At 49.6% G+C, this 144,179-nt stretch overlaps 3 protein-coding genes across 3 annotated transcripts; 1 reads left to right on the plus strand and 2 right to left on the minus strand.

Moving 5' to 3' along the window:
• The first annotated feature begins 4,943 nt into the window (after window positions 1-4,943).
• On the plus strand, window positions 4,944-80,707 carry LOC142803052 (uncharacterized). The gene is made up of 3 exons (XM_075888160.1): window positions 4,944-5,141; window positions 5,442-5,635; window positions 80,626-80,707. The coding sequence occupies exons 1-3, from the start codon at window positions 4,944-4,946 to the stop codon at window positions 80,705-80,707; spliced, it is 474 nt and encodes a 157-aa protein (XP_075744275.1).
• A 794-nt stretch (window positions 80,708-81,501) lies between these two features.
• On the minus strand, window positions 81,502-82,116 carry LOC119165098 (uncharacterized). The gene has a single exon (XM_037417288.2). The coding sequence runs from the start codon at window positions 82,114-82,116 to the stop codon at window positions 81,502-81,504; it is 615 nt and encodes a 204-aa protein (XP_037273185.2).
• A 4,694-nt stretch (window positions 82,117-86,810) lies between these two features.
• LOC142803053 (uncharacterized) lies at window positions 86,811-115,998 on the minus strand. The gene is made up of 6 exons (XM_075888162.1): window positions 115,814-115,998; window positions 103,705-105,660; window positions 102,796-103,042; window positions 102,392-102,576; window positions 101,913-102,017; window positions 86,811-86,856 (listed from the first exon to the last, which is right to left on the minus strand). The coding sequence occupies exons 1-6, from the start codon at window positions 115,996-115,998 to the stop codon at window positions 86,811-86,813; spliced, it is 2,724 nt and encodes a 907-aa protein (XP_075744277.1).
• Window positions 115,999-144,179: the final 28,181 nt, after the last annotated feature.

Raw genomic sequence — 144,179 nt, forward strand, 5'->3', positions numbered from 1 at the left:
TCACACAGGAGGGCGCCCGTTTTCTTGTGTCAACTGCAACGCGACGTTTTCGCGGAAAGACACCCTCAAAGATCACATGCGCGTTCACACAGGAGGGCGCCCGTTTTCCTGTGTCAACTGCAACGCGTCGTTTTCGCGGAAAGACACCCTCAAAGATCACATGCGCGTTCACACAGGAGGGCGCCCGTTTTCCTGTGTCAACCGCAACGCGACGTTTCCGCGGAAAGACACCCTCAAAGATCACATGCGCGTTCACACAGGAGGGCGCCCGTTTTCCTTTGTCAACTGCAACGCGTCGTTTTCTCGGAAAGACACCCTCAAAGATCACATGCGCGTTCACACAGGAGGGCGCCCGTTTTCCTGTGTCAACCGCAACGCGACGTTTCCGCGGAAAGACACCCTCAAAGATCACATGCACGTTCACACAGAAGGGCGCCCGTTTTCCTGTGTGAACTGCAACGCGTCGTTTTTTCGGAAAGACACCCTCAAAGATCACATGCGCGTTCACACAGGAGGGCGACCGTTTTCCTGTGTCAACTGCAACGCAACGTTTTCGCGGAAAGGCACCCTCAAAGATCAAATGCGCGTTCACACAGGAGAGCTCCCGTTTTCCTGTGTGAACTGCAACGCGACGTTTTCGCGGAAATGCACCCTCAAAGATCACATGCGCGTTCACACAGGAGGGCGCCCGTTTTCCTGTGTCAACTGCAACGCGTAGTTTTTGCGGAAAGACACCCTCAAAGATCACATGCGCGTTCACACATGAGGGCGCCCATTTTCCTGTGTCAACTGCAACGCATCATTTTCGCGGAAAGACACCCTCAATGATCACATGCGCGTTCACAAAGGAGGGCGCCCGTTTTCCTGTGTCAACTGCAACGCGTCGTTTTCGCGGAAAGACACCCTCAAAGATCACATGGGCATTCACACAGGAGGGCGCCCGTTTTCCTGTGTCAACTGCAACGCGTCATTTTCGCGGAAAGACACCCTCAAAGATCACATGCGCGTTCACACAGGAGGGCGCCCGTTTTCCTGTGTCAACCGCAACGCGACGTTTCCGCGGAAAGACACCCTCAAAGATCACATGCGCGTTCACACAGGAGGGCGCCCGTTTTCCTGTGTGAACTGCAACGCGACGTTTTCGCGGAAATGCACCCTCAAAGATCACATGCGCGTTCATACAGGAGGGAGCCCGTTTTCCTGTGTCAACTGCAACGCGTCGTTTTTGCGGAAAGACACCCTCAAAGATCACATGCGCGTTCACACAGGAGGGCGCCCGTTTTCCTGTGTCAAGTGCAAAGCGTCGTTTTCTCGGAAAGACACCCTCAAAGATCACATGCGCGTTCACAAGGAGGGCGACCGTTTTCCTGTGTCAACTGCAACGCGACGTTTTCGCGGAAGGACACCCTCAAAGATCACATGCGCGTTCACACAGGAGGGCTCCCGTTTTCCTGTGTCAACTGCAACGCGACGTTCTCGCGGAAAGACACCCTCAAAGATCACATGCGCGTTCACACAGGAGGGCGCCCGTTTTCCTGTGTCAACTGCAACGCGTCGTTTTTGCGGAAAGACACCCTCAAAGATCACATGCGCGTTCACACAGGAGGGCGCCCGTTTTCCTGTGTCAACTGCAACGCGTCGTTTTCGCGGAAAGACACCCTCAAAGATCACATGCGCGTTCACACAGGAGGGCGCCCGTTTTCCTGTGTCAACTGCAACGCGACGTTTTCGCGGAAAGACACCCTCAAAGATCACATGCGCGTTCACACAGGAGGGCGCCCGTTTTGTTGTGTCAACTGCAACGCGACGTTTTCGCGGAAAGACACCCTCAAAGATCACATGCGCGTTCACACAGGAGGGCGCCCGTTTTCCTGTGTCAACTGCAACGCGTCGTTTTCGCGGAAAGACACCCTCAAAGATCACATGCGCGTTCACACAGGAGGGCGCCCGTTTTCCTGTGTCAACCGCAACGCGACGTTTCCGCGGAAAGACACCCTCAAAGATCACATGCGCGTTCACACAGGAGGGCGCCCGTTTTCCTTTGTCAACTGCAACGCGTCGTTTTCTCGGAAAGACACCCTCAAAGATCACATGCGCGTTCACACAGGAGGGCGCCCGTTTTCCTGTGTCAACCGCAACGCGACGTTTCCGCGGAAAGACACCCTCAAAGATCACATGCACGTTCACACAGAAGGGCGCCCGTTTTCCTGTGTGAACTGCAACGCGTCGTTTTTTCGGAAAGACACCCTCAAAGATCACATGCGCGTTCACACAGGAGGGCGACCGTTTTCCTGTGTCAACTGCAACGCAACGTTTTCGCGGAAAGGCACCCTCAAAGATCAAATGCGCGTTCACACAGGAGAGCTCCCATTTTCCTGTGTGAACTGCAACGCGACGTTTTCGCGGAAAGACACCCTCAATGATCACGTGCACGTTCACACATGAGGGCGCCCGTTTTCCTGTGTGAACTGCAACGCGTCGTTTTTTCGGAAAGACACCCTCAAAGATCACATGCGCGTTCACACAGGAGGGCGACCGTTTTTCTGTGTCAACTGCAACGCAACGTTTTCGCGGAAAGGCACCCTCAAAGATCACATGCGCGTTCACACAGGAGGGCTCCCGTTTTCCTGTGTGAACTGCAACGCGACGTTTTCGCGGAAGTGCACCCTCAAAGATCACAAGCGCGTTCATACAGGAGGGAGCCCGTTTTCCTGTGTCAACTGCAACGCGTCGTTTTTGCGGAAAGACACCCTCAAAGGTCACATGCGCGTTCACACAGGAGGGCGCCCGTTTTCCTGTGTCAAGTGCAAAGCGTCGTTTTCTCGGAAAGACACCCTCAAAGATCACATGCGCGTTCACACAGGAGGGCGACCGTTTTCCTGTGTCAACTGCAACGCGACGTTTTCGCGGAAGGACACCCTCAAAGATCACATGCGCGTTCACACAGGAGGGCTCCCGTTTTCCTGTGTCAACTGCAACGCGACGTTCTCGCGGAAAGACACCCTCAAAGATCACATGCGCGTTCACACAGGAGGGCGCCCGTTTTCCTGTGTCAACTGCAACGCGTCGTTTTTGCGGAAAGACACCCTCAAAGATCACATGCGCGTTCACACAGGAGGGCGCCCGTTTTCCTGTGTCAACTGCAACGCGTCGTTTTCGCGGAAAGACACCCTCAAAGATCACATGCGCGTTCACACAGGAGGGCGCCCGTTTTCCTGTGTCAACTGCAACGCGACGTTTTCGCGGAAAGACACCCTCAAAGATCACATGCGCGTTCACACAGGAGGGCGCCCGTTTTCTTGTGTCAACTGCAACGCGACGTTTTCGCGGAAAGACACCCTCAAAGATCACATGCGCGTTCACACAGGAGGGCGCCCGTTTTCCTGTGTCAACTGCAACGCGTCGTTTTCGCGGAAAGACACCCTCAAAGATCACATGCGCGTTCACACAGGAGGGCGCCCGTTTTCCTGTGTCAACCGCAACGCGACGTTTCCGCGGAAAGACACCCTCAAAGATCACATGCGCGTTCACACAGGAGGGCGCCCGTTTTCCTTTGTCAACTGCAACGCGTCGTTTTCTCGGAAAGACACCCTCAAAGATCACATGCGCGTTCACACAGGAGGGCGCCCGTTTTCCTGTGTCAACCGCAACGCGACGTTTCCGCGGAAAGACACCCTCAAAGATCACATGCACGTTCACACAGAAGGGCGCCCGTTTTCCTGTGTGAACTGCAACGCGTCGTTTTTTCGGAAAGACACCCTCAAAGATCACATGCGCGTTCACACAGGAGGGCGACCGTTTTCCTGTGTCAACTGCAACGCAACGTTTTCGCGGAAAGGCACCCTCGAAGATCAAATGCGCCTTCACACAGGAGAGCTCCCGTTTTCCTGTGTGAACTGCAACGCGACGTTTTCGCGGAAATGCACCCTCAAAGATCACATGCGCGTTCACACAGGAGGGCGCCCGTTTTCCTGTGTCAACTGCAACGCGTAGTTTTTGCGGAAAGACACCCTCAAAGATCACATGCGCGTTCACACATGAGGGCGCCCATTTTCCTGTGTCAACTGCAACGCATCATTTTCGCGGAAAGACACCCTCAAAGATCACATGCGCGTTCACACAGGAGGGCGCCCGTTTTCCTGTGTCAACTGCAACGCGTCGTTTTCGCGGAAAGACACCCTCAAAGATCACATGCGCGTTCACACAGGAGGGCGCCCGTTTTCCTGTGTCAACTGCAACGCGTCGTTTTCGCGGAAAGACATCCTCAAAGATCACATGCGCGTTCACATAGAAGGGCGCCCGTTTTCCTGTGTCATGCAACGCGTCGTTTTCGCGGAAAGACACCCTCAAAGATCACATGCGCGTTCACACAGGAGGGCGCCCGTTTTCCTGTGTCAACTGCAACGCGTCGTTTTCGCGGAAAGACATCCTCAAAGATCACATGCGCGTTCACACAGAAGGGCGCCTGTTTTCCTGTGTCATGCAACGCGTCGTTTTCGCGGAAAGACACCCTCAAAGATCACATGCGCGTTCACACAGGAGGGCGCCCATTTTCCTGTGTCAACTGCAACGCGACGTTTTCGCGGAAAGACACCCTCAAAGATCACATGCGCGTTCACACAGGAGGGCGCCCATTTTCCTGTGTCAACTGCAACGCGACGTTTTCGCGGAAAGACACCCTCAAAGATCACATGCGCGTTCACACAGGAGGGCGCCCGTTATCTTGTGTCTACTGCAACGCGACGTTTTCGCGGAAAGACACCCTCAAAGATCACAAGCGCGTTCACACAGGAGGGCGCCCGTTTTCCTGTGTCAACTGCAACGCGTCGTTTTCTCGGAAAGACACCCTCAAAGATCACATGCGCGTTCACACAGAAGGGCGCCCGTTTTCCTGTGTCAACCGCAACGCGACGTTTCCGCGGAAAGAAACCCTCAAAGATCACATGCGCGTTCACACAGGAGGGCGCCCGTTTTCCTGTGTCAAGTGCAACGCGTCGTTTTCTCGGAAAGACACCCTCAAAGATCACATGCGCGTTCACACAGGAGGGCGACCGTTTTCCTGTGTCAACTGCAACGCGACGTTTTCGCGGAAAGACACCCTCAAATATCACATGCGCGTTCACACAGGAGGGCACCCGTTTTCCTGTGTCAACTGCAACGCGACGTTTTCGCGGAAAGACTCCCTCAAAGATCACATGCGCGTTCACACAGGAGGGCGCCCGTTTTCCTGTGTCAACTGCAACGCGTCGTTTTCGCGGAAAGACACCCTCAAAGATCACATGCGCGTTCACACAGGAGGGCGCCCGTTTTCCTGTGTCAACCGCAACGCGACGTTTCCGCGGAAAGACACCCTCAAAGATCACATGCGCGTTCACACAGGAGGGCGCCCGTTTTCCTGTGTCAACTGCAACGCGTCGTTTTCGCGGAAAGACACCCTCAAAGATCACATGCGCGTTCACACAGGAGGGCGCCCGTTTTCCTGTGTCAAGTGCAACGCGTCGTTTTCTCGGAAAGACACCCTCAAAGATCACATGCGCGTTCACACAGGAGGGCGACCGTTTTCCTGTGTCAACTGCAACGCGACGTTTTCGCGGAAAGACACCCTCGAAGATCACATGCGCGTTCACACAGGAGGGCACCCGTTTTCCTGTGTCAACTGCAACGCGACGTTTTCGCGGAAAGACACCCTCAAAGATCACATGTGCGTTCACACAGGAGGGCGCCCGTTTTCCTGTGTCAACTGCAACGCGTCGTTTTCGCGGAAAGACGCCCTCAAAGATCACATGCGCGTTCACACAGGAGGGCGCCCGTTTTCCTGTGTCAAACGCAATGCGACGTTTCCGCGGAAAGACACCCTCAAAGATCACATGCGCGTTCACACAGGAGGGCGCCCGTTTTCCTTTGTCAACTGCAACGCGTCGTTTTCTCGGAAAGACACCCTCAAAGATCACATGCGCGTTCACACAGGAGGGCGCCCGTTTTCCTGTGTCAACCGCAACGCGACGTTTCCGCGGAAAGACACCCTCAAAGATCACGTGCACGTTCACACATGAGGGCGCCCGTTTTACTGTGTGAACTGCAACGCGTCGTTTTTTCGGAAAGACACCCTCAAAGATCACATGCGCGTTCACACAGGAGGGCGACCGTTTTTCTGTGTCAACTGCAACGCAACGTTTTCGCGGAAAGGCACCCTCAAAGATCACATGCGCGTTCACACATGAGGGCGCCCGTTTTCCTGTGTCAACTGCAACGCGTCATTTTCGCGGAAAGACACCCTCAAAGATCACATGCGCGTTCACACAGAAGGGCGCCCGTTTTCCTGTGTCAACTGCGACGCGACGTTTTCGCGGCAAGACACTCTCAAAGATCACATGCGCGTTCACACAGGAGGGCGCCCGTTTTCCTGTGTCAACCGCAACGCGACGTTTCCGCGGTAAGACACCCTCAAAGATCACATGCGCGTTAACACAGGAGGGCGCCCGTTTTCCTGTGTCAACTGCAACGCGTCGTTTTCGCGGAAAGACACCCTCAAAGATCACATGCGCGTTCACACAGGAGGGCGCCCGTTTTCCTGTGTCAACTGCAACGCGTCGTTTTCGCGGAAAGACATCCTCAAAGATCACATGTGCGTTCACACAGAAGGGCGCCCGTTTTCCTGTGTCATGCAACGCGTCGTTTTCGCGGAAAGACACCCTCAAAGATCACATGCGCGTTCACACAGGAGGGCGCCCATTTTCCTGTGTCAACTGCAACGCGACGTTTTCGCGGAAAGACACCCTCAAAGATCACATGCGCGTTCACACAGGAGGGCGCCCGTTTTCTTGTGTCTACTGCAACGCGACGTTTTCGCGGAAAGACACCCTCAAAGATCACATGCGCGTTCACACAGGAGGGCGCCCGTTTTCCTGTGTCAACTGCAACGCGTCGTTTTCTCGGAAAGACACCCTCAAAGATCACATGCGCGTTCACACAGGAGGGCGCCCGTTTTCCTGTGTCAACCGCAACGCGACGTTTCCGCGGAAAGACACCCTCAAAGATCACATGCGCGTTCACACAGGAGGGCGCCCGTTTTCCTGTGTCAAGTGCAACGCGTCGTTTTCTCGGAAAGACACCCTGAAAGATCACATGCGCGTTCACACAGGAGGGCGACCGTTTTCCTGTGTCAACTGCAACGCGACGTTTTCGCGGAAAGACACCCTCAAAGATCACATGCGCGTTCACACAGGAGGGCACCCGTTTTCCTGTGTCAACTGCAACGCGTCGTTTTTGCGGAAAGACACCCTCAAAGATCACATGCGCGTTCACACAGGAGGGTGCCCGTTTTCCTGTGTCAACTGCAACGCGTCGTTTTCTCGGAAAGACACCCTCAAAGATCACATGCGCGTTCACACAGGAGGGCGCCCGTTTTCCTGTGTCAACCGCAACGCGACGTTTCCGCGGAAAGACACCCTCAAAGATCACATGCGCGTTCACACAGGAGGGCGCCCGTTTTCCTGTGTCAACTGCAACGCGTCGTTTTCGCGGAAAGTCATCCTCAAAGATCACATGCGCGTTCACACAGAAGGGCGCCCGTTTTCCTGTGTCATGCAACGCGTCGTTTTCGCGGAAAGACACCCTCAAAGATCACATGCGCGTTCACAAAGGAGGGCGCCCGTTTTCCTGTGTCAACTGCAACGCGTCGTTTTCGCGGAAAGACACCCTCAAAGATCACATGCGCGTTCACACAGGAGGGCGCCCGTTTTCCTGTGTCAACTGCAACGCGTCGTTTTCGCGGAAAGACATCCTCAAAGATCACATGCGCGTTCACACAGGAGGGCGCCCGTTTTCCTGTGTCAACTGCAACGCGTCGTTTTCTCGGAAAGACACCCTCAAAGATCACATGCGCGTTCACAAAGGAGGGCGCCCGTTTTCCTGTGTCAACCGCAACGCGACGTTTCCGCGGAAAGACACCCTCAAAGATCACATGTGCGTTCACACAGGAGGGCGCCCGTTTTCCTGTGTCAAGTGCAACGCGTCGTTTTCTCGGAAAGACACCCTGAAAGATCACATGCGCGTTCACACAGGAGGGCGACCGTTTTCCTGTGTCAACTGCAACGCGACGTTTTCGCGGAAAGACACCCTCAAAGATCACATGCGCGTTCACACAGGAGGGAACCCGTGTTCCTGTGTCAACTGCAACGCGTCGTTTTTGCGGAAAGACACCCTCAAAGATCACATGCGCGTTCACACAGGAGGGTGCCCGTTTTCCTGTGTCAACTGCAACGCGTCGTTTTCTCGGAAAGGCACCCTCAAAGATCACATGCGCGTTCACACATGAGGGCGCCCGTTTTCCTGTGTCAACTGCAACGCGTCATTTTCGCGGAAAGACACCCTCAAAGATCACATGCGCGTTCACACAGAAGGGCGCCCGTTTTCCTGTGTCAACTGCAACGCGACGTTTTCGCGGCAAGACACCCTCAAAGATCACATGCGCGTTCACACAGGAGGGCGCCCGTTTTCCTGTGTCAACCGCAACGCGACGTTTCCGCGGAAAGACACCCTCAAAGATCACATGCGCGTTAACACAGGAGGGCGCCCGTTTTCCTGTGTCAACTGCAACGCGTCGTTTTCGCGGAAAGACACCCTCAAAGATCACATGCGCGTTCACACAGGAGGGCGCCCGTTTTCCTGTGTCAACTGCAACGCGTCGTTTTCGCGGAAAGACATCCTCAAAGATCACATGTGCGTTCACACAGAAGGGCGCCCGTTTTCCTGTGTCATGCAACGCGTCGTTTTCGCGGAAAGACACCCTCAAAGATCACATGCGCGTTCACACAGGAGGGCGCCCATTTTCCTGTGTCAACTGCAACGCGACGTTTTCGCGGCAAGACACCCTCAAAGATCACATGCGCGTTCACACAGGAGGGCGCCCGTTTTCCTGTGTCAACCGCAACGCGACGTTTCCGCGGAAAGACACCCTCAAAGATCACATGCGCGTTCACACAGGAGGGCGCCCGTTTTCTTGTGTCTACTGCAACGCGACGTTTTCGCGGAAAGACACCCTCAAAGATCACATGCGCGTTCACACAGGAGGGCGCCCGTTTTCCTGTGTCAAATGCAACGCGTCGTTTTCTCGGAAAGACACCCTCAAAGATCACATGCGCGTTCACACAGGAGGGCGCCCGTTTTCCTGTGTCAACCGCAACGCGACGTTTCCGCGGAAAGACACCCTCAAAGATCACATGCGCGTTCACACAGGAGGGCGCCCGTTTTCCTGTGTCAAGTGCAACGCGTCGTTTTCTCGGAAAGACACCCTGAAAGATCACATGCGCGTTCACACAGGAGGGCGACCGTTTTCCTGTGTCAACTGCAACGCGACGTTTTCGCGGAAAGACACCCTCAAAGATCACATGCGCGTTCACACAGGAGGGCACCCGTTTTCCTGTGTCAACTGCAACGCGTCGTTTTTGCGGAAAGACACCCTCAAAGATCACATGCGCGTTCACACAGGAGGGTGCCCGTTTTCCTGTGTCAACTGCAACGCGTCGTTTTCTCGGAAAGACACCCTCAAAGATCACATGCGCGTTCACACAGGAGGGCGCCCGTTTTCCTGTGTCAACCGCAACGCGACGTTTCCGCGGAAAGACACCCTCAAAGATCACATGCGCGTTCACACAGGAGGGCGCCCGTTTTCCTGTGTCAACTGCAACGCGTCGTTTTCGCGGAAAGTCATCCTCAAAGATCACATGCGCGTTCACACAGAAGGGCGCCCGTTTTCCTGTGTCATGCAACGCGTCGTTTTCGCGGAAAGACACCCTCAAAGATCACATGCGCGTTCACACAGGAGGGCGCCCATTTTCCTGTGTCAACTGCAACGCGACGTTTTCGCGGAAAGACACCCTCAAAGATCACATGCGCGTTCACACAGGAGGGCGCCTGTTTTCTTGTGTCTACTGCAACGCGACGTTTTCGCGGAAAGACACCCTCAAAGATCACATGCGCGTTCACACAGGAGGGCGCCCGTTTTCCTGTGTCAACTGCAACGCGTCGTTTTCTCGGAAAGACACCCTCAAAGATCACATGCGCGTTCACACAGGAGGGCGCCCGTTTTCCTGTGTCAACCGCAACGCGACGTTTCCGCGGAAAGACACCCTCAAAGATCACATGTGCGTTCACACAGGAGGGCGCCCGTTTTCCTGTGTCAAGTGCAACGCGTCGTTTTCTCGGAAAGACACCCTGAAAGATCACATGCGCGTTCACACAGGAGGGCGACCGTTTTCCTGTGTCAACTGCAACGCGACGTTTTCGCGGAAAGACACCCTCAAAGATCACATGCGCGTTCACACAGGAGGGCACCCGTGTTCCTGTGTCAACTGCAACGCGTCGTTTTTGCGGAAAGACACCCTCAAAGATCACATGCGCGTTCACACAGGAGGGTGCCCGTTTTCCTGTGTCAACTGCAACGCGTCGTTTTCTCGGAAAGGCACCCTCAAAGATCACATGCGCGTTCACACATGAGGGCGCCCGTTTTCCTGTGTCAACTGCAACGCGTCATTTTCGCGGAAAGACACCCTCAAAGATCACATGCGCGTTCACACAGAAGGGCGCCCGTTTTCCTGTGTCAACTGCAACGCGACGTTTTCGCGGCAAGACACCCTCAAAGATCACATGCGCGTTCACACAGGAGGGCGCCCGTTTTCCTGTGTCAACCGCAACGCGACGTTTCCGCGGAAAGACACCCTCAAAGATCACATGCGCGTTCACACAGGAGGGCGCCCGTTTTCTTGTGTCTACTGCAACGCGACGTTTTCGCGGAAAGACACCCTCAAAGATCACATGCGCGTTCACACAGGAGGGCGCCCGTTTTCCTGTGTCAAATGCAACGCGTCGTTTTCTCGGAAAGACACCCTCAAAGATCACATGCGCGTTCACACAGGAGGGCGCCCGTTTTCCTGTGTCAACCGCAACGCGACGTTTCCGCGGAAAGACACCCTCAAAGATCACATGCGCGTTCACACAGGAGGGCGCCCGTTTTCCTGTGTCAAGTGCAACGCGTCGTTTTCTCGGAAAGACACCCTGAAAGATCACATGCGCGTTCACACAGGAGGGCGACCGTTTTCCTGTGTCAACTGCAACGCGACGTTTTCGCGGAAAGACACCCTCAAAGATCACATGCGCGTTCACACAGGAGGGCACCCGTTTTCCTGTGTCAACTGCAACGCGTCGTTTTTGCGGAAAGACACCCTCAAAGATCACATGCGCGTTCACACAGGAGGGTGCCCGTTTTCCTGTGTCAACTGCAACGCGTCGTTTTCTCGGAAAGACACCCTCAAAGATCACATGCGCGTTCACACAGGAGGGCGCCCGTTTTCCTGTGTCAACCGCAACGCGACGTTTCCGCGGAAAGACACCCTCAAAGATCACATGCGCGTTCACACAGGAGGGCGCCCGTTTTCCTGTGTCAACTGCAACGCGTCGTTTTCGCGGAAAGTCATCCTCAAAGATCACATGCGCGTTCACACAGAAGGGCGCCCGTTTTCCTGTGTCATGCAACGCGTCGTTTTCGCGGAAAGACACCCTCAAAGATCACATGCGCGTTCACACAGGAGGGCGCCCATTTTCCTGTGTCAACTGCAACGCGACGTTTTCGCGGAAAGACACCCTCAAAGATCACATGCGCGTTCACACAGGAGGGCGCCTGTTTTCTTGTGTCTACTGCAACGCGACGTTTTCGCGGAAAGACACCCTCAAAGATCACATGCGCGTTCACACAGGAGGGCGCCCGTTTTCCTGTGTCAACTGCAACGCGTCGTTTTCTCGGAAAGACACCCTCAAAGATCACATGCGCGTTCACACAGGAGGGCGCCCGTTTTCCTGTGTCAACCGCAACGCGACGTTTCCGCGGAAAGACACCCTCAAAGATCACATGCGCGTTCACCCAGGAGGGCGCCCGTTTTCCTGTGTCAAGTGCAACGCGTCGTTTTCTCGGAAAGACACCCTCAAAGATCACATGCGCGTTCACACAGGAGGGCGACCGTTTTCCTGTGTCAACTGCAACGCGACGTTTTCGCGGAAGGACACCCTCAAAGATCACATGCGCGTTCTCACAGGAGGGCTCCCGTTTTCCTGTGTCAACTGCAACGCGACGTTTTCGCGGAAAGACACCCTCAAAGATCACATGCGCGTTCACACAGGAGGGCGCCTGTTTTCCTGTGTCAACTGCAACGCGTCGTTTTTGCGGAAAGACATCCTCAAAGATCACATGCGCGTTCACACAGGAGGGCGCCCGTTTTCCTGTGTCAACTGCAACGCGTCGTTTTCTCGGAAAGACACCCTCAAAGATCACATGCGCGTTCACACAGGAGGGCGCCCGTTTTCCTGTGTCAACCGCAACGTGACGTTTCCGCGGAAAGACACCCTCAAAGATCACATGCGCGTTCACACAGGAGGGCGCCCGTATTCCTGTGTCAAGTGCAACGCGTCGTTTTCTCGGAAAGACACCCTCAAAGATCACTTGCGCGTTCACACAGGAGGGCGACCGTTTTCCTGTGTCAACTGCAACGCGACGTCTTCGCTGAAGGACACCCTCAAAGATCACATGCGCGTTCACACAGGAGGGCTCCCGTTTTCCTGTGTCAACTGCAACGCGACGTTTTCGCGGAAAGACACCCTCAGAGATCAACTGCGCGTTCACACAGGAGGGCGCCCGTTTTCCTGTGTCAACTGCAACGCGTCGTTTTTGCGGAAAGACACCCTGAAAGATCACATGCGCGTTCACACAGGAGGGCGCCCGTTTTCCTGTGTCAACTGCAACGCGTCGTTTTCGCGGAAAGACACCCTCAAAGATCACATGCGCGTTCACACAGGAGGGCGCCCGTTTTCCTGTGTCAACTGCTACGCGACGTTTTCGCGGCAAGACACCCTCAAAGATCACATGCGCGTTCACACAGGAGGGCGCCCGTTTTCTTGTGTCAACTGCAACGCGACGTTTTCGCGGAAAGACACCCTCAAAGATCACATGCGCGTTCACACAGGAGGGCGCCCTTTTTCCTGTGTCAACTGCAACGCGTCGTTATCGCGGAAAGACACCCTCAAAGATCACATGCGCGTTCACACAGGAGGGCGCCCGTTTTCCTGTGTCAACCGCAACGCGACGTTTCCGCGGAAAAACACCCTCAAAGATCACATGCGCGTTCACACAGGAGGGCGCCCGTTTTCCTTTGTCAACTGCAACGCGTCGTTTTCTCGGAAAGACACCCTCAAAGATCACATGCGCGTTCACACAGGAGGGCGCCCGTTTTCCTGTGTCAACCGCAACGCGACGTTTCCGCGGAAAGACACCCTCAAAGATCACATGCGCGTTCACACAGGAGGACGCCCGTTTTCCTGTGTGTACTGCAACGCGTCGTTTTCTCGGAAAGACACCCTCAAAGATCACATGCGCGTTCACACAGGAGGGCGACCGTTTTCCTGTGTCAACTGCAACGCGACGTTTTCGCGGAAAGGCACCCTCAAAGATCACATGCGCGTTCACACAGGAGGGTTCCCGTTTTCCTGTGTCAACTGCAACGCGACGTTTTCGCGGAAATGCACCCTCAAAGATCACATGCGCGTTCACACAGGAGGGCGCCCGTTTTCCTGTGTCAACCGCAACGCGACGTTTCCGCGGAAAAACACACTCAAAGATCACATGCGCGTTCACACAGGAGGGCGCCCGTTTTCCTGTGTCAACTGCAACGCGTCGTTTTCGTGGAAAGACACCCTCAAAGATCACATGCGCGTTCACACAGGAGGGCGCCCATTTTCCTGTGTCAACTGCAACGCGTCGTTTTCGCGGAAAGACATCCTCAAAGATCACATGCGCGTTCACACAGAAGGGCGCCCGTTTTCCTGTGTCATGCAACGCGTCGTTTTCGCGGAAAGACACCCACAAAGATCACATGCGCGTTCACACAGGAGGACGCCCATTTTCCTGTGTCAACTGCAACGCGTCGTTTTCGCGGAAAGACACCCTCAAAGATCACATGCGCGTTCACACAGGAGGGCGCCCGTTTTTCTGTGTCAACTGCAACTCGTCGTTTTCGCGGAAAGACATCCTCAAAGATCACATGCGCGTTCACACAGAAGGGCACCCGTTTTCCTGTGTCATGCAACGCGTCGTTTTCGCGGAAAGACACCCTCAAAGATCACATGCGCGTTCACACAGGAGGGCGCCCGTTTTCCTGTGTCAACTGCAACGCGACGTTTTCGCGGGAAGACACCCTGAAAGATCACATGCGCGTTCACACAGGAGGGCGCCCGTTTTCCTGTGTCAACTGCAACGCGACGTTTTCGCGGAAAGACGCCCTCAAAGATCACATGCGCGTTCACACAGGAGGGCGCCCGTTTTCCTGTGTCAACTGCAACGCGTCGTTTTCGCGGAAAGACATTCTCAAAGATCACATGCCCGTTCACACAGGAGGGCGCCCGTTTTCCTGTGTCAACTGCAACGCGTCGTTTTCGCGGAAAGACACGCTCAAAGATCACATGCGCGTTCACACAGGAGGACGCCCGTTTTCCTGTGTCAACTGCAACGCGTCGTTTTCGCGGAAAGACATCCTCAAAGATCACATGCGCGTTCATAAAGAGGGCGCCCGTTTTCCTGTGTCAACTGCAACGCGTCGTTTTCTCGGAAAGACACCCTCAAAGATCACATGCGCGTTCACACAGGAGGGCGACCGTTTTCCTGTGTCAACTGCAACGCGACGTTTTCGCGGAAAGGCACCCTCAAAGATCACATGCGCGTTCACACAGGAGAGTTCCCGTTTTCCTGTGTCAACTGCAACGCGACGTTTTCGCGGAAATGCACCCTCAAAGATCACATGCGCGTTCACACAGGAGGGCGCCCGTTTTCCTGTGTCAACTGCTACGCGTCGTTTTTGTGGAAAGACACCCTCAAAGATCACATGCGCGTTCACACATGAGGGCGCCCGTTTTCCTGTGTCAACTGCAACGCGTCATTTTCGCGGAAAGACACCCTCAAAGATCACATGCGCGTTCACACAGGAGGGCGCCCGTTTTCCTGTGTCAACTGCAACGCGACGTTTTCGCGGCAAGACACCCTCAAAGATCACATGCGCGTTCACACAGGAGGGCGCCCGTTTTCCTGTGTCAACCGCACCGCGACGTTTCCGTGGAAAGACACCCTCAAAGATCACATGCGCGTTAACACAGGAGGGCGCCCGTTTTCCTGTGTCAACTGCAACGCGTCGTTTTCGCGGAAAGACACCCTCAAAGATCACGTGCGCGTTCACACAGGCGGGCGCCCGTTTTCCTGTGTCAACTGCAACGCGTCGTTTTCGCGGAAAGACATCCTCAAAGATCACATGCGCGTTCACACAGAAGGGCGCCCGTTTTCCTGTGTCATGCAACGCGTCGTTTTCGCGGAAAGACACCCTCAAAGATCACATGCGCGTTCACACAGGAGGACGCCCGTTTTCCTGTGTGAACTGCAACGCGTCGTTTTCTCGGAAAGACACCCTCAAAGATCACATGCGCGTTCACACAGGAGGGCGCCCGTTTTCCTGTGTCAACTGCAACGCGTCGTTTTCGCGGAAAGACACCCTCAAAGATCACATGCGCGTTCACACAGGAGGGCGCCCGTTTTTCTGTGTCAACTGCAACGCGTCGTTTTCGCGGAAAGACATCCTCAAAGATCACATGCGCGTTCACACAGAAGGGCACCCGTTTTCCTGTGTCATGCAACGCGTCGTTTTCGCGGAAAGACACCCTCAAAGATCACATGCGCGTTCACACAGGAGGGCGCCCGTTTTCCTGTGTCAACTGCAACGCGACGTTTTCGCGGGAAGACACCCTCAAAGATCACATGCGCGTTCACACAGGAGGGCGCCTGTTTTCCTGTGTCAACTGCAACGCGACGTTTTCGCGGAAAGACACCCTCAAAGATTACATGCGCGTTCACACAGGAGGGCGCCCGTTTTCCTGTGTCAACTGCAACGCGTCGTTTTCGCGGAAAGACATTCTCAAAGATCACATGCGCGTTCACACAGGAGGGCGCCCGTTTTCCTGTGTCAACTGCAACGCGTCGTTTTCGCGGAAAGACATCCTCAAAGATCACATGCGCGTTCACAAAGAGGGCGCCCGTTTTCCTGTGTCAACTGCAGCGCGTCGTTTTCGCGGAAAGAAACCCTCAAAGATCACATGCGCGTTCACACAGGAGGGCGCCCGTTTTCCTGTGTCAACTGCAACGCGACGTTTTCACGGAAAGACACCCTCAAAGATCACATGCGCGTTCACACAGGAGGGCGCCCGTTTTCCTGTGTCAACCGCAACGCGACGTTTCCGCGGAAAGACACCCTCAAAGATCACATGCGCGTTAACACAGGAGGGCGCCCGTTTTCCTGTGTCAACTGCAACGCGTCGTTTTCGCGGAAAGACATCCTCAAAGATCACATGCGCGTTCACACAGAAGGGCGCCCGTTTTCCTGTGTCATGCAACGCGTCGTTTTCGCGGAAAGACACCCTCAATGATCACATGCGCGTTCACACAGGAGGGCGCCCATTTTCCTGTGTCAACTGCAACGCGACGTTTTCGCGAAAAGACACCCTCAAAGATCACATGCGCGTTCACACAGGAGGGCGCCCGTTTTCTTGTGTCAACTGCAACGCGACGTTTTCGCGGAAAGACACCCTCAAAGATCACATGCGCGTTCACACAGGAGGGCGCCCGTTTTCCTGTGTCAACCGCAACGCGACGTTTCCGCGGAAAGACACCCTCAAAGATCACATGCGCGTTCACACAGGAGGGTGCCCGTTTTCCTGTGTCAACTGCAACGCGTCGTTTTCTCGGAAAGGCACCCTCAAAGATCACATGCGCGTTCACACATGAGGGCGCCCGTTTTCCTGTGTCAACTGCAACGCGTCATTTTCGCGGAAAGACACCCTCAAAGATCACATGCGCGTTCACACAGAAGGGCGCCCGTTTTCCTGTGTCAACTGCAACGCGACGTTTTCGCGGCAAGACACCCTCAAAGATCACATGCGCGTTCACACAGGAGGGCGCCCGTTTTCCTGTGTCAACCGCAACGCGACGTTTCCGCGGAAAGACACCCTCAAAGATCACATGCGCGTTAACACAGGAGGGCGCCCGTTTTCCTGTGTCAACTGCAACGCGTCGTTTTCGCGGAAAGACACCCTCAAAGATCACATGCGCGTTCACACAGGAGGGCGCCCGTTTTCCTGTGTCAACTGCAACGCGTCGTTTTCGCGGAAAGACATCCTCAAAGATCACATGTGCGTTCACACAGAAGGGCGCCCGTTTTCCTGTGTCATGCAACGCGTCGTTTTCGCGGAAAGACACCCTCAAAGATCACATGCGCGTTCACACAGGAGGGCGCCCATTTTCCTGTGTCAACTGCAACGCGACGTTTTCGCGGAAAGACACCCTCAAAGATCACATGCGCGTTCACACAGGAGGGCGCCCGTTTTCTTGTGTCTACTGCAACGCGACGTTTTCGCGGAAAGACACCCTCAAAGATCACATGCGCGTTCACACAGGAGGGCGCCCGTTTTCCTGTGTCAACTGCAACGCGTCGTTTTCTCGGAAAGACACCCTCAAAGATCACATGCGCGTTCACACAGGAGGGCGCCCGTTTTCCTGTGTCAACCGCAACGCGACGTTTCCGCGGAAAGACACCCTCAAAGATCACATGCGCGTTCACACAGGAGGGCGCCCGTTTTCCTGTGTCAAGTGCAACGCGTCGTTTTCTCGGAAAGACACCCTGAAAGATCACATGCGCGTTCACACAGGAGGGCGACCGTTTTCCTGTGTCAACTGCAACGCGACGTTTTCGCGGAAAGACACCCTCAAAGATCACATGCGCGTTCACACAGGAGGGCACCCGTTTTCCTGTGTCAACTGCAACGCGTCGTTTTTGCGGAAAGACACCCTCAAAGATCACATGCGCGTTCACACAGGAGGGTGCCCGTTTTCCTGTGTCAACTGCAACGCGTCGTTTTCTCGGAAAGACACCCTCAAAGATCACATGCGCGTTCACACAGGAGGGCGCCCGTTTTCCTGTGTCAACCGCAACGCGACGTTTCCGCGGAAAGACACCCTCAAAGATCACATGCGCGTTCACACAGGAGGGCGCCCGTTTTCCTGTGTCAACTGCAACGCGTCGTTTTCGCGGAAAGTCATCCTCAAAGATCACATGCGCGTTCACACAGAAGGGCGCCCGTTTTCCTGTGTCATGCAACGCGTCGTTTTCGCGGAAAGACACCCTCAAAGATCACATGCGCGTTCACACAGGAGGGCGCCCATTTTCCTGTGTCAACTGCAACGCGACGTTTTTGCGGAAAGACACCCTCAAAGATCACATGCGCGTTCACACAGGAGGGCGCCTGTTTTCTTGTGTCTACTGCAACGCGACGTTTTCGCGGAAAGACACCCTCAAAGATCACATGCGCGTTCACACAGGAGGGCGCCCGTTTTCCTGTGTCAACTGCAACGCGTCGTTTTCTCGGAAAGACACCCTCAAAGATCACATGCGCGTTCACACAGGAGGGCGCCCGTTTTCCTGTGTCAACCGCAACGCGACGTTTCCGCGGAAAGACACCCTCAAAGATCACATGCGCGTTCACCCAGGAGGGCGCCCGTTTTCCTGTGTCAAGTGCAACGCGTCGTTTTCTCGGAAAGACACCCTCAAAGATCACATGCGCGTTCACACAGGAGGGCGACCGTTTTCCTGTGTCAACTGCAACGCGACGTTTTCGCGGAAGGACACCCTCAAAGATCACATGCGCGTTCTCACAGGAGGGCTCCCGTTTTCCTGTGTCAACTGCAACGCGACGTTTTCGCGGAAAGACACCCTCAAAGATCACATGCGCGTTCACACAGGAGGGCGCCTGTTTTCCTGTGTCAACTGCAACGCGTCGTTTTTGCGGAAAGACATCCTCAAAGATCACATGCGCGTTCACACAGGAGGGCGCCCGTTTTCCTGTGTCAACTGCAACGCGTCGTTTTCTCGGAAAGACACCCTCAAAGATCACATGCGCGTTCACACAGGAGGGCGCCCGTTTTCCTGTGTCAACCGCAACGTGACGTTTCCGCGGAAAGACACCCTCAAAGATCACATGCGCGTTCACACAGGAGGGCGCCCGTATTCCTGTGTCAAGTGCAACGCGTCGTTTTCTCGGAAAGACACCCTCAAAGATCACTTGCGCGTTCACACAGGAGGGCGACCGTTTTCCTGTGTCAACTGCAACGCGACGTCTTCGCTGAAGGACACCCTCAAAGATCACATGCGCGTTCACACAGGAGGGCTCCCGTTTTCCTGTGTCAACTGCAACGCGACGTTTTCGCGGAAAGACACCCTCAAAGATCAACTGCGCGTTCACACAGGAGGGCGCCCGTTTTCCTGTGTCAACTGCAACGCGTCGTTTTTGCGGAAAGACACCCTGAAAGATCACATGCGCGTTCACACAGGAGGGCGCCCGTTTTCCTGTGTCAACTGCAACGCGTCGTTTTCGCGGAAAGACACCCTCAAAGATCACATGCGCGTTCACACAGGAGGGCGCCCGTTTTCCTGTGTCAACTGCTACGCGACGTTTTCGCGGCAAGACACCCACAAAGATCACATGCGCGTTCACACAGGAGGGCGCCCGTTTTCTTGTGTCAACTGCAACGCGACGTTTTCGCGGAAAGACACCCTCAAAGATCACATGCGCGTTCACACAGGAGGGCGCCCTTTTTCCTGTGTCAACTGCAACGCGTCGTTATCGCGGAAAGACACCCTCAAAGATCACATGCGCGTTCACACAGGAGGGCGCCCGTTTTCCTGTGTCAACCGCAACGCGACGTTTCCGCGGAAAAACACCCTCAAAGATCACATGCGCGTTCACACAGGAGGGCGCCCGTTTTCCTTTGTCAACTGCAACGCGTCGTTTTCTCGGAAAGACACCCTCAAAGATCACATGCGCGTTCACACAGGAGGGCGCCCGTTTTCCTGTGTCAACCGCAACGCGACGTTTCCGCGGAAAGACACCCTCAAAGATCACATGCGCGTTCACACAGGAGGACGCCCGTTTTCCTGTGTGTACTGCAACGCGTCGTTTTCTCGGAAAGACACCCTCAAAGATCACATGCGCGTTCACACAGGAGGGCGACCGTTTTCCTGTGTCAACTGCAACGCGACGTTTTCGCGGAAAGGCACCCTCAAAGATCACATGCGCGTTCACACAGGAGGGTTCCCGTTTTCCTGTGTCAACTGCAACGCGACGTTTTCGCGGAAATGCACCCTCAAAGATCACATGCGCGTTCACACAGGAGGGCGCCCGTTTTCCTGTGTCAACCGCAACGCGACGTTTCCGCGGAAAAACACACTCAAAGATCACATGCGCGTTCACACAGGAGGGCGCCCGTTTTCCTGTGTCAACTGCAACGCGTCGTTTTCGTGGAAAGACACCCTCAAAGATCACATGCGCGTTCACACAGGAGGGCGCCCATTTTCCTGTGTCAACTGCAACGCGTCGTTTTCGCGGAAAGACATCCTCAAAGATCACATGCGCGTTCACACAGAAGGGCGCCCGTTTTCCTGTGTCATGCAACGCGTCGTTTTCGCGGAAAGACACCCACAAAGATCACATGCGCGTTCACACAGGAGGACGCCCATTTTCCTGTGTCAACTGCAACGCGTCGTTTTTGCGGAAAGACACCCTCAAAGATCACATGCGCGTTCACACAGGAGGGCGCCCGTTTTTCTGTGTCAACTGCAACTCGTCGTTTTCGCGGAAAGACATCCTCAAAGATCACATGCGCGTTCACACAGAAGGGCACCCGTTTTCCTGTGTCATGCAACGCGTCGTTTTCGCGGAAAGACACCCTCAAAGATCACATGCGCGTTCACACAGGAGGGCGCCCGTTTTCCTGTGTCAACTGCAACGCGACGTTTTCGCGGGAAGACACCCTGAAAGATCACATGCGCGTTCACACAGGAGGGCGCCCGTTTTCCTGTGTCAACTGCAACGCGACGTTTTCGCGGAAAGACGCCCTCAAAGATCACATGCGCGTTCACACAGGAGGGCGCCCGTTTTCCTGTGTCAACTGCAACGCGTCGTTTTCGCGGAAAGACATTCTCAAAGATCACATGCCCGTTCACACAGGAGGGCGCCCGTTTTCCTGTGTCAACTGCAACGCGTCGTTTTCGCGGAAAGACACGCTCAAAGATCACATGCGCGTTCACACAGGAGGACGCCCGTTTTCCTGTGTCAACTGCAACGCGTCGTTTTCGCGGAAAGACATCCTCAAAGATCACATGCGCGTTCATAAAGAGGGCGCCCGTTTTCCTGTGTCAACTGCAACGCGTCGTTTTCTCGGAAAGACACCCTCAAAGATCACATGCGCGTTCACACAGGAGGGCGACCGTTTTCCTGTGTCAACTGCAACGCGACGTTTTCGCGGAAAGGCACCCTCAAAGATCACATGCGCGTTCACACAGGAGAGTTCCCGTTTTCCTGTGTCAACTGCAACGCGACGTTTTCGCGGAAATGCACCCTCAAAGATCACATGCGCGTTCACACAGGAGGGCGCCCGTTTTCCTGTGTCAACTGCTACGCGTCGTTTTTGTGGAAAGACACCCTCAAAGATCACATGCGCGTTCACACATGAGGGCGCCCGTTTTCCTGTGTCAACTGCAACGCGTCATTTTCGCGGAAAGACACCCTCAAAGATCACATGCGCGTTCACACAGGAGGGCGCCCGTTTTCCTGTGTCAACTGCAACGCGACGTTTTCGCGGCAAGACACCCTCAAAGATCACATGCGCGTTCACACAGGAGGGCGCCCGTTTTCCTGTGTCAACCGCAACGCGACGTTTCCGTGGAAAGACACCCTCAAAGATCACATGCGCGTTAACACAGGAGGGCGCCCGTTTTCCTGTGTCAACTGCAACGCGTCGTTTTCGCGGAAAGACACCCTCAAAGATCACGTGCGCGTTCACACAGGCGGGCGCCCGTTTTCCTGTGTCAACTGCAACGCGTCGTTTTCGCGGAAAGACATCCTCAAAGATCACATGCGCGTTCACACAGAAGGGCGCCCGTTTTCCTGTGTCATGCAACGCGTCGTTTTCGCGGAAAGACACCCTCAAAGATCACATGCGCGTTCACACAGGAGGACGCCCGTTTTCCTGTGTGAACTGCAACGCGTCGTTTTCTCGGAAAGACACCCTCAAAGATCACATGCGCGTTCACACAGGAGGGCGCCCGTTTTCCTGTGTCAACTGCAACGCTTCGTTTTCGCGGAAAGACACCCTCAAAGATCACATGCGCGTTCACACAGGAGGGCGCCCGTTTTTCTGTGTCAACTGCAACGCGTCGTTTTCGCGGAAAGACATCCTCAAAGATCACATGCGCGTTCACACAGAAGGGCACCCGTTTTCCTGTGTCATGCAACGCGTCGTTTTCGCGGAAAGACACCCTCAAAGATCACATGCGCGTTCACACAGGAGGGCGCCCGTTTTCCTGTGTCAACTGCAACGCGACGTTTTCGCGGGAAGACACCCTCAAAGATCACATGCGCGTTCACACAGGAGGGCGCCTGTTTTCCTGTGTCAACTGCAACGCGACGTTTTCGCGGAAAGACACCCTCAAAGATTACATGCGCGTTCACACGGGAGGGCGCCCGTTTTCCTGTGTCAACTGCAACGCGTCGTTTTCGCGGAAAGACATTCTCAAAGATCACATGCGCGTTCACACAGGAGGGCGCCCGTTTTCCTGTGTCAACTGCAACGCGTCGTTTTCGCGGAAAGACATCCTCAAAGATCACATGCGCGTTCACAAAGAGGGCGCCCGTTTTCCTGTGTCAACTGCAGCGCGTCGTTTTCGCGGAAAGAAACCCTCAAAGATCACATGCGCGTTCACACAGGAGGGCGCCCGTTTTCCTGTGTCAACTGCAACGCGACGTTTTCACGGAAAGACACCCTCAAAGATCACATGCGCGTTCACACAGGAGGGCGCCCGTTTTCCTGTGTCAACCGCAACGCGACGTTTCCGCGGAAAGACACCCTCAAAGATCACATGCGCGTTAACACAGGAGGGCGCCCGTTTTCCTGTGTCAACTGCAACGCGTCGTTTTCGCGGAAAGACATCCTCAAAGATCACATGCGCGTTCACACAGAAGGGCGCCCGTTTTCCTGTGTCATGCAACGCGTCGTTTTCGCGGAAAGACACCCTCAATGATCACATGCGCGTTCACACAGGAGGGCGCCCATTTTCCTGTGTCAACTGCAACGCGACGTTTTCGCGAAAAGACACCCTCAAAGATCACATGCGCGTTCACACAGGAGGGCGCCCGTTTTCTTGTGTCAACTGCAACGCGACGTTTTCGCGGAAAGACACCCTCAAAGATCACATGCGCGTTCACACAGGAGGGCGCCCGTTTTCCTGTGTCAACCGCAACGCGACGTTTCCGCGGAAAGACACCCTCAAAGATCACATGCGCGTTCACACAGGAGGGCGCCCGTTTTTCTGTGTCAACTGCAACGCGTCGTTTTCTCGGAAAGACACCCTCAAAGATCACATGCGCGTTCACACAGGAGGGCGCCCGTTTTCCTGTGTCGACCGCAACGCGACGTTTCCGCGGAAAGACACCCTCAAAGATCACATGCGCGTTCACACAGGAGGGCGCCCGTTTTCCTGTGTCAACTGCAACGCGTCGTTTTCTCGGAAAGACACCCTCAAAGATCACATGCGCGTTCACACAGAAGGGCGCCCGTTTTCCTGTGTCATGCAACGCGTCGTTTTTGCGGAAAGACACCCTCAATGATCACATGCGCGTTCACACAGGAGGGCGCCCATTTTCCTGTGTCAACTGCAACGCGTCGTTTTCGCAGAAAGACACCCTCAAAGATCACATGCGCGTTCACACAGGAGGACGCCCATTTTCCTGTGTCAACCGCAACGCGACGTTTCCGCGCAAAGACAACCTCAAAGATCACATGCGCGTTCACACAGGAGGGCGCCCGTTTTCCTGTGTCAACTGCAACGCGTCGTTTTCTCGGAAAGACACCCTCAAAGATCACATGCGCGTTCACACAGGAGGGCGCCCGTTTTTCTGTGTCAACCGCAACGTGACGTTTCCGCGGAAAGACACCCTCAAAGATCACATGCGCGTTCACATAGGAGGGCGCCCGTTTTCCTGTGTCAACTGCAACGCGTCGTTTTCTCGGAAAGACACCCTCAAAGATCACATGCGCGTTCACACAGGAGGGCGACCGTTTTCCTGTGTCAACTGCAACGCGACGTTTTCGCGGAAAGACACCCTCAAAGATCACATGCGCGTTCACACAGGAGGGCTCCCGTTTTCCTGTGTCAACTGCAACGCGACGTTTTCGCGGAAAGACACCCTCAAAGATCACATGCGCGTTCACACAGGAGGGCGCCTGTTTTCTTGTGTCTACTGCAACGCGACGTTTTCGCGGAAAGACACCCTCAAAGATCACATGCGCGTTCACACAGGAGGGCGCCCGTTTTCCTGTGTCAACTGCAACGCGTCGTTTTCTCGGAAAGACACCCTCAAAGATCACATGCGCGTTCACACAGGAGGGCGCCCGTTTTCCTGTGTCAACCGCAACGCGACGTTTCCGCGGAAAGACACCCTCAAAGATCACATGCGCGTTCACCCAGGAGGGCGCCCGTTTTCCTGTGTCAAGTGCAACGCGTCGTTTTCTCGGAAAGACACCCTCAAAGATCACATGCGCGTTCACACAGGAGGGCGACCGTTTTCCTGTGTCAACTGCAACGCGACGTTTTCGCGGAAGGACACCCTCAAAGATCACATGCGCGTTCTCACAGGAGGGCTCCCGTTTTCCTGTGTCAACTGCAACGCGACGTTTTCGCGGAAAGACACCCTCAAAGATCACATGCGCGTTCACACAGGAGGGCGCCTGTTTTCCTGTGTCAACTGCAACGCGTCGTTTTTGCGGAAAGACATCCTCAAAGATCACATGCGCGTTCACACAGGAGGGCGCCCGTTTTCCTGTGTCAACTGCAACGCGTCGTTTTCTCGGAAAGACACCCTCAAAGATCACATGCGCGTTCACACAGGAGGGCGCCCGTTTTCCTGTGTCAACCGCAACGTGACGTTTCCGCGGAAAGACACCCTCAAAGATCACATGCGCGTTCACACAGGAGGGCGCCCGTATTCCTGTGTCAAGTGCAACGCGTCGTTTTCTCGGAAAGACACCCTCAAAGATCACTTGCGCGTTCACACAGGAGGGCGACCGTTTTCCTGTGTCAACTGCAACGCGACGTCTTCGCTGAAGGACACCCTCAAAGATCACATGCGCGTTCACACAGGAGGGCTCCCGTTTTCCTGTGTCAACTGCAACGCGACGTTTTCGCGGAAAGACACCCTCAAAGATCAACTGCGCGTTCACACAGGAGGGCGCCCGTTTTCCTGTGTCAACTGCAACGCGTCGTTTTTGCGGAAAGACACCCTGAAAGATCACATGCGCGTTCACACAGGAGGGCGCCCGTTTTCCTGTGTCAACTGCAACGCGTCGTTTTCGCGGAAAGACACCCTCAAAGATCACATGCGCGTTCACACAGGAGGGCGCCCGTTTTCCTGTGTCAACTGCTACGCGACGTTTTCGCGGCAAGACACCCACAAAGATCACATGCGCGTTCACACAGGAGGGCGCCCGTTTTCTTGTGTCAACTGCAACGCGACGTTTTCGCGGAAAGACACCCTCAAAGATCACATGCGCGTTCACACAGGAGGGCGCCCTTTTTCCTGTGTCAACTGCAACGCGTCGTTATCGCGGAAAGACACCCTCAAAGATCACATGCGCGTTCACACAGGAGGGCGCCCGTTTTCCTGTGTCAACCGCAACGCGACGTTTCCGCGGAAAAACACCCTCAAAGATCACATGCGCGTTCACACAGGAGGGCGCCCGTTTTCCTTTGTCAACTGCAACGCGTCGTTTTCTCGGAAAGACACCCTCAAAGATCACATGCGCGTTCACACAGGAGGGCGCCCGTTTTCCTGTGTCAACCGCAACGCGACGTTTCCGCGGAAAGACACCCTCAAAGATCACATGCGCGTTCACACAGGAGGACGCCCGTTTTCCTGTGTGTACTGCAACGCGTCGTTTTCTCGGAAAGACACCCTCAAAGATCACATGCGCGTTCACACAGGAGGGCGACCGTTTTCCTGTGTCAACTGCAACGCGACGTTTTCGCGGAAAGGCACCCTCAAAGATCACATGCGCGTTCACACAGGAGGGTTCCCGTTTTCCTGTGTCAACTGCAACGCGACGTTTTCGCGGAAATGCACCCTCAAAGATCACATGCGCGTTCACACAGGAGGGCGCCCGTTTTCCTGTGTCAACCGCAACGCGACGTTTCCGCGGAAAAACACACTCAAAGATCACATGCGCGTTCACACAGGAGGGCGCCCGTTTTCCTGTGTCAACTGCAACGCGTCGTTTTCGTGGAAAGACACCCTCAAAGATCACATGCGCGTTCACACAGGAGGGCGCCCATTTTCCTGTGTCAACTGCAACGCGTCGTTTTCGCGGAAAGACATCCTCAAAGATCACATGCGCGTTCACACAGAAGGGCGCCCGTTTTCCTGTGTCATGCAACGCGTCGTTTTCGCGGAAAGACACCCACAAAGATCACATGCGCGTTCACACAGGAGGACGCCCATTTTCCTGTGTCAACTGCAACGCGTCGTTTTTGCGGAAAGACACCCTCAAAGATCACATGCGCGTTCACACAGGAGGGCGCCCGTTTTTCTGTGTCAACTGCAACTCGTCGTTTTCGCGGAAAGACATCCTCAAAGATCACATGCGCGTTCACACAGAAGGGCACCCGTTTTCCTGTGTCATGCAACGCGTCGTTTTCGCGGAAAGACACCCTCAAAGATCACATGCGCGTTCACACAGGAGGGCGCCCGTTTTCCTGTGTCAACTGCAACGCGACGTTTTCGCGGGAAGACACCCTGAAAGATCACATGCGCGTTCACACAGGAGGGCGCCCGTTTTCCTGTGTCAACTGCAACGCGACGTTTTCGCGGAAAGACGCCCTCAAAGATCACATGCGCGTTCACACAGGAGGGCGCCCGTTTTCCTGTGTCAACTGCAACGCGTCGTTTTCGCGGAAAGACATTCTCAAAGATCACATGCCCGTTCACACAGGAGGGCGCCCGTTTTCCTGTGTCAACTGCAACGCGTCGTTTTCGCGGAAAGACACGCTCAAAGATCACATGCGCGTTCACACAGGAGGACGCCCGTTTTCCTGTGTCAACTGCAACGCGTCGTTTTCGCGGAAAGACATCCTCAAAGATCACATGCGCGTTCATAAAGAGGGCGCCCGTTTTCCTGTGTCAACTGCAACGCGTCGTTTTCTCGGAAAGACACCCTCAAAGATCACATGCGCGTTCACACAGGAGGGCGACCGTTTTCCTGTGTCAACTGCAACGCGACGTTTTCGCGGAAAGGCACCCTCAAAGATCACATGCGCGTTCACACAGGAGAGTTCCCGTTTTCCTGTGTCAACTGCAACGCGACGTTTTCGCGGAAATGCACCCTCAAAGATCACATGCGCGTTCACACAGGAGGGCGCCCGTTTTCCTGTGTCAACTGCTACGCGTCGTTTTTGTGGAAAGACACCCTCAAAGATCACATGCGCGTTCACACATGAGGGCGCCCGTTTTCCTGTGTCAACTGCAACGCGTCATTTTCGCGGAAAGACACCCTCAAAGATCACATGCGCGTTCACACAGGAGGGCGCCCGTTTTCCTGTGTCAACTGCAACGCGACGTTTTCGCGGCAAGACACCCTCAAAGATCACATGCGCGTTCACACAGGAGGGCGCCCGTTTTCCTGTGTCAACCGCAACGCGACGTTTCCGTGGAAAGACACCCTCAAAGATCACATGCGCGTTAACACAGGAGGGCGCCCGTTTTCCTGTGTCAACTGCAACGCGTCGTTTTCGCGGAAAGACACCCTCAAAGATCACGTGCGCGTTCACACAGGCGGGCGCCCGTTTTCCTGTGTCAACTGCAACGCGTCGTTTTCGCGGAAAGACATCCTCAAAGATCACATGCGCGTTCACACAGAAGGGCGCCCGTTTTCCTGTGTCATGCAACGCGTCGTTTTCGCGGAAAGACACCCTCAAAGATCACATGCGCGTTCACACAGGAGGACGCCCGTTTTCCTGTGTGAACTGCAACGCGTCGTTTTCTCGGAAAGACACCCTCAAAGATCACATGCGCGTTCACACAGGAGGGCGCCCGTTTTCCTGTGTCAACTGCAACGCTTCGTTTTCGCGGAAAGACACCCTCAAAGATCACATGCGCGTTCACACAGGAGGGCGCCCGTTTTTCTGTGTCAACTGCAACGCGTCGTTTTCGCGGAAAGACATCCTCAAAGATCACATGCGCGTTCACACAGAAGGGCACCCGTTTTCCTGTGTCATGCAACGCGTCGTTTTCGCGGAAAGACACCCTCAAAGATCACATGCGCGTTCACACAGGAGGGCGCCCGTTTTCCTGTGTCAACTGCAACGCGACGTTTTCGCGGGAAGACACCCTCAAAGATCACATGCGCGTTCACACAGGAGGGCGCCTGTTTTCCTGTGTCAACTGCAACGCGACGTTTTCGCGGAAAGACACCCTCAAAGATTACATGCGCGTTCACACAGGAGGGCGCCCGTTTTCCTGTGTCAACTGCAACGCGTCGTTTTCGCGGAAAGACATTCTCAAAGATCACATGCGCGTTCACACAGGAGGGCGCCCGTTTTCCTGTGTCAACTGCAACGCGTCGTTTTCGCGGAAAGACATCCTCAAAGATCACATGCGCGTTCACAAAGAGGGCGCCCGTTTTCCTGTGTCAACTGCAGCGCGTCGTTTTCGCGGAAAGAAACCCTCAAAGATCACATGCGCGTTCACACAGGAGGGCGCCCGTTTTCCTGTGTCAACTGCAACGCGACGTTTTCACGGAAAGACACCCTCAAAGATCACATGCGCGTTCACACAGGAGGGCGCCCGTTTTCCTGTGTCAACCGCAACGCGACGTTTCCGCGGAAAGACACCCTCAAAGATCACATGCGCGTTAACACAGGAGGGCGCCCGTTTTCCTGTGTCAACTGCAACGCGTCGTTTTCGCGGAAAGACATCCTCAAAGATCACATGCGCGTTCACACAGAAGGGCGCCCGTTTTCCTGTGTCATGCAACGCGTCGTTTTCGCGGAAAGACACCCTCAATGATCACATGCGCGTTCACACAGGAGGGCGCCCATTTTCCTGTGTCAACTGCAACGCGACGTTTTCGCGAAAAGACACCCTCAAAGATCACATGCGCGTTCACACAGGAGGGCGCCCGTTTTCTTGTGTCAACTGCAACGCGACGTTTTCGCGGAAAGACACCCTCAAAGATCACATGCGCGTTCACACAGGAGGGCGCCCGTTTTCCTGTGTCAACCGCAACGCGACGTTTCCGCGGAAAGACACCCTCAAAGATCACATGCGCGTTCACACAGGAGGGCGCCCGTTTTTCTGTGTCAACTGCAACGCGTCGTTTTCTCGGAAAGACACCCTCAAAGATCACATGCGCGTTCACACAGGAGGGCGCCCGTTTTCCTGTGTCGACCGCAACGCGACGTTTCCGCGGAAAGACACCCTCAAAGATCACATGCGCGTTCACACAGGAGGGCGCCCGTTTTCCTGTGTCAACTGCAACGCGTCGTTTTCTCGGAAAGACACCCTCAAAGATCACATGCGCGTTCACACAGAAGGGCGCCCGTTTTCCTGTGTCATGCAACGCGTCGTTTTTGCGGAAAGACACCCTCAATGATCACATGCGCGTTCACACAGGAGGGCGCCCATTTTCCTGTGTCAACTGCAACGCGTCGTTTTCGCAGAAAGACACCCTCAAAGATCACATGCGCGTTCACACAGGAGGACGCCCATTTTCCTGTGTCAACCGCAACGCGACGTTTCCGCGCAAAGACACCCTCAAAGATCACATGCGCGTTCACACAGGAGGGCGCCCGTTTTCCTGTGTCAACTGCAACGCGTCGTTTTCTCGGAAAGACACCCTCAAAGATCACATGCGCGTTCACACAGGAGGGCGCCCGTTTTTCTGTGTCAACCGCAACGTGACGTTTCCGCGGAAAGACACCCTCAAAGATCACATGCGCGTTCACATAGGAGGGCGCCCGTTTTCCTGTGTCAACTGCAACGCGTCGTTTTCTCGGAAAGACACCCTCAAAGATCACATGCGCGTTCACACAGGAGGGCGACCGTTTTCCTGTGTCAACTGCAACGCGACGTTTTCGCGGAAAGACACCCTCAAAGATCACATGCGCGTTCACACAGGAGGGCTCCCGTTTTCCTGTGTCAACTGCAACGCGACGTTTTCGCGGAAAGACACCCTCAAAGATCACATGCGCGTTCACACAGGAGGGCGCCCGTTTTCCTGTGTCAACTGCAACGCGTCGTTTTTGTGGAAAGACACCCTCAAAGATCACATGCGCGTTCACACAGGAGGGCGCCCGTTTTCCTGTGTCAACTGCAACGCGACGTTTTCGCGGAAAGACACCCTCAAAGATCACATGCGCGTTCACACAGGAGGGCGCCCGTTTTTCTGTGTCAACCGCAACGTGACGTTTCCGCGGAAAGACACCCTCAAAGATCACATGCGCGTTCACATAGGAGGGCGCCCGTTTTCCTGTGTCAACTGCAACGCGTCGTTTTCTCGGAAAGACACCCTCAAAGATCACATGCGCGTTCACACAGGAGGGCGACCGTTTTCCTGTGTCAACTGCAACGCGACGTTTTCGCGGAAAGACACCCTCAAAGATCACATGCGCGTTCACACAGGAGGGCTCCCGTTTTCCTGTGTCAACTGCAACGCGACGTTTTCGCGGAAAGACACCCTCAAAGATCACATGCGCGTTCACACAGGAGGGCGCCCGTTTTCCTGTGTCAACTGCAACGCGTCGTTTTTGTGGAAAGACACCCTCAAAGATCACATGCGCGTTCACACAGGAGGGCGCCCGTTTTCCTGTGTCAACTGCAACGCGACGTTTTCGCGGAAAGACACCCTCAAAGATCACATGCGCGTTCACACAGGAGGGCGCCCGTTTTCCTGTGTCAACTGCAACGCGTCGTTTTCGCGGAAAGACACCCTCAAAGATCACATGCGCGTTAACACAGGAGGGCGCCCGTTTTCCTGTGTCAACTGCAACGCGTCGTTTTCGCGGAAAGACACCCTCAAAGATCACATGCGCGTTCACACAGGAGGGCGCCCGTTTTCCTGTGTCAACTGCAACGCGTCATTTCGCGAAAAGACATCCTCAAAGATCACATGCGCGTTCACACAGAAGGGCGCCCGTTTTCCTGTGTCAACTGCAACGCGTCGTTTTCGCGGAAAGACACCCTCAAAGATCACATGCGCGTTCACACAGGAGGGCGCCCGTTTTCCTGTGTCAACTGCAACGCGTCATTTCGCGGAAAGACATCCTCAAAGATCACATGCGCGTTCACACAGAAGGGCGCCCGTTTTCCTGTGTCATGCAACGCGTCGTTTTCGCGGAAAGACACCCTCAATGATCACATGCGCGTTCACACAGGAGGGCGCCCATTTTCCTGTGTCAACCGCAACGCGACGTTTCCGCGGAAAGACACCCTCAAAGATCACATGCGCGTTAACACAGGAGGGCGCCCGTTTTCCTGTGTCAACTGCAACGCGTCGTTTTCGCGGAAAGACATCCTCAAAGATCACATGCGCGTTCACACAGAAGGGCGCCCGTTTTCCTGTGTCATGCAACGCGTCGTTTTCGCGGAAAGACACCCTCAATGATCACATGCGCGTTCACACAGGAGGGCGCCCATTTTCCTGTGTCAACTGCAACGCGACGTTTTCGCGAAAAGACACCCTCAAAGATCACATGCGCGTTCACACAGGAGGGCGCCCGTTTTCCTGTGTCAACTGCAACGCGACGTTTTCGCGGAAAGACACCCTCAAAGATCACATGCGCGTTCACACAGGAGGGCGCCCGTTTTCCTGTGTCAACCGCAACGCGACGTTTCCGCGGAAAGACACCCTCAAAGATCACATGCGCGTTCACACAGGAGGGCGCCCGTTTTCCTGTGTCAACTGCAACGCGTCGTTTTCTCGGAAAGACACCCTCAAAGATCACATGCGCGTTCACACAGGAGGGCGCCCGTTTTCCTGTGTCGACCGCAACGCGACGTTTCCGCGGAAAGACACCCTCAAAGATCACATGCGCGTTCACACAGGAGGGCGCCCGTTTTCCTGTGTCAACTGCAACGCGTCGTTTTCTCGGAAAGACACCCTCAAAGATCACATGCGCGTTCACACAGAAGGGCGCCCGTTTTCCTGTGTCATGCAACGCGTCGTTTTTGCGGAAAGACACCCTCAATGATCACATGCGCGTTCACACAGGAGGGCGCCCATTTTCCTGTGTCAACTGCAACGCGTCCTTTTCGCAGAAAGACACCCTCAATGATCACATGCGCGTTCACACAGGAGGGCGCCCATTTTCCTGTGTCAACCGCAACGCGACGTTTCCGCGCAAAGACACCCTCAAAGATCACATGCGCGTTCACACAGGAGGGCGCCCGTTTTCCTGTGTCAACTGCAACGCGTCGTTTTCTCGGAAAGACACCCTCAAAGATCACATGCGCGTTCACACAGGAGGGCGCCCGTTTTTCTGTGTCAACCGCAACGTGACGTTTCCGCGGAAAGACACCCTCAAAGATCACATGCGCGTTCACATAGGAGGGCGCCCGTTTTCCTGTGTCAACTGCAACGCGTCGTTTTCTCGGAAAGACACACTCAAAGATCACATGCGCGTTCACACAGGAGGGCGACCGTTTTCCTGTGTCAACTGCAACGCGACGTTTTCGCGGAAAGACACCCTCAAAGATCACATGCGCGTTCACACAGGAGGGCTCCCGTTTTCCTGTGTCAACTGCAACGCGACGTTTTCGCGGAAAGACACCCTCAAAGATCACATGCGCGTTCACACAGGAGGGCGCCCGTTTTCCTGTGTCAACTGCAACGCGTCGTTTTTGTGGAAAGACACCCTCAAAGATCACATGCGCGTTCACACAGGAGGGCGCCCGTTTTCCTGTGTCAACTGCAACGCGACGTTTTCGCGGAAAGACACCCTCAAAGATCACATGCGCGTTCACACAGGAGGGCGCCCGTTTTCCTGTGTCAACTGCAACGCGTCGTTTTCGCGGAAAGACACCCTCAAAGATCACATGCGCGTTAACACAGGAGGGCGCCCGTTTTCCTGTGTCAACTGCAACGCGTCGTTTTCGCGGAAAGACACCCTCAAAGATCACATGCGCGTTCACACAGGAGGGCGCCCGTTTTCCTGTGTCAACTGCAACGCGTCATTTCGCGGAAAGACATCCTCAAAGATCACATGCGCGTTCACACAGAAGGGCGCCCGTTTTCCTGTGTCATGCAACGCGTCGTTTTCGCGGAAAGACACCCTCAATGATCACATGCGCGTTCACACAGGAGGGCGCCCATTTTCCTGTGTCAACTGCAACGCGACGTTTTCGCGGAAAGGCACCCTCAAAGATCACATGCGCGTTCACACAGGAGGGCGCCCGTTTTCTTGTGTCAACTGCAACGCGACGTTTTCGCGGAAAGACACCCTCAAAGATCACATGCGCGTTCACACAGGAGGGCGCCCGTTTTCCTGTGTCAACTGCAACGCGTCGTTTTCGCGGAAAGACACCCTCAAAGATCACATGCGCGTTCACACAGGAGGGCGCCCGTTTTCCTGTGTCAACTGCAACGCGTCGTTTTCGCGGAAAGACATTCTCAAAGATCACATGCGCGTTCACACAGAAGGGCGCCCGTTTTCCTGTGTCATGCAACGCGTCGTTTTCGCGGAAAGACACCCTCAAAGATCACATTCGCGTTCACACAGGAGGGCGCCCGTTTTCCTGTGTCAACTGCAACGCGACGTTTTCGCGGAAAGACACCCTCAAAGATCACATGCGCGTTCACACAGGAGGGCGCCCGTTTTCCTGTGTCAACTGCAACGCGACGTTTTCGCGGAAAGACACCCTCAAAGATCACATGCGCGTTCACACAGGAGGGCGCCCGTTTTCCTGTGTCAACTGCAACGCGTCGTTTTCGCGGAAAGACATCGTCAAAGATCACATGCCCGTTCACACAGGAGGGCGCCCGTTTTCCTGTGTCAACTGCAACGCGTCGTTTTCGTGGAAAGACATCCTCAAAGATCACATGCGCGTTCACACAGAAGGGCGCCCGTTTTCCTGTGTCATGCAACGCGTCGTTTTTGCGGAAAGACACCCTCAAAGATCACATGCGCGTTCACACAGGAGGGCGCCCGTTTTCCTGTGTCAACTGCAACGCGACGTTTTCGCGGAAAGACACCCTCAAAGATCACATGCGCGTTCGCACAGGAGGGCGCCCGTTTTCCTGTGTCAACTGCAACGCGACGTTTTCGCGGAAAGACACCCTCAAAGATCACATGCGTGTTCACACAGGAGGGCGCCCGTTTTCCTGTGTCAACTGCAACGCGTCGTTTTCGTGGAAAGACACCCTCAAAGATCACATGCCCGTTCACACAGGAGGGCGCCCGTTTTCCTGTGTCAACTGCAACGCGTCGTTTTCGCGGAAAGACATCCTCAAAGATCACATGCGCGTTCACACAGGAGGGCGCCCGTTTTCCTGTGTCAACTGCAACGCGTCATTTCGCGGAAAGACACCCTCAAAGATCACATGCGCGTTCACACAGGAGGGCGCCCGTTTTCCTGTGTCAACTGCAACGCGACGTTTTCGCGGAAAGACACCCTCAAAGATCACATGCGCGTTCACACAGGAGGGCGCCCGTTTTCCTGTGTCAACTGCAACGCGTCGTTTTCGCGGAAAGACATCGTCAAAGATCACATGCCCGTTCACACAGGAGGGCGCCCGTTTTCCTGTGTCAACTGCAACGCGTCGTTTTCGCGGAAAGACATCCTCAAAGATCACATGCGCGTTCACACAGGAGGGCGCCCGTTTTCCTGTGTCAACTGCAACGCGTCGTTTTCTCGGAAAGACACCCTCAAAGATCACATGCGCGTTCACACAGGAGGGCGCCCGTTTTCCTGTGTCAACCGCAACGTGACGTTTCCGCGGAAAGACACCCTCAAAGATCACATGCGCGTTCACACAGGAGGGCGCCCGTTTTCTTGTGTCAACTGCAACGCGACGTTTTCGCGGAAGGACACCCTCAAAGATCACATGCGCGTTCACACAGGAGGGCGCCCGTTTTCCTGTGTCAACTGCAACGCGTCGTTTTCGCGGAAAGACACCCTCAAAGATCACATGCGCGTTCACACAGGAGGGCGCCCGTTTTCCTGTGTCAACTGCAACGCGTCGTTTTCGCGGAAAGACATTCTCAAAGATCACATGCGCGTTCACACAGAAGGGCGCCCGTTTTCCTGTGTCATGCAACGCGTCGTTTTCGCGGAAAGACACCCTCAAAGATCACATGCGCGTTCACACAGGAGGGCGCCCGTTTTCCTGTGTCAACTGCAACGCGACGTTTTCGCGGAAAGACACCCTTAAAGATCACATGCGCGTTCACACAGGAGGGCGCCCGTTTTCCTGTGTCAACTGCAACGCGACGTTTTCGCGGAAAGACACCCTCAAAGATCACATGCGCGTTCACACAGGAGGGCGCCCGTTTTCCTGTGTCAACTGCAACGCGTCGTTTTCGCGGAAAGACATCGTCAAAGATCACATGCCCGTTCACACAGGAGGGCGCCCGTTTTCCTGTGTCAACTGCAACGCGTCGTTTTCGTGGAAAGACATCCTCAAAGATCACATGCGCGTTCACACAGAAGGGCGCCCGTTTTCCTGTGTCATGCAACGCGTCGTTTTTGCGGAAAGACACCCTCAAAGATCACATGCGCGTTCACACAGGAGGGCGCCCGTTTTCCTGTGTCAACTGCAACGCGACGTTTTCGCGGAAAGACACCCTCAAAGATCACATGCGCGTTCACACAGGAGGGCGCCCGTTTTCCTGTGTCAACTGCAACGCGACGTTTTCGCGGAAAGACACCCTCAAAGATCACATGCGCGTTCACACAGGAGGGCGCCCGTTTTCCTGTGTCAACTGCAACGCGTCGTTTTCGCGGAAAGACACCCTCAAAGATCACATGCGCGTTCACACAGGAGGGCGCCCGTTTTTCTGTGTCAACTGCAACGCGTCGTTTTCGCGGAAAGACATCCTCAAAGATCACATGCGCGTTCACACAGAAGGGCACCCGTTTTCCTGTGTCATGCAACGCGTCGTTTTCGCGGAAAGACACCCTCAAAGATCACATGCGCGTTCACACAAGAGGGCGCCCGTTTTCCTGTGTCAACTGCAACGCGACGTTTTCGCGGGAAGACACCCTCAAAGATCACATGCGCGTTCACACAGGAGGGCGCCTGTTTTCCTGTGTCAACTGCAACGCGACGTTTTCGCGGAAAGACACCCTCAAAGATTACATGCGCGTTCACACAGGAGGGCGCCCGTTTTCCTGTGTCAACTGCAACGCGTCGTTTTCGCGGAAAGACATTCTCAAAGATCACATGCGCGTTCACACAGGAGGGCGCCCGTTTTCCTGTGTCAACTGCAACGCGTCGTTTTCGCGGAAAGACACGCTCAAAGATCACATGCGCGTTCACACAGGAGGGCGCCCGTTTTCCTGTGTCAACTGCAACGCGTCGTTTTCGCGGAAAGACATCCTCAAAGATCACATGCGCGTTCACAAAGAGGGCGCTCGTTTTCCTGTGTCAACTGCAACGCGACGTTTTCGCGGAAAGACACCCTCAAAGATGACATGCGCGTTCACACAGGAGGGCGCCCGTTTTCCTGTGTCAAATGCAACGCGTCGTTTTCGCGGAAAGACACCCTCGAAGATCACATGCGCGTTCACACAGGAGGGCGCCCGTTTTCCTGTGTCAACTGCAACGCGTCGTTTTTGCGGAAAGACACCCTCAAAGATTACATGCGCGTTCATACAGGAGGGCGCCCGTTTTCCTGTGTCAACTGCAGCGCGTCGTTTTCGCGGAAAGAAACCCTCAAAGATCACATGCGCGTTCACACAGGAGGGCGCCCGTTTTCCTGTGTCAACTGCAACGCGTCGTTTTCGCGGAAAGACATTCTCAAAGATCACATGCGCGTTCACACAGGAGGGCGCCCGTTTTCCTGTGTCAACTGCAACGCGTCGTTTTCGCGGAAAGACACGCTCAAAGATCACATGCGCGTTCACACAGGAGGGCGCCCGTTTTCCTGTGTCAACTGCAACGCGTCGTTTTCGCGGAAAGACATCCTCAAAGATCACATGCGCGTTCACAAAGAGGGCGCTCGTTTTCCTGTGTCAACTGCAACGCGACGTTTTCGCGGAAAGACACCCTCAAAGATGACATGCGCGTTCACACAGGAGGGCGCCCGTTTTCCTGTGTCAAATGCAACGCGTCGTTTTCGCGGAAAGACACCCTCGAAGATCACATGCGCGTTCACACAGGAGGGCGCCCGTTTTCCTGTGTCAACCGCAACGCGACGTTTCCGCGGAAAGACACCCTCAAAGATCACATGCGCGTTAACACAGGAGGGCGCCCGTTTTCCTGTGTCAACTGCAACGCGTCGTTTTCGCGGAAAGACATCCTCAAAGATCACATGCGCGTTCACACAGAAGGGCGCCCGTTTTCCTGTGTCATGCAACGCGTCGTTTTCGCGGAAAGACACCCTCAATGATCACATGCGCGTTCACACAGGAGGGCGCCCATTTTCCTGTGTCAACTGCAACGCGACGTTTTCGCGAAAAGACACCCTCAAAGATCACATGCGCGTTCACACAGGAGGGCGCCCGTTTTCCTGTGTCAACTGCAACGCGACGTTTTCGCGGAAAGACACCCTCAAAGATCACATGCGCGTTCACACAGGAGGGCGCCCGTTTTCCTGTGTCAACCGCAACGCGACGTTTCCGCGGAAAGACACCCTCAAAGATCACATGCGCGTTCACACAGGAGGGCGCCCGTTTTCCTGTGTCAACTGCAACGCGTCGTTTTCTCGGAAAGACACCCTCAAAGATCACATGCGCGTTCACACAGGAGGGCGCCCGTTTTCCTGTGTCGACCGCAACGCGACGTTTCCGCGGAAAGACACCCTCAAAGATCACATGCGCGTTCACACAGGAGGGCGCCCGTTTTCCTGTGTCAACTGCAACGCGTCGTTTTCTCGGAAAGACACCCTCAAAGATCACATGCGCGTTCACACAGAAGGGCGCCCGTTTTCCTGTGTCATGCAACGCGTCGTTTTTGCGGAAAGACACCCTCAATGATCACATGCGCGTTCACACAGGAGGGCGCCCATTTTCCTGTGTCAACTGCAACGCGTCCTTTTCGCAGAAAGACACCCTCAATGATCACATGCGCGTTCACACAGGAGGGCGCCCATTTTCCTGTGTCAACCGCAACGCGACGTTTCCGCGCAAAGACACCCTCAAAGATCACATGCGCGTTCACACAGGAGGGCGCCCGTTTTCCTGTGTCAACTGCAACGCGTCGTTTTCTCGGAAAGACACCCTCAAAGATCACATGCGCGTTCACACAGGAGGGCGCCCGTTTTTCTGTGTCAACCGCAACGTGACGTTTCCGCGGAAAGACACCCTCAAAGATCACATGCGCGTTCACATAGGAGGGCGCCCGTTTTCCTGTGTCAACTGCAACGCGTCGTTTTCTCGGAAAGACACACTCAAAGATCACATGCGCGTTCACACAGGAGGGCGACCGTTTTCCTGTGTCAACTGCAACGCGACGTTTTCGCGGAAAGACACCCTCAAAGATCACATGCGCGTTCACACAGGAGGGCTCCCGTTTTCCTGTGTCAACTGCAACGCGACGTTTTCGCGGAAAGACACCCTCAAAGATCACATGCGCGTTCACACAGGAGGGCGCCCGTTTTCCTGTGTCAACTGCAACGCGTCGTTTTTGTGGAAAGACACCCTCAAAGATCACATGCGCGTTCACACAGGAGGGCGCCCGTTTTCCTGTGTCAACTGCAACGCGACGTTTTCGCGGAAAGACACCCTCAAAGATCACATGCGCGTTCACACAGGAGGGCGCCCGTTTTCCTGTGTCAACTGCAACGCGTCGTTTTCGCGGAAAGACACCCTCAAAGATCACATGCGCGTTAACACAGGAGGGCGCCCGTTTTCCTGTGTCAACTGCAACGCGTCGTTTTCGCGGAAAGACACCCTCAAAGATCACATGCGCGTTCACACAGGAGGGCGCCCGTTTTCCTGTGTCAACTGCAACGCGTCATTTCGCGGAAAGACATCCTCAAAGATCACATGCGCGTTCACACAGAAGGGCGCCCGTTTTCCTGTGTCATGCAACGCGTCGTTTTCGCGGAAAGACACCCTCAATGATCACATGCGCGTTCACACAGGAGGGCGCCCATTTTCCTGTGTCAACTGCAACGCGACGTTTTCGCGGAAAGGCACCCTCAAAGATCACATGCGCGTTCACACAGGAGGGCGCCCGTTTTCTTGTGTCAACTGCAACGCGACGTTTTCGCGGAAAGACACCCTCAAAGATCACATGCGCGTTCACACAGGAGGGCGCCCGTTTTCCTGTGTCAACTGCAACGCGTCGTTTTCGCGGAAAGACACCCTCAAAGATCACATGCGCGTTCACACAGGAGGGCGCCCGTTTTCCTGTGTCAACTGCAACGCGTCGTTTTCGCGGAAAGACATTCTCAAAGATCACATGCGCGTTCACACAGAAGGGCGCCCGTTTTCCTGTGTCATGCAACGCGTCGTTTTCGCGGAAAGACACCCTCAAAGATCACATTCGCGTTCACACAGGAGGGCGCCCGTTTTCCTGTGTCAACTGCAACGCGACGTTTTCGCGGAAAGACACCCTCAAAGATCACATGCGCGTTCACACAGGAGGGCGCCCGTTTTCCTGTGTCAACTGCAACGCGACGTTTTCGCGGAAAGACACCCTCAAAGATCACATGCGCGTTCACACAGGAGGGCGCCCGTTTTCCTGTGTCAACTGCAACGCGTCGTTTTCGCGGAAAGACATCGTCAAAGATCACATGCCCGTTCACACAGGAGGGCGCCCGTTTTCCTGTGTCAACTGCAACGCGTCGTTTTCGTGGAAAGACATCCTCAAAGATCACATGCGCGTTCACACAGAAGGGCGCCCGTTTTCCTGTGTCATGCAACGCGTCGTTTTTGCGGAAAGACACCCTCAAAGATCACATGCGCGTTCACACAGGAGGGCGCCCGTTTTCCTGTGTCAACTGCAACGCGACGTTTTCGCGGAAAGACACCCTCAAAGATCACATGCGCGTTCGCACAGGAGGGCGCCCGTTTTCCTGTGTCAACTGCAACGCGACGTTTTCGCGGAAAGACACCCTCAAAGATCACATGCGTGTTCACACAGGAGGGCGCCCGTTTTCCTGTGTCAACTGCAACGCGTCGTTTTCGTGGAAAGACACCCTCAAAGATCACATGCCCGTTCACACAGGAGGGCGCCCGTTTTCCTGTGTCAACTGCAACGCGTCGTTTTCGCGGAAAGACATCCTCAAAGATCACATGCGCGTTCACACAGGAGGGCGCCCGTTTTCCTGTGTCAACTGCAACGCGTCATTTCGCGGAAAGACACCCTCAAAGATCACATGCGCGTTCACACAGGAGGGCGCCCGTTTTCCTGTGTCAACTGCAACGCGACGTTTTCGCGGAAAGACACCCTCAAAGATCACATGCGCGTTCACACAGGAGGGCGCCCGTTTTCCTGTGTCAACTGCAACGCGTCGTTTTCGCGGAAAGACATCGTCAAAGATCACATGCCCGTTCACACAGGAGGGCGCCCGTTTTCCTGTGTCAACTGCAACGCGTCGTTTTCGCGGAAAGACATCCTCAAAGATCACATGCGCGTTCACACAGGAGGGCGCCCGTTTTCCTGTGTCAACTGCAACGCGTCGTTTTCTCGGAAAGACACCCTCAAAGATCACATGCGCGTTCACACAGGAGGGCGCCCGTTTTCCTGTGTCAACCGCAACGTGACGTTTCCGCGGAAAGACACCCTCAAAGATCACATGCGCGTTCACACAGGAGGGCGCCCGTATTCCTGTGTCAAGTGCAACGCGTCGTTTTCTCGGAAAGACACCCTCAAAGATCGCTTGCGCGTTCACACAGGAGGGCGACCGCTTTCCTGTGTCAACTGCAACGCGACGTTTTCGCTGAAGGACACCCTCAAAGATCACATGCGCGTTCACACAGGAGGGCGCCCGTTTTCTTGTGTCAACTGCAACGCGACGTTTTCGCGGAAAGACACCCTCAAAGATCACATGCGCGTTCACACAGGAGGGCGCCCTTTTTCCTGTGTCAACTGCAACGCGTCGTTATCGCGGAAAGACACCCTCAAAGATCACATGCGCGTTCACACAGGAGGGCGCCCGTTTTCCTGTGTCAACCGCAACGCGACGTTTCCGCGGAAAAACACCCTCAAAGATCACATGCGCGTTCACACAGGAGGGCGCCCGTTTTCCTTTGTCAACTGCAACGCGTCGTTTTCTCGGAAAGACACCCTCAAAGATCACATGCGCGTTCACACAGGAGGGCGCCCGTTTTCCTGTGTCAACCGCAACGCGACGTTTCCGCGGAAAGACACCCTCAAAGATCACATGCGCGTTCACACAGGAGGACGCCCGTTTTCCTGTGTGAACTGCAACGCGTCGTTTTCTCGGAAAGACACCCTCAAAGATCACATGCGCGTTCACACAGGAGGGCGACCGTTTTTCTGTGTCAACTGCAACGCGACGTTTTCGCGGAAAGGCACCCTCAAAGATCACATGCGCGTTCACACAGGAGGGTTCCCGTTTTCCTGTGTCAACAGCAACGCGACGTTTTCGCGGAAATGCACCCTCAAAGATCACATGCGCGTTCACACAGGAGGGCGCCCGTTTTCCTGTGTCAACCGCAACGCGACGTTTCCGCGGAAAAACACACTCAAAGATCACATGCGCGTTCACACAGGAGGGCGCCCGTTTTCCTGTGTCAACTGCAACGCGACGTTTTCGCGGCAAGACACCCTCAAAGATCACAAGCGCGTTCACACAGGAGGGAGCCCGTTTTCCTGTGTCAACCGCAACGCGACGTTTCCGCGGAAAGACACCCTCAAAGATCACATGCGCGTTAACACAGGAGGGCGCCCGTTTTCCTGTGTCAACTGCAACGCGTCGTTTTCGCGGAAAGACACCCTCAAAGATCACATGCGCGTTCACACAGGAGGGCGCCCATTTTCCTGTGTCAACTGCAACGCGTCGTTTTCGCGGAAAGACATCCTCAAAGATCACATGCGCGTTCACACAGAAGGGCGCCCGTTTTCCTGTGTCATGCAACGCGTCGTTTTCGCGGAAAGACACCCACAAAGATCACATGCGCGTTCACACAGGAGGACGCCCATTTTCCTGTGTCAACTGCAACGCGTCGTTTTCGCGGAAAGACACCCTCAAAGATCACATGCGCGTTCACACAGGAGGGCGCCCGTTTTTCTGTGTCAACTGCAACTCGTCGTTTTCGCGGAAAGACATCCTCAAAGATCACATGCGCGTTCACACAGAAGGGCACCCGTTTTCCTGTGTCATGCAACGCGTCGTTTTCGCGGAAAGACACCCTCAAAGATCACATGCGCGTTCACACAGGAGGGCGCCCGTTTTCCTGTGTCAACTGCAACGCGACGTTTTCGCGGGAAGACACCCTCAAAGATCACATGCGCGTTCACACAGGAGGGCGCCCGTTTTCCTGTGTCAACTGCAACGCGACGTTTTCGCGGAAAGACACCCTCAAAGATCACATGCGCGTTCACACAGGAGGGCGCCCGTTTTCCTGTGTCAACTGCAACGCGTCGTTTTCGCGGAAAGACATTCTCAAAGATCACATGCGCGTTCACACAGGAGGGCGCCCGTTTTCCTGTGTCAACTGCAACGCGTCGTTTTCGCGGAAAGACAAGCTCAAAGATCACATGCGCGTTCACACAGGAGGGCGCCCGTTTTCCTGTGTCAACTGCAACGCGTCGTTTTCGCGGAAAGACATCCTCAAAGATCACATGCGCGTTCATAAAGAGGGCGCCCGTTTTCCTGTGTCAACTGCAACGCGTCGTTTTCTCGGAAAGACACCCTCAAAGATCACATGCGCGTTCACACAGGAGGGCGACCGTTTTCCTGTGTCAACTGCAACGCGACGTTTTCGCGGAAAGGCACCCTCAAAGATCACATGCGCGTTCACACAGGAGGGTTCCCGTTTTCCTGTGTCAACTGCAACGCGACGTTTTCGCGGAAATGCACCCTCAAAGATCACATGCGCGTTCACACAGAAGGGCGCCCGTTTTCCTGTGTCAACTGCTACGCGTCGTTTTTGCGGAAAGACACCCTCAAAGATCACATGCGCGTTCACACATGAGGGCGCCCGTTTTCCTGTGTCAACTGCAACGCGTCATTTTCGCGGAAAGACACCCTCAAAGATCACATGCGCGTTCACACAGGAGGGCGCCCGTTTTCCTGTGTCAACTGCAACGCGACGTTTTCGCGGCAAGACACCCTCAAAGATCACATGCGCGTTCACACAGGAGGGCGCCCGTTTTCCTGTGTCAACCGCAACGCGACGTTTCCGTGGAAAGACACCCTCAAAGATCACATGCGCGTTAACACAGGAGGGCGCCCGTTTTCCTGTGTCAACTGCAACGCGTCGTTTTCGCGGAAAGACACCCTCAAAGATCACGTGCGCGTTCACACAGGCGGGCGCCCGTTTTCCTGTGTCAACTGCAACGCGTCGTTTTCGCGGAAAGACATCCTCAAAGATCACATGCGCGTTCACACAGAAGGGCGCCCGTTTTCCTGTGTCATGCAACGCGTCGTTTTCGCGGAAAGACACCCTCAAAGATCACATGCTCGTTCACACAGGAGGACGCCCGTTTTCCTGTGTGAACTTCAACGCGTCGTTTTCTCGGAAAGACACCCCCAAAGATCACATGCGCGTTCACACAGGAGGGCGCCCGTTTTCCTGTGTCAACTGCAACGCGTCGTTTTCGCGGAAAGACACCCTCAAAGATCACATGCGCGTTCACACAGGAGGGCGCCCGTTTTTCTGTGTCAACTGCAACGCGTCGTTTTCGCGGAAAGACATCCTCAAAGATCACATGCGCGTTAACACAGAAGGGCACCCGTTTTCCTGTGTCATGCAACGCGTCGTTTTCGCGGAAAGACACCCTCAAAGATCACATGCGCGTTCACACAGGAGGGCGCCCGTTTTCCTGTGTCAACTGCAACGCGACGTTTTCGCGGGAAGACACCCTCAAAGATCACATGCGCGTTCACACAGGAGGGCGCCTGTTTTCCTGTGTCAACTGCAACGCGACGTTTTCGCGGAAAGACACCCTCAAAGATTACATGCGCGTTCACACAGGAGGGCGCCCGTTTTCCTGTGTCAACTGCAACGCGTCGTTTTCGCGGAAAGACATTCTCAAAGATCACATGCGCGTTCACACAGGAGGGCGCCCGTTTTCCTGTGTCAACTGCAACGCGTCGTTTTCGCGGAAAGACACGCTCAAAGATCACATGCGCGTTCACACAGGAGGGCGCCCGTTTTCCTGTGTCAACTGCAACGCGTCGTTTTCGCGGAAAGACATCCTCAAAGATCACATGCGCGTTCACAAAGAGGGCGCCCGTTTTCCTGTGTCAACTGCAACGCGACGTTTTCGCGGAAAGACACCCTCAAAGATGACATGCGCGTTCACACAGGAGGGCGCCCGTTTTCCTGTGTCAAATGCAACGCGTCGTTTTCGCGGAAAGACACCCTCGAAGATCACATGCGCGTTCACAAAGGAGGGCGCCCGTTTTCCTGTGTCAACTGCAACGCGTCGTTTTTGCGGAAAGACACCCTCAAAGATCACATGCGCGTTCATACAGGAGGGCGCCCGTTTTCCTGTGTCAACTGCAGCGCGTCGTTTTCGCGGAAAGAAACCCTCAAAGATCACATGCGCGTTCACACAGGAGGGCGCCCGTTTTCCTGTGTCAACTGCAACGCGACGTTTTCACGGAAAGACACCCTCAAAGATCACATGCGCGTTCACACAGGAGGGCGCCCGTTTTCCTGTGTCAACCGCAACGCGACGTTTCCGCGGAAAGACACCCTCAAAGATCACATGCGCGTTAACACAGGAGGGCGCCCGTTTTCCTGTGTCAACTGCAACGCGTCGTTTTCGCGGAAAGACATCCTCAAAGATCACATGCGCGTTCACACAGAAGGGCGCCCGTTTTCCTGTGTCATGCAACGCGTCGTTTTCGCGGAAAGACACCCTCAATGATCACATGCGCGTTCACACAGGAGGGCGCCCATTTTCCTGTGTCAACTGCAACGCGACGTTTTCGCGAAAAGACACCCTCAAAGGTCACATGCGCGTTCACACAGGAGGGCGCCCGTTTTCTTGTGTCAACTGCAACGCGACGTTTTCGCGGAAAGACACCCTCAAAGATCACATGCGCGTTCACACAGGAGGGCGCCCGTTTTCCTGTGTCAACCGCAACGCGACGTTTCCGCGGAAAGACACCCTCAAAGAACACATGCGCGTTCACACAGGAGGGCGCCCGTTTTCCTGTGTCAACTGCAACGCGTCGTTTTCTCGGAAAGACACCCTCAAAGATCACATGCGCGTTCCCACAGGAGGGCGCCCGTTTTCCTGTGTCGACCGCAACGCGACGTTTCCGCGGAAAGACACCCTCAAAGATCACATGCGCGTTCACACAGGAGGGCGCCCGTTTTCCTGTGTCAACTGCAACGCGTCGTTTTCTCGGAAAGACACCCTCAAAGATCACATGCGCGTTCACACAGAAGGGCGCCCGTTTTCCTGTGTCATGCAACGCGTCGTTTTTGCGGAAAGACACCCTCAATGATCACATGCGCGTTCACACAGGAGGGCGCCCATTTTCCTGTGTCAACTACAACGCGTCGTTTTCGCAGAAAGGCATCCTCAAAGATCACATGCGCGTTCACACAGAAGGGTGCCCGTTTTCCTGTGTCATGCAACGCGTCGTTTTCGCGGAAAGACACCCTCAATGATCACATGCGCGTTCACACAGGAGGGCGCCCATTTTCCTGTGTCAACCGCAACGCGACGTTTCCGCGCAAAGACACCCTCAAAGATCACATGCGCGTTCACACAGGAGGGCGCCCGTTTTCCTGTGTCAACTGCAACGCGTCGTTTTCTCGGAAAGACACCCTCAAAGATCACATGCGCGTTCACACAGGAGGGCGCCCGTTTTTCTGTGTCAACCGCAACGTGACGTTTCCGCGGAAAGACACCCTCAAAGATCACATGCGCGTTCACATAGGAGGGCGCCCGTTTTCCTGTGTCAACTGCAACGCGTCGTTTTCTCGGAAAGACACCCTCAAAGATCACATGCGCGTTCACACAGGAGGGCGACCGTTTTCCTGTGTCAACTGCAACGCGACGTTTTCGCGGAAAGACACCCTCAAAGATCACATGCGCGTTCACACAGGAGGGCTCCCGTTTTCCTGTGTCAACTGCAACGCGACGTTTTCGCGGAAAGACACCCTCAAAGATCACATGCGCGTTCACACAGGAGGGCGCCCGTTTTCCTGTGTCAACTGCAACGCGTCGTTTTTGTGGAAAGACACCCTCAAAGATCACATGCGCGTTCACACAGGAGGGCGCCCGTTTTCCTGTGTCAACTGCAACGCGACGTTTTCGCGGAAAGACACCCTCAAAGATCACATGCGCGTTCACACAGGAGGGCGCCCGTTTTCCTGTGTCAACTGCAACGCGTCGTTTTCGCGGAAAGACACCCTCAAAGATCACATGCGCGTTAACACAGGAGGGCGCCCGTTTTCCTGTGTCAACTGCAACGCGTCGTTTTCGCGAAAAGACACCCTCAAAGATCACATGCGCGTTCACACAGGAGGGCGCCCGTTTTCCTGTGTCAACTGCAACGCGTCATTTCGCGGAAAGACATCCTCAAAGATCACATGCGCGTTCACACAGAAGGGCGCCCGTTTTCCTGTGTCATGCAACGCGTCGTTTTCGCGGAAAGACACCCTCAATGATCACATGCGCGTTCACACAGGAGGGCGCCCATTTTCCTGTGTCAACTGCAACGCGACGTTTTCGCGGAAAGGCACCCTCAAAGATCACATGCGCGTTCACACAGGAGGGCGCCCGTTTTCTTGTGTCAACTGCAACGCGACGTTTTCGCGGAAAGACACCCTCAAAGATCACATGCGCGTTCACACAGGAGGGCGCCCGTTTTCCTGTGTCAACTGACACGCGTCGTTTTCGCGGAAAGACACCCTCAAAGATCACATGCGCGTTCACACAGGAGGGCGCCCGTTTTCCTGTGTCAACTGCAACGCGTCGTTTTCGCGGAAAGACATTCTCAAAGATCACATGCGCGTTCACACAGAAGGGCGCCCGTTTTCCTGTGTCATGCAACGCGTCGTTTTCGCGGAAAGACACCCTCAAAGATCACATGCGCGTTCACACAGGAGGGCGCCCGTTTTCCTGTGTCAACTGCAACGCGACGTTTTCGCGGAAAGACACCCTCAAAGATCACATGCGCGTTCACACAGGAGGGCGCCCGTTTTCCTGTGTCAACTGCAACGCGACGTTTTCGCGGAAAGACACCCTCAAAGATCACATGCGCGTTCACACAGGAGGGCGCCCGTTTTCCTGTGTCAACTGCAACGCGTCGTTTTCGCGGAAAGACATCGTCAAAGATCACATGCCCGTTCACACAGGAGGGCGCCCGTTTTCCTGTGTCAACTGCAACGCGTCGTTTTCGCGGAAAGACACCCTCAAAGATCACATGCGCGTTCACACAGGAGGGCGCCCGTTTTCCTGTGTCAACTGCAACGCGTCGTTTTCGCGGAAAGACATCCTCAAAGATCACATGCGCGTTCACACAGAAGGGCGCCCGTTTTCCTGTGTCATGCAACGCGTCGTTTTTGCGGAAAGACACCCTCAAAGATCACATGCGCGTTCACACAGGAGGGCGCCCGTTTTCCTGTGTCAACTGCAACGCGACGTTTTCGCGGAAAGACACCCTCAAAGATCACATGCGCGTTCACACAGGAGGGCGCCCGTTTTCCTGTGTCAACTGCAACGCGACGTTTTCGCGGAAAGACACCCTCAAAGATCACATGCGCGTTCACACAGGAGGGCGCCCGTTTTCCTGTGTCAACTGCAACGCGTCGTTTTCGTGGAAAGACACCCTCAAAGATCACATGCCCGTTCACACAGGAGGACGCCCGTTTTCCTGTGTCAACTGCAACGCGTCGTTTTCGCGGAAAGACATCCTCAAAGATCACATGCGCGTTCACACAGAAGGGCGCCCGTTTTCCTGTGTCATGCAACGCGTCGTTTTCGCGGGAAGACACCCTCAAAGATCACATGCGCGTTCACACAGGAGGGCGCCCGTTTTCCTGTGTCAACTGCAACGCGACGTTTTCGCGGAAAGACACCCTCAAAGATCACATGCGCGTTCACACAGGAGGGCGCCCGTTTTCTTGTGTCAACTGCAACGCGACGTTTTCGCAGAAAGACACCCTCAAAGATCACATGCGCGTTCACACAGGAGGGTGCCCGTTTTCCTGTGTCAACTGCAACGCGTCGTTTTCGCGGAAAGACACCCTCAAAGATCACATGCGTGTTCACACAGGAGGGCGCCCGTTTTCCTGTGTCAACTGCAACGCGACGTTTTCGCGGCAAGACACCCTCAAAGATCACAAGCGCGTTCACACAGGAGGGCGCCCGTTTTCCTGTGTCAACTGCAACGCGACGTTTTCGCGGAAAAACACCCTCAAAGATCACATGCGCGTTCACACAGGAGGGCGCCCGTTTTCCTTTGTCAACTGCAACGCGTCGTTTTCTCGGAAAGACACCCTCAAAGATCACATGCGCGTTCACACAGGAGGGCGCCCGTTTTCCTGTGTCAACCGCAACGCGACGTTTCCGCGGAAAGACACCCTCAAAGATCACATGCGCGTTCACACAGGAGGACGCCCGTTTTCCTGTGTGAACTGCAACGCGTCGTTTTCTCGGAAAGACACCCTCAAAGATCATATGCGCGTTCACACAGGAGGGCGACCGTTTTCCTGTGTCAACTGCAACGCGACGTTTTCGCGGAAAGGCACCCTCAAAGATCACATGCGCGTTCACACAGGAGGGTTCCCGTTTTCCTGTGTCAACTGCAACGCGACGTTTTCGCGGAAATGCACCCTCAAAGATCACATGCGCGTTCACACAGGAGGGCGCCCGTTTTCCTGTGTCAACCGCAACGCGACGTTTCCGCGGAAAAACACACTCAAAGATCACATGCGCGTTCACACAGGAGGGCGCCCGTTTTCCTGTGTCAACTGCAACGCGACGTTTTCGCGGCAAGACACCCTCAAAGATCACAAGCGCGTTCACACAGGAGGGCGCCCGTTTTCCTGTGTCAACCGCAACGCGACGTTTCCGCGGAAAGACACCCTCAAAGATCACATGCGCGTTAACACAGGAGGGGCGCCCGTTTTCCTGTGTCAACTGCAACGCGTCGTTTTCGCGGAAAGACACCCTCAAAGATCACATGCGCGTTCACACAGGAGGGCGCCCATTTTCCTGTGTCAACTGCAACGCGTCGTTTTCGCGGAAAGACATCCTCAAAGATCACATGCGCGTTCACACAGAAGGGCGCCCGTTTTCCTGTGTCATGCAACGCGTCGTTTTCGCGGAAAGACACCCACAAAGATCACATGCGCGTTCACACAGGAGGACGCCCATTTTCCTGTGTCAACTGCAACGCGTCGTTTTCGCGGAAAGACACCCTCAAAGATCACATGCGCGTTCACACAGGAGGGCGCCCGTTTTTCTGTGTCAACTGCAACTCGTCGTTTTCGCGGAAAGACATCCTCAAAGATCACATGCGCGTTCACACAGAAGGGCACCCGTTTTCCTGTGTCATGCAACGCGTCGTTTTCGCGGAAAGACACCCTCAAAGATCACATGCGCGTTCACACAGGAGGGCGCCCGTTTTCCTGTGTCAACTGCAACGCGACGTTTTCGCGGGAAGACACCCTCAAAGATCACATGCGCGTTCACACAGGAGGGCGCCCGTTTTCCTGTGTCAACTGCAACGCGACGTTTTCGCGGAAAGACACCCTCAAAGATCACATGCGCGTTCACACAGGAGGGCGCCCGTTTTCCTGTGTCAACTGCAACGCGTCGTTTTCGCGGAAAGACATTCTCAAAGATCACATGCGCGTTCACACAGGAGGGCGCCCGTTTTCCTGTGTCGACTGCAACGCGTCGTTTTCGCGGAAAGACACGCTCAAAGATCACATGCGCGTTCACACAGGAGGGCGCCCGTTTTCCTGTGTCAACTGCAACGCGTCGTTTTCGCGGAAAGACATCCTCAAAGATCACATGCGCGTTCATAAAGAGGGCGCCCGTTTTCCTGTGTCAACTGCAACGCGTCGTTTTCTCGGAAAGACACCCTCAAAGATCACATGCGCGTTCACACAGGAGGGCGACCGTTTTCCTGTGTCAACTGCAACGCGACGTTTTCGCGGAAAGGCACCCTCAAAGATCACATGCGCGTTCACACAGGAGGGTTCCCGTTTTCCTGTGTCAACTGCAACGCGACGTTTTCGCGGAAATGCACCCTCAAAGATCACATGCGCGTTCACACAGGAGGGCGCCCGTTTTCCTGTGTCAACTGCTACGCGTCGTTTTTGCGGAAAGACACCCTCAAAGATCACATGCGCGTTCACACATGAGGGCGCCCGTTTTCCTGTGTCAACTGCAACGCGTCATTTTCGCGGAAAGACACCCTCAAAGATCAAATGCGCGTTCACACAGGAGGGCGCCCGTTTTCCTGTGTCAACTGCAACGCGTCGTTTTCGCGGAAAGACACCCTCAAAGATCACATGCGCGTTCACACAGGAGGGCGCCCGTTTTCCTGTGTCAACTGCAACGCGACGTTTTCGCGGAAAGACACCCTCAAAGATCACATGCGCGTTCACACAGGAGGGCGCCCGTTTTCCTGTGTCAACTGCAACGCGTCGTTTTCGCGGAAAGACATTCTCAAAGATCACATGCGCGTTCACACAGGAGGGCGCCCGTTTTCCTGTGTCAACTGCAACGCGTCGTTTTCGCGGAAAGACACGCTCAAAGATCACATGCGCGTTCACACAGGAGGGCGCCCGTTTTCCTGTGTCAACTGCAACGCGTCGTTTTCGCGGAAAGACATCCTCAAAGATCACATGCGCGTTCATAAAGAGGGCGCCCGTTTTCCTGTGTCAACTGCAACGCGTCGTTTTCTCGGAAAGACACCCTCAAAGATCACATGCGCGTTCACACAGGAGGGCGACCGTTTTCCTGTGTCAACTGCAACGCGACGTTTTCGCGGAAAGGCACCCTCAAAGATCACATGCGCGTTCACACAGGAGGGTTCCCGTTTTCCTGTGTCAACTGCAACGCGACGTTTTCGCGGAAATGCACCCTCAAAGATCACATGCGCGTTCACACAGGAGGGTGCCCGTTTTCCTGTGTCAACTGCTACGCGTCGTTTTTGCGGAAAGACACCCTCAAAGATCACATGCGCGTTCACACATGAGGGCGCCCGTTTTCCTGTGTCAACTGCAACGCGTCATTTTCGCGGAAAGACACCCTCAAAGATCACATGCGCGTTCACACAGGAGGGCGCCCGTTTTCCTGTGTCAACTGCAACGCGACGTTTTCGCGGCAAGACACCCTCAAAGATCACATGCGCGTTCACACAGGAGGGCGCCCGTTTTCCTGTGTCAACCGCAACGCGACGTTTCCGTGGAAAGACACCCTCAAAGATCACATGCGCGTTAACACAGGAGGGCGCCCGTTTTCCTGTGTCAACTGCAACGCGTCGTTTTCGCGGAAAGACACCCTCAAAGATCACGTGCGCGTTCACACAGGCGGGCGCCCGTTTTCCTTTGTCAACTGCAACGCGTCGTTTTCGCGGAAAGACATCCTCAAAGATCACATGCGCGTTCACACAGAAGGGCGCCCGTTTTCCTGTGTCATGCAACGCGTCGTTTTCGCGGAAAGACACCCTCAAAGATCACATGCGCGTTCACACAGGAGGACGCCCGTTTTCCTGTGTGAACTTCAACGCGTCGTTTTCTCGGAAAGACACCCCCAAAGATCACATGCGCGTTCACACAGGAGGGCGCCCGTTTTCCTGTGTCAACTGCAACGCGTCGTTTTCGCGGAAAGACACCCTCAAAGATCACATGCGCGTTCACACAGGAGGGCGCCCGTTTTTCTGTGTCAACTGCAACGCGTCGTTTTCGCGGAAAGACATCCTCAAAGATCACATGCGCGTTCACACAGAAGGGCACCCGTTTTCCTGTGTCATGCAACGCGTCGTTTTCGCGGAAAGACACCCTCAAAGATCACATGCGCGTTCACACAGGAGGGCGCCCGTTTTCCTGTGTCAACTGCAACGCGACGTTTTCGCGGGAAGACACCCTCAAAGATCACATGCGCGTTCACACAGGAGGGCGCCTGTTTTCCTGTGTCAACTGCAACGCGACGTTTTCGCGGAACGACACCCTCAAAGATTACATGCGCGTTCACACAGGAGGGCGCCCGTTTTCCTGTGTCAACTGCAACGCGTAGTTTTCGCGGAAAGACATTCTCAAAGATCACATGCGCGTTCACACAGGAGGGCGCCCGTTTTCCTGTGTCAACTGCAACGCGTCGTTTTCGCGGAAAGACACGCTCAAAGATCACATGCGCGTTCACACAGGAGGGCGCCCGTTTTCCTGTGTCAACTGCAACGCGTCGTTTTCGCGGAAAGACATCCTCAAAGATCACATGCGCGTTCACAAAGAGGGCGCCCGTTTTCCTGTGTCAACTGCAACGCGACGTTTTCGCGGAAAGACACCCTCAAAGATGACATGCGCGTTCACACAGGAGGGCGCCCGTTTTCCTGTGTCAAATGCAACGCGTCGTTTTCGCGGAAAGACACCCTCGAAGATCACATGCGCGTTCACACAGGAGGGCGCCCGTTTTCCTGTGTCAACTGCAACGCGTCGTTTTTGCGGAAAGACACCCTCAAAGATCACATGCGCGTTCATACAGGAGGGCGCCCGTTTTCCTGTGTCAACTGCAGCGCGTCGTTTTCGCGGAAAGAAACCCTCAAAGATCACATGCGCGTTCACACAGGAGGGCGCCCGTTTTCCTGTGTCAACCGCAACGCGACGTTTCCGCGGAAAGACACCCTCAAAGATCACATGCGCGTTAACACAGGAGGGGCGCCCGTTTTCCTGTGTCAACTGCAACGCGTCGTTTTCGCGGAAAGACACCCTCAAAGATCACATGCGCGTTCACACAGGAGGGCGCCCATTTTCCTGTGTCAACTGCAACGCGTCGTTTTCGCGGAAAGACATCCTCAAAGATCACATGCGCGTTCACACAGAAGGGCGCCCGTTTTCCTGTGTCATGCAACGCGTCGTTTTCGCGGAAAGACACCCACAAAGATCACATGCGCGTTCACACAGGAGGACGCCCATTTTCCTGTGTCAACTGCAACGCGTCGTTTTCGCGGAAAGACACCCTCAAAGATCACATGCGCGTTCACACAGGAGGGCGCCCGTTTTTCTGTGTCAACTGCAACTCGTCGTTTTCGCGGAAAGACATCCTCAAAGATCACATGCGCGTTCACACAGAAGGGCACCCGTTTTCCTGTGTCATGCAACGCGTCGTTTTCGCGGAAAGACACCCTCAAAGATCACATGCGCGTTCACACAGGAGGGCGCCCGTTTTCCTGTGTCAACTGCAACGCGACGTTTTCGCGGGAAGACACCCTCAAAGATCACATGCGCGTTCACACAGGAGGGCGCCCGTTTTCCTGTGTCAACTGCAACGCGACGTTTTCGCGGAAAGACACCCTCAAAGATCACATGCGCGTTCACACAGGAGGGCGCCCGTTTTCCTGTGTCAACTGCAACGCGTCGTTTTCGCGGAAAGACATTCTCAAAGATCACATGCGCGTTCACACAGGAGGGCGCCCGTTTTCCTGTGTCGACTGCAACGCGTCGTTTTCGCGGAAAGACACGCTCAAAGATCACATGCGCGTTCACACAGGAGGGCGCCCGTTTTCCTGTGTCAACTGCAACGCGTCGTTTTCGCGGAAAGACATCCTCAAAGATCACATGCGCGTTCATAAAGAGGGCGCCCGTTTTCCTGTGTCAACTGCAACGCGTCGTTTTCTCGGAAAGACACCCTCAAAGATCACATGCGCGTTCACACAGGAGGGCGACCGTTTTCCTGTGTCAACTGCAACGCGACGTTTTCGCGGAAAGGCACCCTCAAAGATCACATGCGCGTTCACACAGGAGGGTTCCCGTTTTCCTGTGTCAACTGCAACGCGACGTTTTCGCGGAAATGCACCCTCAAAGATCACATGCGCGTTCACACAGGAGGGCGCCCGTTTTCCTGTGTCAACTGCTACGCGTCGTTTTTGCGGAAAGACACCCTCAAAGATCACATGCGCGTTCACACATGAGGGCGCCCGTTTTCCTGTGTCAACTGCAACGCGTCATTTTCGCGGAAAGACACCCTCAAAGATCAAATGCGCGTTCACACAGGAGGGCGCCCGTTTTCCTGTGTCAACTGCAACGCGTCGTTTTCGCGGAAAGACACCCTCAAAGATCACATGCGCGTTCACACAGGAGGGCGCCCGTTTTCCTGTGTCAACTGCAACGCGACGTTTTCGCGGAAAGACACCCTCAAAGATCACATGCGCGTTCACACAGGAGGGCGCCCGTTTTCCTGTGTCAACTGCAACGCGTCGTTTTCGCGGAAAGACATTCTCAAAGATCACATGCGCGTTCACACAGGAGGGCGCCCGTTTTCCTGTGTCAACTGCAACGCGTCGTTTTCGCGGAAAGACACGCTCAAAGATCACATGCGCGTTCACACAGGAGGGCGCCCGTTTTCCTGTGTCAACTGCAACGCGTCGTTTTCGCGGAAAGACATCCTCAAAGATCACATGCGCGTTCATAAAGAGGGCGCCCGTTTTCCTGTGTCAACTGCAACGCGTCGTTTTCTCGGAAAGACACCCTCAAAGATCACATGCGCGTTCACACAGGAGGGCGACCGTTTTCCTGTGTCAACTGCAACGCGACGTTTTCGCGGAAAGGCACCCTCAAAGATCACATGCGCGTTCACACAGGAGGGTTCCCGTTTTCCTGTGTCAACTGCAACGCGACGTTTTCGCGGAAATGCACCCTCAAAGATCACATGCGCGTTCACACAGGAGGGTGCCCGTTTTCCTGTGTCAACTGCTACGCGTCGTTTTTGCGGAAAGACACCCTCAAAGATCACATGCGCGTTCACACATGAGGGCGCCCGTTTTCCTGTGTCAACTGCAACGCGTCATTTTCGCGGAAAGACACCCTCAAAGATCACATGCGCGTTCACACAGGAGGGCGCCCGTTTTCCTGTGTCAACTGCAACGCGACGTTTTCGCGGCAAGACACCCTCAAAGATCACATGCGCGTTCACACAGGAGGGCGCCCGTTTTCCTGTGTCAACCGCAACGCGACGTTTCCGTGGAAAGACACCCTCAAAGATCACATGCGCGTTAACACAGGAGGGCGCCCGTTTTCCTGTGTCAACTGCAACGCGTCGTTTTCGCGGAAAGACACCCTCAAAGATCACGTGCGCGTTCACACAGGCGGGCGCCCGTTTTCCTTTGTCAACTGCAACGCGTCGTTTTCGCGGAAAGACATCCTCAAAGATCACATGCGCGTTCACACAGAAGGGCGCCCGTTTTCCTGTGTCATGCAACGCGTCGTTTTCGCGGAAAGACACCCTCAAAGATCACATGCGCGTTCACACAGGAGGACGCCCGTTTTCCTGTGTGAACTTCAACGCGTCGTTTTCTCGGAAAGACACCCCCAAAGATCACATGCGCGTTCACACAGGAGGGCGCCCGTTTTCCTGTGTCAACTGCAACGCGTCGTTTTCGCGGAAAGACACCCTCAAAGATCACATGCGCGTTCACACAGGAGGGCGCCCGTTTTTCTGTGTCAACTGCAACGCGTCGTTTTCGCGGAAAGACATCCTCAAAGATCACATGCGCGTTCACACAGAAGGGCACCCGTTTTCCTGTGTCATGCAACGCGTCGTTTTCGCGGAAAGACACCCTCAAAGATCACATGCGCGTTCACACAGGAGGGCGCCCGTTTTCCTGTGTCAACTGCAACGCGACGTTTTCGCGGGAAGACACCCTCAAAGATCACATGCGCGTTCACACAGGAGGGCGCCTGTTTTCCTGTGTCAACTGCAACGCGACGTTTTCGCGGAAAGACACCCTCAAAGATTACATGCGCGTTCACACAGGAGGGCGCCCGTTTTCCTGTGTCAACTGCAACGCGTCGTTTTCGCGGAAAGACATTCTCAAAGATCACATGCGCGTTCACACAGGAGGGCGCCCGTTTTCCTGTGTCAACTGCAACGCGTCGTTTTCGCGGAAAGACACGCTCAAAGATCACATGCGCGTTCACACAGGAGGGCGCCCGTTTTCCTGTGTCAACTGCAACGCGTCGTTTTCGCGGAAAGACATCCTCAAAGATCACATGCGCGTTCACAAAGAGGGCGCCCGTTTTCCTGTGTCAACTGCAACGCGACGTTTTCGCGGAAAGACACCCTCAAAGATGACATGCGCGTTCACACAGGAGGGCGCCCGTTTTCCTGTGTCAAATGCAACGCGTCGTTTTCGCGGAAAGACACCCTCGAAGATCACATGCGCGTTCACACAGGAGGGCGCCCGTTTTCCTGTGTCAACTGCAACGCGTCGTTTTTGCGGAAAGACACCCTCAAAGATCACATGCGCGTTCATACAGGAGGGCGCCCGTTTTCCTGTGTCAACTGCAGCGCGTCGTTTTCGCGGAAAGAAACCCTCAAAGATCACATGCGCGTTCACACAGGAGGGCGCCCGTTTTCCTGTGTCAACTGCAACGCGACGTTTTCACGGAAAGACACCCTCAAAGATCACATGCGCGTTCACACAGGAGGGCGCCCGTTTTCCTGTGTCAACCGCAACGCGACGTTTCCGCGGAAAGACACCCTCAAAGATCACATGCGCGTTAACACAGGAGGGCGCCCGTTTTCCTGTGTCAACTGCAACGCGTCGTTTTCGCGGAAAGACATCCTCAAAGATCACATGCGCGTTCACACAGAAGGGCGCCCGTTTTCCTGTGTCATGCAACGCGTCGTTTTCGCGGAAAGACACCCTCAATGATCACATGCGCGTTCACACAGGAGGGCGCCCATTTTCCTGTGTCAACTGCAACGCGACGTTTTCGCGAAAAGACACCCTCAAAGATCACATGCGCGTTCACACAGGAGGGCGCCCGTTTTCTTGTGTCATGCAACGCGTCGTTTTCGCGGAAAGACACCCTCAATGATCACATGCGCGTTCACACAGGAGGGCGCCCATTTTCCTGTGTCAACCGCAACGCGACGTTTCCGCGCAAAGACACCCTCAAAGATCACATGCGCGTTCACACAGGAGGGCGCCCGTTTTCCTGTGTCAACTGCAACGCGTCGTTTTCTCGGAAAGACACCCTCAAAGATCACATGCGCGTTCACACAGGAGGGCGCCCGTTTTTCTGTGTCAACCGCAACGTGACGTTTCCGCGGAAAGACACCCTCAAAGATCACATGCGCGTTCACATAGGAGGGCGCCCGTTTTCCTGTGTCAACTGCAACGCGTCGTTTTCTCGGAAAGACACCCTCAAAGATCACATGCGCGTTCACACAGGAGGGCGACCGTTTTCCTGTGTCAACTGCAACGCGACGTTTTCGCGGAAAGACACCCTCAAAGATCACATGCGCGTTCACACAGGAGGGCTCCCGTTTTCCTGTGTCAACTGCAACGCGACGTTTTCGCGGAAAGACACCCTCAAAGATCACATGCGCGTTCACACAGGAGGGCGCCCGTTTTCCTGTGTCAACTGCAACGCGTCGTTTTTGTGGAAAGACACCCTCAAAGATCACATGCGCGTTCACACAGGAGGGCGCCCGTTTTCCTGTGTCAACTGCAACGCGACGTTTTCGCGGAAAGACACCCTCAAAGATCACATGCGCGTTCACACAGGAGGGTGCCCGTTTTCCTGTGTCAACTGCAACGCGTCGTTTTCGCGGAAAGACACCCTCAAAGATCACATGCGCGTTAACACAGGAGGGCGCCCGTTTTCCTGTGTCAACTGCAACGCGTCGTTTTCGCGGAAAGACACCCTCAAAGATCACATGCGCGTTCACACAGGAGGGCGCCCGTTTTCCTGTGTCAACTGCAACGCGTCATTTCGCGGAAAGACATCCTCAAAGATCACATGCGCGTTCACACAGAAGGGCGCCCGTTTTCCTGTGTCATGCAACGCGTCGTTTTCGCGGAAAGGCACCCTCGATGATCACATGCGCGTTCACACAGGAGGGCGCCCATTTTCCTGTGTCAACTGCAACGCGACGTTTTCGCGGAAAGGCACCCTCAAAGATCACATGCGCGTTCACACAGGAGGGCGCCCGTTTTCTTGTGTCAACTGCAACGCGACGTTTTCGCGGAAAGACACCCTCAAAGATCACATGCGCGTTCACACAGGAGGGCGCCCGTTTTCCTGTGTCAACTGCAACGCGTCGTTTTCGCGGAAAGACACCCTCAAAGATTACATGCGCGTTCACACAGGAGGGCGCCCGTTTTCCTGTGTCAACTGCAACGCGTCGTTTTCGCGGAAAGACATTCTCAAAGATCACATGCGCGTTCACACAGAAGGGCGCCCGTTTTCCTGTGTCATGCAACGCGTCGTTTTCGCGGAAAGACACCCTCAAAGATCACATGCGCGTTCACACAGGAGGGCGCCCGTTTTCCTGTGTCAACTGCAACGCGACGTTTTCGCGGAAAGACACCCTCAAAGATCACATGCGCGTTCACACAGGAGGGCGCCCGTTTTCCTGTGTCAACTGCAACGCGACGTTTTCGCGGAAAGACACCCTCAAAGATCACATGCGCGTTCACACAGGAGGGCGCCCGTTTTCCTGTGTCAACTGCAACGCGTCGTTTTCGCGGAAAGACATCGTCAAAGATCACATGCCCGTTCACACAGGAGGGCGCCCGTTTTCCTGTGTCAACTGCAACGCGTCGTTTTCGCGGAAAGACACCCTCAAAGATCACATGCGCGTTCACACAGGAGGGCGCCCGTTTTCCTGTGTCAACTGCAACGCGTCGTTTTCGCGGAAAGACATCCTCAAAGATCACATGCGCGTTCACACAGAAGGGCGCCCGTTTTCCTGTGTCATGCAACGCGTCGTTTTTGCGGAAAGACACCCTCAAAGATCACATGCGCGTTCACACAGGAGGGCGCCCGTTTTCCTGTGTCAACTGCAACGCGACGTTTTCGCGGAAAGACACCCTCAAAGATCACATGCGCGTTCACACAGGAGGGCGCCCGTTTTCCTGTGTCAACTGCAACGCGACGTTTTCGCGGAAAGACACCCTCAAAGATCACATGCGCGTTCACACAGGAGGGCGCCCATTTTCCTGTGTCAACTGCAACGCGTCGTTTTCGTGGAAAGACACCCTCAAAGATCACATGCCCGTTCACACAGGAGGGCGCCCGTTTTCCTGTGTCAACTGCAACGCGTCGTTTTCGCGGAAAGACATCCTCAAAGATCACATGCGCGTTCACACAGAAGGGCGCCCGTTTTCCTGTGTCATGCAACGCGTCGTTTTCGCGGGAAGACACCCTCAAAGATCACATGCGCGTTCACACAGGAGGGCGCCCGTTTTCCTGTGTCAACTGCAACGCGACGTTTTCGCGGAAAGACACCCTCAAAGATCACATGCGCGTTCACACAGGAGGGCGCCCGTTTTCTTGTGTCAACTGCAACGCGACGTTTTCGCAGAAAGACACCCTCAAAGATCACATGCGCGTTCACACAGGAGGGTGCCCGTTTTCCTGTGTCAACTGCAACGCGTCGTTTTCGCGGAAAGACACCCTCAAAGATCACATGCGTGTTCACACAGGAGGGCGCCCGTTTTCCTGTGTCAACTGCAACGCGTCGTTTTCGCGGAAAGACATCCTCAAAGATAACATGCGCGTTCACACAGAAGGGTGCCCGTTTTTCTGTGTCATGCAACGCGTCGTTTTCGCGGAAAGACACCCTCAAAGATCACATGCGCGTTCACACAGGAGGGCGCCCGTTTTCCTGTGTCAACTGCAACGCGTCGTTGTTGCGGAAAGACACCCTCAAAGATCACATGCGCGTTCACACAGGAGGGCGCCCGTTTTCCTGTGTCAACTGCAACGCGTCGTTTTCGCGGAAAGACACCCTCAAAGATCACATGCGCGTTCACACAGGAGGGCGCCCGTTTTCTTGTGTCAACTGCAACGCGTCGTTTTCGTGGAAAGACACCCTCAAAGATCACATGCGCGTTCGCACAGGAGGCCGCCCGTTTTCCTGTGTCAACTGCAACGCGACGTTTTCGCGGAAAGACACCCTCAAAGATCACATGCGCGTTCATACAGGAGGGCGCCCGTTTTCCTGTGTCAACTGCAACGCGTCGTTTTCGTGGAAAGACACCCTCAAAGATCGCATGCCCGTTCACACAGGAGGGCGCCCGTTTTCCTGTGTCATGCAACGCGTCGTTTTCGCGGAAAGACACCCTCAATGATCACATGCGCGTTCACACAGGAGGGCGCCCGTTTTCCTGTGTCATGCAACGCGTCGTTTTCGCGGAAAGACACCCTCAATGATCACATGCGCGTTCACACAGGAGGGCGCCCATTTTCCTGTGTCAACTGCAACGCGACGTTTTCGCGGAAAGACACCCTCAAAGATCACATGCGCGTTCACACAGGAGGGCGCCCGTTTTCTTGTGTCAACTGCAACGCGACGTTTTCGCGGAAAGACACCCTCAAAGATCACATGCGCGTTCACACAGGAGGGCGCCCGTTTTCTTGTGTCAACTGCAACGCGACGTTTTCGCAGAAAGACACCCTCGAAGATCACATGCGCGTTCACACAGGAGGGCGCCCGTTTTCCTGTGTCAACTGCAACGCGTCGTTTTCGCGGAAAGACACCCTCAAAGGTCACATGCGCGTTCACACAGGAGGGCGCCCGTTTTCCTGTGTCAACTGCAACGCGTCGTTTTCGCGGAAAGACATTCTCAAAGATCACATGCGCGTTCACACAGAAGGGCGCCCGTTTTCCTGTGTCATGCAACGCGTCGTTTTCGCGGAAAGACACCCTCAAAGATCACATGCGCGTTCACACAGGAGGGCGCCCGTTTTCCTGTGTCAACTGCAACGCGTCGTTGTTGCGGAAAGACACCCTCAAAGATCACATGCGCGTTCACACAGGAGGGCGCCCGTTTTCCTGTGTCAACTGCAACGCGTTGTTTTTGCGGAAAGACACCCTCAAAGATCACATGCGCGTTCACACAGGAGGGCGCCCGTTTTCTTGTGTCAACTGCAACGCGTCGTTTTCGTGGAAAGACACCCTCAAAGATCACATGCGCGTTCACACAGGAGGCCGCCCGTTTTCCTGTGTCAACTGCAACGCGACGTTTTCGCGGAAAGACACCCTCAAAGATCACATGCGCGTTCATACAGGAGGGCGCCCGTTTTCCTGTGTCAACTGCAACGCGACGTTTTCGCGGAAAGACACCCTCAAAGATCACATGCGCGTTCACACAGGAGGGCGCCCGTTTTCCTGTGTCAACTGCAACGTGTCGTTTTCGCGGAAAGACACCCTCAAAGATCACATGCGCGTTCACACAGGAGGGCGCCCGTTTTCCTGTGTCAACTGCAACGCGAAGTTTTCGCGGAAAGACACCCTCAAAGATCACATGCGCGTTCACACAGGAGGGCGCCCGTTTTCCTGTGTCAACTGCAACGCGACGTTTTCGCAGAAAGACACCCTCAAAGATCACATGCGCGTTCACACAGGAGGGCGCCCGTTTTCCTGTGTCAACTGCAACGCGATGTTTTCGCAGAAAGACACCCTCAAAGATCACATGCGCGTTCACACAGGAGGGCGCCCGTTTTCCTGTGTCAACTGCAACGCGACGTTTTCGCGGAAAGGCACCCTCAAAGATCACATGCGCGTTCACACAGGAGGGCGCCCGTTTTCCTGTGTCAACTGCAACGCGTCGTTTTCGCGGAAAGACACCCTCAAAGATCACATGCGCACTCATACAGGAGGTCGTCCCATTTCCTGTGTCCATTGCAATGCATCTTTTTCGCGGCAAAACTCTTTCAATCGCCACATGCTCATTCATTCAGGCGAGCGTCCCTTTTCCTGTGTGCACTGCAATGCATCGTTCATGCGGAAATACAACCTCGTGAGACACATACGCACACACACAGGAGAGTGCCCCTTTTCCTGTGTGCACTGCGATGTGTGTACTTTTTGTTGGTTGCATGATTCTGCAGTAGTTGTCTTTCAAATCTTCAGCGCGGTGCAAAAGTGCCGCCTCAAATGCGTCATGTGCTGTTCTGCGCGTATGTATTGCATCGCATGTGTGTTCCATTTCTTGTTATGAATAACTTCGAGTTGCTGGTCACAATAATACCGAGAAATTATCTCGAGACCTGTACGGTACTTCTTTTTTTGCAAATAATTGTTTTTACTTCCACCCTGTAACGGCCCACTTCTGGGCTAACAGTATAAATAAATGAATGAATGAATGAATGAATCCTTCACACAGAAAAATAGCCTTGAGAGACACATTTTTTCACGTCACACAGAAGAGCGTCCTTTTTCATGTGTCAAATGCAATGCATCTTTTGTGATGAAAGCTGACCTTTTGGCACACACGCACGTTCACACAGAGGAATGTCAATTCTCCTGTGTTCACTGCAAAGCGACCTTCAAGCAGCAAAAGAACCTTTCTAGGCACAGCCGCATCCACACAAAAGAGTCTCGCTTTTCTTGCGTAGACTGGGGTGCATCGTTTGTCATTGAATACACCCTTGTTCAGTACATGCGCTCCCACACAGGCGAGCGTCCCTTCTCCTGCATCCACTGCAAGGCATCCTTTGCACGTAAAGGGAGTTTAGCGATGCACATGCGCTCTCATGCAGGTGAGCGTCCTTTCAGCTGTGTCCACTGCAATGCATCCTTTGTGCAGAAAAAGTACCTTGTCAAACACATCCGCATTCACACGCCTGAGGTTAGGTTTTCCTGTGGGCAGTGTAATGCATCTTTTGTGGCAAAATACTATCTCATTGAGCACATGCGCTCTCACACAGGCGAGCGTCCCTTCTCCTGCATTCACTGCAACGCGTCCTTTGCACGTAAAGGGAGCCTTGTGATGCACATCCGCACTCACACAGGAGAGTGTCCCTTCTCCTGTGTCCACTGCAATGCAACATTTTCACGGAAGTGCAGCCTTATTGATCATATTTCCCGCCATCATAAAAACGAGAAGCTCTAATTATAAAGGACCTATGGGCTTTCCTCAAAGAGGAAAAGTGGCAAAGAGAGCACAGTTTCGTGAATGCAAAACAACGTGAGAGTTGGGTGTAAAGATAGTCTAAGGCAGACAGCAATTTAAATCGGAGCGAAAAATCAATTTAGAAAATGCCTTAAACATCAGTGTTACCAGCAGTAGTACTCTACTAGTCGAGATATTTAGCTAAGTGTAGCACATACTATGCGTCATCAAAGCAACATGTTGGAATGAGCCATGTGACATCAAGAGTCTCGAGTAGTAGGATTATCATTTGGGTTAAAATTACTAATAAAGTAAATAATAATTCGTGTGTGACAAATTGGGCTAAAGCATTGCTTGTGCATTTCTGCTTGACTCTTGTAAAAAAATCTTTTTAGCGTTAGCTTGTACAACGCAGTGGATGGTTTATATGTTGAGTTTTGGCCGCTCTGTGCTCAACCCATGTTCTGGCGTCTGAGTGGTAGTTCGCGCTAGCGCAGTGGTATGCAAAGGGTAGCCTAACTCTCGGATATTGTGGGGCTAGTTTTGCTCCCTCGAGGCTACATAGTTTTTAGAATACTCCATGTCTATGTGATATCTTGGGTTGCCCGAATCGTGTGTGACATTACCAGGAGCCCCTGTAGGAACGAAATCAACTACATTATAATGGGTGTCACGGGGAGAACGCCTAGGCTCGAAGTTAGTAAGGACCGCACATTTTTAATAAACGGACGAACAGCAAGAAAAGAATGTTGGTATCCCTCCTGAATTATTGCGTGGGAGGATTACTAAGCCAACCGTAATTTGAACCATTGTTGAACCCGTCCTTTAAAGCATAGCCCTTCCGTGACGCTGCTTTTTTGGTTTCGTTAAGATTGGCGCCTGTGTAAGAGAAAAAGAATAATACATCAATGGGATTTCAAAAAAGTAAACGTATAATAATAGCAAATGCTAGATATCATTGATTGATATGTGAGCTTTAACGTCCCAAAACCACTATAAGATTATGAGAGACGCCGCAGTGGAGGGCTCCGGAAATTTAGACCACCTGGGGTTCTTTAACGTGCACCCAAATCTGAGCACACGGGCCCACAACATTTCCGCCTCCATCGGAAATGCAGCCGCCGCTGCCAGGCTAGATATCATTCTCGCGGGTGTTACCGTGAACTGTCTTCACACCTTAAACCCAAATGACTCGATCGTCAGGCATTTTGTGCGCAACGCCTCAAGGAGAGTGAACATTGTTGTGATGTGGGTCACACTAGTGAAAGCTGGTCCCACAGATTTAACAGGATACATGTTTTGAACTTGTCTCACTTTGGCAGCCCCATCGCGGTGGTCTAGTAGCTAAGGTACTCGACTGCTGACCCGCAGGTCGCGGGATCGAATCCCGGCTGCGACGGCTGCATTTCCGACGGGGGCGGAAATGTTGTAGGCCCGTGTGCTCAGATTTGGGTGCACGTTAAAGAACCCCAGGTGGTCGAAATTTCCGGAGCCCTCCACTACAGCGTCTCTTATAATCATATGGTGGTTTTGGGACGTTAGGCCCCACATATCAATCAATGTCTCATTTTGGCAGCACAGCACAACAGCGGCGTAAACAGAGGGACACCGAATGGCACTATACACAGCAGTCTTCGGTATTGGAGATCTCATTATAATTATCAAATTCATTGAAAACTTCGTATTGCAATGCAAGCTGCAGCAGTCGTTAAATTACACGAAAACGGGCAGACAAAATTTTTGTCCCCTCCCCCCCCCTTCCCTGTGGATCTCAGTCTTGCTAGATTGCGAAGATTGCTCGCGTTGCGCTGGTTAATGTTGGCATCGAGGACTGTGTGCCTCACCAGTCCTGAATAGGCGGGTGCTTTGGATAAGGAGTCCGGGCCACTGAAGCGCCATTTCATTTGAAACTAACAGTGTCTGTCCTCAGCGTGAAAGAAACACTATAAGGATATTTCAAAATCCATATGCCGAGCTGTAATCTGCCTTCAGAGTCTTATTGAGGCTAGGAAAGACTTGTTCAACCACTCACAAGGGGGAATGTCACGAACTGGTTGAAGAGAACTGGAGTAGTTGAAGAGACGAAATGAAGAGGCGAGCATCTTCGATTTTGGTTTCTATCTGTGTTCTATTTCGAGTAACGCAGTTTTTCTAATGCCCAGACAAGGTTCCCATTAGCTCAGTGTAGTGAGTATGCACTTTTCTAGAGAGGGTTGATCTTTGTTTTCTAACATCTCTCACTGTGGTTGCCTCTTTTGCCAACGACGCTGAGCTGTGCTCCCTTATGAGCAGCCGAAATACGCGTCTTTCGTTTCCAAAGCCGCTACTACTCGAACATTCGCACTGACGAGCACAGGATGACTCTCCGTCGTAAACACTGGTGAGCTGCTACAGGCCCTGGAAAAGCTCTCTCTGCAACTGTTGATTTGGAAATAGGCCATGCGAACGTTTGACATTGCTGTGATTATTGAGGTGAATGCAGGGGAGCTAGGTGAGCAGCTTCTGTAGGTGCAGGTTCCTCCACTGTTCTTTGCTGGCTGTCAGAATAGTGTTTCATTAATGGTGCAAAACGTGGATGTGCCTTCGATGCCTCGTAAAGGAAAACAGTTCGCAGTGAGGCTTATGCAGAATGAAACAATTGGACAGTGAGTGGTATTGAACCAGCTTGGGAATGAGTTTTCTCATGTGTCACCTCCGCGTCACAAGTGGCATAGATCACATTTATTCATGACGATTGCCTTGTGTCTGTAGATGATGTGTGCCTTCGCGGCAATGTAAAACACTGCGGGCCATGTGCAAAAAATTAGTGGTAGGATTGGAGCGGTAGTTAGGATGACGTAACGCTTTTTCGGACATTATTTTGCTGTGATGCGTAATGTTATATATGTTTCAGTTTATCACATCAACTTATATCAGCGCATATCACGTGAGCGCCACGTATGCTGCGTGCCTGGTGGGCTCATTTTCGATATCGCTGAGATCGCGGCCCTCAATTTCGATGATTATTACTCAAAGCTTATATGTTTTTGAGATTAAAAGAAAGTGGGTATGCGATCAAATGTCTTATCCTAAAACTATCTTATATGAAGAACTGCCAAAAAAATGGATATCGAATGTTACTGAAACTTTGTGAACTGCCGCTTTCAGGTTAAGTATAGATGTGGCAGTGCATTGCCGCCATGGCGTGCTGTATTGTTTTCGAAGTCGACGGTCAGTTGACAGTCATCATTTATATTAAGCAATGTTTACTGTCTGAAAATTAAAACACCCTGTATAGTGATGTAGTGGAAGATTCGTGTATTCGTGGAAGTGAATAAAAGATCATTACGTGCAAAACTTTTCTTGAGCATTTCATATGTCGATATCTTGTCATGAAAGCAGTTGTTCTACTGTTGCACCAAAGTGGCCAAATCAGGTATTCCGTGCTATCCCTATAATATGAACTGAAGCTGCACCTAAGTCTCAGGTTGGGAGTTGTCTATCACCTGCAATAGCCACACCGGCACGTCACGACATAATCTTGTTCTCAGAGCCGTCAATGTAGCAAGCACGTATAAAGAATTATTCCGATATATACACAAAAGACGCGCATGCCTTCTAAATAATCCACAATGCTATTGTTTGGTGCCGATACAGCCTTTGTTGTGCAAGTCGACTCAACGGCAAAACACACATTCTCCAGAAGCAATCGTGACGTCTAGGCGAATCGGTAGCATGTGAGCTTTGCGGTGATCAATCGGCGGACGTCGTTCGTTCCGGAAGCCCTGCTAATGAATCGTTTCAAAAGTTGCACTGCTCGTAACTAAAAGAATTTTCACTAAAACTGCACGCGTGTTGCCAGGATGTCAGGGGTTTTACTTCTGGGCATCGTGAAATGAAATTTGGGAACGCCATTCAATAGATATAAAAAATACCAAATTTTCTTTGCTTGGCATCCATAAAAAAGCACGTCAATGGTGGGAAAACGTTTACACTTTCCCTCAATTATACCTTATCCATGAATCTCTATTCAGAAGAGCTTTTTTGTAATTCCTTTCAACAGCACATCAGTGTACCTAATCGCCCTTGCTGTATATGCCCCTGAAAGGCCCTGCCGTTTCGAAGTCATGCTGAAGATGGACGTTCGAATCTTTCGCTTACTTTTTTAAAGTATGTCATTCCGTTATTAAAGAGCCACTCACCAGGCCACATACCAAACTTTAGCTAGACAGTGGAAGTTGTTGGGTGTCCGATGAGGAACATTTGCCACAAGAATTTTTTTAATCGGTTCATCACACGCGGAGAAAACAGGTTTTTTGAAGCGGCGCGAAGCGAGGATGAGAGGAGGCGAGCTCCAAACCCTTGCCGCTCCTCCGCGTAGCCTTCGCAAGCCAAATCTCTTCTCCACACTGTCCGGCATCCGACCAAGAGGTCACGTGCGCATGGCAAACAAGTCCATTCCCTGAGCACGCGAGCGGTGTTGCTTCATTGACCAGCGTTATTTTGTGGTCTTCTGACTGTTTCTGCAGGATTGTTTCGAAACGATGGCTTAGACGCGGTAGTAGATGAGCACAATGAATGGGCGTACGCATAGGAGCATTACACGGCGACCGTCTGCTCCATGCGCTGACCACGGGGACACGAACGCATGCGAAATGCTGACACATTAGCCCCACATCTCGTTGAAATTCGCAGTAGAAAAATAGAAAAAAGACGCTCACGTTTCCCTATTGCGTCTCATTATTTATCTAGAGGTTTATTGATATTTTCGAGAAACAAATTACATAAACTACGCATGCCGTGTTAAATAATTTTCGGAATACTACGTGCCACTGTCTGCAACGTCAGAGCAAAGTCGTTTACGTAGAGGACCAACGTCACTGCATTGCTGTGTACGCACAAAACATGCCCTCATCCTCTAGGCGTGCCCCGGCAGAGGGGAGGGGGAACACCATTCATCTTGAAATTTGACCCAGTTTCGCGACGTTTAGGGTTGCAAATTTCGGCAGACGTGATCATGCACGCCTCAACTACGCATTGCGCTTGACAGCTAAAAATTGTCAAACCTGGTGAGTGGCCCTTTAAAAGCAGGCCTCAAATTCGGAGCAGCCATCATCTGTTCTAAAGGGGTAGTGCCCTCAAACTTATGGGCTATAACAAGACTATTGCTGCTTTCCTCTGTGTGGAAAGAGATTCCACATGAATGGTTAGACAGAGTAAACGTTTAGAATACATTTTCAATCTTTTCCAAAGTTCACTTAAAGGCTCATGCTCCTTATTGAAGCCCATTGCTAGTTTGTTGCACTAGTGTACCCAGCGCTGACGTAGCATTAAGAATTGCAACGAAAGGTGCAGTGACGTCTTACAAGATATGTAGTGAGCATAGACGTGTGCAGGGTCCCACTTCATGGGGAATGAAAGTTCATGGCAGCGCCCCTTCCCTATTATGTTAATGTATGGAGCTGACTTTGGTCCCCCTCCCCATCTTTTGTGACGGTTAAACAAATAGCTGACGGCTAAACAAAATCTAGCTGACGATTAAACAAAATCGCGGTATCGCATTCATTACTTCGTTCTAAAGGGTGGAAGGCTGCATCGCTGGAGAGGCGCAGTTGCTGGCACATGCTATCTCGAGGCACGCACCAGACTTCTGCACTTACTGTGCTCTCAACCTTTACTTCGCATTTAGAGAAGTGACAGCGTGAAAACCACTTTGGCACCTGGAGTGGCCACATTTCTTTTAACCAACGTTTTGTTGAGTTATGTGAGATCTGCTCTAAAAGGTCTGTTTCCTTACTTTTTAGAACAACACACTTTGTTAATTTCGTAGAAGCTCTTCACAATAAACTTGGTATTAAGAAAATATGTTATGCCAGAAATTTTGAGATTGCGCGTTGGCGTGTTTTGCCCCAGTCGTCCTAATCACCGCACTCTTCAACAAAAAAGTTTGTGCACATCACGCGCCCTGCTGCTGCGAGAAAGTTGGCTGACTGAGGATTCCGGTAGCAGTGACGACGACAGGAGAAACCAGAGCTCATGGCATACTGTCGTGCAGATTTTTTTGTTTGAGGGGAAAGTAATAAAGATTTTACAATAGACTAATAGTAATCATTATTGCGATATAACAATATAGAACATCTACAATCGCAAACCCTTTATATTAGTTGGTGACTTCAGCGTAGACCTCAGGACTTAGCATATTTGTTGAGTCTGTCACGTTACAACATTCAATTTACATTATGTAGGGCAACGCTCGGGTAACGTACGGTATAGTCGAAGCATGTGAGTGAAAAAAGTTTAATGATAGACTAACATCTAATTATAATTGCGACAGAGCTGTATAGAAGACCTACAAGCACAAGCCCTTTATACTAGCCGGCACTTTTGTCATATATGTGTATACAAGCTTATAGGCGGATTCCAGACCACACATTTTGTTTCTGCCATAGATCGAAAGGAACGCGAACGCGCTCTCGCCTGCGATAGGCAATGCCAATGCAGACAACAAGCTACCCCGGGGATAAAAGCGTGTTAAGAAGTGGCTCAACGGGAATGGCGACAACAACCTACTCTGGAGGTGAGAGCTCATGAAGCAGTGACAAAACGGCTAAAATGCCTTTAGGACACGGAGTTGAGAGTTTAGGAAGCAGCGGCAAAAATGTTGCCTTGAAGATGAGAGCATAGGAAGTTTTCATGAAGCAGACCCATAGGTGCTTTGTCCGCTTGTCATGGTCCACTTCGTGGGGATGCACGAACTCTTCTTGAAATTTGGAGGGTGTTTTTCGGAGTCAATTTGTGTAAAAGGGACACTAAAGGCAATTATTGAGTCGATGTCGATTATTGTATTAGCAACCCAGAAAAATCTTTGTTCTGTTTTTGTGCCAAAAATGCGCTTACTGTGAAATAAAATCACGTTTTAGCGGTTCATGTCGCGTTAGCGCAAATCGCCAGCCTAAAAGCGGCTTATCTCACGTCACTGTTGTCACGCCCAACGTTGCGCACCTTTACTGTGTGACCGCCGACAGTAGTAGCAGCAGAGCGAAAGTAGCGGAAGTCAAGAGCAACAACAACAGTCACTGAACAACTTTCTGCTTGCTTGGTTCAACTGAGCCCCTCTAAATGGCATCACCTCTTAAGTCTAACTAGACGAACATGGAGCTTTTGAACCACTTATACTTTCGCCTTAGTAATGCCCAGTGGTTTTATTTCATTATATATCAAACAAATCAAACAAAACGGACAAGCTACATTTCATTACATCTCATGATGCACCGAAAGTTATGTTTTTATTGCAGCCAGTTTGATTACTTGTAGTTGGACGATCTCACGTCATCAGGATCATTTCGCAAGTGTCCCACCCATGGCCCACGTCGTGTGATACATTTGCTCAGAGGACTGCTGACACCACTTTTGGAAACTCGAAAGACTCTTGTATTGCTTGAGAGTCCCGCATACGAGGGCACTCCTGACCGATTATTAGTGACTGGCCTTGTATACAAAGTACCTTTATTCACTTTTAAAAAAGGGGGCATGCTCGTCTTAAGTATTCAGGCCTTATGAATATTTTCTGTGGTTGGACATAAACAGGGAGCCTCCAGCGATGTTGTAAAGGTCAAACAAGTATTTTCAACATTGCAGAACATGTGTGAGGCACGCACAATACTTTTCTGGCACCTTCTCGTTCTGTTGTCAAGCTGCTCCCAAGGTGGTTCTGGCTGTGTACGCAGTGATGTAAGTGCTGCTCCAATTGCTCCCAACTTCTCTGAAAAAGAAATGCTGCTCCAAAATGCAATGTTCGCTAGTAACTGCTCCAAACCTGCTTCGAAATGGTGTGGCAAACTAAAAACAAGTAAACCATGTGACTATCCAGTGAGCCTAAAGGATACCAAAAGCAAGCTGTATACACGCTCATCTGAGTATGCTACTCAATGGTGTAAATCGAGAAAAACTACAAGGGGTGACACCAACCAGGCCATGGTGGAAATTTCGTTATTTTAATATCAGTTGTATCTTCATTTACATATGAAATGAAGGGGTCATTAAATGATTGTTTTTAAAATGACAATGCGGAACCAAGCGTCATCAGCATAAGTAGACTAGGCCTGCATGAACGCTTTGCCTATCAAAGAATTCGAAACTTTATGGTACTTGCCAGTGCACGCAATCGGAACCCCCGTGGAACTGTACGCAATCGACGCTAGCTTCAACTCTGCGTCTTGGATTATATTTCTTGTGTGATGTGGATCTTGCATAGCAAAGACGTCAAAAGGTGTCCCTTGCGTGTGCTAGCAAATGCCGTGCAGTTCGCCGTTCCTCGAGAGGTAAAGCGCTTATGCTGGTCTACTCGGGCTAATGTCACCTACTTTGTGCGTATGGCGACGAATAGTGCTGCATTGTCATGGAAAAGCGACCTTTTCACGGCCACTTGAAAAATCATGCTTTGAAATCAACTTTGTGACTTCGTGACTGCAACCACGCTTTGCTAAAGTCACAAAGAACTTGAGATAGGTTAATGAAAAGTTGCTCCTTGCTTTCACATGTAAATTCAGTGGTCATATTAAAGTCGATTTTGGCAACACAGGTATCTAGCGCAGAATATTTATTCTAGGTTACATGCATGCGTGCCGAATGGGATTTTACAAGTTGTCGCGATAACAATGCGTGGTTATATCTTTTTTCTTCATTTCCACGCAGTTACAAAAGCATTGCGGCAGCTAGATTACAGCATAGCTATTTTCGGCTGAAGCACCTTAGGTGATAACTAGTACGCGTCTGTGCTAGGAGACATAGCTTTGTCTCGCACTTCAAGGGCAGTTTTTACAGCTGAGCTGTTATGGTGTATAGGCTAGCTCTTCTGATCTTTTAGTGGGCATAACACAAAAGAAGCATTTTGTTTCTTTGCTTGTTTTTCTTTCTTTCTGGTCAGCGAGAGATTCGTGTACATATATTTAGGTGCACGTGGAAAAAAGTCCCTGATCTCCCACCCCTCGCTCTTTCCTTTCGTTTCTATTTTTTTGTTTTTTTCGGCTGCAGTTACATGGAAGCGACAGCTGAAGGCTTGTGTAGATAGGTTTTGGTGCATTTTGAAGAACCCTAGGTGTTATTACTTCGTGTGTAACCGCAACTTGATGGAGGCCACATGCTTCCTTTGTTTTTTTGTGTGGTAAATGATTATGCTGAATATCAAGGCTATAGTTCTTGTCTTTATAAATAAGGTGTCTTGTATCCTCAAGCACTTGTCTGCCCCCTTTCCTCCATCCTGGCTGTGACTTTGGTGCATCAGACTCCTTTCTTGATTATCCTGCAGCACCTCAACAAAAAAGTTACTACGTTTCTCCCAATTCCATACATGTCAGAATCTTATACGTTACTGGTTGTCTAGCACAGCTGTACCTAGAACACTGTGCCTCCTATCTTCTTTCGACATATATGTTGAAGTGGCAAAGTAAATGCCAGATACCAATGAAAGACAAGTAAGCTCGTAAAAGTATTTGATCTTTACATAAAAAATCGTAATTTCAGATTAAAGCTTGCATACGTTAAATGCAGTATGAAAATAGGCCCCTGCACGAAGCAAACCTAAATTGCCTTCCTTTATTTTGAACAATGTACGGCTACACAGGTAAACACAATTATGATTGTAGCAAATCAGGCATAATGGACAGTTTGTAGAGCAAAAAACGCAGACAGAATTCGCAACTCCAAGTGAGCGCTCCCCCCCCCCCTAGGGGCCGCCCTTGGAAATGCTGCTAACAGGGTCAACCTTAAAAGGAGATATGTTACCATGTTGCGCTTTAAGAAGCGGTCTCATAGTTTCTTTACTTTTGTCATGCCGCGCGTGCGAGCCCAGAAAAGATTAAAGCAATGTCCAAAAGCCATTGCAGTGTGCCGCAATGTGTGGCATCGCAGTGGAAAGATGGCAATAGTGTATCCTTCAATCACTTTTCGAAGGATGCAGATGATGCGTGACAGAGAGCGGCGCAAATCAAAAACATGCGCATTGGAAAGAAGGTGATGGACACGACGGTAGTTTGTTCCAATCAATTCACTCCCAATGACTTATTTGTCCTTGGTAAGTACACCATTACTTAGCGTATGTGCATTCTTATCAATGTTCGCGCTTCCTTAAACACGGAGTATAGTTTTGTTTATATAAGCAAGTACTTTAGGCTATTTGATGTGTTAATTATGTCACGGTATTTTTGGCACATTTATGTCTGATTCTGTGCAAGTCGTAGTGCTATTAATTCTCAAATTAAGCTGCTATAATACTTCCTTTCGGACATTTTTTTTCGGATGTTCGTATATACATGCACAAACAAGTGGGCGAAAAGTTCATGCGTGTGTGTATGTATGTTTATATATATCACATACGGGCATTCGTAGCATGTGTAGTGTGCATGCATACATCAGCTTTGCATATCTTCTTCATGCGCCAATTACGATGAACTGTCCATAAATTTCTCAACTGTGCAAAAGAGTATTCTAAGATGCTTGATATTACATTAAAGAAAGAAAAATAAGAAATAGGCTGTTTTTGGTGAGCTTTGATAGTTACCCTTAATTTGCCTATATTTAAGTGTTTAATTGTTCCGCAGTGAGTCATGGTCAATTTTTACATATAACAATTGATATCTTAGGCCCAAAATGCACTAGCAGCTCGTTTTTGGCCGAGTTCATTTTGAGCAAAGAAAAACAATACTTATAAAATTGACGCAGCACGTCAAGCAACTTGTTGAACATCACTGTGCTTTCACTAAATTAATTAGCTGTAGATTTACACAGCACGTTGCGGTTAAATCAGGACACGTTGGCTATTTAGATGGTTCAATTGACCTTATGCGCAATGCATTTTGCCCTTCCCTTCTCACTGGTTCAAGAAACTGGCAAAAGCGAGTCGCGTCAACATATGTAGATGCTGTTGCTGAAGGAGATATCAAATACTGCTAGTACGAACAAGCGAATGTTCGGAAGCACATGACCTAATTTATTATAAAACTGATAACATTGGTCGGCAAACGAAAAGAAAGAAGCACTTTTATTGTAGACGGAACTACAATTCACCCTATCTCAAAACAAGGACACTGGCCAAGACATAGCTCCATTCTGTACTCAAGTGAACGGCAGGCGTATTCAGCTTTTTATGCGACAGTCGAACTCATTAGGATGTATGCAATCGGCAGCATAAGTCGCAGTGTAGTTACCTCGAAAACTGTTAAGGCCTTGCTTGTAGCAGTGTAACAAGGCAATGCAAAAGTGAGAGCACTTTTCGTAGAGACCTACAACACATAAGCAGTTGTCTTTTTCAACCTCGGGCTCGCTTTGGAAGTGAATCTTAGCCAGCCCCACTCTCGAAGACTAGCGTCAACTGGTGGAGAGGGTGGTCAATGTGGCCAAAGCCTATGGTTTCCTAGAAGAGGGAGACCACCCCGAAAACGACGCTTAAGAATAAGAAAATAAACATGTTAATTCTCTCTCTCTCGCGCGCGCTAGACAGTTTCTTCAACTTGAAGTAAATATAATGCGGCTCGTCGACGAGGCTCGATGTTTGCGCGCACAGCACAACTGTTCCCGCTGTTTTGCAAGCTAAATTCTTTATGCCGATAAGAATGAAACAGTCTGCGGCCAGCACCCTTTCGCCTTCGACGAAGGAAGGCGATCCGCTGCCACACTCAAGAAACTTCAGCACAGCGCCAAGCGAAAGTGCCTCGTTGACCTCGTTAGGTGTAGCCATGTTTGTTTTTTCAACCAGTGTTGCCAGCACACGAAGCATTTTTTTTTTGTTGCAAACAGACACGAGTTCTTGACGGTTTGTAGCAAAAAGAGAAAGAAAGAAACAGCTACAATGCGTCACGGGAGGTGTCCTATCAGTATTCATGTCTATTTTGTGTGTGCTTTTTGTTACAAACCGTCTCTCAGAGAGAATTACCAGCGCATCGCAAAACGTAACGTATGGCATCAGCGAACAGGGTTGTGGTGATGTGCCTCTCCGCACGGTTGCGTCTAAATAATATGCGTCTAAATCTAAGAGGCAATAGCCCAATTGCACCAGTAGCGACATTTTGTCTTTATTCGGCGATTGGGCACATGCGTGCTGCAATTTTTTATATTACGCGTCGCACAAAGGCTGTGATTGCTAAGCTTTCACCCTCCACGCATGTTCCTACATTTATATATACTTCTTCAGTTTTCGAACTCTCCGCTTCGCTTTTGGAAATCAGGCGGCCGGCTGCAGTTCCCACCACCATGGCGCTTCAGTCCAATTTCGATCAAGCAAACGAGGGTCGTATGCTACAGCGATGTGCGTGGTAGTCACTGAGCAGCATTTACACAACACTGCAACTTCTTGATTTAGGCACGAGGAGTATACAGTCGGGACAAGATGCGTGTGGGGCATCTTTCCCGGTCTTTGGTAAAAATAATAGCTCACATAAGTGTGATGCTAGGCGAGCATTTGTTGATTAAAAGGCCGTTTTGTCACCCTGTAACTGCTTGTTCTTCCAGGCAGTACAAACAAAATCCAGAGCTCCATTGTATTAGCCACATCTCAACAAAACGTCGGTAAAACCTGTGGCTCATCTGGTTTCAGCTTAGTTGTTTAGAAGCTATCTTTGCGAGTCTCAGCATAGGGATCTTCGATGCTGTGCACATTAACTATGCAGTGATAATCATCTCGGCAGGTCGTAACCTAAAGGAAGTTGAAACCGAGCCATTGTTGTAAGGTACCAGCCACGTTTAAAATCCCTCTGAAACGACACTGTTTCTCTGTTCAACTGGTATAAACCAGTGCATTTTCTTCTAAAGCGTTCACATTTATAGGTGGAATCGGTCATTGTCGACCAGGCTACTTGACATCATTAAAGAAAATGCAAGTTTTGTGAAAACTGGAGGAAAACATCAGTGCGTTGACACAAAAACATCTGCCACTGTCACACACTATTCACAAGCATTCGGATTTCAAACAAGCACATAGCTGAGTTCCTGAAACTGTTCGGGCTTGTGAGCTCTAAACAAAGTATGGGCCAATCTGTTTTGTACCTATACCCATTCGGTGATTTTGCTTGTTGCCTGATGGATGCGCAATGAGTGGACACTTTCTGCACTTCAGGTAAGTCTTCAACTAAATCACTCAGAGTCGCTAAGGATGCAGTCTTCAATATATATATATATTTTTCACTCAGCAGGGGTGTTTCAAGTTTTGCCCGTTCTCGAGCAACGGTGGCACGGATCAAGCGCCTCCTTAATTGGCTGATTGCAATCTGCACCTTGTTCTTGATAGTTTTTGCCTTTCTCTTTTTTTTCAGTGTTCTCGCTAGAATTACACGACACGCATGCCTCTGTTAGCACCAATCATGCCCACACAGTTCTTGTAATGAATATTGCTCATCAATGCACTTTCTCCTTTCGCTGTGCCAGTGGATGTAATATTTGAATCATGCATTATGGAAAATTATTACCGGGGCTTTTTCTGCCTCCTCTGGGACTGCGAAACTCTAGATGCGAGGAAGTTGAAGCACACTTTTTTCCAATCGCTCAGAAAAACTTAACTCCTCCAAAGGAGTGGGTACCTGTTGCCGGGATTTCTCGCTGATCGCAAGGCAGTAGCAGTTGGTTGTTGTACAGGTATCCTTTTGCGGCTTCATGACAAGTAAACTGGGAGGTTTGGAGATAAACAAGGGACTGCATCACTCCTCCATTTCTATGCACCATGGTCGATTTTGGCTTCTCCATTTATGATATGCTTATGTGTTCAGGATGTCGCTTTCTTGAAAGTGAACACTGTCTAACTTGTGTGTCTTTCCCAAACTTTCTCATGAATCTTTCCCACTTATAAAATAACAGCGCATCGGACGGCAGAGAGAAGTGGCGTTTCTCGGGGCTCCTTTTGTATCCGCTGGTGTGCCCAGGCATAAAAGACATCGTTATGATGTCCGGATGGTCTGAGCTATGCTGCACGGGATAGCATCGGCAGTATAATTAACCTCGTGAGATGAACACACGTGATCAGTACGTCCGTGCTTAGTCGAGGCGTAGATAGTGTCCGCGATGTCTGCAATCAGAGAGCGTCCTACGTCGTAGATGTCTGAGTGTCTTCATGACTGTAGGGGTTGAATTGTCTTCAGAAGACGGTAGAAGCATGCCACTTGTATGGAAAGTGACGAGACATACTCACAAAAAAAGAAGTGCCACCGAACACAGGCACTGAATGTACGAAACTGCAGTGGCATTGAAGCCAGAAGAGAGTATACAGCCAGTCACTTGGCTTAAAGTTAGAAAGCAGTGCCCCCACTTTTCCTAGGAGTAAATTGTACCCACCTCGAAAGGAGGAGTGTGGGATCTAAAAAAGTATCTATAAACGTTGCACGTGTCCGTGTCAGGAAAAGCGAGCCATGCGGGGCGCACGCCGTGGTGCGGCAGCAGGAGTGGTTATCCCACTTTCTTCGATTATGCTCTCTGTGTGTGAGTGGGACGATCGGAGGAATGGTGTGCCGCCGGTTCATCTTGGAGTCCACGCTTTAGCGTACGTAGTCTTACGCGTTGCCCCGCTGCGGGACACTAGTTTCTTGTGGTATTTAAGTGAGCGTTTTGAATTGACGTAAAATTCTTTCGAATTAACAATGCAAGCAATTAATAATACGTGTTATTATATTTACAAATAAATTTTGGCATTACCATACAAAAAGCTACAAATAGAGTAAAAAAGTCGCAAGCAGGAGTTTCACTGTCACGGGTCCTTTAATTTCGCCTTAAGTTGGGTACTGCTGTTGATAATATTCCCATGTAGACGTCATACATTGAGCTCTGTCACAAATTGTTATTTGCCTTTAGTGTCTACTTCAGGAAATCCGGTGATTATTAGAGTTTATTTTTCAGGAATATTCATCTGTCTAGTATTCGGTGTTGCATTATAAGTTATTGCAACATTGTCTTTGCTTTTATTTTCCATCCTAATGCCTTGCACTAATGCTGGTAATTCTCTCTTTCTATCTTTTAATTTCTTCTTCCTGCCTGTTAATTCACCCTGTTGATAAAGCTAATGATGTACACAGATTTCAGCTCGCCAAGATGTACTTTTGGGGGGCGGGGGGCAGAAGATAGTCAAGTTACTTTTCAGTACTTTTTAGCTGTTTCCTAGCTTTCGTCATCTTCTTGACGAAAAAGAAAGGATTTATTATTGATAATGATATTATTATAATCATCAATGCTCCGAACCTTCAGATGAAATCAATGTTGCCGTTTAAAAGATTGGTAAAGGCGGCCTTAGGAAAAGTTTTGTTTAACCATGAATAATGCCATCTTGAATCGGCAACAAAATACAAATGACAGTACTATAGTTCTTTTTTTCTCGCTCTTGTCCTAAAATTGTAAGCAAGTTGCAGAAAGAAAAAAATTATATGTTACGTGCATTTGCATTGAGTCTATGGGAAATGTATGGAGTAACTTGCCGAGCTTAGGTAAAACTGGTAGATTGCAGCCAAGGAATCAGCAATAACATTAAGAATAGAATGAGGTCATGCATTAAATTTTGGATCGGAAATTGTTAGTACACTTTTAAGGAAAGAAAGTATACTTGACTCTTTTTACAGAGTTCTTACTTACCACGTGCACTCTGAAAAAATTGAGTATATGTGGACTGTTTCTGCCTCACAACAGTAATTGTCATCTATTTTGAATACTTTCCTCGCGTTATCACCACAGTACCAGCACTTTGCAGTCACAAACGGTGCCATGTTATCAGTGTGGCGTGGCATTCGCGACAGGAAAGTGACCTGCATGGGTCAAACGCATAAGTCGGTAAAACTTGGGGAGCTCATTCAGTCACTTATGAAATATATGTCGAGCTTTGGACTCATTGACTCAGGCTCGCGAAAATTTTCCTTAACCGCACTCAGCTAGACTCGCGGCTCGATTTGAGTCTGAGTGCTTGCAAGCCAGTAAGATATTTTTCTTGAAAGAAATGACAGCTTAACATTTATTCATCAGTAACTTTCCCCGAAGAGTTGATGGGAACCACTTCCGTAATTCACACCTTTTATTAATAAATATTGAATTGGTGTGTCAATGACAGCATATTAGAATACATCTGAGAAAGACGTGAGTATAAACATGAATCTAGGTAAGGCTGATAGTGTTGCTGAAGATGACTTGACGGGACCTTAGGTCGGCAAAATAAACTGTAATTCACTCAGGTTCACTGAAGAAAGGCATGTTGCCTTCGGTATTACTTGGACTCGGACTCGCCGAAATCTTCCCGAGACCAACTCACTTGGACTCGCACTCAACAAAGCTTTCCTCAACTGGGCTCACTCGGACTCAGACTTACGAAAACGTTACTCACCCGGACTCACTCAAACTCGCAGCTTTATCTCCGAGTCTGAGCGAGTTCGAGTGAGTGGACTCATGAGTGAGTTCGCTGGCCTACGGAGGACACCGAACGAGCGTCAAGCGACTCTACGGCTATTTAAAGCTACTCAATTGACAAAGTAAGATGAATAACAAATCATGATTGCTGAATCAGACAAGGAGAGAAAAAAGGTAGGTAAAATGAAAGTAATGTATTACAACCTTGGAAGAGAACTGCACTTCAAGATAGGTAGCAGCTGAAATGAAGCTATTATATAATATGTCTACTTATACTCTGTTTCATCCCTGTGGTTCAGCACTACCAAATCTACAGGCACTAAGAAAGCCACATGCTTGCGCAGCAAGACCACAATGGGCAAGGTTGGCGAAAACTGGCGTTTGTTTAGTGTATCTTAGGCAATATCTGTATGTAATATGTTTATTTTTCTCATTTATTTCATGCGCATTGAATTATCTGAGTCGCTTAGGGCTGGTAACTGTGTTTACAAGTCAACGTGGCAGCGTCCATGCAGAAGCGACCGCCCGCTTTGATCTGAACCTGCTCTCGCTACACGCCCACTGCGCTGACAGCAATAAATGAATGGTGAAATCAGCCATCAATTTGCTTTACTTTACTCTGAAGATAAAGCATCAGGCACGTTTTATCGTTATTAGCGAGATATGCTTAGCGGCGCCTGCAGTTCTCAAACTGCGTCACCAGACCAAGAAAGCTGCTTCTTCAAATATCGGACATGCAGGAAATCAGCAATGGCAAAGACACAGGCATCAGAATCGTGCCCTGACAGGTCAAGGGGGATCGACGGGATGGGGAGATAGACAGTCGACATCATGGTGCATTCGACCAGACCTGTAGGTCACATAAAAGCTATATTCCTGTAGCTTTAAAGCCAAGCGACCCAGGCGTCCAGAGGGATCTTTGAGCGAGGACAACCAGCACAGGGCGTGGTGATCCGTGATGACTAAAAAGTGGCGGCAGAACAAGTATGGTCAGAATATTCTAATTGCCCATATAAGAGCGAGGCACTCGCAATCAGTGATGGAAAACTTGCACTTAAATGGGGAGAGGAAGTGACTTGCGTAGGCGATTACACAATTTTGACCCTGTTGCCACTGCGCAAGGACCACGGCAATACCATGTCCGTTTGCGTCGGTGCGAGCTGCAGTGGGCACAAAAGAATCGAAATGACCCAAGATGTGCGGGGAAGTGAGCAACGCAGCAAGTCGGGGAAAGGAATTGGCTTGCTTGGGACCCCAAGAAAACGGTGTGTCCTTCAGTAGCTATGTCAAGGGATGGGCAATGTTGGTGAAGTTGTGGACTAAACGCCTGAAATAAGAACAGAGGCCGACAAAACTCCGTACATCTGTGGGATAACATAACTTTAATGTTCCCGCACTGAAGGTTCTACTACAACTACCCCTCAATCGGTGCACACACACAGTTTTCTCGCTTCTTTTGGGCGAGAGTGTTCTTGCCGGCGCCCGTGTTTGGAGGCATAGTCGCGATGCGCAGGCATAGAAGCGGCGCCTGAACTATTTCGCCACTCCACCCCCCCCCCCCCCACGCAGATAGGAACCGTCAGGGTCGAAGAGGTTTGGGGGCCCGCACCTGGCGTCCAAGGCGGGTGGTGTAGGGTGCGAGCCTAGGCGTTGCGGGCTTTTGTCGGTGAATTACGGAAGGCGTGCGGGGGTTGGTAGGCTCCTGCGAAAGGATGTATGATGGCTTTAGGCGGTCAATGGAAACGCGTACATCCTTTCCACTGATTTGCAGGGTGAATGTTGTGTAATCGCGACATATGACTTTGTAAGGTGCGGAGTAAGGCGACTGGAAAGGTGCGCGTACGGTGTCGTCGCGGAGGAAGGCATGCAAGCAAGTTGCCAGGTCCTTAAACACGAACGGGGTCAGCTTGGTGTGGCGAGCCGCTGGTGAGGGACGCAGCGCACCCATTGTGCGACGGACTCGAGTGTTGAAGTCTGCAGGGTCTAAGCTGGTTACATCAGAGGTCGGAGCGAAGAGGAGTTCTCTAGGTAGGCGAAGCAGCTCCCCGTAGACGAATTTCGCAGGCGTCGCTTGAATGTCTGGCTTGAAAGTTGCACGCAGACCAAGAGTGACAGCGGGGAGAGCTTCGAACCAGGTTGAGTGAGGGTGGCACATAATGGCTGCCTTGAAGTGCCGGTGAAACCGTTCAATCATCCCGTTGGCGCAAGGGTGGTAGCTAGTTGTCCGTGAACGCTCGAATCCCGTGGAGAGTCAGGGAAGCCTGAAAAAGTGAGATTCGATTGGCCTTTCTTGATTGGTTGTGACTCGACGAGGAGTGCCGAAGCGTGAAACCCAGCCGGAGAAGAAGGCTGATGCGACGTCTTCTGCGGTGATTTTTTCGAGCGGGCACACCTCCGGCCAACGAGTATAACGATCGATAGCAGTGAGGCAACAGCGGTAAGTGCCGGCTGGTGGGGGGGCCAATGATGTCAATGTGGACATGCTGGAACAGTTCTGTCGGGAGGGGGAATTATCCGAGTGGCGACAAGACGTGCCAGGTGGTTTTGGCGCGCTGGCATTGAATGCATGTGCGTGCCCAGGTGTGGCAGCCCAGTTGCGTTGAGGGCCACGCGTACCGGTCAGACGCGAGGTGTGTAGAAGCTCGGATGCCGGGATGACTGAGGTTGTATAACTGGTTGAAGAGGCTTTGGCGATGCAAAGAAGGGGGGTATGGTCTCACTCGTCCTGTTGATATGTCACAGTAGAGAGCGTTCGTTGACCCAGTGATGGTAACTTTTTGCAGGTGAAGGGAAGAGCCCTTCTCGAAGAGCTGCTGGAGTTCGGTGTCCGTTTTCTGAGCTTTGGTGAGGGCCTCAGTTGCAACAGTTGGTAGCTCGACAGCCGAGACGCGACAGAGTGCGTCGGCGACCATGTTTTTCTTTCCGCTGATGTGGTGGATATCTCTGGTGAATTGAGTGATGAAGGACAGCTGGTTTTTCTGGACCAGTGGCAGTTTTTCACGGTGTTGGGAGAAGGCGTAAGTGATAGGTTTATGGTCGGTGGATATGGTGCAGTGCTGTGCCTCGAGGATGTGGCGAAAGTGTTGGACTACTTCGTAGATGGCAAGGAGCTCTCTATAGTAGGCTGGCCAAGTCGTCTTCGCAGGGGGCGAGGTTGCATCGCCGATGCTGCCGGAAGGCGGGGGCGGCTTCGGGGAAGAGAGTTTCTTCGAGAAGAACGCCAAGGGGCGCCAGTTGTTGCCCACACGCTGCATGAGAGAGGCTCCGACGGCGGTGCTAGAGGCATCTGTGAAAAGACCCAAGGGCGTCTCTGGCTTGGGAACGGAGAGCAGCGTAGCGTTGCACAGGGCAGGTTTGCAGTCTTCAAACGCTTGCGTTAAGGCTGGGGTCCAAGTTACAGGATGGTTGCCGCGTTGGCCGGCCAACGCATCATGTAGAGGGGCCTGATATGTGGTGGCTTTAGGCACGAAGCGCCTGTAAAAGTTGAACATGCCCAGGAAACGGTGGAGGCTTTTCGCTGCGGCAGGCAGCCCATAATTTTGAAGGGCCAGGACGCGGTCAGGTAAGGGTCTAGTTTCTTCTGAAGAGATTTCATGGCCAAGAAACGTGACGACGGGGGCGGCGAGCGTGCTCTTCTGAACGTTTATGAGTAAGCCGTGTTCATCGAGACGCTTGAACAGTTCACGAAGGTGTTGGCGATGTTCCGTTCCGTTGCGGGAAAATATCAAGATGTCGTCTAGGTAGGCGAAACAGAAGTTCAGGCTGCGGATGTCGTCGTCGATAAAGCATTAAAAGGTTCGCCCTGCGTTGTGAAGACCAAAACTTATGAAAGGAAATTCGAATAAGCCAAAAGGCGTGATAATTGCGGTCTTTGGGACGTCATGCGGGATTACAGGAATTTGTGTGTAGCCTTTACAAGGTCCACCACTGAGAATATAGTGCTGCCATCTGGTGAGCAAAGTCTTGTATATGACGGATGGGGTACTTATCGGGGATGGTGCGGGCGTTGAGGGCACAATAATCTCCACAGGGGCGCCAGCCATTGGTCTTCTTTAGTACCAGATGAAGCGGTGAGGCGTAAGGTCCCTCCGAGCGGCGGGCAGTACCTTCGCGGAGCATGGCTTCGAATTCGGCCTGTGCGATTCGTAGGCGGTCCGGGGCGAGCCGACGGGCGTGGCATGAGACTGAGTGGCCGGCAGTAGTACGAATGTAGTGCACGGTTAAGTGGCGCACCTCTCGCGTACGCCCGCTAGGTCGAGTCAGGTCAAAAAATTCTAAAGGATGTCATGGTATGGCGACTGGTTCCCAATGGTGAGTGCCTCTATGTTAGGCTGTTGGGTGGTCGCACGTTGGCCCGGTGTAGAGAGGCCTGTTTTAGCGTCGATAAGTCGGTCATATTGGCAGTCAGGTAGAAGATTGTAGTACGCCAAGAAGTCGGACCCGATGATCGACTCTGTGACGTTGGCGATGACGAAATTCAATAGAAAATCTCGACACATGTCTTTGAAGTTGATGTTAAGGCGGAGCGAGCCGTAGGTCTTGATGGTCGAATGGTTCGCCACGCTGAGCTCAAAGGACGTGCAAGGACGCTTGTCACGCAGGAAGGTTCGGGGAAAGCAACAGATGTCGGAGCCACAGTCGACGAGGAACCGGCGCTTTGTGACTTGGTCGGTGACAAATAAGCAACGACCTCTAAGTTGGCAGCTCGCGGTCGTCTCTACGGGCTGCCGTTGAAGTTTCCCTGACGTCCTGGTGAGCAAGGTGGTTGAAATTTCCGGGCTTTGTCCCCGAAGCGGCAATGGTAGTAGCAGAGGCCGTTATCATTTCCGTGCGATGAAACCACGTTGTTGTCTTGGCTTTGGGAGCGTTTTTGTGGACGCAGCTTCAGGCTTTGATCCAGGTGCCTTTGAATTGAGTCCAGCTGACAGGTGATTTCGACTACACGGCGCGTAAGCTCACCGCTGGACTGTCAAGTGTCAACGGCGTTGACGGTGAGAGGCGATGCTGGCAACGCAATCTCGACAACTTGATCGGCGATGTGAGAGAGCTGGTTTAGCGGCATATTCGGCTGCACCTGAAGGATGGTCTGCGCATGTGAGGGTATACGCTGAAGCCAGATTATATGAAGGAAAGAGTCGTCGACCGGGGTGTGGAGAGGCCTGTTTTAGCGTCGATAAGTCGGTCATATCGGCAGTCAGGTAGAAGATTGTAGTACGCCAGAAGACTGGTCACGCATGTAACGCAGGAGCTGCGATGGCTTGCAGTCACCAAGTTCTTCGTGCTGGAGTAGGTGACGCACCTTTTCCTCTTGTGAGGGTGAAAGCCGGCGGGTCAGTTTCCTCTTCAGGTAACGTTCCCTCTTCAGGTAGGTAACGGTCATCTGCCGGGGGATTTGTAAGTATATCGCGAACCTCAGTTGCATAGCGAGAGTCTAGATGGGCGACGACGTAGTCTTAGCGCGTCCGGTTCTGGGTGATGTGCGCCGTGGAAAACTGCGCCTCGACTTTAGCGAACTACATGTCAGGCGCCTCTGCCCAAAACGGTGGAAGTTTGACGGCGACACGACAGACGTCTGTGTCGGTGGTGGCCGCAGCAATGGAGGCGCCCGAGATGGCAGGGACCACTGGAGTGAAGTTTTGGGGGGCGTGGCCCAAGTAGGGCGGTGCACGGTCGTTGGACGAGAGCGCTTCATTTTCATTGCGCTGCTGCTGTTCCCGGAACTGCTGCTCTTGGTTCTGGATCACTTGCTGCTGGGCCTGCAGTTGTTGTTGCAGTTTTTGTACTTGTTGTTGAAGGGCAGCAAGGGTTTCCTCGTGAGCCATGGCGGTGCGGTACGTTCGTTTTCTGGGTCACCAGATGTGGGATAAGATAACTTTAATGTTTCCGCACTGAAGGTTCTACTACAACTTCCCCGCAATCGGGGTACACACACAGTCTTCTTGTTTCTTTCTGGCGAGAGTGTTCTTATCGTCGGCGCTCGTGTTTGGAGGCATTGCCGCGACGCGCAGGCGTAGACGCGGCGCCTGAACCGTTTCGCCACACATCTTTCGTGGAACGTGGTGTGGGGAAATCTTTGACGACGCACATTCTGTCAGGATTGGGTTGCACGCCTTTAGCACTGACAAGATGGCCTAGCACATTGATTGTTTGGCGGCCGAAACGGCATTTGAAAGAGTTGAGCTATAGGCCTGCCCTTCTGAAAACTTCCAGAACAGCTGACAGATGGCTAAGGTGACTTTCGAATGACAGCGAGAATACAATGACATCATCGAGATAACAGAAACACGTTGACCATTTGTAACCCCGTAGCAGGGAGTCCATCATTCTCAAATGTAGCGGGAGCATTGCATAAGCCAAAGGGCATTACCTTAAACTGAAAAAGTCCAGCCGGCGTAACAAATGCAGTCTTTTCACAGTCTAATTTGTCGACGGAAATCTGCATGTATCCTGAACGCAGGTAAATGGAGGAGAAGTAGGTATACCTGAGCAGGCAGTCGAGGGCATTGTCAATCCGTTGCAGTGGGTAGACATCCTTGCGTGTGACCTTGTATACGTGACCGTAACCAACGCAGAAGTGCCAGCTGCTATCCTTCTTTTTTACTAGAACAACTGGTGTGGCCCATGGACTACAAGATAGTTCAATGACGTCTTTTGTGAGCATTTCATCAACTTCACGTTGGATGACTTGTCACTCTGCATGTGACACGCGATAAGGATGTCGTCGGATTGGGCTGGCATCTCCAGTGTTGATCCTGTGAGTAACAACCGACGTCTGACCTAAAGGGCTGTCGCCGAAGTCGAAGATGTCCTTGAAGGATGCCAAGACTTGCCGGATCGGCTGCCTGTGCTGGAACAAGGTCTGGCGCGATCTTCTTGTCAAAATCGACATCAGTGGAGCTCTGTGAAGAGGATGCAGTAGCGGGCAAAGGAGCGTCTGCAATGAATGCAGAAACAGAATGTTCACTGATGGAAGAGACGTTGGCTAGAGTCACGTAATCTGGAACAACTTGAGCGCACCAGCTGAAGTTCAGTATTGGTAGCGACGCCACATTATTCGTAATCGTTAACAGAGTTTGAGGAAGAGCAACATTTCTGTCTAATAACACCCCGAAAATCGGTGCCTGCACATAATCGTCGTCGGGTACTGGAGAAAAAGACCTCATGGTTACTTAAGTAACGGCTTGGGGCGCTAGGCGAACTTACTCGACAGAACACAAACGTGGTTGAGGTGTAGTTAGAGTGTCATAGCAATAAGGTAGATCAAGCAAGTGTTGTGGGGTGAGCACGTAGCTGTCATAAGTGAACAGAAATTTTTAGGCATAATTCTAGACATGAAGCTCACATTTGTACCACACATTAGGTACATTAAGGAAAAATGAATGACGACAATGAACATTTTAAAGTGCTGTCCCGCATAAGTTGGGGCAGCGACAGAAAATGTTTGATGAGCCTCTACAAAAGCCTTATGTGCAAGCGTTTAGACTATGGGAAAACAGTTTACCAGTCCACAACACCAACTGCATTGAAAATGCTGGACCCTGTCCACCATCTAGGCATTCGCCTTTCTACAGGTGCTTTTCGTACAAGCTCCGTGAAAAGCCCTAACGCGGACTAAGACAAATGGTCGCTACGTGAACAAAGAGTGTACCTGTTTTTTACATATATCTTGACAATAACCGCAACCACCGACCATCTGACATATCCTGCTGTAAAGGACGTACCCAGCTCTCGCCTCTTTCAAAACCGACTCACATTGAAACAGCCCTTCTTGCTGCGTGTGGGAGCACTAACTGAGGACACGGGCGTCCCGCTGCTCGAACACGATGTAATGGCTCCTACTTGAAGCGCCCCGCTATGGCAATGGCAGGTTATAAATTGCGACACTTCTTTCATGAATGTGCCAAGGCATGCCCCACCCCTACACATTTAGATTTACTTCTGTGCAAATATAGCTACCCTGAATTTTTCACTGCTGCATCGAAGACCTACACAGGTGTGTCCAACGCAGTGGTGGCCCATCTTTTTCAGATGTCGGTATTCTACACCCGCACACAAGCATTTTTTGCAGTACTGGCAGCATCAAAACACATTAAAGTATCAGAAATAAGTAATGCAGTTAGATACACGGATTCATTAAGCATAGTAAAAACCATCATAGAGTACAAAAATCCCACCGTTGTTTCGCTATACTTTCTTCTTTGTGCCATTTACACAATGAAACAGCATGTAGTAGTATGCTGGGTTCCAGGACACCGTGAAATTGAGGGAAACGTACTAGCAGATAAGCTCGGCAACATCAGTCTATGCAAATACTCCGCAGTCATCTGTAGCTGTCCCCGCAATGAACTTGAAACCCTTTGTGAGAAAAAACTGAGGGATTACTGACAGCGTACATGGTGAACTCCTTACTGTCCTTCATTTTTAATACAATGAATTGAATTAGATCCTATTGGAAAAAGCATTTTGCAACAGCTTACCGAGAACAAGTGCCTCTTTACCCAGTGATGTTCCTTGGTAGCAATCCACTTTTCAGGCATCATTTATTATTTCCATTTTCAAAAGATGTTCATAACGTTCACGTGATCTATCCTGGTAATCTGTAGGACGACCTATCACAACAAGTAGTTGCTGCAGTATGCCCACTACAAAGCACAAGTTTCGCGGCCTTTGGAGACAAGGATGCTGAAGAGACATTCGTGCTCTATAATCTCTTCTTAACTTTATCATCAGAACCATTGTCCACTACTTGTCACTGTACACATTTTATGTTGCTCTCATACTTTTCTTACCATATGTTTTACCCGCCTTTACAGCAAGCAATATTTGACTCATGTCTTGGCGCTCTTTAGCCATCACGTGGCCCTTGTGCCAAGAAACGTCATATATCATTATCGTCGTCACAGCACTCGGCAATCGCTTGTAGACCAGAAATTGCAGAGGTTGCGTCCCCTCTCAAAAGAGTCTTTACATAGTAAAAGTTTTCTCTTTTGGTCAGGTTTTCATTTTTATCAGCAGAGGCCCTAAGTTGCTTCCATAACAAAGACCTATGGCAGAGCTTTCCGTCAAATGTCTGCACCTGGAGTGTGGGAAGTTTGATTGCCTTACGCAGTGCGTGATCCTCGGGCGTCTGGGATGACCTTGCAGCTAGAGGCTTGGTTATCCTAGAACAATGGTTTTGATGAAATTGCCACTCCCGAGCCTTCAGCTGTCCTAGCATTTCTAGCGCAGCATCTTGATACGTCAACACAGCTTCAAACTCTGTGGTGTATTCGTCTTCTGGAGTAAGCTCTTTCAGCTCAGAGTTCACCTTATCTAAATCGGCATTGTTTCCTTGTAGCCATTCAACAAAAGATGAAATCTTTGCACGGTCAGCACTTTGAAACGCTGCATTGGCTTCATTTATAAGATGCACATTCATCTGTCGTTGCTCCGCTCGCTTCTCTTTCAGTGCTTTGACGCTATCCATCTTGTGCTTCAACAATGCGTGAGCCCACTCACCTCAGTGCACTGTTCAGTTATGCTGTCATGGCAAAAAGCAGCGGCCAATGTTCATTCAGGATGTCCTGACTGGCTTTCTTGTAAGGTTGCCGCTAGCCTCACTATGTGCTGTCTTTCACAGGAAAGTTCTCTATTAGCATTGGAAGCATGTATTGTCCCAGTGAGTATTCTCCAGGCATATCGGCACCACTTTGTGAAATAATTGGTCACGGCATACAAAGAGACAAAACTATATTTACATTATTTACACATAGCGTCTTGAACATAGTTCACGGCAGACACTTTCTCCCTTCTCTTCTTTCCTGAGAGCTCACGCTTTCTTTTCGGCGGCTTCTTCTTTTTCATCTTCTCAAAGAAAGGTAAATTATCAAAATAGCTGATTAGGCATATTTGTAGCACATCTAGTTGGCATACCAATTTACGAATTTCCACTAACACGAATGTCGTTCCTGACTTTACAAGTTTCGTATCAAGATTATACTGTAGTTTACTTTTATATGATGTGATAAAATGGAAAAAATGAATGATACAAAAAACGAGAGGAAGGACACGCACGTAAAAAAGGTATCTCAGTTTTCTGCCTATTGCTAAGGGTTTTGCCATGCCTGCATGCAGGATCGGAGTCATTGAAACCTTTCTACACCTCGCCTTGTTTTGTGTTGCCTCCGGAGTTGGCCCTCCTTTGACCAAGGAGCGATGCTCTGTGATGACGTCATTTAGTGACGTCGCAATGATGTCATCATGTGACGATAATCTTTTTTCCATCATTTGTGTTGATGTCATGGACACTCCCGTTGACGACATCACTTCAAGTTTAATTCGAAGAAGCAAGACACGTCAGTCAATTTTCGCGTTCACTCGGGCATTTAAGGCCTTCACCTTTAATGCTTTATGATAATAACGTTAGTCGTCTAAATTGTTTACTTCATACAATCACATCATGATTTGTGCTGATTTGTTTGTGGACTCGAATGAATGGTTTTAGTGATGTAGTGTTGATGAGGAATTCGAAAAACCGAAATAACGATAAGTGCACCAGAGGAAAAAGCGAGGGATAAGAAAAAAATAAACAGATTGGGTTTCAGCTCCAAGCGGCAAAAAATGCAGCGTGTTCTAAAAAGATTCCTTTGGTGGGGCATTAGTGGGGCCAACCCTGAGACCGGGTGCGCAAAAAGGATGTTTTCGCTCTACTAACGGAAAAGTGAGAAAAGTGCGTTTGAAAGCAGCCTATCACATGGTGCTCCATCTCCCTACATCACAGGTTTTGGTTTTCTATGGCGTGTAGGGAATGGTGTTTCAGCTCCAGGAATGCCGTCGGCTATTTTTTGGGCTAACTTTTGTTGCCTTTCTCATTGTTGGAAGACTGGTGGTGATTAGTAGTGCATAGCCAATGGATAGACCCAACCTACATGAAATGCATAATGACAACATTTAGACTTCAACAAGACGAGCCCCTAAGGTGCTTTGCCCCAAGGCTCAGAGATCGCTTTGGTTCTCTGGACATTCGTATCCAATATGCTGGTGCATCACACTACCGCAACTGTTCAATTCTGCAGTTCCTGCCAAATGGACCTGTTCATGTTTTTGTATTGTGTTTATGGCATAGCGTGATTGACATGAAAAAAATTAGTCTTGTTTCTTAAAATTAGTAAATCAATTATAGTTGTTTAATTACTGTACTAAATATTGCAAAGATAAATCTTAAAGACTGTGAATTGACCCAATGTTTCGGGACCGATTCCGCCCCCCCTTCAGGCGTGACTGCTCAACCAGCTCTGAAGGTCGCATTTTTTCTTGCCAATGTCGCCCTCTCCATCGTTCTTCTTTCCACCGGTGTTGTTGCTGCAGTGTTTTTTTTTCAAGTGGTTCTGTAGATCGCACTCGTATACACTGTGTAAGACTCCAGTTGAGCGGTTGATATTTCCACATCCTGTTTGGATGTGCCAGAAGATTAAGAACTGTCTTTTTGTGTGGCTACTCTCCGTGTTGATGACCCAGGCGTCATTCAAATTGATGCAGTAGTCCATCTTTTCGCTGTATTCAGGGAGAGTGTTTCGTGCGGCGTTGAGATTGCGCACATAATTTCGATGTTGTCGTATATTTTCAGAAAAGGGTTTAGCCGCTTCACTAACGTCACCGGAAAAGTGCATCGAAAATGTTTTTCTTGACCTCATATGGAGAAACGGTTTGGCACTGGGATCCTATGGCCTTCCTAAGATCCACAAACCGAGAATACCGCTATGACCGATAGTTGACTTCCGAACATCACCACTTCGCATGCTGTCTGAACATCTACACTGAACCCTGTCATCACTAGTGGGGAAGACAGCCACACATGTAAGAAACGCCACCCATTTCGTTCAACGTATGTGGGATATGACAATCAGCAGTGTCAAGAGGCTCATGTCTTTTTATGTGGTTTCTCTGTTCACGAGTCTTCCCGTACTCTTCGCGGTCTCAGTTGCCTGGACCACCCTAGAAACGGATGAGAACCTCAGCAAGAGGACGAACATCAGCACGGACAAAGTGTGCTGCTTGATTGAATTCTGCCTCAACTCGACCTATTTTATTGTCCGTGGCGCTTTCTGCTAACAAACAAGTGGAATTGCATGGGAGCCACCATTTCAGCTACAGTGGCAAACTTGACGATGATGCACATCGACATACGCGCTTCGGACACGTTCCCCGAGCAACCAAAAATATTTTTGAAATATGTGGATGATGTTTTTTGTGTGATTAAGGATTCTAACAGCACACTTAAATTCGATTGAGCCGGCGATTCAAGTCACTATGGAATGTGAAAAGAACAACGTTCTTACTTTCCTGGATGTGCTAGTGAAAAGGCAAAAAGGGGAGGGTAGTGGTGGACAATTGAGTTTCTCTATGTATTGAAAACCCAGACATACCGGATGGTATATTCAGTCAACTTCTGACCACCCGACCATACCACAAAACATCGATGGTCAAGACACTCATGAATCATACAAGGGCCATCTGCAGCTCAAAAAAGCAAAAAAATGAAGCGATCATTTCCGATGTTGGACAATGAATACCCGAAATTAATTATTCCTCGAGTACACCAGCGACTTGGCGACCGAGAAACTGCCCCCCACCTGCCATCTCCAAAAGATGACCCTAACAAAGAGGCCTATCCCAAACATTCCAACCACATCATTGTCCCATACATACCGAGAATCAGCGAGAAACTGTCCAGGGAGCTGGGCAAAGAGGGCCTTCAGGTTGCGCACAAACCCATCTCTACAATCGAACGATTCTTACCACGACCAAAAGACCAACTGCCGAAAGAAAGGTTCCCCGGACTGGCCTATGAAATCCCTTGCACAGACTGTCTCCCAACACCTACATCGGTGAGACAAAAGCTTCCCTTAAAGGATACGACAACATCAAACAACGTGCATAACCTCAATGCCACACAAAATGCCCTCCGTGAACACCGCGAAAAGATTGACCATTGCATTACTTTTGACGGTGCCCGGGTCAGCGACACTGCGATTAGCCACACCAAAAGACAGTTCTTAGAGTCCTGGCACATCTAAACAATACCTAGAAGTGTTAACCGCTCAACCGGAACCTTACCCAGTCTGCAGTACCATCTGAAAAAACCCCTCAGCAACAACGGTGAAAAAAAGGACAATGGAGAGGGTGACACCGCGAAGAAAAATTGTGAAATTCAGAGCCGACGGAGCTGTCAGCCCTGAAGAAGGCACCGAATTGGTCCCGAAATGTCGGGTCAGTTCACAGCCTTTAAGTATTATTTTTGGAGTCTAACTTTACTGGAGAGTTTATGTTACTAGTATGAAAGTTCATGCATTCAGACAGATATCTGTCGAAGATGTTCTCTGTACTAAATATTGTAATTCATTGAATATTTAACCAAGGGTATAAGCAGGGTTGAGTGTGCTCTGTTGTTTGTGCTGGCTTTAAAATGCCCTTTGTGTTATTGCGAATGTGTCCTTCTTGCCTCCTAATTAGTTATAAAAAATTGCATGCTTTGAATATTGTCAGGAGAGCATTGCAACATGCCACTCAGAAATTTTTTTCAATAACTTACCCCTGAGTTACAACCTTATACTTTGGGAACTTACGACAGTGATGTGGCCATGTAGAGGCCGCTACATTGGATTTTATGTATTGAAACATGAAATTAAAGAGCTCTTCTTGCACATTTAGTCTTTTGTATCTTGTAAGAACCAAAGAATTTCATTGTCACCTTTAGGTTTTAATCATCAATTTCCACAAATTCGGCATTGCTTACAAAGCACAAGTTCAGACTATGTATTTAATAATGCATTGTCTTGTTGCTACATATATATTCCTGCGGAGAAAAGAGTTCTGCAGATAAATTTGCCGCAGTGCTCAGTAGTAGAACTTTAACATTGTAATTAGCAATATATAAATATTTATTCATAAATGATCATGCAAGTGGCTTTAACATCTGTTGCATGTGTGTCATTGTATTCCCTGTCATCATGATGATCTTCATTAAAGCAGTATGGAAACATAGTGGAAATTCTGTAAAATTTGCAGTAATGTAAATAAACTTTTGGTATTGTGATAAACATTAGGTTCCTTGTTCTAACTATAAAAAAACATTATGCCTATGTAAGCGCTCTCATTTTCTTCACTTTTTATACTATCAAGTTCAATTCTTATGAAACTTTCTATTTATTTTTTCATAATGAGGCATTTAGATGTGCATGGTGTGCCTATGGATAATTCTATGCAAAATAAATCATAATAAGTAATATCATGTGTTAGTGTTCATTTGAACACCATCAAAAGCACACTTTTTATACGGCATCGGAATGTCATATAAAACAGATTTATTTTTTTGTGCACCTCGTATAGTATTCATCGGCACCAAAGTTGCAATTTTCCTGAAATGTGTTGGATTGGGGTGCTGTGGTTGTAAGAGGAGCTTTGATTCTAGTGAGGCAACGTGATAATCTGCTTCACACCAGTTTTATGCAGCGTTCAACACACAATTTGAATAGCTTTTGTTTTATTTCGATTTTTTACAGCAATCTTGTCATCTGCACCTCTGAAGCAGTCTTCTCCATTCGCATTTGTATGAGGTCGACTGCATTCCTGCCAACAGTGCACCTATGTGACCCTGGACAAGTCAGCTACGAACATACACGTTCAGAACCATAATAGCAAGCCCTTCTTGCAGGGTCACCTGTGTCCAGGTGCATTCACTCACAATATCAAGTTTGAATTGCACGTGCTCGCACACAAACAATGCAAACAATGGTGCCCCTCTTTCTATGGCCACTGTAATGCAGACTTTTCCCAGGAAAGTACTCTCAGTGACCACATGCTTACTCACACAGGAAAGCGTCCGTTTCATTGTGACCACTGCAATGCATCATTCATGAAGAAAGCCAACCTCACTGCGCATATGCGCTCTCACACAGAAGAGCGACCTTTCTGTTGTGACCACTGCAATGCATCTTTTATGCACAAAGCCCACCTCGTGAAACACCGCCGCAGTCACACAGGAGAGCGTCCATATTCCTGTGTACACTGCAGTGCATCGTTTGCAGCTAAAAGCTACCTCACTGTGCACATGCGTTCTCACATAGGAGAGAAGTCCGTTTTGCTGTGTCCACTGCAATGCATCTTTTACGCGCAAATATTGCCTCGTGGAGCACATTCGCATTCACACAGGAGAGCGTCCCTTTTCCTGTCTCCACTGCAATGAATCGTTTATGTATAAACGCAAACTCAATGAGCACATACTCATTCACACAGGAGAGCGCTCTTTCTGCTGTGTCCACTGCAATGCATTCTTTAGGCACAAATCCTACCTTGTGGAACACATCCGCACTCACACAGGAGAGCGTCCCTTTACCTGCGCCCACTGCAATGCATCGTTTATGACTAAAAGCTACCTTATTGGGCATACACGCATTCACACTGGAGAGCACCCCTTTTCTTGTGTCCACTGCAATGTATCTTTTTTGAGGAAATATCACCTCAAGAAGCACCTCCGAACTCACGCAAAATAGCGTTTCATTGCAATTTAATAACACTACCTCGCTCAACACATGCGTCCTCATCCACAGAACGTCCCTTCTCTTGTGTTCACTACAGTGCATTTTTTTGCGGCAAGAGAACTTCATTTCATTTCATTTCATTTTATTTTATTCGGACATTTCCGCAGAAATGCCCACGAAGGGGGCAAAAGGAGAGTGTGTCTCCTGACTTGGCCCCTCTTCGTGAGGCACCTCGGGCAGGTAGAGCAGGACAGTACAAAACGCCATAACATATTTTGAAATACAATACAAGTTGAAAAACAGTGAATACTATAAATATTACATACATTACATATTTCCTTCACATACACTGTAGACTTGTGTTCTGTTTATTACATTGTAAATTCGCTTCTTAAATTGTGTTATGTTTTTAGCCTCCTTAGCGTATTCAATTATTTCAGGAATCCTGTTGCACAGTAGAATGATTTGGTTATTAATTGATTGTACACCATAGTTAGTCCGGCACATTGGCCCGACCAACGCAACAGTACGCAGATTATACGTAAGATCTCTGCTTAAGTACACATCAGAAAAAATCTGGAAATTATCTTTAATTTTTTTGAAGATTAACATGGCTAGTTGCATCCTATAGCACTCTGGGAACGGGAGTACATTATACATATAAAAAAGAGACATATTAGTGGGGACCGAGGTACTTATCAAACCTAGTGCGCGTTTTTGAAGAAGAATTATACTTTCTGTATTTGTTTTGTTACACGTACCCCAGACTAAAATGCAATAAATGATTTGCGAGTAGATAAAAGAAAAGTAAAGCTGCCGTTTAACTCTCCCTGGAGGGAGATGCTGTAAGCGTCGAATTAGACCGATCGATCTTGATATTTTTATTCGCAGGTTGTCCACATGGTGGGACCAACTAAGGTCACTTTGAAAACACACACCCAGAAACTGAATTTTATTTACCTGCGCAATATTTTCTCCATTAAAAATCAGAGAGATAGCATAATCTACAGGCCTATTTTTTTGTTTGAAGAGCATAAATTTAGTTTTTTTTATGTTTAGTTCTAGCTGATTGACTGTAAGCCATGATTTTAGTTTATCCAACCAAGAATTTGCAGTTATTTCAATATCGCGAAGATCTAAACCAGAAAAGAAGGCATTGGTATCGTCGGCGTACATGACTATGTTTGGTGTGAACTGAATGTTTACTATGTCATTGATATAAAGTATAAAAAGTAGAGGACCAAGTATCGATCCTTGGGGAACCCCATACTTAATTACGCCCAAATCAGATTTATAATTGTGGAGCTGTACATATTGTTTCCTGGCCCAAAGATAGCTTTTCATTAGATCAAGCGCAATCCCGCGTATTCCATACAGTTGAAGTTTCCTAATTAATATATCGTGCTTTATCGAGTCAAAAGCCTTACGGAAATCGAGAAATATTCCCACAGTGTAAAATTTTTTTTCAAAGTTATGAAGTAGGCTGTCCTTAATACGGAGTAAAGCAGACTGAGTTGATCTACCTGGTTGGAATCCACACTGTTCTTCACAAATGACATTTCTGTTTGCTATAAAAGAAAATACCCTCTTATATATCAGGCGTTCCGCGACCTTAGAGAAAAGCGGCAGAATAGAGATTGGGCGATAATTTTGAAGTTCATTTTTATCACCTCCTTTAAAAATTATTGTTACGCGAGCTATTTTCATGGCACATGGAAAAATTCCCGTCAAGAAGAGTCTGTTGCATATGTAAGTGAATGGGGCGACAATCAAATCAGCAACTGCCTTGATAGGTGCTGCGGAAATGCCATCTTCTCCTGGTGAGCTGTTCTTTAGTGAGCATATGACAGTGGCTACTTCCTCCTCGGTAACGGGTAATAAAAACAAAGAATTAGTGGAAGAGCTTTCAATATAGCATTCAGCCGGTTTAAGGTCAGTCGCTTGTGTTATATTACTTGAGGATCCTGCCTCAAGGAAATGAAGGTTAAATTTGTCTGCCAGTGCCTTGCCACTGAAGTGAATATCGTTTATCTGTATATAGCTAGGGACAGTGGCTTGTTTTCTTCCTATCAATTTATTAACCGAGCTCCAAACCATTTTTGAGTTGTTAATCACTGTAGAAAACTTGTAGGCATAGAAATCTATTTTCGCCTTCTTGAGGTCTTTGTTTACTTTGTTTCTAAAATTTTTAAACTCAATGAGGTCAGTTTGTTCTTTTGTTTTCAAAAAGTGCTGGAAAAGTTTGTTTTTTTCATTTATCCGCTTAAGAAGTGCCGGCGTAATCCACTCCTTTCTTGCTCTCTTGTGTTTCTTTACAACAACGTACGGAAAAGCAGTATTGTAGTTACTAACCATTTTTGACATAAACAGGTTGTATGCCTTAGATGGATCAGGTTCTCGGTACAGGTTATCCCAATTGCAGTAAACATTAGAGAGCGAAAACGGAGAATATTTGGATCGTTTATATCTCTACGCATGTATTTTGGAGAATTCTGCAGTTCTGGCATTGTTAATAGTGCAAAAAAAGGTAAGTGGTCACTTATACCAGAGCTGAATACTCCGGCTAATGCACTGTCAGGGGATAAATTAGTGAAACAGAGATCAATGATCGTTTCTGATGTGCTTGTTATTCTGGTAGGAGTGCTAATGATGTTTTCGCAGCCATGAGACAACATTAACTCCATTAGTTTTAGCTTAATAGGACCATCTTTTGATATATCTATATTAAAATCACCAAATGATATCATGAACCATCGATTAGAATTAGCATGATGTTGAAGCTTCTCTAAAAACTCAAGAAGTGAGTCAGTATTACCATCCGGGGGGCGGTAGATCAGTACTATTACAACCTTGTTGTGTATCACAGTAACTGCTTCGAAATCACTACACACAACACAATAGTCGGGCCACGCCTCATAGGGCAAATTTTGTTTGATATACAAAGATACACCGCCACCGCGTTTTCCAGTTCTGAATACTGATTCCATATTGTAATTTCCCAAACTGATCACGTCTGACTGTGAAGAGAACCATGTCTCCGAGAAGGCCATGATATCAAAGTCATAGTTGAGGTGTACTAATTCGCTTTCAATTTCCTCACCCTTGTTCCTCATACTCTGTGCATTAATTTGATAAAGGGAAAGACCACGTTCAGAAAGAAAGTTCGAGTCCTTAATCAAATTCTTGAAAGAGACAGCATTGTAATGCATCGACTTGATCATCAAAACAGAAAAAAGCCATAAAAGGCGATAGGTACAGTAAGTGTTTAAACAATCTTGTTTAGATCATCTTCAGATGCAATTCGGATTGCGCGTGCTTCTGAATTCTTTCTGACAAAAATCTTTCCCTGTGAAGACCAAGTGAATCGATAGTTCATCTCGGTGGCTCTAGTCCTTGCCATCCAAAGGAGCTTCTTATTTGCAGGAGTTAAGTTATCAAATAGCTGAATATTACTGTTTTTTTCTCTTAGTTCGGCACGTTTAGCAAGCCATGCTGCCTTCAAGCTCACTCGAGCGAATCTTATCAGTATAACTGGGGGTTTCCCTTTACGGGGTGGCAAGCGATGCATGCTTTCAACGTCACAGTCAGATAGTGTCTGCAGGTCAAGCCTCTTCGCAAGGTCGTTAACTCGTGACAGGGTATCCTCTTTTTCAATAAACGGCATGCCATGAATTTCCAGATTCTGGCGGCGACTATATTGCTGAAGGTCATTTAGTTCTAGGTTTAGCTTGCGAATTTCTTTTTCGTCAAAATTTTGTTCCACAGCTTGTACTCTGTTGCGGAGGCTTTCTATGTCTCTATCGTGCCTTGCGCTGATTTCAAGAAGCTTATCATGCGTATCTGACATGTGCTGAATGGATTGTTCAATGCTGGTGACTGTTTGCTTTAATTCTGTAAGGTCATCGACCTTAGTTGTCAAGTGCGCCAAGCATTTGTTAATTTCCGCAAGTTGCTGGCTCAAGGCTTCCGTTAAAGCTGATTGATCAGCGTTATTATTCATCTGAGTGTTCCTAGATGAAGGCACACGGCAAGTCTGACATTTTAAGGCTTTCTTTGCCTCTTTCCCTTTCTTTTTGTAGGTACGTTCACTTATTCCGATACATTCTCCGATGTGATAGCATTGCCGGCATTCTGCACATGTTATGACATCCTCATCTTCAGAAAAGTATTGTTTACAGGATTCACATACGTCACTCATTGCAGCACTTGTCTAGTCACAAAATACAAAACTCGAGGACAGCAGTAGCAGCAGGAGCAGTTGCAAGCGATAAATAACGTACCAAAACTAACCAACCTGCGCATGGGCAAGAAGACAGTTAGGACCGTGCTCCGCTGAACCGTCTGCTGCCACTGCTGCCCGAAATGTGGTTGAGTCCCACGTTGCGACCGAGTATATAAAGGGCGGGGGGGCGTATCACCAGCTGGTCCGTCAAGTGCCCACGCAGCGCTGTGGTGGATATGCGGATAGTACCAACTTTCCTTGGTTTCAGTTGGTCATTCCCGGGGCAATGCAGGCTGGTATGGATGCGCGGATGACGTCCACTTTGCGGGGTTTCTGCGCATGGGCAAGAAGACAGTTAGGACCGTGCTCCGCTGAACCGTCTGCTGCCACTGCTGCCCGAAATGTGGTTGAATCCCACGTTTTGTGTGGTTGCGGATGTTCATTATGAACATCCGCAACCCCACAAAAGAGCGTCTGTTTTACTATGTGCACTGCAATGCATCTTTTTTGTATTGAACAAGCCTTGTGAAACACATCCGCGCTCACACAGGAGAGCGTCCCTACTCTTGTGTCTGTTGCAATGCATCTCTTTCACACAAACACCACCTCCCATACCACATGTCCCGACCACGTTCATAGAAGCCGTAATTATGGGAGACGCAAAGGGCAGTTGCAACAGAATGCAGAGTGACAATTAAAGGTGTCAGTTAACAGTTAATAATAATATCTGTGGTTTCTCGTCCGAAAACTCCCATATGTTCATGAGAGACGTCCTAGCGGAGGGCTCTGAAAATTTCGATCACCTGGGATTCTGGAGTTCTTTAACATGCACCGAAACCTGAGCACACAGGCCTCCAACATTTCACTTCCATTGAAGATGCACCGCCCCGGCCGTGACCTTCGGTGTAGCAGTTGAATGCCATAACCACTAGAGCACGATGGTGGAGCAAAGGTGTCAGTAAAGTTTTGAGTAAAAGGGTGACTGTGGGACCGCGATAAGATGTGGTTGCATGGCAGTTTTCGTTTTATTTATTTTGTGCTGTAAGCTGGGAGAGGCACGTCAGCCGTTGCGCTGCATTCGCTCCGGCATACAGCCTTGCTTTGACGGCACTCAGTCAAAGTATACAATCGGATCAGCCCTGACCACACAGACACTGCAGTGCCCGCACATTACCCTGCGAAGTGCCTGCTGCACCCCGCGTGCATTGCAAAATGGCGGGATCGCCTGCGACCATTCGTCACTGTCAGGCTTGCTTCTGGTAGCTCTCGAAAGCAGGTGGGCGTGCGACACGCGAAAACGTGGCTTACGTCAGGGTAAACGGGTGCCCAGACTGCATCTTCAATGAAATCTGTCGCATTGACATGCCTTCCGCTATTTCCGCTCTAATTCTTTAAAATGAGCTCGTACGTAGAACCGCGCGCGGAGAGCAACCGGTTCCACTGACAGCGCACAGGGGACAAACGGATTTCTGTCTCATCGGCAATAAGTTGACGTGTTACCAGGGATGTCTTTATTATGGCGGCAAATCCCACTACGCATAGCTGTAAGTTTAGATAGTTGTACGCTCGCTGAGTTTGCCTTTGCCTGTATGACTTTTGTTTAGCTTTATTTAATTTGTATTTTATTGTTATTTGGGGAAATGGCATGAGCCCTCACATGTGCACAAAAGTGGCATCCCTGTAACGAGTTTTTTTTTTATTTTCTAAATGTAGTTTCCTATCACACGTGAAACAGGCGACGATTCGCCAAGAGTTGTGTAAGGGCGGAGCATTGAGGGAATGAGAAGCGGCCTTGGTGTTCTGCCATACGTTCTGAACCGGGCTTAAGGTGTTAGGCACCATCTGCTCTGCCGTATCTCATAGGGTCTGTTACGTCGCGAGTGAACGGCTCAGTAACCAAGCAAAAACAAACAAGGTTTATTTTTGCGTGTCTCGCTTTTATGTGCTCGGCGATGGCGATGACGTCATGAGATGATTGGCGACACGCTTGCATGACGTGGCACATCTCCCCCTTTTACCAGTTGAACCGTTGAGGTGGTCGCCGTAGCCTGTTGGACCGGCGAAGCGGCGGCGGTGCCTCAGGTTGCCTAGAGGGCGGCGACCCCGCCGGCGTGGGGTCAGCCATGCCGGCTGGCATCGGCGAGGTTTCGTTAGCGGTGGCGGTGAATGTTGTAGCGCCCCCTGGCTGCGTCGTGTTCGAGTCCTTCGGCGTGCGCAGCCGCAGTTGGTTCGCATGACGATGTTACTCGCCGTCCGGCGTAGACACAGTCGCCATTCGAGCCCCTTGGGTACTGGTGACCACTCCCGGCAACCATTTTGACCAGCTGTGGAAACTTCTCAGCCACACCGGCTGTCCTGCACAGAACGGCATGGTGTAGGAGCGCTCTTCAAGACACGTTTCCCCGCCTGCACTTGGGAGGCAACAGTCTAGCCTGGTCCGTAGCTGATAACCCAGCAGTAGTTCGGACGGAGTCTTCCCAGCCTTTACCGGTGTCCGTCGGTATCGGCATAAAAACTGACTGAGAAGTTTAATGAATGTGCCACCCCCTTGGCTTTTTCGAAGGCCTTTTTTGATCGTGCGAACAGCGCGTTCCGCCAGGCCATTTTACTGCGGGTGGTAAGGCGCCGTCATCACGTGGTTGATCCCGTTCATTCTTACGAACTTCTGAAACTCGGCTGAGACGAACTGTGGCCCATTATCTGAAACAAGTGTATGTGGCAGTCCGAACCTGGCAAATGTGGGCCTCAACGCTCCCACGGTGGCTTCTGATGTCGTACTCCGCCTTGATATGGCCTCCAGCCACTTTGTTTCAGCATCTACGACCACCAGTAGCATGTGTCCTTCGACGGGGCCTGCGTAGTCGATGTGCACTCGAGAACATTTCCGGCCCGTTTCTGGCCATGGCGCCGGAACCTGTGCAGGAGGCATTGCACTGGTTTGAGCACACCTCTCACATTCGCGTACCATCCTTTCGATGTCGACATCCAGCCCTGGATACCAAAAAATGGTTCGAGCAAGATTTTTCATTGCCGCCATCCCTGGATGTGCTTCATGTAGGAGCTTCAAAAGACTCCCAGCAGCCGCTGATGGCACTACTATTCTATGTCCCCAATAAATGAGGTCCTGATTCACCGTCCGCTCATCCTTTTTCTGGAAGAACGGCTGGAATCGCTCCTCGGACTCTGTCAGGTACTGCGGCCAGCCCTGCAGGATCCACTTTCGCACCTCCTGTAACATAGCATCACGGATGGTTAGAACCGCCAACTCTTTGGCACTGATGGATGCCGCGTTCACAGCTTCAGCGTATAATACATACTCGCGAGCGTCGTCTTTTACGTTATCGGGCTGCCCCGAGGAATAGGGAGTCGGCTGAAGGCATCTGCGTTTACGTTTTCACATCCTTTACCATAGGTTAGGCTGTACCGATATCTACCCAACAGCAGGGCCCAACGCTGAATGCGGGCAGCGGCCATCGGCGGAATTCCCTTGTCTGGACTGAACAATCCGGTTAATGGTTTGTGGTCGGTTACTAGTTCGAAGTGGGTCCCATACAGATAGTCTCTGAACCTGGTCACGCCAAATACGAGGGCCTCCTTTTCCAACTGGGAATAATTTTTCTCGGCTTTTGTTAATGTTCGTGACCTGAATTCGATAGGGTAGTCAATTCCTCCGACTCGATGCGACAACACTGCTCCCAGGCCTACTGCTGACGCGTCGCACTGTAGGCTAATGGGCTTGCTTGGGTCAAAATGCACCAAAAGTTTTGCATTCTTCACTGCTTGTTTGGCTGCCTCGAAAGCATTCTGCTGTTGTCTGCCCCAGACCCATTTTACGCCCTTTGCCAACAATGCGTATAAGGGCGCTAGTAAGGTCGACACATTGGACAAAAACTTGCCGTAATAATTTAACAAACCTAAAAAAGCTTTCAGTTCTCTTACCGAAGTAGGCTGGGGGGCGTCGAGCAGTGCCGTGATGTTGTCGCTTTTGGGGCGTAGGCCGTGTCTGTCGATTCAGTGTCTGAGAAAAGTGACTTGCTCTTGCCTGAACGTCCATTTCTCCCGTCGTAGGCGCAGACCGTGTTCCCTCAGGCGCTGTAGCACTTGCTCCAGGATCCTGCAGTCGTTTGCCTTTTCCGATACAATTATGTCGTCCAGATATACCTGCACGCCGGGGATCCCGCTGAGCACGGCCTCAATGTGCCGCTGGAAGATTGCTGGCGCTGACGACACTCCGAACGGCAGCCTGTTGAAACAGTAGAGACCCTTGTGCGTGTTAAAAACGACTAGCCCCTTCGAGTCCTCGTCAAGAGGCAGCTGATTATAGGCGTTCCTCAAGTCCAATGTGCTGAAAACTTCTCCGCCGTTGAGGTTCGCAAAGATTTCGTCAACCCGCGGCAGCGGATATTGCTCCATTGTGGTAGCTGCGTTCACCGTAAGCCGGAAGTCGCCGCATAATCGCACCTGTCCATCTTTCTTGACTACGGGCACCACGGGTGTGGCCCATTCGGCCGATGTTACCGGTGATAACACACCTTCGTTTACCAGCCGATCTAACTCTGCTGATACCATTTGTTTGAGCGCATACGGCACCGTCCGCGCCTTACAAAATCGGGGTCTTGTGCCTTCTTTGACGGTCAGGTGTACCGGTGACCCTCGAAGCAAACCCAACCCCGGAGCAAAGACATCACTGTACTTTGATAGCATGGTTTCCACCATTCTGTCCGAATTTTCTGCCTGCACACACGCCACCTCGTTTCCAGTGAGTACCGGCACGCATGCCGTATTGAAGCTGCGGATAGTGTCACGGCCGCAAAGCATCGGTTCCGGAAAGTCGATGTCGAAAAGTTCGGCCTGAATGGTCGCGCCACTCATGGTCGCATTGAGTTGCAATTTTCCGTTGATAGGAAGTGGGCCCTTGAAACACGACAGCTTCATTGTTGTGGCTTGCAAACGTGGCCATTTGCCTCGGTGTCGCTCGAACACTGGCCGCGGAATAACACTCACAGGCGAACCCGTGTCTACCAACATCGTGAGCGGCACTCCGTTCCAACTTATATGGCGCAAAATAGGCTTTACGTGCGCACTGTCCGTCACTTGATGCACAGTCAGCGTGTATAAAGCTTCGCAGTCATCCGAACACTCTTGTGGGTCTTGCGAAAGGGCGTTCGCTTGTTGCCTTCGATTAGTGTCTTCGTCCGACGCTCTACACACTCGTGCCAAGTGGCCGCGTTTCCGGCATCGATGGCACACTGTTCGGAGATGACGACAATCATCCGCTCGGTGCGAGGATGCACCACAGCGGGTGCAAGGCCGATGCTCATCGCGAGATAGCCCACTTGCTCTCTTCGACTTCGAACGTGAGAGGCCCGGCCGGACAAAATTCGTTGTGTCGGCTACCGGGGAGGGCAGTGGCTGCATGTTCTGCGCGTTTTCCGCGGCGGCCTCAGCAGCCATTACGAAGTCTTCTGCTTCCTTCAAAGTCAGGGAACCGCGGGTCACCAACAGACGTCTTACGTCGTCGTCTCGAACACCACATACAATGCGGTTCCGCAGCATGTGGTGCAACATGTCGCCGAAATTGCAGTCTCCGGCCATGCGGCGAAGGGCGGCTACAAAATCCCGCACTCGCTCACCTTCTGCCTGTGTGCGCGTGAAGAATCGGTAGCTGGCTGCTGTTTCGTTGACCTGCGGCTCGTAGTGGCTCTGGAGATGCTTAATGACATCGCTGTAGGTGAGGTCAATCACGCTTTTGGGGTGGCATCGTCCCTGAAGTACTTTGACGGCGCCATTGGACAGAGCCGCCACCAGCAGGGCTCGTTGTTTTGCCTCGTCTGTGATTTCCTGTGCTTTAAAGTATGCTTCCAAGCGTACCTTGTAGGCGGACCAGCCTCCTCCTTCTTCCGTGAATGCAGGCGCCTGTCCCGGCACCATCGCTGCCTGTTTCAGCAGCCTCGCTTCAAAGCCTCCTCCCACCGCGTCGATTCGTGCCTCGTCGCCACTGTTACGTCGCGAGTGAACGGCTCAGTAACCAAGCAAGAACAAACAAGGTTTATTTTTGCGTATCTCGCTTTTATGTGCTCGGCGATGGCGATGACGTCATGACATGATTGGTGACACGCTTGCATGACGTAGCAGGGTCACCCTACAGACAGTTAATTTCCAAAGTGCTTTCCTTTTTTTTCATAACTTTTGTCTGTAACTATGTACTATACTCTGTACAGTCTGTAAATATAAATTTTTCTCAGCCTTACGAAAACTTCTTCAGCGTTTTTACTTCTTCTTCAAGCGACCAGCGAGTCAATCGCTGCTATTTGTATAGCGGCAGTACGTCACTTCCTCCCACTTTGCTATACCACCTAGGGTGATGCGTCTCGGGTGCCGAAAGGGAGAGTTTGGTTTACAACATTGAAAGAATTTGAATTTTACTTTGACAGTTAAGCTTTGGTAGAAGGTTAGAAAAATTACTTAGTTCGCGAACTCTCAAAGAGAGAATGGCACAATCCAGAGCTGGCGAAGTGAGTGGAAGAAAAAATAGAATGGAAGAGCCAGTTTCTTAGAGGTTTTCAGTTATATTGCCACTGCTGCTGTTTTTCAATTGAGCAGAAAAGGCATAGCAGTCCGGTGGCCAGTGTTCTAGGCATTCGTTTACTACAGAGATGGATTCCTATTTTTCCTAACTTCCTTGGCTGCCATTACCCTTTTGGTCAACAACACTGAACGTGTTTTATGGGTCGCTGCAATGTGTATTTTTGATTCGAAACCATTACTGCATGAATATTCGTACCAATGAGCGCCAGCTAGTGTTAACTCTGTCTTAAAAATGGATGAGCGGCCCCAGGTACTCAGAATCATAACTGTGCATATAGAATTCAAAGCAGGTCTTTTGATACTTGAAAAAGACATCGACCACCGACGCTCACATAAAACAAGACGTTTCGGTCCCACACTGGAGCCTTGTTCACAATGAAAAATTACTGTACATATGGTCCTATTATATATCTTTTAAGATATCAACTAGGCAATGTGGACACTTGTAAAGTAAGTTGCCGTTTTATCAAGAGTGCATGTCATTGTCTGGATCGTCGTAGTTGAAGATAAAGCGAAGTGGAATTTGGCATTTTTCTGTTGTCTTTGTCCTGTGACACTGCATTTAGTGGGGTAGCCTCTGTGTGTTCGGTCAGTGCGTTCGATAAAACATTTTTCTTCCTTACATCATTCATGTGCTGCTCGAGTCTTTGCTGAAAGTTGCCTGTCTCTTGCTGATGCAACTTGCACTGCAGTCTGCACACAGAATCTTGTAGACCAGAAGTCGGCAACCTGCAGCCCGCGTGGCAGTGTTATGGGGCCCCGGGCTCGGCATCAAACTCCATTCCACCCTTTGCCTTGGCACTATACCTGGAGGTGTACATGGCAGTTTTGACCTAAAATAATATTTGGCTTGTAACGCATGTTTGATTGCAACTTTGTGACATGGGTGATGGAAAATAACATGATTTTTAATGCTCCCCCATTGCACATGTGCGCCCTCTTCCTCTCCTGCACTCTTTCTCTGGCCTCACATTGTCAACACACGTTAGGCTTGAGTTTACCAGTGTTTTTTCACATGGCGCACTTTCTGTCTCGCATGATCACGGTCATGGAGGTGCGTGATGAGTGATTAAATGCACGTAACAATGTGTTATTCACATTGGTTGGTCTTGAGCAGCAGGCGGTCACAGACTAGTGAATAGATTGAGGGAACGTCGCTTAAATTTAAGTCTTGTGCGATGCAGTGAAGAATGAATCTGAACACGTTGAGGCTGATAAATCTTCTTATAATAACGAAAGGAACTGATCTCTGGTGACAATGCACACAATGACACAGAGATCCGTACATGTACGCTATACGCAGTCTCTAGACACAACAGTTATTCGCTCACATTGGCGTAATCATCCGTCGCACAGCCGGCCAGCAGTAGAATTATTCGGTGGACGACAGGGAAGGGGCGGCGTGGCGTGATGTGCACCTTAGTGTATTGACACGACGTGGCACATCATGACTAGCAGCTGGGTGACGCCAACAAGTCCAAAAAGCCGGCAAGAACTGGACAGGAGTGGGATGCCAGGTACGCAAGCATCCACAAGAATGCGACCCATCAAGAGGCTGCCCAGCAGTTCTTCCGGGTAGGCCTCACCAACCTGGATGGCCTCTCATACGCCGTGTTCTTGCGTGGCTGCAACTGTTTGCTTGCTTGCTCGTTGCTATATGCTGTGGCTCGTACCCACTACAGGGACTGTTCTTCCGAGCCTGGCTGCTTGCTGTTCCTTTTATTTCAGCGCTACCCCTACACGCTTTCCTTTTTTTCACTATGTGCCACATTTTTTCACTGCTGTTTACTTCGTCTTGCCTTTTTCCCCACACAGACTTCGCAGCCGAAACCTAAGTGCCGCTCGAGAAACTCCCGTCAAAAGCAAGCTTTTACCCTGTTTAACGCACTCCCGCAATCATCATACGCTTAAAAACATACGTACTAAGGGTTTATGCACACAAAGTTAACATCTGGTCACTGCGACGGTGAGTGACTCGATCAAGGCGGGATAAGACGTACGCATTGCGCGTGCGTGTGATCTGTCATGGGCCAACGTTACACTCGTAAGTTAATTTTAGGGTGAGTTAAATGGCTGGTGCGAACGCTCTCAGCGCGCTGTCTGTCGAGTGACCGCTCTAGTCGCGAAAGGGCGTCTGCTACGCAAGAGCAATGCAGGCGCCGCCACGTTCGGAAAGAGAGTACGAAGGAGAGAAGACAGAGAAGAAACGAGAGCGGAAGAGGAGAGTGTCGCTACCTTACAAAGTTCAAGGGGCTTTAGTGGCAGCACCTGGCGGTATCTCTGGTCCCTACTGTGTAGTATTTTCGGCTACAGCCACCATTCAAGGCTTTTCTGAGAAGATCATTCACTCTAGCATGTATTAAATCCCCAACGCCTCCTAGAAAAATTATGCCTGGAACGTGAGCCGCACCGCCCTACCCTCACCACCCCGCCCTACCCTCGGATTTTACCCTACCCCTCTGGTACGGAGGCGAACGCCTGTGGCGGTCGCCCCCTCCGAACACAGCATTGCTCTCACAGTTGCCTCCGAGCAGCTGTGATGTCACGTGACAAAACGGTATGGTAATGTCACGTAACAAAGTGGTGCGGAGGCGAGTGGTCCCACGCGGCAGACGGTCGCAACACGTGGTAGGAGGCATGGCCTCCAAGATTTTATGCTGGCAGCAAGCTCTTAATTGAAGAGAGAGCCACGTTCCAGGCATAGTTTTTCTAGGAGGCATTGATATCCCAGACTGCGAGTTGAGAAACGCGTGTGCGGCGTAATGTTGAAGGGAAAAAGTTTGCAACGCTGGGTACATCGTCTAGCTGCTGATGTGTGAAGAAATGCACGTACAGCTTTGTGAATACTGCTTGTGCCACGGCCAGAAAAGATCGAGCGGCCGTGATCGTGCAAAGCAGGAAACCTCACCTTTGACTGCACAGCGGCATCTAACGAATTTCGTGATTCTTGTAGCTGAGCGAGCAAACAATAAAAAGTAAATCATCGCTACTACGACTCGCTGTAGCTGTCCGACTTGGTAGTTCACGACCGAATTCAAAATAACTGTCGTAAAAATTACCAGTGACACAACATAAAGCATCAGCGAACTGCCAAAGTGAGGCCGACATAACGATGGCATGGGTTGGCTACGTGGACATCCCCCAAACGACAATTACGACGGATGCCGCATGCAGGTGCCACCATCTGTGATAGTTGCAAGATGTCGTGATTCTCACACCATGTTAATAAACAACGCAACTCGCGATCCTTGATAGTAGACAGAGAAAGTGATTAACAGCGCAAACGACAGGATGGGGATAGAAGAGACGAGAACAGGCACTCTGTTCTCGTCTCTTCTATCCCCTGCTTTCGTTTACCAGCCCAAAAGCGCCCTTTGTTAAACTTTATTCACAGATAGTACTTTGGCATGGGTAGAAAGCGGGGCGAAAGCTTCCCCAGATCCAAGTTACCCGGATTATTATGTGACAACACTGAGAAGTGAGAATTTGAAACGCTCATGTTGTTGTTACTGCGGTCACTCCCGCTGCGTTCGTTCTGCTTACAGTGAGAGAGAGAGAGCTCTTTACAATTATTGTAAAGCAGAGAATTTAGCTGGCGTGTGTATATCACTGACTTGCTACTCTGCGTGGGGAAAAGGATTGGGGACTGAAAGATAAGAAGAGAGAGAGAAAAAAATTATTAAAAATTAAAATGAAAAGAAAAAAAAGTCAATATAAAGACTTTTTTTCTCTTGTGCGGGGATGTGTGTTGACAGAATGACTTATGAAGAGTTTTCTAGGTGCCACTAAGGTTTACCTAGCTGACCGATATTGTCTAAATACGTGAATAAAATTTCATAGCATACTTCTGTTGCGTGAAGCTGGGGAAAGGGCCCGAGACACAATCAAACGATAAAGCTCTTTGGGTTAACCGACGCATGCAGTGTTCATAGATCGCATGCTCATCGGCATACGCTCGGCACTCAAACAAAATAAGTTCTACAGTTTCTACGGAGCCACAGTTATTGCAGTATAAACTTTCTACTTGACCGAAGTGGTACAGTAAGTTGTTTCCATAAGCACTGTTCAGGCGGATGCGATAGTAGAGAGTTTCCAGGTGTCGAGAGATTTGAGGTGGTAGTCTAGTTCTTAGATGCGGGTCGATAGAGAGCAGGAAAGCATAATGATATGTCGGAAAGTTTCAGAGCCTCTTCTTTTCTTCGGAAGCAGGCCTTTTAGCCAGCTGGGCTGCATCTCATTTAGTGAAGTAAGTTCGCCTGAAATTTTTCTCTTGAAGTCCTTTGCATGCCGCTTCATCTGCTTTTTCATTGGCCAGTATACCGCAATGAGCCAGTATCCATTGAAATATGATAACGTGACCTGCGGTAATAGAGAAGGGGGGCAAGTACGCTATATCGAATGAAATCGCGTGACAATTTGTTTTCTTTATGAGGCTGAACAGTACTTGTAGTGCTCCCTTGGAGTCAGTGAAGATAACCCATCGGTTCGTAGTTTGACGCAGGATGTAGCTAGGGGACTGCTTTAATTCCATGAAGTTCTGTTGTCGTTGATGATGTCCTGCGTTCCGCTACAATTGTAGCTGATAAGGTAAACTTTGTCCTGTAGAGGGGACATGGAGGCCATATGACAAAATATCCTGAGTAGTTGAGGGGTCAGTATAAATATGAGAATGCTGAGTGTAACGCTGGGCTGAGTAGAAGAGAGTAGTCTGTGACAGTGCGGTTCGTGCAATACGTCTCTTCGCTTCATTGATTCCTGGTACATACGGTTTAATATCAAGAGATGAAAGCCCCCAGGGAGGATATCTTTGAGGTATTAACTTCCTCGGCTGTCTAACAGCACTGGGTTGCTGCATTTGCACAGCTTGACCGAATGCTGAATTGCTGTAGGTGAGATGTACGTGGTACAGAAACTGCTTCTTCCCATGTAAGACATGGTGGAAATAAGTGCGCAATATTCCTTGAGTGCAGATGACATCCAGTGGGAGACAACTTGCTTGCACTACAGTTCCCGAGGCTGATGAGCTTTTCAGAAGGCCTAGACAGATACATAGGCTATTGTTTCGTGCGGCTTCTAAAGTTTTTTTGTTCACTGAATTTGAAGAGTTATGATCCTGCAGCTATTATCGCTCGAAGTATCTTCACCTGGGGAGACCAGGAAAGACTTCTGTCGATGACTATTTCAATAAATCGCCGAGACCCAATATAGGTCAGTGGCCGGTCACCCAAAAGGAGCGGATACTTGGTCGTTTTTTGTTTGCTTCTGAAAGCGATGGCTGTGCTCATTTCTGGAGTAAAGTGCATACCCTGGGGAGCCAAATACGCGGAGACGTTTTGTAAAGCCTTTAGAAGGCGTTGTTTGGTAACGAAGCGCAAACTTGAAGCACTCCAGATACAGATATCATCTTTGCAAGATGTTTCAGCGCGCGAACAAAGGAAAAAGGACGGGGTAGACAGAAAGAGCACTGACTTCCAACTAACTTTATTTCACAGAGTGGCAAGAATATATACTGCTAAAAAGGATGATAACAGAGCATGAAGGTAAAATGCACCCTAATCTACACATCAGTAACAAAACACGTGTGACAGGTCCTCTATTGCCTCAAAGCCGAGCTAGGTAATCACGTTCAGCCTGTGATAAAGCAATCGATGATGTGCTTACACATTTATCTCCTAGCAAGTGTATTTTTTCGGCTTCAATAATTTCTCGGGTAAGCTGATCCCTGTGCCTTGCCAATATGGAGCACTGATCAAAGAGAGGGGTGCACCCACAATCTCGGCAATGAATGCCAAGATGCCCTTGTACCACATTGTGCACATTGTTTCGTCACACATGAAGCTGTCCTCACCGCTCTCAAGGAGGTAGGAGTGGGTGATCGGATGTTTCAGTGGATACGCAGCTATCTCTCTGAGCGATCCTTTTTCGTGAGAACCGAGGATGGTGACACTTCGCTACACTACAGCCACCGTGGTGTTCCCCAGGGTGGCATACTTAGCCCTGTACTATTCAACCTGACGCTAATAGCTCTAAATGAGCATCTGCCAAGTACTGTCAGATTGTCAATGTACGCGGACGACATCTGCGTTTGGACGTCTGCAGTAACACGTCTGCAGCTGCGAGCGCGAATTCAGAGAGCTGCCACTCAAGTTGCTATTTACCTCCGTCAACGAGGTCTGGAAATTTCCTCTGAGAAATGTGCACTAGTGGCGTTTACGCGCAAACCAATGCATAACTACAGCGTTCTGATAAACAACGAAAGAATACGTCACCTCAGATCATACAAGTTCCTAGGTGTTATAATTGACAGAGACCTCTCATGGACCTCACATGTATCATACATGAAAAGGCGATTGACAGGCATCTGTCATTTGTTCAAGTTCTTCGCTGGAAAGAACTGGGGAATGTCCACAACTGCTATGTTGCGACTATACAGGTTTCTTTTCCTTGGATTCCTTCGGTACAGCCTACCTGTGTTAACCAACGCAAGTAAAACAAGCATACGAATGCTTCAAAGTGTCCAGGCTCAAGCACTCCGGATATGTTTAGGCTTGCGCCAAAGTGCATCAACAGCGGCGACTATCGCCATCACAAGGGACAACCTCATCAAGACCCACATTAATGTGGAAGTGCTGAGGACACATATACGACACCTTGCTCGAACCCCTCGACATCACCTAGCCTCTCTACCAGTGGTCCGACCATGCACATCTTACTGCAAAACAGTGACCGCACATGGTGAGTCGATCCCAACTTCGTTCTCTCCTGCCGCTAGACCTGTGACTCCGCCATGGTGCCTCGCTCAACCAATAATTAATATTAACATACCTGGCGTCGAGAAAAAGGCCAATTTGTCGTCACCGGCTCTTAAACAGCTCACACTACTTCTCTTGTATGAGAAATATCAAGACTCCACACATATCTACACTGACGGATCGGTTCAGCCGGACAGCTCTACAGGAGCAGTAGTGATACCAAGGTTGGCCACAACAATTAAATTCAAAACATCTCACGCAACAACATCAACGGCAGCAGAATTGGCAGCACTTCGTGCCGCGTTGCAATTTGTAGTTGATCAGCCTACGCGCAAGTGGACTATTTTCTGCGACTCGAAGGCGGCACTGCATTCTCTACTATCAGCCTTACGCCGTGGACCACACGAGCAGCTGGTACTAGAGATAGCAGAGATTATACACCACCTGACTGAGAAAGGGCACCAAATTACATTTCAGTGGTTGCCCAGTCACTGCGGAATCATCGGCAATGAACGGGCCGATCAAGCTGCCCGCTCAGCCCACACAGAAAATCATAAACTGCGTCTACCACTTTCTAGGACGGATGCTGCACGAGAGCTCCGCAGACTTGCTCGCCGGCAAACCACATCACAATGGAATCAGCCGCACTTCAAGCATGCCCGACTGTACTCGCTTGACCCTACGCTAAGTCTTCATGTCCCGTCGAGGCTTCGCCGAGCAGACCAGACCCTGTTATGTAGGCTGTGGTTGGGCGTTGCATTTACCAACGCCTACGCTTTCCGCATTGGGATGGCCGACACCGCAGCCTGTGGCCACTGTGGCAAGGAGGAAACCATTCAACATGTTCTTTGTGAGTGCATAGCGTATAGTAGGTGGCGACTATGCCTTCGCAGGGAACTCAACAAATTAGATGATCAGCCTCTGTCGGAGCAGGAAATTCTGCAGTATCGTCAGGATGCGACTTCACAGAAGAGGGCCCTGAAAGCGCTGCTGAACTTTTTGCGATTGACCGGCCTTGCTGAACGGTTGTAGCTGGGACGCCCTTCCAGTGTGTGTTTTCGTTTTTTATGAGTGCGCGTGCGTTTTTTTCCCTCTCTCTAACCCCTCTTTCTTGCCCCTACTTCCCCACCCCCAGCGCTGGGTAGCAAACCAGATGCCAATATCTGGTTAACCTCCCGGCCTTTCCTTTCTCACTCACTCACTCACTTGTTTCGGTGTTCTCGGAGGCGGTCATTTATGCACCTGCCAGTTTGCCCGACATAGATGCACCCACACGTCAGTAGAATCAAGTAAACGACTCCAACTGCGCATGGGACGTAGCGTGTCCTGTGCGCGACAGAGCACAAGGCAGAATTTGCACGAGGTGCATTGACCCGTTTGCAAAGCCTCTGCAATTTTTCCGGGGCAGAAAAAACCACAAAAACGTTGGCGTCTCGAGCAATCTTTTTTAGCCTGTGTGATACGTCGTGCACGTAAGGCAGTACGACAGGCCGGCTCTTTCTGACACTGTTTCGCTTATCCGGTTTGTCGCCTCGCTTCAAGACAGTGACCAGCTTTTCCGCCACCGAAACGAGAACATGCGCGGGGTAACCAGCTTTGGTAAGCCGCTCTACTTGTAGAGCAAAACTGTGGTGTACCATGTGGGGGCATGACTTCTTTAAGGCATTGACAAGGCAGAGGTTAGCGATGCCCCGCTTGACTAATTTAGAGTGAGCTGAGCTGAAAGGCAGAAGAGGCTTGCCGCTCCTTGGTTCATACATCCAGCAAACATGTCGGGAGTCTAACAAAAGCTTCAAATCTAGAAACTTCAGGTTGTTATCAGTGGGTGATTCATGGGTTAAAACTAGTGGTTTCAGGCACTCTCGGAAAACAGTCAACACGTCAGAGGAAACGGTCTGAACGTTTTGACTATCGCATTTCAACAACACTAAGTAATCATCAACAAAACGGCAAACTTTAAAAACTACAGAGTCATCAAGCTTGTTTGACAAGACACGATCACGATGTGCTAGAAATATGTCACTAAGAATGGGTGCCAAACATGAACCAATACATATTTCACTTTTTGTAAGTAGTTTTTGTCCTCCTATGATACATAGGTGGCCTTCAAATACAAACTGAGTAATTCTAATAAGCTGCTGTTGTGAATTCCAGTACGCGTTTGAAACGCTGATGATCCTAACCTGTCTATGGATTCCTCTACACATTTAAGTAGTTGGTCATGCGGCAAAGAGTAATACAATCCTTAATATCCACAGACATTGCCTGGAGTCCTGTGTTAGTTCGTCCAATAATGTCAATAACAGCGTCAGAGTTCTTGACCAAAAAAGGATCGTCTATTGTTATGTGTTTTAGCTTTTCCTGCAAGAAAAGTGCTACAGACTTTTGCCAGGTCCCCTTTCTGTTACAATGACCCGCAATGGGAAGTCAATTTTGTGAGTTTTCGCAGAAAAGAACAGGTCAAGGCTAAGCTTTTTGCAACTATCTATCGCCTTCGAAAGCTTCTGAAACTCCAGGGACCCTGTAAGAGTTTTTGCACGCTTCTTAAGCTTATCCAGACCAATCTCATCATTCTCGTTGAAAAGAGACTGCATTGCATGCATAGCTTTCACTTTAAACATTGAACGAGGAAGAACCGCAAAACCACCTTACTTGTCAGCCGGCAGAAGTGACAAGGAATGTGCCTTTAGGTACGCCACAGTGCTTCCTGTATTGACAAATTTGTTCGAAGGCTTACATCTCGAGAGCACCTGCACGCCTTGGGCAACACATCTATCACATTCAGAGTCAGGAGCACGACGGGCGACTTGCCTGACCAGAGTGAGGAGCTCGTACGGTGTTCTTGAAGGTGCCACCGCGTACTTTGGTCCGAGGCATAGGGTGTGCTTAACGTTGTCGGGAAGAAAAGCATCCCCGAGAATATGCACACAGTCCTTAGCAGCTGGAGACTTCCTTGGTGTGATGTCCCGCAGGTAACTGAGCGACTGACGCCACATGAACTCGACGTTTCGGTCTACGAGGCTTGAGAGTTCACGACACTTCTTCTGTTTAACTGCTGTGCGTTCGTTCCCTAGGATTTGTAGTTACAGGGCTTGACGGTACAGTCGAGCCTGCCGAAGCCATTCTTAGCTTAGCTTTGACCTGTTCTTTTCTGCGAAAACTCACAAAATTGACTGCCCATTGCGGGTCATTGTAACAGAAAGGGGGACCTGGCAAAAGTCTGTAGCACTTTTCTTGCAGGAAAAGCTAAAACACATAACAATAGACGATCCTTTTTTGATCAAGAACTCTGACGCTGTTATTGACGTTATTGGACGAACTAACACAGGACTCCAGGCAATGTCTGTGGATATTAAGGATTGTATTACTCTTTGCCGCATGACCAACTACTTAAATGTGTAGAGGAATCCATAGACAGGTTAGGATCATCAGCGTTTCAAACGCGTACTGGAATTCACAACAGCAGCTTATTAGAATTACTCAGTTTTTATTTGAAGGCCACCTATGTATCATGGGAGGACAAAAACTACTTACAAAAAAGTGAAATATGTATTGGTTCATGTTTGGCCCCCATTCTTAGTGACATATTTCTAGCACATCGTGATCGTGTCTTGTCAAACAAGCTTGACGACTCTGTAGCTTTTAAAGTTTGCCGTTTTGTTGATGATTACTTAGTGTTGTTGAAATGCGATAGTCAAAACGTTCAGACCGTTTCCTCTGACGTGTTGACTGTTTTCCGAGAGTGCCTGAAACCACTAGTTTTAACCCATGAATCACCCACTGATAACAACCTGAAGTTTCTAGATTTGAAGCTTTTGTTAGACTCCCGACATGTTTGCTAGATGTATGAACCAAGGAGCGGCAAGCCTCTTCTGCCTTTCAGCTCAGCTCACTCTAAATTGGTCAAGAGGGGCATCGCTAACCTCTGCCTTGTCAATGCCTAAAAGAAGTCATGCCCCCACATGGCACACCACAGCTTTGCTCTACAAGTGGAGCGCCTTACCAAAGCTGGTTACCCTGCGCATGTTCTCGTTTCGGTGGCGGAAAAGCTGGTCACTGTCTTGAAGCGAGGCGACAAACCGGATAAGCGAAACAGTGTCACAAAGAGCCGGCCTGTCGTACTGCCTTACGTGCACGACGTATCACACAGGCTAAAAAAGATTGCTCGAGACGCCAACGTTTTTGTGGTTTTTTCTGCCCCGGAAAAATTGCAGAGGCTTTGCAAACGGGTCAATGCACCTCGTGCAAATTCTGCCTCGTGCTCTGTCGCGCACAGGACACGCTACGTCCCGTGCGCAGTGGGAGTCGTTTACTTGATTCCACTGACGTGTGGGTGCATCTATGTCGGGCAAACCGGCAGGTGCATAAATGACCGCCTCCGAGAACACCGAAACAATGTGCACAATGTGGTACAAGGGCATCTTGGCATTCATTGCTGAGATTGTGGGTGCACCCCTCTCTTTGATCAGTGCTCCATATTGGCAAGGCACAGGTATCAGCTTACCCGAGAAATTATTGAAGCCGAAAAAATACACTTGCTAGGAGATAAACGTGTAAGCACATCATCGATTGCTTTATCACAGGCTGACCGTGATTACCTAGCTCGGCTTTGAGGCAATAGAGGACCTGTCACACGTGTTTTGTTACTGATGTGTAGACTAGGGTGCATTTTACCTTCATGCTCTGTTATCATCCTTTTTAGCAGTATATATTCTTGCCACTCTGTGAAATAAAGCTATTTGGAAGTCAGCGCTCTTTCTGTCTACCCTGTCCTTTTTCCTTTGTTCGCGCGCTGAAACATCTTGCAAATATGACTATGCACCAACTAGCCCAAGTTTCCACTCTTGTGAGACAGATATCATCGGCGTAAATTGTGATGTGCACTCCTCGCGGCAATATTCTTGTTATATGTATCAGGGTTATGTTAAAAGAGAAGTGGACTCAGCACTGCGCCCTGGGGTACACCCTTCTCTACTGTGCAGAACTGTGTGGGACTGTTTGGAGTGCACATATATACCTTCCGTTTTTTTAGGTTGCTATCAATTTATTTACACAGTCTTCCTCTAAGGCCAAGACTGCCCATGGCTGCAAGAATGGAATGGTGAAAACAGAGTCAAAAGCTGCTTTATGTTGAGAAAGGTAACTATTGGGGTGCGTCCAGCAAAGAGGTGTCCTGAGAGCGAAGAGACGAGGGTGATGACATTATCAATACCTGATCTGCCTGGGTGGAATACGTTCATTTCATCGGGAGATTCGTCGTGGCTTTCTAGAAACCAAGTCAGGCGTTTTTGAACAGTCCGCTGCACAAGCTTGCCAACGCAACTTAGCAGGGTGACGGGCTGCAGAGAGGCGTAGCTTTTTGGCTGCTTTGCCGGTTTCAAAATGGGCACTATTTAAGCGAGTTTCCAATCTGTGAAAACCTCGCCAGACAGCCATGAAGAATTATAATACTCTAGGAGTCGTAGGCGGGAGGTGTGGAGTAACTTTGCGATGGCTTCATAGCTTGTTTCGCCTGTTTGATTCGCTGATTGCGGTGTTCAGTTCTTCAATTGTGAAACGCAAATCTAATGCTAGCATGCTTACCGCGTACTAGTGCACTGTATTCCTGCTGCTACAAGTGTCGGTGGCCGCGCAGTAAAGCCAGGCAACGTTGTGCATGGCAATAGTAATGTGACACGTGCCGTATGACGGGGAATTTCAAGTGCACTAGCCCGATGCAGACCACTAACTGGAATATCATTTCAAAACAATACTTTTCTTGGCACAAAAGTAACGCTACGAGGTTTCTGAACCGCCATTTCGGCAATCAACGTCGACTTATGTAGTAGTTGTCTTCAGTGAACCGTAAGAGCTTTTGCCTCTGGTTCTATCTGTGCCGAAGCAAACTACTTTGAATAGGGCTCTTTTTCCACATACCATTACCTGGTTGCTCTCAGAACGCGAACCCCTGAATTCCTTCGTATAACTCAACGACACTGCTCATATAGCCGGGCACGTGCACTAATGGTTGGCAGTGAGGTGTTCAGGGACACTCTCCGTACATTAAATGAAATGACTGAACACTACCAGTTTGGCAGGCGGTCATTTCCTCCTCTGGACACTAAGCTGTCTAGACCTCAGGCTGTCACGTTTTGGATGCTCCAGATCAAGTCCTATTCAAGGCTATCTTTCTTCAGCATACGGTCTCTCAGAAGCTTCTGATTCTGGCCTGATTGTGGCGAGGTGACATGAACAAAAGTTCTGGCGGTTCACCCCGTTATGGTACCAAGATTGTCTCACGGAAGAAGATTGGCACTCTGCTTTACGATGTTCAGTGTTCTACGGGCTGTCCAGAGAGCAGACGATGCGACAGTGAGGCTACAGACCTACCCGCACCCACGTGGGAGTGTCCCGTAGCGTTGCTCTGGAAAAGTAGTGTTTCTCAGGACCAAACAAAGTTCTGTGTTGCTCCGTCTCCCAAGAAGCTGGTTAGGGTTTAGGTAGGATACCGTGGCCGCCGACTGACTCAGACTCGCGCGCGCGCAGTCCTAAACTTCTAAAAAGCGCGCCTATGACACGCGCCTAATCTGCGCCGCGACCAACAGATGTTTCCCAACCGCTTTTAATTGCTATATTGTTACCGCAGTGAAGTGTAATGCATTTAGGTGATTTTATGATTTTTTTATTGCATACGAGACTTGCGAACGTAAAAGCTTCGCTAAAACGAACCCTAGAAGAGAAGCGCCACCGCCATAGTACAGTGTCACGGCCGCTGGATGAAAAAGCGCACCGCCCAGTGGCCGTGACAGTGTACTAGAAGAAGTGTGCCGTGTGACGTCGGAAAAAGGGTCCTTCTAGCGATGAACACTCCGCGCGCCAATAGAGGGTGCTTCTGGCTAAAGCAGCACCACAGGGCCCAGCTACCACAGGGCCCAGCTACCGGGAAGTAGTTTTGAGGGAGGGAGGGAGCAAACCAGCAGCCGTGACTCACGCTAGTCACCTAGTCAGCAGCCAGGTGCAGGTTTCAGAAGGAATGTCTGAACAGGTCATCATCGCCGGTGACTCAAATTTAGTCCGATGCGCAGCGGCAATCAAAGAAAGGGTGAAAGGCGACAAGAGAGTTGCGATAGGGACGTTCCCAGGACAAACGCTGGGGACAGTAATGAGTCAAGCGGGTGAACAACTCGCAGCTAAAGCTAACAATCGTAACCTCGTTGTAATTGCGGGAGGACTAAATGACGTCCTGAAAAAAGAATCGTCAGGACTAGCGACGACCTTGGCGAAAGGGGTGGATGACATGCGCGCCGTGTCCCCCCAGGTGCAAATTGTAGTATGCACAGTACCGGAAGTACCAGTACGCAACGTCAACCTACAAAGAGCGGTTGTCGACGCAAACAAAGAGATATGGCGAATTAGTCGAGAGAAGGGTTTCGAGGTAGTGGATTTAAACAGGGAAGTGCACAGGTGGGGTGGATTCCAAAGAGACAAGATTCATTTCGATAAGAGGCTTGGACACGAGGTGGGCTGGCGACTGGCAGGACGCGCAGTAGCTTTTTTGGGGGGCTCACGGGCCCTTCGGAGTCCGGGGTAGCTCGTAACAGGGAAAACAACCAGGAGGACGCTTTGACAGGTAGAATTGCGAAAAACCAGAAAAAAGGTAAAAGAAAAAGGAAAAAGGCGCGTGTTGCAATTAGTTACATAAACATGCAGGGTGGCCGAAAGAAGGCAAAATGGTTAGAGATTGCGGAGCAGTTAAACAAAGAACAGATAGGCGTGTATGCGGTTACAGAAACACACCTTAGAGACTTGGAAGAGCCACCACATATTGAAAATTATGTTTGGGAAGGGTGTAACAGGACCATATCGGAAAGGAAAGGTGGGGGTGTAGGAATGCTAATTCATCGCGGAGCCAAATGGGTTAGAGTGAAACAGACGTGTTCAGAGCACCTCTGGGTTCTGGGCACAGTAGGTGGAAAGGAAACGTGGCTAGGGGTAGCCTACTTGTGGACGGGGAATAACTGCAGAGAAAAGAATCAGGAGATAGTGGATTGCAGGAGTGCGGATATTAAGGAATTTGGTCATGGGGCCGAAATCATCCTTCTAGGGGACATGAATGCCCACATACATGACCTTGACGGATATTCAGACACCAATGGGAAGTTATTACTAGATCTTTGCGAGCAACATAGTCTGGAGATAGTTAACACGGGACCTAAATGTGACGGCCAGATCACATGGGAAGTCGGAAACAAGCAATCAAGTATTGATTATTGTCTCATGACTGAAGGAATTTACCACAAACTGACAGAAATGAGGATAGACGAGGAAGGCATTAACAGCTTGGGTAGTGATCATAAACGAATAACATTACAAATGGGATACGAAACTGAAAATATGAGCATGGAATCAAAGTCTGGCAGCTCGTATTTAAATGACAAACAAATAATAAATATAGCCGCAAGAGTCGAGGAAGAAGTAGGCGAAATACCAGGCAAGGACTGGGAGTATAGTGAGCTGTTACATCTAATGACGAAGGAGATAGGGAAAGAGAAGAAAACTGTTTGCTGGAAAGGAAAAAGGAAGCCAAAAAGTTGGTGGAACAAGGAAATCCGGGAGGCGATCGAGAAGCGACGCGAAGCATCACGGGAGCATAGAAAGGCAAAAAAGGAGAAGCGGCCGCAGGACGAAGTCAAAAAAATATGGGAAATATATTTAGAGAAAAAATCCCTTGTACAGAAATTGGTAGAGGCAAAAATTAAAGGTGAAAGTGAACGCTGGATGACAGAGATACACGAAAAAAAGGAGGCCGCGCCTAGGATTTTTTGGAGCCACATAAAGGCGCTAGGTAGGAAGTCTGTCACAACGCAACAACATATTCTAGATGAAGGAGGAAATCAATTGGAAGGGTACGAAGCGCTAGGTTACATCCAAAAGGTAACAGCCGATTCGTTTAAAAAGAGCGTCCAGGGGATCTCCCCGGTGAGTAAAAGTAAAAGTGTGGAGAAAGCAACAGAGGAAGAGCTAGTACTTGATAATTTCAACTGGAAAAAGGCCGAAGGAAAAATTCCAAAGCGCACTGCCGCGGGTTTAGATGGGATTCCCGTTAGCCTCATTAACGAACTAGGACATAACACTAAAGAAGCATTGTTAAAAGCAGTAGAAAAAAGCTTAAAGGACGGACAAATACCGGACAGTTGGCGACAAAGTAGAATGAACTTAATCCATAAAGGCAAGGGAGAAAAGGACAAGATTCGCTCGTATAGACCACTAACCATTACATCGGTACTATACAGGTTGGCGATGCAAGCAGTAAAAATGGAAATAGAAACATGGGCCGAACATAACGATATTTTGGGAGAACTTCAGAACGGATTTCGAGTCGACAGGCGGTTAGACGATAACCTGTTTGTTCTCACTCAGTGTATAGAAATATCTAAAATAGAGAATAGGCCCTTGTACGTGGCTTTTCTAGACATCACTGGGGCATACGACAACGTTAATCAGGACATTTTGTGGGATATATTGAAAGGAATGGGCATGGGCGACGACTGTATACAGCTTTTGAGGGAGATATACCGAGAAAATACAGTTTGCATAGAGTGGGAAGGAATGCGTAGCAAAGAGAACGTTGAGGTTAGCAAGGGTCTGAGACAGGGATGTCCTTTGTCCCCGCTGTTATTCATGCTGTACATGGTGAGTATGGAAAAAGCGCTAGAAGGTAGCAACATTGGTTTTAATCTGTCACACAAACAGGGCGGCATAATGATTGAGCAGAAGCTTCCAGGTTTATTTTATGCGGACGATATCGTCTTATTTGCGGACAGTCGAGATGATATACAGCAGCTGGCGAATATATGCGGAAGGGAAGGTGAAGCTCTTGGACTAGGATTCAGTGTAACGAAGTGTGGATTGATGGTATTCAATGATCCCTGTGATCAGACGGTGTCCATACAAGGCCAAGAAATACCGAGGGTAAGTGAATACAAGTACCTTGGAGTATGGGTAAATGAGAGTGATAGATACATGGAGGTACAGGAAAAAGCCTCGGCAGCAAAAGGAAAGAGGAATGCGGCAATAATGAAGCACAGAGCGTTGTGGGGATACAATAGGTATGAGGTGCTTCGAGGTCTGTGGAAGGGTGTAATGGTTCCAGGGCTTACTTTTGGGAACTCAGTGGTGTGCATGAGGGCAGAGGTGCAATCGGGAATGGATGTAAATCAAAGGACTGTGGGACGCCTCGCGTTGGGTGCTCACGGGAAGACGACAAACGAGGCTGTAAAGGGCGATATGGGGTGGGCAGGTTTTGAGGCGAGGGAAGCGCAGAGCAAAATAAGGTTCGAAGAAAGGCTAAGAAATATGAAGGAGAGTAGATGGGCAGAGAAGGTGTTCCGTTATTTGTATAGGAAGAGCGTGGACACACAGTGGAGAAAAAGAACTAGAAGACTCACTAGTAAATATACGGCTGGTATTGTAAGCCATATGTCAACAAAGAGCGTTAAGGGAAAAGTCAGGGAGGCGGAGAGGATTTACTGGATGGCAGCTATGGAGAAAAAACCGGCTTTGAGTAACTACCGAAAGGGCAAAAATGAAATAAGGAGGGAGGCATTTTACGATAATTCAAGGGGAAGCGCTTTACTGTTTGAAGCGAGATCGGGTTGCCTTAGAACGCGTAGTTATAAAGCAAGATTCAGTAAAGAAGAAGAACAATGCACATGCTGCGGGAAAGATAAGGAAACGGCGGAGCATGTTCTGATTGAATGTGGAGATATCCACCCAGGTGTACGTTTGGGCACGAGCCTACAGGAAGCCTTGGGTTTTAGGGACAACAATGGAAAGCTGAACACACCCGCGATTGAAATAAGTAAGAGACGGTTAGAGTATTGGTGGCAGAAAATTAGAGAGAAAGGACAAAAATAAATATTGGAAAAATAAAATATGGACAGTGTGCCGTAAATGGCAGAGAACTTAAGCTGAAAATTTACCTTTTTTTCCATTAAGATAGAATTTATCGAAGTAGAGGCATTAGGCCAACATCAAAAAAAAGAAAAAAGGGTTTTTTTTTTGTCGAGCCTGGTGGCATACTTGTCACCACCCCGTTATAAAGGGGACGCTCATAGCATCCATCCATCCAGCAAAGGAGAAGACACAAACACAAGATGTTGTGGGTTAAGGAAGTTAAGAGAGCCATAGCAAAACGTCAAAAAGCCTCTAGGGAACGCAGACATGCTAAGCAGCGGGGTAAACCGACAGATGATGTTGAAAGAAAATTCAAAATATTTCTAAGCTGTAGAAAGAATGCACCGCTTCTGATCAATGAAAAGATTAGAAGAAAGAGAGCCCAGTGGCTGGCAGAAGTACATAATAAATATAAAAAGGCATCTGCGTAATTTTGGAACCATCTAAGCTCTCTAAGAAATAAGACGAGCCTAGAGCAGAGGTTTATAACTACAGCTCAAGGTGCTAAGCTAGAAGGGGATGAAGCTATTAAACATATAAGAACAAGGGTGACAGAAAAATTTCAACAAGAAGTGCTTTATGCACCACAATAGACAAGGATGAATCAAGTGGCGCAATGGCTCCATTTTCACAACGAGAAGGGGAAAGGGCTGAGAAGAGGGTTCTTGGACCGAAGTCTTTAAGCAGGCCTTCAGAGAGGCAGTGAGCAAAATAATAATCGATGGTGAAGTCCCCGATGGATGGAAACTTAGCAGGATGAGCATGATCGAAAGGGGGACAAAGCTGACATAAAAAACTACCGTCCTATAACAGTGACATCAATGATCTACAAGTTGCCGATGCATATTATAAATGAAAGACTACAGGCATTGATATAAGATGAGGGGGTGCTGGGAGAACTCGGTTTCGGAAACATAGGTGGTTGGAAGACACTCTGTTCTCACTGACGCAGTGCATTGAAATAGCAGAAAAGGAACACAGGCCCTGTGGCTAGCAATTTTGGATATCAAGGGAGCATACGATAGCGTGGTTTAAGTGGACTTGTGGGGAATACTGTACACACTATGTGTGGAAAATGGAGTCACTAATTTTTAAAGGATATCTATAAAGGTAACAAGACAGTTATAAAGTGGGAAAAACAGTTATCCTAGCCTACAGAAGTAAAACGGGGGCTTAGGCAGGGGTGTCCTCTGTCACTCTTGTTATTCATGATGGACCTACAAGAATAAAAGGCCAAATTAGAGGGAAGTGGACTGGGCTTCACCTCTATTTCATCAAACAAGGAAAACTCAATGAACAGGCACAACCAGCATTGATGTACGCAGATGATATAGTGCTAATGGCCGACAACAAGGAAGATTTGCAGAGATTGGTTCACATCTGCGGTAATGAGGAAGATAGGTTAGATTTCAGATTCAGAAAGGAAAAATCAGAAGTCTTGATTTTTAATGACAATAAAGGCAGTGAGCTTAGAATACAGGAGGTCACGCTAGAGATAACAGATAAATACAAATATCTGGGCGTATGGATAAGTAATGGGGCCGAGTACCTAAGGGAACACGAAATATATATATACGTGACGACTAAAAGTAACAGGAATGCAGCGGTGATGAAGACAGGGCACAGCGGAGTTGCAATAGAAATGAGGTTGTGAGAGGAATATGGAAAGGGGTCATGGTTCCTGGTCTGACGTTCGGCAGTGCGGTCTTGTGCATGAGATCAGAAGTTCAAGCAAGATTAGAAATTAAGCAACGTGGAATAGGTAGGCTTGCCATAGGAGCTCACGGGAATACACCAAGTCAGAAAGTGCAAGGTGATATGGGATGGACATCATTTGAGGGCAGGGAAGCTAGCAGCAAGATGAAGTTTGAGAAGCTATTGAGAGAAATGGGGGAGGAGCGTTGGGCTAGGAAGGTATTCAGCTACTTGTACATGAAGAATGTTGATACAAAATGGAGAAAGCGAACCAGAAAATCGACTGGTAAATACTTATAAAACAGCAGGGGGCCAAACAAAAAAAAATTATCGGTTAAGAAAAAGGTGAAGGAAGCCGAGACCGATATGTGGAGAATCGTCATGATTAAGAAGTCCGCACTAGAGATCTATCGAACTTTTAAGCAGGAAATTGCCAATGAAAGGATCTATGATAATACTCGGGGTAGTTCTCTACTGCTTGAGGCCAGGACGGGAGTACTGCGAAGCAAGACATATCGGGCCAAATACGAAGGGGTAGACTCGGTATGCAGTGCGTGTGAAGAGGGAGAAGAAACTGCCGAACACTTGATAATGTTTTGTAAAGGGCTTCAATCTATTGTTCAGGATGATGGCGCAGAGTCTTTCAAAGCACTGGGGTTTAGGGACAGGAGGGGGGGGGCAAAGTAGAAATTAAGCGGGTAGAATTAACTAGAAGGAGGTTATCTGATTGGTGGCTAAAGTGAAGGCGCGAGTGAAAATTAAACCCTTCACTGCAAAGTACGAGTCCTCAACCTCACAATTTCAAGGGGAAAAAATAAATCTAGGTTTTGGTTCACTAAGTATTACGGCTTGGTGGCGTTAGCCACCGCCCGATCTAAAGGGTACAGCCATATCAATCCATCCACGTCACCCAAGCCGGCGATGTGCTGCGCAGAGACGCGAATCTGCCACGTGCGCGGGCAATGTGAAACATTTAAAATATATTTTGTTGCACGTGCATTATTTGAAATGGCGACCGAGAAAATATGTGAATTAGCTTCTGGATTTACACGATGCCTATGCGGGTGCGTAACTGAATAGAAATATCGACAGGGTGTCGAAAGTGAGTGCGTAACAGCACTGAAGCATTTTATCAATTTGAAGTGGTAGAAGAATGGAACGATGAACCAAGTTGTGAGCCATTGCTTGCAGAACCTTCAAAGGCGAACCATCATTTCCTCAAGCACTGATCTGCGAATAAAGTGCCATCATTAGCAACATCAATATCAGACCAGAGAATTACGAGCGTTATCTGGATGAAACCTATAATTTTCTGCACACTGGTCATACAACGCATTTCCGAGTAGTGACTCACAATCTGTTCACAACAATGCGTTCTCAATAAGTGGTCTCGCGTCTTTTTTATCCCCCCCCACCAAAAAAAGTTTTAAAGTCCACAAGCGGCCCGCAGAACCTTGGGCTGAGAGCCTAGGTGACGTGCCTGAGCTTGAGGTACTTCGAGAAGATGCTCGCTCCTTGTTGAGTGCCTTTGTGTAAAGACGCAAATGGGTGAGCAGAAAAAACTTGTTCACTTGATTGGTGCGGCTCGGAGCATGTTGTGCGCAGCCCATTGTGACATCTTTTTTTTCGGTCAGAAAACAAGTTATTTAAAACTGTCACTGTGAAGCTCATTGTAGCTAAACCACTTTGAAAAAGGGATTTGAAGGGCGTCTACAAATGCGAAGAGTTTCTCTGAAAGACCTACACATAGGCGTCCGCACGAGGGGGGCAAAGAGGGCGCCCCCCCCCCTAGTCACCTGGGTCGAAGGTCGGTAGTGGAAAAATACGTAGCACCGTAAAGGCAGTCTAAGGCATCGTCGATTCTAGGCAACGGGTAAACATCTTTCTTCGTAATTTTGTTGAGATGCCGATAATCTACAAAAAAGCGCCATGTTCCATCCTTCTTTCTGATCAGAACGACAGGAGAAGCTCAGAGGCTACAATAGGGCTCGATTATGTCTTTCGCAAGCATGTTTTCGACTTCCTGTTGTATGACTGTACGCTCAGACGCGGAAACACGGTATGGTCGTCGGCGAATGGGACTCGTGTCACCAGCATTGATTCGATGAGTAACAACACTCGTTCGGCTTAAAGCCGTGCTGGTGAAGTCGAAAATGTCACTATAGGACTCCAGGTCGTGACGAAGGGCTTCCGCTTGATCAGGAGCGAGGTCTGATGGTACCATGTGGTCAACGTCAACGCCCGATGAACATGATAGAGTTGGTTCATGGTCTGAGGTGCAGCAATCATCCACTCTGAAGGGTTCAACCGTATGATCTTGTAGAGCAGTAATTTCGGGCCAGGGAGATACCTTGTGGAAGAATTTGGGCAGTGAGAGCAAAATTGACAATAGGAAGGCATGTGCGGTTTTCAACGTTTGTCAAAATGATGTGCGGAACAGCGACGTCACGCGTAAGCATCACGACATGAATTGGTGCCACCATGTAATCGCCGTCAGGTACAGGTGGTGTAGAGAAAAGGTCGATATGTGTGACACAGTTAAACGGAAGGCGTGCGAAATCAATGCAGCAAAGGCGACTTTGGGGTGGGTCGGTCAGATCAGAAAGTAGAGGCATTTCCAGGTCAAGACAGCCGGGTGAACAATCTATAAGGGCCGAGTGAGCGGTTAGAAAACCCATACCTAGAATTGCTTCATGAGGGCAATTTTCTATAACGGTGAAAAGAACAGCAGTGCTTCTGTCGGCGATAGTCACACGGGCAGAGCACATGCCAAAAATGGCGGCAGTTCCCCCGTCGGCGACCCGAACGGCTCGGTTCAAGGCGGGTGTGATAACTTTCTTTAGGCGGCGACGAAGAGCAGCACTCATTATGGACACATGCGCGCCGGTATTGATTAACGCACGCACAGGTACATTGTCTAAAGTAACGTTCAACAGATTCCGGGTGGTTGGTAACGTTACACGAGGATTTCTCGCAGAGGTCGTCGTCAATGCAACTTCACCTCCAGAAGCTGCACTGCCTAGTTTTCTGGTCGGGGCGCTGCGAATAGGTCGGAGAGGCACGATGGCATTGTGGGGGCCAACGAGATTGACGGCGAGCAGGGGATGGTGAGCGGGTGTAGCGAGGTCTCGTCAGAGGTGCGGCAGAATCAGAGGATGTGGTCAGCATAGGGGAATCAAAATCAAATGTTGAGGACGACTGGTGAACAGAAGTGGCCTGGGTAGGAGGCCCATAGTGTGCTGGCGGAGCCCGGTGATTGCGGCAGTGGCGAGCAATATGACCGACACGTCGGCAGATGAAGCAAACATTTCCTGGGCAACTGAACCACCTACCATCAGCCCCTTTTCCACATTCGCAAATGATTTCTTAAATTTGTGCTCTGTTTTTTGCTTGTCACAATTAGTAAAGCAACCTACCAGAACTACTGCGTCGGTAGCTAACACACTAGACCTTGTGCTTTCGTACCACTTCGATTTTGTTTCGAACATTGCCCATCTGCCAGGTTTAAGCGATCATACTCTGCTATGGTTCAACATCAACGCATCCTGTCCAAGCGTGTAAAAACGGTTAAAGCAATTCATGACTACGGTAAAGCCGATTTTGTCTCCATTAATAATGAACTTTGCACATTTCTTGATAGTTTCCTCTCCACGTTTATAGTCGTAGTGTTCAAACTAACTGGGACGTTTTTGTAGATAAGGTGAAACAACTAACAAATAAACACATTCCTGTTCGCACTATCACATCCAACCAAATTGCACCATGGTTCAATATACAGATTAAGCGTCTTTTAAACAAAAAGCATCGTATTTACAAGGCCGCGAAAATATCCTCCTGCATCTCTCGATGGGACCATTACAAAAAAGCCTCCCAAGAGTACACGCCGCACTAAAAAATGCGAAATATTGCTATTTTAACACCACGCTTCCGAATATGTTACTAACTGATCCAAAGAAATTTTGGCGCTTTATTAACCCCAAAGATAGCGAAATGTTAACCTTGATTGACAGTGCTGGAAACACCATTCCCCCCCCCCCATTTGTGTGCAGAAGCCCTTAATGATGCCTTTTCCAGAAATTTCTCAGCAACTACAGACGCCCCTATTCCGACCCCCCCCCCCATTGTGACTACCCACCCATGCCTCCTATTATTATTGACTACGTTGGTGTTGAAAGTGTAATCGAGTCCTTAAAGCCTTCCTCGTCTCCTGGGTGTGACACGATCAGTCCTAAATTTTTGAAAAACACCAGCTCTTATTGTTCAATCATACTAACGAATATATTCGAACAATCGCTTCATGAAGGCTGTCTCTCCGTCGACTTTAAGATTGGAAAGATAACTGCACTGTTTAAAACAGGTAACAAACATTCACCGTCTAACTACCGGCCTATCTCGCTAACCAGCATACCATGTAAAACACTAGAACACATATTTTATTCCAAACTGGCAGGTTTTCTCGAATCTAACTCGTTTTTTTTTTCAAGTGTCAACACGGTTTCAGAAAAAAACTATTCATGCGAGACTCAACTTGCATCTTTCACCCATGGATTAAACATCGTTCTTGATCATTTATCCATCGTTGATTGCATTTTTTAGACTTTTCCAAAGCTTTCGATAAAGTATGTCACAAGTTGTTACTTCATAAACAACAAAATCTTAATCTTGATCCAAAACTTTTATTTTGGCTTGAATGTTTCCTTTCTAACCGCGCTCAGTTTGTTTTAGCTAACGATAACGTCTCACCTCGAACGAACGTCTCTTCTGGAGTCCCTCAAGGATCTGTCCTGGCTCCCCTGCTCTTTCTCATTTACATTAACGACTTACCTTTATCTGTTACTTCTCACATTCACTTGTTTGCCGATGACTGCGTCCTCTTTCGTGAAATATCTAATGACAATGAACTATTAACCCTTCAATCTGATCTTAACGCTATTTTTGTGTGGTGTAAAGCATGGGTAATTGAACTCAACACTAACAAATGCAAGTTCCTTCGCATATCTGGAATTAACCATATATTGCCCACTTACTATCAGAACGATGCTCCACTAGAATCTGTCAGCACTTACAAATATCTCGGAATACATAATACTACCGACCTCACTTGGTCCGTGCATACCACGTACGTAATTAATAACGCTAATCGCATGCTCGGCTACGTACGTCGAAATTTCTCACAGGCTCCTTCAACACTAACACTAACTCTGTACAAGACGCTTATCCGCTTCAAACTGTAGTATGCTGCATCAGTTTGGGATCCTAACCAAGAAAATTTAATACACACACTTGAAATGGTTCAAAATAACTCTGTTCGTTTTATGCCCCTGACACACGGGCACCCTGAAGTCCTTTAGACAAGGGGACATCTTTCGGAAAGGCGTTCGGGCGCAGTGACCCACGACAAAGGAGTAACTACTTTCCGGCAAAGATCCTTTTCGCAAAAGCAGATCCTGCATCTACTTTTCTGGCAGGAATGGAGTACTCTCGCATACATTGTGCATAATTTATCAATAGAAGAAAACGTGTCGCAACACTGCGGTGCCCTGTCAGTATTTTTTTGCGCTGAGAAAATGTTTTCCTTTTTAGCAGCAGTGCGATTTGTTGAAAAGTGAAGGCCTATAGTCTGTCCATACTCTCAAACGCCTGCATTACGTCACTAGCGCGATCATGTTAGGGTTGGCAGCGGCAGTTGCTGTGTCGGCGACGTAGTATCTTGTAACAATGGAGTCGGCTCAGTCGGTGAAGAAAAAACCACGCGTCCAGTGGACTGAAAAGGAGACCTGGGCGCTGATAAAGCTATGGGAGGACCATTTGGATGCCTTGCGAGGGCAAAACCTTAAAGTGGCCGTCGCCTAATAACGGCAATGTGTCTTCGAACCAGCGTTCATTGCGCACATAGGCCCACCTTTCGCGGTTGATGGCTCGGGGGGACAGTGCGGAAGCACTCAAAATGAAGCTGTTCATGACGAGTCTTTGTTTGAGGCTCATCAATCTTGTCTTCGCAGCGTTTAGCTCATCTTCGATGGAGCCGAGGGTGACAAGAGTCAGGCCCACCACAACTGTTGCTTTATCTTTGTCTCTGCGCTGAGACATCGCAGGACCACGATGAAACGCGGCACGCCGTCACTGACCCAGCTGGACGCAGCCATGTAAAAAGCACGACAAAAAACAAAAACAGCAAAAAACCGACAGTTCATAGTTGTCAGACGAACTTAAGTTGCTGCTAAAACGCGAAAAAGCGAAAGAAAATTTCAGGTATGCGCATTATAAGCCACCAGACAATAAAAAAACGGTTTTATGCTCCGGCGTCGCTGAATGTGATGGACGAAGAAGCGATTCCTCCGGGCTCGGTTGTATGCGGTGGTGAGGCTCGACTGTGAAGAAGCTGCCCGGGCTCAGGATCGGGCGGCAGTATCCTTATTGTTCTTTGAGAGTTCTTTATTTTTCGGTAACTGTATTGGTCTTTCTCAGCTGAAGCGAGTCATTCCATTTTGATGTCAATTTCTTCCCCCGGCCAAGGGCACTCCCCTTGGTTAGCTTCCACTCCCGCCAAGGATTGGCCGATAGACTATTTGTTACGCAGTGGAGCGAGAAGTGTCCCTGTGGCGCTGGTACCTACAGATGGGGGCAGTATTCCGATGAAGAACCCAAAGGCGATTCAAGTGGAGCTTCGAAAAGCCACTTCGCATCCCCAGGAGATCACTGAGGTCCGCCAGTTTGGTCGCGGAGGCAACCTGTGCTGTTCCGCAGATCAGGAATGCATTCGTGAGCTCCTGCAATGTTCCGAATTCGCAGCGCATCCGGTAAGCCCATTTATTCCGGCACACCTCGCATGCTCGAAAGGCTTAGTCCGCGGTGTCGACACAAGCCTGACACCTGCAGATGTGCTCGATTTGTTTTCGGTGGCAGGTGTAATTTCAGTGTACAGGTGCACCCGTACAATTGACAACATAAAATCACCAACGGAATCGGTGATAGTGACCTTTTTAGGAACAGTCCGACCTTCCGAAATTTAGGCATGGCCACTGATCTATAAGGTAGAGCCACTTTCCCCCAAACCCCTGCAGTGTTTGAAATGTTGGCGATATGGACATAGCGTCAGAGGGTGCCGATCAGTTCTTAGATGCCGTCTGTGTGGTGAAAATCATGACAGCCGCGAGTGAAGCTCTGAGAAAGAGAGGTGCTGCTTATGTAATGGGGCGCACCCTGCAGACTCCGCAGACTGTGCAGCAAAAGAAAGGGAGCTTGCCATATTGGATATTGTAGATCGCAAGAAGTGCTCTCGGAGAGAAGCCGTTGCAGAACTGCAGGAGAGATCCAAAGGATATGCCAGTGTTGCAGCACGTAATACCACCGCCTTGGATGCATCTCTCGCAACATCTATCGCAGAGGCCGTAGAGAAGGCTATGGAAAAGGTAATGGAACGCCTCGCAAACAACCTTTTTGAAAGCTTGGGGCAAGTGGTTTCCAATCAACTATCTCAAATTCTAGGTGTAGCATCTACGAACGATTGGACTCCTCAGACATCTCAAATTCTAGGTGTAGCATCTACGAACGATTGGACTCCTCAGACATCATTGGTATCGGAGCGTACGGAAATAGAAAGTGCGACAACACGTCAGCGAGCGGTTTCTCCTGAGGCAGGGACTTCCAAAACAACGGAAGACGGTGATCTTACGGATGATACGGAAGCATGTGCAGATATGGATATGGACTCTTATAAAGCTCTGAAGCGAACCCGATATCCCCAATCAAAAAACTCTTCGCATAACTCGAAATCTAAAAAGTATCTATCCAAAAAAAGAATTCTTTGAGAACATGTCTAAGAAAGACTTTTTGCGAAAGAACATTTTGGACCAAGCAGTTTCTGCGACGATTCTGTCGTCAAAATAGGTTCACTAACCATATTACAGTGGAATTGCAGATCTATATTTTCCGCAGCCACAGACCTATCATACCTTTCTTCACAGCTTTCCCCGGATATTATATCATTGCAAGAAACCTGGCTTTCAACCAGCCAGAAGTTTTACCTAAAAAATTATCGGCTATTTCGATTGGACCGACCTAGCAGAGGTGGTGGGCTTACTGTCTTGATAGCAACTAAGTTTAGTCACAAAACTACGATCTCTTATCGTTGTGTGACTCCAGATTGTGAAATTTTGATAGTAGACATATTATTACCAGACGCTTCTCCCTTGTCGTTTGTAAATGCGTATTTCCCAGCCGGGGTGCAAGACACACGAAGTCTAGACGATATGTTCTCTGCCTGCAGAAAGGATATATTAATCACTGGAGACTTCAATTCACATCATGTGGCCTGGGATTTTAAAACAGATTTAGACGGAAAACGATTGTGGGAATGGGCTATTGACAAGAATTTATCTTGTTTAAATTCGCAATCTGCTACTTTTGTCCGAGGTCTCTCTAAATCTGTAATTGACTTGACATTTTCAAGCTCATCTCTAAATATATGTTCGTGGCAAACTTTAGACTGTGCTACTAACAGTGACCACTCGCCTATTAGTTTTGTACTGAACTTTCCAAGAATACATGTCGCCGAAAAGGCCCGCTCATTCCTCAACTATAGAAAATTAAAAAAAGACTTGAGGGCTACTTTGGTCACCGCAAGGACATACAGGGTGACATTAGGGCTATGAGTCTGTGTGCAGTGTTAAAAAGATCAGTAAAAGACGCAACGTTTAAATTAGACTCGGCCACAAGAGGTTCTTTTAGTCCATGGTGGACTGAAGAGTGCACGAGGAGCTATAGAAAGCTGCATGGAAACAACTGCTGGAAACAAAGCTGCATGGAAACAACTGCTGGTCAACCAATGTCCAAAAATTGGTGTGATTATAAATTCGCAGCAGCAGACTTCAAACGCACAGTAAGTACAGCAAAAGATGGTTATATATGAAACGACACGAGTATCTTTCTAGGGCTAAAAACAAAAAGCGCTCTTCAGATTTTTAAGATCTCAAAAGATGTTACCACCCGCTGAAAATATTGACTCTTCTGTTCTTTCCCCCCGTGAGCTCTCTGATTTAGTAGAAAATATGGCGAAAGGGCTCCAAGATAGATTTATGTCAACTCTACCACTGCACATTGTGAACCCAATGGCAGGCGAGGATTTCGAGGAGGTTACTTTAGATGAGCTGGCAGAGATAATAAGGCACTCATCTCCTTCAGCACCTAGACCACACGGTTTAACAAATGCAATGATAAAAGTAATATTCCAGATTTGTCCAACTGAAGTACTTAATCTGGTGAATTTTTCTTTGACAAAAGCTTGGATACCTGCGGAATGGAAGCTGTCTAAAGAGATTCCACTTCTTCAAAAGCAGGAAAAAGGATTCGCCTTGGACAATGTAAGACCGATATCAATCACGTCAAATCTGGTTAAGCTAATTGAAAGAGTTTTGAATGCCCGAGTAATGAAATATATTAATAATGACGCAATATTAAACCCCAGTCAAATTGGTTTTAGATCCGGTTGCTCAATACGGTGTGCGCATGTTGATTTAGAGAGCCGAATACAACTGGCTCGGCGTCGGCGCCAATACTGTGCTTTAGTTACTTTAGATTTGGCTAAAGCGTACGATAGAGTTGAGCATTCAATTTTATTAAAACAGATGGAATATCACCACTTTCCCAACTACATCACTGCGTGGGTGTCGGAGTTTTTAAAAGGGAGAGAATATTACTGCTTTAAAGATGGGTACTCATCGAATAGATATAAGCAGACACGTGGCGTATCACAGGGGGCTGTCCTGTCACCAGTTTTATTTAACATTTTCTTAAGCTCCATTCCATCAACTAAGGATATTCAGTTATATGTGTACGCGGACGATATTGCTTTCTTCACAAGTAATACCGACCTTCAATCATTATACCAGAGTCTACAAAATTATCTCAATATGATAGAAAGATGGAATAAAAATATTCATATGACCCTGAACGTAAAGAAAAGTGTGCTTCTTGCATTCTCTTTTCTGCAGCCTATCAACATCTCGTTAATGTACAGTAATGAGCTCATTCCGCAGGCGAATTCCCTTAAATATTTGGGCATTATTTAATGACACATTAAATTGGAGAAGTCACATTGATGATGTGTACTCCAAGGCAACACAGGCCATTGGGTGGCTACGGAAGCTTGCTAACCGGAAAGCGGGTTTAAGAAGAGATGTGCTAATAATAATATATAAACTTTATGTGCGGCCCATCATGGAATTCGGATGTGTATTATTTTCTGGCAGCGCAGCCTATAAAATGAGACCCCTAATACTGCTGGAAAGAGACGCGTTGCGTTTGTGTCTGGGTCTACCAAAGTTTGTTGCAAATAACGTGTTGTATATGGAAGCTCGCCTACCTTCTCTGCTAAATAGGTTCAAAATTCTTACTGTGCAAGCATTCTTAAAGATATACAGCAGTTCACACCAAAGACTCTCATTTTACGCTTTCATTCAAGAAACGACTTTATTTTTCGAAACCCAGTGGTCGCGACTACACACCCCGCAAATACCATTTGCACAAGCGCTACTAAAGGAACTGAATGTAAAAATTAGACATATTGGTCCAATACACAACCTAAAGTCAATGCTTAGCATACAATTCGATGATATATTTCCTCATAACGCGAGACAATTGGCATATAGGTATTTAAATGACCAGTTAGCAGATTATCTAGCCAACCTAGAGATAAGCAATATCATAGCGACTGATGCAGCTGTGTCAAAAGAAAAGGCTGGGGTTGGCATCTTCTCTCCTTCTTTGGACTGGTCCTTTTCGATTCGACTCCCACATTATACCCCGGTATTTATGGCAGAATTATTGGCCATTGTTCTTGCCCTACGCAAATTACCCTCAAGCGAATCATTAGCAGTTATCATTACAGATTCGTTATCAGTTTTTAATGCACTTTCTGCGGCAGTAAATTCGTAGCTGATGAATACGTTTCGGCATTTAGTACCGAAAAACGTAAAAAAACTACATTTGCTATGGGTACCAAGCCACCGCGGATTATATTTGAACGAAATGGCGGACTCTTTGGCAGCAGTATCCCTGGGTGGGCCCACCATCCCAGTTTTGCCAGATACGGCTTACGTAACCGCGCTAAGGTTCCGAAATGCTTGCCTGCAATGGCGAAAAGGTAATTTGGATAAATTCAAAAATTTCGAGCATTTGAGCTATTGCTGGAATTAACAGTGGTGTGTATCTCGCCAGTTAGAGGTCACTTATACCAGATTGCGCTGTGCAGTTCCACAACTAAATTAATACCTGAATAAAGCTCAGCTCAAGGCGTCACCGCTATGCATTCGGTGCAACGAAATTGAAACAATTGAACATTTCTTTTTATTCTGTCATCGTCATTCTTATCAGAGAAAAATATTTTTAGTAGCCCCATTACAAAAGCTCGGAATACAAGTAAATTTACCAGTAATTTTATCACTTGGCGGAACTTAATTTGGTTACTGCCACAGGGATGTATGCTCCGCTGTGTTTGATTACATCAACGCAACTAAAAGATTACCATGCTAGTGAACCACTACCTTTTCAGATCTTTAGGTTATAATTCGTAGTTATGTCTTTCAAAAACAAAAGATGGTTTGACCGCTTGCTCAGCTCACATTTTTGTTTTTTGTTTATAAGCTACTTTTTCAGATTGGCTTCATTTTCAGTTTAGTTTCATTTAAGTGTCCTGCCGCCCGGTTCTTGGCCCATCCCCCTTTATGGGTAAGCGCCACCCATCAGAGGTCATCAGCATCAGCATCAGCATCAGAATGTGATGTACATGCGCAGATTCATTTTAATATTTCCATTCTTGCTGCTTCCACAAACAGCGCCATTTTTTCTGCAGCGTTCTTCTGAGGCACCGCCTAAAGCAGTAGTCCGGTGCCATGTGTCATCAGCGCCACTCCTTTCTGCAAATGGTCCCCTTAGGCGACAAAAGGGGTTTACTTCAAAGTACTTTACTTTTGCCCGTGTGTCATGGGTATTATACTCTCTTACTACAACCGGACTGCCAGCATAAGCACTATGAAATCCAGCCTCAGATTACCTTCCTTATCTTCTCGTAGGAAAATCCTTCGCCTCTGTCTTTTCCATAAGCTTTTCTATCACAGCCAGCTAAGAAACGAACTCATTCTGCCTTCTCGGTACATTTCAGCTCGCATAAATCATGTCCATAAAGTCGGCTTGCCGTCCTGCAGAACTAACTCCTTTTCCCAGTCATTCATACCGCGTACATCACGGGAATGGAACCACCTACCCGCACTGACGGCAACAATCTCGGACCACCAACTTTTTAAAACTGCTTTAGCTAACAATGTGTAACGTGTAACACTGAAGCACATTGCATTTTCCTAGTTTTGTCGTGTTTATACCCTTTTTTGCTCTGTTTTATATTGTGTTTGTAACTATTGTAACCCACTCCCCTCTCTAATGCCTCTGGCCCTGAGAGTACCTAAATAAATAAATAAATAAATAAATAAATAAATATAGGCTTGTCGTCCAGTGTACGCCATTCGGACAAATTGCGCTGTCGAGAGTAGTTAGAACCAAAGCCAGGAGCTGAGTGACGACGATAAAAAGGCTCGTCAGAGTTGACTGGTTGAATGGGGTGTAGGCCGACGTTCGAATATTCTTGACGAACGACGGCTTGTATCAGTGAGATAGTGGTCGGTGAAGGATCAGGTGTTGGAAACGGAGTAGCTACTGGTTGGGCTGCCTCGACTTCGCGACAAATGATGCAGGTGAAGTTGTCACATCGGGGAACTGGGCGGACGGCGTCATCACAAGAGGAAGTAGCAGCTGTGTTCGGCAGGCGCATGATGCCGTGGGTGACGGGGCGGGCTTTAGCCTGTTCTAGACGGCGGCATTCTGTCAGGATCGTGTCGATGCTCGTGACGTTATTAAAAACCAGCAGGTTGAAGGCATCGTCAGCAATCCCTTTGAGGACGTGATGAACTTTTTCTTCTTCTGACATGCGCTGGTCAACCTTGCTACAAAGCGCCAAGACGTCAAGAATGTATGAGACATACGATTCAGTGGACATCTGGGCGCGAGTGGCGAGAGTCTTCTTGGCAGCGAGCTGACGACCAGACGAATCGCCGAAAAGATCACGGATCTTCGATTTAAAAAGATCCCAACTTGTGATTTGAGCTTCGTTGATTTCGCACCATGTCCGCAGCGTGCCGTCGAGGTAGAACACAACATTAGCGAGCATGAGCGTGGGATCCCAGCGGTGGGTAGCACTGACCCGCTCGTACCGGTGCAGACAGGAGTCAACGTCGATGGTGCCGTCAGCGGAGAAAGTTCCAGGATCCCGCGGGGGTGGCAGGGTGACATAGGTTGTCGACTCGGATCGAGAGACCGGTGGTGATGAGGCACTGGCAGTTGAAGTAGCCGAAGAGTCCCCGGTGTTGCGACCGCTGCGCGTCTCCATCGAGGTACGGGAGTCGTCCACCTCCACCAATAATGTTACGGGTAACTTATTTAATAAATAAATACGATGCACCGCGCTCGGCGAACAAGATGGCAGAAGTTGATGATGATGATGATGATGATGATGATGACCTCTTATGGATGGCGCTCACCCACAGAAGGGGACGGGCCAAGAACCGGGCGGCAGGATACTTAAATGAAACTAAAATGAAAATGATGCCAATCTGAAAAAGTGGTTTAGAAATATTACTACCAAAAAAAAACAAAAATGTTTCCTGAGCAAGTGGTCAAACCATCTCTTGTTTTTTACAGACATAACTACGAATTATAAATTAAAGATCTGAAAAGGTTGGGGTTTACTAGCACGGTAATCTTTTAGTTGCGTTGATGTAATCAAACACAGTGGAGCATACATCCCTGTGGCAGTAACAAAATGAAGTTCCGCCAAGTGATAAAATTACTGGTAGATTTACTTGTATTCCTAGCTTTCGTAATGGGCTACTAAAAATATTTTTCTCTGGTAAGAATAACGATGACAGAATAAAAAGAAATGTTCAATTGTTTCAATTTCGTTGCACCGAATGCATAGCGGTGACGCCTTGAGCTGAGCTTTATTCAGGTATTAATTTAGTTGTGGAACTGCACAGCGCAATCTGGTATAAGTGACCTCTAACTGGCGAGATACACACCACTGTTTTTTCCAGCAATAGCTCAAATGCTCAAAATCTTCGAATTTATCCAAATTACTTTTTCCCCATTGCAGGCAAGCATTTCAGAACCTTAGCGCTGTCACGTAAGCCGAATCTAGCAAAACTGGGATGGTGGGCCCACCCAGAGATACTGCTGCTAAAGAGTCCGCCATTTCGTTCAAATATAATCCGCGGTGGCCCGGTACTCATAGCAAATGCAGTTTTTTTTTACGTTTTTCGGTACTAAATGCCGAAACGTATTCATCAGCTCTGCATTTACTGCCGCAGAAAGTGCATTACAAACTGATAACGAATCTGTAATGATAACAGCTAATGATTCGCTTTAGGGAAATTTGCGTAGGGCAAGAACAATGGCCAATAACTCTGCAATGAATACAGGGGTATAATCTGGGAGTCGAATCGAAAAGGAGCAGTCCAAAGAAGGAGAGAAAATGCCAACCCCAGCCTTTTCTTTTGACACAGATGCATCAGTCGATGATATTGCTTATCTCTAGGTGAGCTAGATAATCTGCTAACTGGTCATTTAAATACCTATGTGCCAATTGTTTCGCGTTATGAGGAAATATATCATCAAAGCATTGACATTAGTTTGTGTATTGGACCAATATGTGTAAAATTTACATTCAGTTGCTTTAGTAGCACTTGTGCAAATACTATTTGCGGGGTGTGTAGTCGCGACTAATGGGTTTCGAAAAATAAAGCCGGTTCTTGAATGAAAGCGTAAAATCAGAGTTTTTGGTGTGAACTGTATATCTTTAGGAATGCTTGCACAGTAAGAATTTCAAACCTATTTAGCAGAGAAGGTAGGCGAGCTTCCATATACAACACGTTATTTGCAACAAATTTTGGTAGACCCAGACACAAACGCAACACTTCTCTTTCCAGCAGTATTAGGGGTCTCATTTTATAAGCTGTGCTGCCAGAAAATAATACACATCCGAATTTTATGATGGGCCGCACATAAAGTTTATATATCATTATTAGCACATCTCTTCTTAAACCCGCTTCCGTAGCCATCCCATGGCCCGTGTTGCCTTGGAGTACACATCATCAATGTGACTTCTCCAATTTAATGTGTCTATATATAGGATGCCCAAATATTTAAGGAAATTCACCTGCGCAATGAGCTCATTACTGTACATTAACGAGATGTTGATAGGCTGCAGAAAAGAGAATGCAAGAAGCACACTTTTCTTTACGTTCAGGGTCATATGAATATTTTTAAGCCATCTTTCTATCATATTGAGATAATTTTGTAGACTATGGTATAGGGATTGAAGGTCGGTATTACTTGCAAAGAAAGCAATATCGTCCACGTACACATATAACTGAATATCCTTAGTTGATGGAATGGAGCTTAAGAAAATGTTAAATAAAACTGGCGACAGGACAGCCCCCTGTGGTACGTCACGTGTCTGCTTATATCTATTCGACGAGTACCCATCTTTAAAGCAGTAATACTCTCTCCCTCTTAAAAACTCCGACACCCACGCAGTGATGTAGTTGGTAAAGTGGTGATATTCCATCTGTTTTAATAAAATTGAATGCTCAACCCTATAGTACGCTCTAGTCAAATCTAAAGTAACTAATGCACAGTATTGGCGCCGACGCCGAGCCAGTTGTATTCGGGTCTCTAAATCTACATGCGCACACCATATTGAGCAACCTGATCTAAAACCAATTTGACTGGGTTTTAATATTGCGCTATTATTAATATATTTCAATACCCGGGCATTCAAAACTCTTTCAATTAGCTTAACCAGATTTGACGTGAGTGATATCGCCCTTACATTGTCCAAGGCGAATCCTTTTTCCTGCTTTTAAGGAAGTGGAATCACTTTAGACAGCTTCCATTCCGCAGGTATCCAAGCTTTTGTCAAAGAAAAATTCACCAGATTAAGTACTTCAGTTGGACAAATCTCGAATATTACTTTTATCATTGCATTTGTTAAACCGTGTGATCTAGGTGCTGAAGGAGATTAGTGCCTTATTATCTCTGCCAGCTCATCTAAAGTAACCTCCTCGAAATCCTCGCCTGCCATTGGGTTCACAATGTGTAGTGGTATAGTTGACATAAATCTATCTTCGAGCCCTTTCGCAATATTTTCTACTACATCAGAGAGCTCACGGGGGGGGGGAACAACAGAAGAGTCAATATTTTCAGCGGGTGGTAACATCTTTGGAGATCTTGAAAATCTGAAGAGCGCTTTTTTTTGTTTTTAGCCCTAGAAAGATAATCGCAAGCGTATTTATTAAGGGCGAACTTGTTCCCACGATTCTAAAGACTATGGTCGTCAAGTCCGAGTAGCCTAGTGGCACAGATCCAACTATCTTGTTCTTCCTCGTTGCTGGAGCGCACGAACGCGTGGCGCATGCCAGCCGGGTCTTGCTTGTGCTCTTGCCACGATGATTGCGGCGGGCAACTTGAACGTGACCAACCTGTCGCGGCAATATTATAACCATCTTTTGATGTATTTACTGTGCGTTTGAAGTCTGCTGCTGCGAATTTATAATCACACCAATTTTCTGGACATTGGTTGACCAGCAGCTGTTTCCATGCAGCTTTCCGTTTTCTATAGCTCCTCATGCACTCTTCAGTCCACCATGGACTAAAATAACCTCTTGTGGCCGAGTATAATTTAAAAGTTGCTTCTTTTAGTGATCTTTTTCACACTGCACACAGACTCCTAGCCCTAATGTCACCTTGTATGTCCTTGCGGCGATCAAAAGTAGCCCTCAAGTCTTTTTTCTAATTTTCTATAGTTGAGGAAAGAGCGGGCCTCTTCGTCGACATGTATTCTTGGAAAGTTCAGTACAAAACTAATAGGCAAGTGGTCACTGTTAGAAGCACAGTCTAAAGTTTGCCACGAACATATATTTAGAGATGGGCTTGAAATTGTCAAGTCAATCACAGATTTAGAGAGACCTCGGACAAAAGTAGCAGATTTCGAATTTAAACAAGATAAATTCTTGTCAATAGCCCATTCCCACAAGCGTTTTCCACTTAAATCTGTTTTAAAACCCCAAGCCACATAATGCAAATTGAAGTCTCCAGTGAATAATGTATCCTTTCTGCAGGCAGAAAACATATCGTCTAGACTTCGTGTGTCTTGCACCCCGGCTGGGAAATACGCAATTACAAACGACAAGGGAGAACCGTCGGGTAATATTATGTCTAGTATCGAAATTCCACAATCTGGAGTCGCACAACGATAAGAGATCGTAGCTTTGTGACTAAACTTAGTTGCTATCAAGACAGCAAGCCCACCACCTCTGCTAGGTCGGCCCAGTCGAAATAGCCGATAATTTTTAGGTAAAACTTCTGGCTGGTTCAAAGCCCGGTTTCTTGCAGTGATATAATATTCGGGGAAAGTTGGGAAGAAAGGTATGATAGGTCTGTGGCTGCGGAAAATATAGATCTGCAATTCTACTGTAATATGGTTAGTGAACCTATCTCGACGACATAACCGTCGCAGAAACTGCTTGGTCCAAAATGTCCTTTCGCAAAAAGTCTTTCTTAGACATGGCCTCAAAGAATTCTTTTTTGGATAGATACTTTTTAGATTTCGAATTATGCGAAGAATTTTTTGATTGGGGAGATCGGGTTTGCTTCATAGCCTTATGAGAGTTCATATCCATATCTTCACATGCTTCCGAATCATCCGTAAGATCACCGTCTTCCGTTGTTTTGAAGTCCCTGCCTCAGGAAAAACCGCTCGCTGACGTGTTTTCGCACTTTCTATTTCCGTACGCTGCGATACTAATGATGCCTGAGGATCCCAATCGTTCATAGATGCTACACCTAGAATTTGAGATAGTTGATTGGAAACCAATTGTGCCAAGCTTTCAAAAAGGTTGTTTGCGAGGCGTTCCATTGCCTTTTCTTTAGCCTTCTCTATGGCCTCTGCGATAGATGTTGCGAGATATGCATCCATGGCGGTAGTATTACGTGCTGCAACACCTGCATATCCTTTGGATCTCTCCTGCATTTCTGCAACGGCTTCTCTCCGAGAGCACCGCTTGCGTTCTACAATATCCAATATGGCAAGCTCCCTTTCTTTTGCTGAACAGTCTGCGGAGTCTGCAGGGTGCGCACCATTACGTAAGCAGCACCTCTCTTTCTCAGAGCTGCACTTGCGGCTGTCATGATTTTCACCACACTGACGGCATCTAAGAACTGATCGGCACCCTCTGACGCTATGTCCATATCGCCAACATTTCAAACACTGCAGGGGTTTGGGGGAAAGTAGCTCTACCTTAGGAATAGTGGCCACGCCTTAATTTCGGAAGGTCGAACTGTTCCTAAAAAGGTCACTATCACACACAGTTCATCAACAACCAGCCACCAACGTCGTCTTTCTCTTTCTTGCAGCAAGGCTGTGCCGGCTGTTGTGTATCAA

The sequence above is a fragment of the Rhipicephalus microplus genome, chromosome 3, assembly GCF_043290135.1.
Source record: "Rhipicephalus microplus isolate Deutch F79 chromosome 3, USDA_Rmic, whole genome shotgun sequence".
Taxonomy (NCBI): domain Eukaryota; kingdom Metazoa; phylum Arthropoda; class Arachnida; order Ixodida; family Ixodidae; genus Rhipicephalus; species Rhipicephalus microplus.

Coding starts and splice junctions, on each gene's coding strand:
- LOC119165098 (XM_037417288.2), bottom strand. CDS start 82,116: ATGATTGAACGGTTTCACCGGCACTTCAAGGCAGCCATTATGTGCCAC.
- LOC142803053 (XM_075888162.1), bottom strand. CDS start 115,998: ATGTGGCGTCAGTCGCTCAGTTACCTGCGGGACATCACACCAAGGAAG. Junction 105,661..115,813: donor GAGCTCCTCACTCTGGTCAG/GCAAGTCGCCCG, acceptor GCGACGTAACAG/TGGCGACGAGGCACGAATCG. Junction 102,577..102,795: donor AGAAAAAGGATGAGCGGACG/GTGAATCAGGAC, acceptor CCTCCTGCACAG/GTTCCGGCGCCATGGCCAGA.
- LOC142803052 (XM_075888160.1), top strand. CDS start 4,944: ATGCGCGTTCACACAGGAGGGCGCCCGTTTTCCTGTGTCAAGTGCAAC. Junction 5,142..5,441: donor ACACAGGAGGGCACCCGTTT/TCCTGTGTCAAC, acceptor GACACCCTCAAA/GATCACATGCGCGTTCACAC. Junction 5,636..80,625: donor ATGCGCGTTCACACAGGAGG/GCACCCGTTTTC, acceptor CTGCGTCACCAG/ACCAAGAAAGCTGCTTCTTC.